The sequence below is a fragment of the Dunckerocampus dactyliophorus genome, chromosome 12, assembly GCF_027744805.1.
Source record: "Dunckerocampus dactyliophorus isolate RoL2022-P2 chromosome 12, RoL_Ddac_1.1, whole genome shotgun sequence".
NCBI lineage: Eukaryota > Metazoa > Chordata > Actinopteri > Syngnathiformes > Syngnathidae > Dunckerocampus > Dunckerocampus dactyliophorus.
The window spans coordinates 8,681,871-8,803,766 of NC_072830.1; the positions used below are offsets into that span (position 1 = coordinate 8,681,871).

At 42.7% G+C, this 121,896-nt stretch overlaps 5 protein-coding genes across 12 annotated transcripts; 2 read left to right on the forward strand and 3 right to left on the reverse strand.

The window, feature by feature from the left end:
* Positions 1-18,183: 18,183 nt before the first annotated feature.
* Positions 18,184-29,525, forward strand: siae (sialic acid acetylesterase). 2 transcript variants are annotated; one of them, XM_054793962.1, is made up of 10 exons: positions 18,184-18,520; positions 19,650-19,808; positions 20,105-20,259; positions 25,145-25,283; positions 25,361-25,529; positions 25,690-25,775; positions 25,850-25,983; positions 28,033-28,187; positions 28,415-28,601; positions 28,688-29,525. In XM_054793962.1, the coding sequence occupies exons 1-10, from the start codon at positions 18,334-18,336 to the stop codon at positions 28,973-28,975; spliced, it is 1,659 nt and encodes a 552-aa protein (XP_054649937.1). In that variant the 5' UTR covers positions 18,184-18,333; the 3' UTR covers positions 28,976-29,525. The 2 variants fall into 2 exon arrangements, with proteins under 2 accessions (XP_054649937.1, XP_054649938.1); XM_054793963.1 differs by lacking the exon at positions 19,650-19,808.
* Positions 29,511-62,531, reverse strand: tbrg1 (transforming growth factor beta regulator 1). Its single transcript, XM_054793969.1, has 24 exons — positions 62,287-62,531; positions 62,096-62,212; positions 61,878-62,005; positions 61,669-61,817; positions 61,475-61,600; positions 55,857-56,018; positions 55,439-55,622; positions 55,241-55,371; positions 48,169-48,334; positions 47,815-47,918; positions 47,062-47,080; positions 45,687-45,824; positions 44,416-44,473; positions 44,259-44,341; positions 44,123-44,159; positions 43,363-43,599; positions 39,347-39,417; positions 38,049-38,281; positions 36,883-37,019; positions 36,114-36,260; positions 31,002-31,099; positions 30,825-30,935; positions 30,613-30,755; positions 29,511-29,693 (listed from the first exon to the last, which is right to left on the reverse strand). Exons 1-24 carry the CDS (start codon positions 62,395-62,397, stop codon positions 29,608-29,610), a joined length of 2,976 nt encoding a protein of 991 aa, XP_054649944.1. The 5' UTR covers positions 62,398-62,531; the 3' UTR covers positions 29,511-29,607.
* Positions 62,532-63,805: 1,274 nt separating this feature from the next.
* LOC129191027 (matrix metalloproteinase-20-like) lies at positions 63,806-76,879 on the reverse strand. 4 transcript variants are annotated; one of them, XM_054793968.1, is made up of 10 exons: positions 76,778-76,879; positions 72,312-72,541; positions 69,914-70,062; positions 68,223-68,351; positions 67,989-68,150; positions 67,777-67,909; positions 67,583-67,716; positions 67,351-67,507; positions 67,177-67,280; positions 63,806-63,964 (listed from the first exon to the last, which is right to left on the reverse strand). In XM_054793968.1, exons 2-10 carry the CDS (start codon positions 72,461-72,463, stop codon positions 63,864-63,866), a joined length of 1,221 nt encoding a protein of 406 aa, XP_054649943.1. In that variant the 5' UTR covers positions 72,464-72,541; positions 76,778-76,879; the 3' UTR covers positions 63,806-63,863. The 4 variants fall into 4 exon arrangements, with proteins under 4 accessions (XP_054649943.1, XP_054649939.1, XP_054649941.1 ...); XM_054793964.1 differs by lacking the exon at positions 76,778-76,879 and adding an exon at positions 72,967-73,086; XM_054793966.1 differs by lacking the exons at positions 63,806-63,964; positions 76,778-76,879 and adding exons at positions 65,881-66,521; positions 72,967-73,086.
* A 3,084-nt stretch (positions 76,880-79,963) lies between these two features.
* Positions 79,964-86,905, forward strand: mmp13b (matrix metallopeptidase 13b). The gene is made up of 10 exons (XM_054794243.1): positions 79,964-80,147; positions 81,436-81,563; positions 81,648-81,796; positions 82,638-82,763; positions 82,850-83,005; positions 83,080-83,200; positions 83,292-83,425; positions 83,509-83,668; positions 85,817-85,920; positions 86,012-86,905. Exons 1-10 carry the CDS (start codon positions 80,124-80,126, stop codon positions 86,110-86,112), a joined length of 1,203 nt encoding a protein of 400 aa, XP_054650218.1. The 5' UTR covers positions 79,964-80,123; the 3' UTR covers positions 86,113-86,905.
* A 15,179-nt stretch (positions 86,906-102,084) lies between these two features.
* On the reverse strand, positions 102,085-117,971 carry tsku (tsukushi small leucine rich proteoglycan homolog (Xenopus laevis)). Of its 4 annotated transcripts, XM_054794841.1 has the most exons (4): positions 111,199-111,874; positions 109,190-109,276; positions 108,218-108,526; positions 102,085-104,832 (listed from the first exon to the last, which is right to left on the reverse strand). In XM_054794841.1, the coding sequence occupies exons 3-4, from the start codon at positions 108,518-108,520 to the stop codon at positions 104,089-104,091; spliced, it is 1,047 nt and encodes a 348-aa protein (XP_054650816.1). In that variant the 5' UTR covers positions 108,521-108,526; positions 109,190-109,276; positions 111,199-111,874; the 3' UTR covers positions 102,085-104,088. The 4 variants fall into 4 exon arrangements, with proteins under 4 accessions (XP_054650816.1, XP_054650815.1, XP_054650817.1 ...); XM_054794840.1 differs by lacking the exons at positions 109,190-109,276; positions 111,199-111,874 and adding an exon at positions 117,742-117,971; XM_054794842.1 differs by lacking the exons at positions 109,190-109,276; positions 111,199-111,874 and adding an exon at positions 117,716-117,971.
* Between the last annotated feature and the right edge of the window lie 3,925 nt (positions 117,972-121,896).

A 121,896-nucleotide genomic window follows, 5' to 3' on the forward strand; every position in this document is an offset into this window, starting at 1 on the left:
TTCTTCCCGTGATTCACCTTATTATGCTTCTTCTACTTCTTCTTATGCTTCTTTGTTTTCTGCTTCTTTTCATGCTTCTTCTTAGCTTCTCCTTCCTATTGTGCTTCTACTACTACTTCTGCTTCTTATATTTCTTCCTATACTCCTTCATCTTATGCTTCTTATGTTTCTTCTTTGTCTTATGCTTCTGCTCCTTCTTATGCTTTTGTTTTCTTCTTCTTTTGATGCTTCTTCTTAGCTTCTCCTTCCTATTGTGCTTCTTCTACTACTACTTCTGCTTCATCTTACTTTGCTTCTTGTGTTTCTTCTTCGTCTTATGCTTCTACTCCTTATGCTTCTTTGTTTTCAGCTTCTTCTTTCTGTTATGCTTCTACTTCTTTTTCTTCTGCTTCATCTTCTTGTGCTTCTTTCTTTTCTCCTTCTTTGTCTTCTATGTATTTTTCTTCTGATGCTTCAACGTCTTATGCCTCTTTTTCATCTTCTGCTTCTTCATCCTTGCCTCTTCTTCTGTTTCAAAGCTTCTTCTTCTTCTTATTATTATTATTATTATTATTGCTGTTCTTATTGTTATTTGTTTACAGCCTTTTCAGGCTCAGTTCGGTCAATGATTGGTCAGTCATCACCAGTTATAGTGGGTGATGTCACTCATTGGTCAGTTTACTTGTCAGTCATTGCACATGACAGCCCCCCTCAGCACTAGTTTCCATGTTTCCATCAAGGCCAGAAAGTTATTGTTTCGTTGTTGAAGACGTTTGAGGCACAATGTCAGCCTCCTCTCCTTCACCTAATAGCTGCTGAGTGTCTTAAAGGGAGCCTCTAATTGGAGAGATTCATCACATGACGGATGGCGGCTGTAGCGTAAAGAGGCCTGTGAGGACACCCGACAGCCCGCCATAAATCTTACTTCACGCATGGCGCCGCAAACATATTTGCATCTCTCATTTCAGCGTGTGGAATTAGCTGCAAAACGTGATGGAACGGCCCAGCGGCCAGCATTCCACTGATCGCTAAAGCTATTTTCCTATCCTGTTTTTTCTCACCCGATCCGAGCGCCGACTCGGGTCTCTGGAGTGAAGCGATATAGTATTGAAGCTATACACATTCTGGGGGAATGTGATAAATGTACCAGTGGTGACACCGGATGATTGCAATGTTTGTTTTATGGAGGCAGAGCTTGGAGGCTGCTCTAATGGCAGCCTCTTTTACGCAGATTGCCAGATCAGCATTTATTCGCCTGTGCCTTTCACACAGAACCCAGCAAAGCAAGACATTGCCCTAACTGTGTGTGCTTTCACACACCGACTGTATTGTCAATAAATATGTCAGGTTATAAGAAGATTCTTTCAGGAAGGTTTTCATGAAGTGTCTTAATAATTTAACAAATGTACTCTAAAAGCAAATAAATCGACAAATCTATAAAAATAATTACAAAATGAGGGGTGGATATTATATTATAGATATGTACAGGTATACCCTTACTCGCACAACACAAGCCAACAGGAGCTAACTCACGGTGCAACTGAAAATAACACACAATATAACTATGACACTACGCTGACACACTAATATTCATGCAAAACAATGCAATCTTATACTAATTTGTAACCAGTATTTTGATTTTTGGTTGCACCGTGAGTGAGGGAGGCGTTTGGCTTGATGACCCCCTGTCATTTGCCCCAACTGTGCTGCCTGTGGTATTTTTAAAACAAACACACCACATGGTAGCGCTGTTATTGAGCCACAACATTGGATTGACTTGGAATTCTCACGTTGCTCAATACAAAACACCCACTGTACCTTTGAGGTGTTCAGCCGAATCACGACAAAATTCGGTGCTCTTTTTTTTGGGGGGGGCGACAAGCATGCGTGTGTAAACTTGCAAGTTTGGTTGCAAAACATGGCCGCCATCAAGCAAAACGTCTTTGCAGGTGCACAGGCGGGACTTGACGATCTGTCTCAGGATTATGAAACTTAAAGACATCTGCATTCCAGTGTCCCCTCGTTTATCGCCAGGGATAGGTTCCCAAAGTAGCCCGTAATAAGAGAAATTCGCAAAGTAGCCAACTTTTTTTACAATGATTATATATGCTTTAAGGCTGCAAAACCCCTCACCACACAGTTTATACACTTTCCTGACACAGGAATTAACATTTTCTCACTTTTTTTCTCTTGTTTAAACACCCTCAAAATGCAAATTTCACTTGAATTTGAATGATCAACCTACTAGGTTGGACACAAGAAATTATAAAGTGACTCAGCGTATTTCACTCCTCTGACCAGTCCTCTTCATCCTGGTGCCGTTCGGCTGGAGCGTTTCTGTATCCTTGTTAAAATGTATTGCTTTTGTCGTCATGTTTTCCTCACATGGTTAGCTTCTTCTGTTTCTTCTATTGTTTACAGCAGTGGTCGCCAACCCGTCGATCGTGAGCTACTAGTCGATCTCTGGCACTTTGCTGGTCGATCGCGAGAACATTTTGAAAAAAAAAGTGCTTTCATATCAGTGCCCTCACCTCCTGGAGAGCGACCAACAGGCACGCATTGTGTCGACTGAACACGCCCGTACGCCTCGCCACTATCCAGGCAGCAACCCGTGAGCCTCAGCAAGGAGGCCAGTCCCCAAAATCCGGCCGGAAGTACACTAATACACCGGCTCGCCTCCCGCACCGAAAGGTGAACAACAATGGAGCGAGGGAATACTGTACATGTATACTAGCATGTCTTCCAAAGCACAACCCATAGGGGGCGCCACACAAAGTCAATGCTAGTTGTAATCTTACACTGTGACACTCTTTAGAAAGGATACAATACGAATAGACATCACAGAACAGGTACTGCATGTATGTGCACCTATGATGTCTAATAATTCCAGCTCTGGGTGCTTTTTCAGAGCCCATGTCCCCCGCAGCATGTGTTCTAGTGGCTGTTTTAGAAGTGTCTCACAGATGCGGTGCAGAATGTAGAAAGGTTTGACTACTCTGTCAATTAGCACACAGAATGATCATAAGGCTGTGGAAGGATCAGAAGAGAAAATGGGATAGAAAATGAAGAAAGCATTCTCCTGTCATGTCTTTGTACAGGAGACGCTAAAGCGGTGCGGAAATTGACATTTTCAAAATGCGTCACGGTAATGTGTGCGCTCATTCCAGGTGTTCATTATCACTTACATTACAAAGACTGTGTGACGCGATACTCTTCATGTATATTGAGATGAAACAATTACTTCTGTGAAGAAACATTTTGGATGGCTTCATGCAAAAACTTCTGACGTGTTCTATACATTAGTACTACAGCATTTGTACACCCTAAAGTACAGTGTGGGGAAAACAACAAAAATATTGGCTCATGACCGGCACAGCTCCGACTGTACCTTTGACGGCCAGTCACCACTTTTGTTGACCATAAGTCACTCACTTTCCCAATGACCAAGACCTCTGAGCCCTGGTCTGGTTGACATCAGCGTCAGCTTTCTGCCATATTGGAATATACTACTGACATGGTTCGATCGCAACTGGAATGTTCAGGTTGTCTTCGGAGACGTTTTGCCTCTCATCTGAGCAAGCTTCATTATTTCATGCTCAAAGACCAGGAGGGACACACACCAGTCTGGCACCAGCCTCGTGCAAGATCCAATCTATTTATCCTCTAAAGGAGGAGGCAGGTCCAAAGGAGGAGGCACGTCCAGGCAGGAATGGTTGGCTCTTTGGTGGTGTCAAATGACGATCACTAGGATACAATGGAGTGGGGCCTCTGCCTGCCAAAGATGGTCGTTTGGATGGTTTCACCTTCATTAGCATCCCATTCAGATGTAATGATGGTCATGGACCCATCTGCAAACAAGTATGCCTCGTTTATTTCTTAGAGGCTAAATGTCCGAGTCTTTTCGGAAGTTTTGGAGGGGAAATTCCCCACAACCTATTCAACCTACTGGTGAAAGGACCACTTTAGAAAATTAATTAAGCCAATTTCGCCTCCCCCTTAGGTGTTCTTAATCGCCAGTTATGAGAAGGAAAGAAGACTCACACACCAAATTAGATTTACAAAAAGTATTGAAAAATAAGTCAGACAGAATATCTTAACAGTTCTACGAAGCCTTGGACCCCGTCTGGTGCACCTGTTCCCTGCACCTCCGGCTGTATGAGAGAGTCTCGATCGATAGTCCCATCTGTCGTTTGATACTTGTTTTGCTCAGACCATTTGAGCCAGTCTCTCCAACGTTAACTTTCTCCTGGATTCCTTGACGAAGTAGGGTGATGTCAACCGGTGATACTGCCGTGTTGTTTTGACTACATTCTGGACCATATCTGGCTGCTGACCCAGGCTGGTGCAAGCTGTTTGTACACTACAGTATGTGTGAGCACCACACTATTTCTGTTTAACCTTTTGTCATTTATACAGCTAGTTATTTAATAAGGCATTATTTCTATACACTTACTTGTCATCACTCACTAAGTTATAGGCTACTCTCATTCATGTTTACATAGCTTCACACTAGGACCAACAAGAGTGAAGGCTACCGGTACGCGCACACAAAAGGACAGGCTTGTTTTGCACTGAACTCACAGATCTAAAGAACGTCAAACACTCTGCATATATAGTTTATTTTCTGCAAAAAAATATGTTTAGGAAACATATTTGTAATCACTCAGCCAAGGTGATGAGATGCAAACAAAAAGACAAAAACGTTTCTATTGTATATATCTATATATTTGCCCTGGTGGGGTCATCAAGGATTATTAAGACCCTTTAAAAACGCACATTTCCCCAAATTTAGAGACATGCTAGAATGCCATACAGTTCTGGTGATAACACAAAGGTCAGTGACCTCCACGAATGCAGGCTGGTGTTTTCTGTGTGTAAGTGAGACATGCACGTGGTTTCACAAAAGAGCCCAACCGTGACATTGTTCACAATTTGGAGTTGCTATGGCAACATGAGATTTAGCAATTTGGAATTTTGTACAGCTCCTCTTTAGTTGAGGACAGATTTACTCAAAACTGCACCAAACTTGACAATTCTAGCATGAAGTCGAACCCATAAAACATCAAACCAAAAAACATAAAAAACGTAAAACATTACTAATTTGCATAAATTTGGTTTTGAACATTTTCGGCACCCTCGACTATTTATTCTCTTTGACACCTTTGTGATATACAATTTTCAATTTTGTATAAAATTCTAAAACCCAATCCAATATGCCAAGAAATTTTGTTAAAGAACCAAAATATGCCAAAAGAACCCAAATATCGCCTTATTGATTTGTAGAGTGCTCTGCGGCCAATAAGAAATCAGCTCCTAACCACACTTTGGACACGACTTTGAATCCTCAATCAGGCCAACTTTTGATTTTTCTTTAATGTGTGCCCAACTTTTAACAGGCGTCATCTTCTTAAAAACGACCGGATCTGCCTCTCACAAGCAAAACAGCATGATTTTGGATGCGAAAGTAACCTGAAGAGGACACACAAACACACACACACCAACAAGGACACGTCTCACACACACACACACACACACACACACACACACACACAAGAGTTCACATTTTGAGCACTAAGCCATATATAATACTGTATATATACAACATATTACACACGTGGACAAAATGGTTGGTACCCTTTGTTCAATGAAGGAAACTCACTCTGGTCACAAAAATAACTTGAATCTGAAAAAAGTAATAATAAATACAAATTCTATGACATGAATGAAACCAATGAATGTCAGATATGGCTTTTCAACCATGCTTCAACAAAATTATTGAAAAAAATAAACTCATGAAACAGGCCTGGACAAAAATGGTGGTACCTAGAAACCCTAGGAAAGACTGAAAATAATGTGACCAAAGGAACATGTTAATTCAAAGTGTGTCCACTAACTAGCATGATAGGTGTCTACAATCTTGTAATCAGTCAGTGGGCCTATAGATAGGACCACAGTCAGTCGCTGTGCTGTTTGGTGACATGGTGTGTACCACACTCAACATGGACCAGAGGAAGCAAAGGAAAGAGATTAGAAAGAAAATTATCGGCAAGCATGTTGAAGGTAAAGGCTATAAGACCATCTCCAAGCAGCTTGATGTTCCTGTGTCAACAGTCGCACATATTATTCAGAAATGTAAGATCCATGGGACTGTAGCCCGCCTCCGTACACGTGGCCGCATGAGGAAAATTGATGACAAATCAAAGAGACGGTTAATACGAATGGTAAGAAAAGAGCCCAGAAAAAATCTAAAGAGATTAAAAGTGAACTTCAAGCTCAAGGAGCATCAGTGTCAGATCGCACCATCCGTCGTTGTTTAAGCCAAAGTGGACTTAATGGGACCAAGGAGGACACCACTGTTGAAAACAAGTCATAAAAAAGCCAGACTGGACTTTGCCAGACTACATGCTGGCAAGCCACACAGCTTCTGGGAGAAGGTCCTATGGACAGATGAGACAAAAATGGAACTTTTTGGTAAGGCACATCAGCTCTATGTTCACAGATGAAAAAGTGAAGCATATCAAGAAAAGAACTATACTATGAGGCTCTGTTATGTTCTGGGGCTGCTTTGCTGCATCTGGCACAGGGTGTCTTGAATCTGTGCAGGGTACAATGAAATCTCAAGACTGTCAAGGGATTCTAGAGAGAAATGTGCTGGCCAGTGTCAGAAAGCTTGGTCTCAGTCGCAGGTCATGGGTCTTGCAACAGGACAATGACCCAAAACACTCAGCTAAAAACACCCAAGAATGGCTCAGAGGACAACACTGGACTTTCCAAAGTGGCCTTCTATGAGCCCTGACCTTAATCCTATTGAGCATCTTTGGAAGGAGCTGAAACATGCCGTCTGGAAAAGGCACCCTTCACACCTGAGACAACTGGAGTAGTTTGCTCATAAGGAGTGGGCCACAATACCTACTGAGAGGTGCAAAAGTCTCATTGACAGTCACAGGAATCGTTTGATTGTAGTGATTGCCTCACAAGGTTGTGCAACAAAATACATTATGGGGTACCATCATTTTTGTCCAGGCCTGTTTCATGAGTTAATTTTTTTTCAATAATTCTTTTTTTTTTTTTTTTTTTTTTTTTTTACCCCTGTCCTGTCCAGCCTTTAAAGCAGATAGAATTGTATACCTAAATGCCGTCAAGTGCTCAACAGATTTACTCTGCCAGAGAGAAGTGTGATATACACTTCCCCTGTCATACAAAATTTATTCGACCTTGATGCTTGTTATAAAGCAAATTTGGAGCGACCGGACCGGAGCAGGAGGGGACAGAGAAGAAGAGAAAAGGAAACGGGGGGGGGACAAAAACAAAAAAAAGAGAGACAAGAGACAAGGACAACAGCAGCAACAACAACAATTGTGACAGAACAACAGAAACATACAGAACAACATCAGCAAATAAATGTCCGTGACAACTATAAAGACGAACAAGGATAAAGGACAAATCAATATCAACAACCACAATGACAAAGCTGTCAATGACAATCAGACATAATAGCAGTCATGAAATGATGAACTATGACAGTGATCACAATGACAATACTGCATTGAAACAGTCGCACACAATAGCAGTCATGAAATGATGAATTATGATAGTGATCACCATGATTATACCGCATTGAAACAGTCACACATAACTGTAGTAATGAAATGATTATCCATGATAGTGAATAGAATCAGTTACTGTAATGCACATCATTGTAAAAAAAAAAATATACATATACACACATACATACATACATACACATACATACATATATACATACACACATATATATATATATATATATATATATATATATATATATATACACATATATACCGCACATACACACATATATATATACTATATAGTCATACTGCTGATATCACCGTCGCTGTAATAAAACCAACAACATAATAACACCCTGGTTAACTCAGTGAGTAATGTGGGGAAGTACGTATGTACTGTGAGTGTGCATATGTACAGGTATCTCTGTATGTAAGGAAGACTTCATATATATATAAAGGTGCAGGAATGTGTGGGCGTGTGATTGTCACTGAGAGTGCATGAAAGGAAAGGGGCCGCCTTCCACCTCCCAGAGAGCCCCGCCCCAAATAGCAAGGCCGGGCCCCGGCCGCCAGAAGGCCACCAGGCCCATAGGGGCAGGCAGCACAAAGATCAGTGCCCCAAGAGCCAGCCCAGAGAGCCCCCCCCCCGGGAAGACCAGTAAGGGGCCGAAGAGAGGTAATCCCAGCCAAGGACAGGGCGCCAGCGGGCCGGAGGACTGCCAACCCCTGAGACCAGCGAGAGATCACACCCCACAAAGGCAGACGGGTACCGGGGGCCACAAACCGGCAGGCCCAGAGACGCCTCCACAGCCGGAAAGAAGCCCGCCCGCGCCGGAAGCGCCAATTCCCGCCCACCGCCACCCCCACCCCCAGGGAGCGGAGCCCGGCCCGCCCCGGGCCAACCCCCGCCCGACCCCCGACACAGGGCCGCCCCGCCAAGGGATGCAGGAGGCACACCCTCCACCCACCCGGCGGAGGCACGGGCGGCAGAGATGTATCGCCCAGCACCTGACCCCACGGAGCAAACCCCTGTATGCCCCCCCCCCCCCCCCCCCCAAAAAAAAATAACTAAAATAAATAAATAAATAAAAATACACACACGCACGCACATACACACTCCTACGCACCCACACACACGCACATAAACACTCCTACGCACAAACACACCCCTATGCGCACGCTCATACACACTCTTACTTACTCAAGCGCGCACACACACACACACACACACACACACACAGTGGTCGACTGCCCGACACCCGGAAGCCCCACCCTATCCCCCATTGGTAACCCAAGGAGCAGCGGAGCCGGGGACCCCGGGGTCCCAGACATACGATTCAGAACCCAGGGGCGGAGAGCGCAGACCGCCGGGGAGCAGGAAGACACCCGGCCACACCCCCCCAGCGGTAGGACGCCGCCAGCGAGGCAGACAGGGGAGTCAGCGAGGAGGAGAGCGGGAAACCGAGCAGGCAGGCGGGAAAACGGGCGAGCAGCCAGGCGAACCACCACACAGCGCCAACCGACACCCGCGGGCCAGCAAACCCCGAAGAGAGAGCGGGAGCACCACACCCCAAGCCGCAGGGAGGCCAAGCACCAGAGCCGAGAAGGCGAGACCAGCAGCCGACCAGCCGACGGCCCCCACAAACCACCAGAAGCCAGACCAGCCACATGCCACCAGAGCCGACAGCGCACCACCCGCGCACCGGAGCCCCACCCCCGACAAGCCCACAGACAGACCGGGGGAGGCGAGGACACAGACAGCGGCCCGGCAGCGCACAAAGCGCAACGGCGACAGACGCCCAAGCGCCCGGCAGAGCACGACCCCCCCCAGCGAGCCCGGCCCCAGGGCACCCGCCCCCCCACCCCCACCCCGCCACCCAGGCCCACAGTACCCGCAAGCATGACCAAGCCCCAACCCACCAGCTGGCCCGGCGCCCCAGCAGCCGCCACAGCGCAGCAACCACCGGCCGCCGCGACAGCACACGGGCCACCCGAAGCACCAGCACCGCCCCCCGGAGACCGCCGAACCCGCCCCAAGAGCGCAGAGGCGCCCGCGGCACGTGTCAGTCCAGGGGGGGCACCGCAAGCCGCCCCCCCCGGCGCAAGCCCCGGCATCAACAGGCCCCAGAGGGCCACCCCAGGGAAGGGCAGGTGAACCAGACAAGGGCACCCCACAGGCCAGGCCGCCCCGGGCGAGCCACCGCGACGGCCAGGCCCCAGGCCACACCGCCGACCCTGGCGGGCAGACGCCGAGGTGCACGAGGCACCCCAATCCAGCCCGCCCCACCCGTGTATGTGATAAGGTGTGATAGTGTCTATGATGCAATTAAAAAAAATAAATAAATAAATAAAATAAAATAAAAGAGGATGGTGTATCTGTGTGCATGTATATGGAGTGTATGTGGATGATAGCTAATGATGCAATTAAAATCGGGGGACAGCTGCCGCTCGGAGGGCCCCTCACCTGGCCAGCCCCCCCAAACCCTAAGTGTCTACTCTGCGATTAAAATTGGGGGGCAACAGGTCAGTGGCACAGCAGGAGCAAAGGAGCCCCGCAAGGCAGCTCCCCTCCCCAATCACGCCCGACCGTAGGCCACCCCCCAATGTCCTATATATATGTGAGGTGGTGCAGTGGCACAGGAAGGACGGGGGCCCCACACCCCAACGCCGCCCAAACCGAGCAGGGGGGGGACCAAGGACACATGACCGACCGGCCGCCCACCACAGCCCAGGCTCGGGCGTGCCGCAGGACACACCACAGGCCCTACCCGGCCCGCCAGGATGCCCAGTCCGGCCCACCCAACCCCCCAGAGGCGATACCCCCAGCGCCCCCCAACACCGGAGCCCCACCGGAGGTAGCGTTCACAGCGCCACCCCCAAACCGCCAAACACCACGGACAAGCCACACGCCCCCAAGGCAGACCCGACCGCCACCAGGACAGCGGGAGCCGCGCCCACGCGCCCCCCGCATACCACCACGGCCGGCAAGGGAGCAACACCACGACGACCACAAGAGCACCGGACCCCACATAGAGCGGAGCACGGCCGCACCCACGAAGCACGCAGGCCAGAGGCGCCAGGGAGGGACAGAGAAGCAAGCACCGCACGACCGGGCCCGCGAGAGGAGCGGCCCCCCGCCCGGCGCCCAAGCAGATGCCCCCGCCCGCCCCGCCCCCCGCCACGCCACAGACCGGCCACCGCCCCACCCCCCGCCCATCCACCAACACGCCAAGGGGGAAACCCTGGAGGGAGGGAGACAACCGCCGGCCCGGAAGCAAGGACCAGCCTGACACCAGCAGGCAGCAGGGACCGCCCGCCAGCCCCCCGCCAGCCCGACCCCCAAGCCCCCGGCCAAAGCCACCCCCCGACCGCCCCACCCCGGAGCAAGCATCCTCCCGCCGATCCCGGGAAGCACCACGCAGATGGACACCACGCCGCCCGCCCCCACGCGCAACCCGCCCACGGCCCCCACACGCCCCACCCACCGAGCCACAGCGGCCCCGTCCCTGAGGGGAGAAAGCAAGGGATCCCCCCCACCCCAGCACCACGCACCCCCCACCCCGAGCCCAAACCGCACATCCGCGACCCCCACCTCCGCGCCCCCCGTCACCCGGGGGACAGCCACAGGCGCCGGAGGATAACAGGCAGCTCCCACCTATCACACATACACCACACACATAAATCAGTGAAATAAAATAAAATAAAATAAAATAATTTAAAAAAAAAATAAAATAAAAATAAATAAATAAAAAGGGGCAACCCAAACCACCCTCCCACCCAGGGGAGATGGCTCCGCGGGGGCAGCTGGGCTCAGGCACCCGCGCCCCCACCAGGGGGAGAGGCCGGCCCCCACACCCCACACCGGACGGCCCCACGCGGCAGCCGAGCAGGAGGGCCCAGGGCAGTCCCCGCCCCACCCCCAGAGGCAAAGGAGGCGAGGGAGAGCCAGCGCCACCAGCCGCACACGGGCCCCCCCAGCAGCAGTAGGCGCCCGGCACCCGCAGGATGCAGCACCCCATCCACCCACCACCCCGGAGGCCAACCAACGCCGCCCCCTGGGCGACCCCCCCGACCCCGCCCCCGCCCCATCACCCGACCCGGACCCCTCCCCACCCCCACCCACCAGCCCCCCCAGGCAGGCAGCCCAGCAAAGAAGACCCGGGACACCAAGCCCGCCACCGCCCGCCCCCAAGGTACCAGGCCCACCCAGCGACCAGGACCACACCCCACGCCAGATGAACGAGACCCCCAGGGGCAGAGACAGATGCCCTCACCCCCCTGAGAGTCAGGTCAGGGAATTAATTATTGGTGCCCATATAGACTGAAATTCTGACATTTGTTCTTTAGATTCAGCAGACATTCTCTCCATAGCTATATGATCTAACAAAAGATTTTTGTAAAGAGCTATGTTCAGTTTCTTCCTTGATTTCCAATTGATGAGAATGGTTTTCTTGGCGATGCTTAATGCAGTGATGAGAAGCTGTGTTTGATTTGTTTCTACATCAATTGTGGAGAGATCGCCCAGCAGGCATAGTAAAGGAGAGGTAGGAATGGAGAACCCAAGTGCCAAAGATAGGTACTCACACACTCCGTGCCAAAAATTTTTAATGGGAGCACAGGTCCACATGGAGTGTAAGTAGTCATCTATTCTATGGTCTGAGCAGTGTGTACAGATGTTAGAGTCAGTTAAGCCCATTCTAAACATTCTATGTCCTGTGTAGTGTACTCTATGAAGGATTTTAAACTGAATCAGCTGTAGGTTGGGATTATTGTAACCGGGAAGCATTGAGACACATTTGCTTCCAGAATTCAGGGTCACAGCTTGTAGATAAATCTGAGCTCCATTTGGAGATTGGTACTCCAATTGTGTTGTCATTTTTTGAAAGTAGAATATATCATTTAGATAATGTTTTAGGGGCAGATATTTTTAAAAATTGGTCAATAGTGGTATTGCTTTCCCATGATATGGTCCTGAAACTTGCTTTAATTATGGATTTAATTTGTATGTATTCAAGAAATTTGTTATGATTTATTCCATACTGTGTAACAAGGTCGTTAAATGAGATAAAGTTGTTTCCTATAATTATATTTTTCATACAATTTATTCCTTTTTCGTGCCATGTTGGGAAATTTAATGGTTTCTTTTTAAGCAAGATGTCAGGATTATTCCAGACGGGAGTGTATTGGCAAGGAGTGAGCGAGAATTTTGTTATTTTTAAAAATTTCCACCAAGCTGTCAGAGTGTTGCTTATATTTATACTTTTAAAACAATTATTTTTTCGGAGGATTTGGCTAATGAAGGGCAGGTTACAAATTGGGATTTCGTGGCTAAGTGATTGTTCTATGTCTAACCATAAATAATCCAATGGGTTAGGGTTGATCCATTTTAAGATATACTGTAACCTGTTTGCAAGGAAGTAGTTGGAGAAGTTTGGGAGTTCTAAGCCCCCATATTCTTTAGATTTTTGTAATGTTTTGAGACTTATTCGTGCTGGCTTATTTTTCCAAAGAAATTTATTTATATATGAGTCTAATGACTTGAACCAAATTATAGATGGTTTAGTGGGGATCATGGAAAATAGATAATTAACCTTTGGTAAAATCATCATTTTCACGGTGGATACTCTGCCTGTAAGTGAGATGGGCAAGGTTCTCCAACGTGCAAGATCATCCTCTATTGACTTCAATAGTGGAGTATAATTCAAGCGGATCAGGTCTGACAGGTTGGAGGAAATGTTAATACCCAAATACTTAATGTTCCCTGAACACAGTGGTATAGAGGGGGTGCTCTGGAAACCAAAGTTAATGGGCAGTACTGTGGATTTAGACCAGTTAATGAAGTAATCTGAGAAGGTGCTATAATTGTTAATGAGTGAGATAGATTCGTGAAGTGAAGAATGTGAATTATCCAGGAAGAGTAATACATCATCAGCATAAAGGCTTATCTTATGATGAACATTTGTTTATTTTATTTTCAATAATTCTGATGAAGCATGGTTAGCAATGTCTGACGTTCATTGCTTAAATTTCATAGAATTTGTATTTATTATTATTACTTTTTTCAGATTCAAGTTATTTCTGTGACCATTGTGAGTTTTTCTTTCATTGAGCGAAGGGTACCAACAATTTTGGCCACATGTGTGTGCACTATTGAGTAATAGCTCACATACCATTTTACTGACAAACATAAACAGAACGGGCCGCACGGTGGTCTAGTGGTTAGCACGTTGGCCAACACAGTAACAGCTTGGAGATCGGGAAGACCTGGGTTCGATTCTCCCCTGTGTGTCTCCCCTGTGTTCTGTGTGTGGAGTTTGCATGTTCTCCCCGTGTGCGTGTGGGTTTTACTCACACGCACGTTTTACTCCGGCTTCCTCCCACATTCCAAAAACATGCAAGTGAGGTTAATTGGAGACTCTAAATTGTCCATAGGTATGAATGTGAGTGTGAATGGTTGTTTGTCTATATGTGCCCTGCGATTGGCTGGCGACCAGTCCGGGGTGTACCCCGCCTGTCGCCCGAAGTCAGCTGGGATAGGCTCCAGCATGCCCCCGCGACCCTAATGAGGAAGAAGCGGTATAGAAAATGGATGGATGGACATAAACAGAACTCACACACAAGGACACATCACACAGCTCTGCACACACACACACACACAGACGCACACACTCCACATTTAAAGCACAAGGCCGTATGTAATTAATATAACATAATATACTGTACACTATTGAGTAATAAGTCACATACAATTTTACTGACAAACATAAACAGAACTCAAACACGGACCCTAAATTGTGATCACTATCGTCCCCAGACAAAACAGACTTAAAGAACTATTCCCGGCACTCCCATTTTCAAACCCCCGCTTACTTATCCCACAATTTCAAATGAATTTACTGAGTGGGTAAATAATTATTAAAATTCAAGTAGATTTTAGAATAGCTGTTTGCATTGATGTCTTCTGATTGAATTATTGTTGAGTGCCTTAAAATAAGTACAGTATGAATATAACTGTGTTAACCAATCAAATAACTTGGTGAGCGATTACAAGTACACTAGGTCCCCAACTGACGAACATCCGACTTGCGAACATTCGGAGATACGAACGCAAGCTGACTGGTCTATATTTTCATGTACAGTATTTTGCCTTGTATCCATATTTATACTGCTACATGCTTGACCTGTAGAGGGCACTGTGACACTGCTAATGGGACCAACAGGTCGAAGACCGGGGGGAGGAGAAGTGAAGAAAAGCTAAGTTGTAGCTGTACAATGCAACCCGGACAGAGCGTGTGATTAAAGTTTATGAAGAGTTAATAGGCCTGCTTAATTCTACACCACCAACAGAACACTACCTCTTTTAGAAGAGTCTACCGACGACGACGATTTGTCCTTTTTTCAATAACTCCTCCTCCTCCACAACTACCACCAACGACGTATGCTCGACCACTCCTCTTCAAAGGTAAATAACATTTATCATTACGTATTATTATATCATTTATTATTTTGGTTTTTTTCATGAATTATCCTTGTTTAATATTACTACTGCATCCAAATTCATATTTACATACATACACATATACTGTATATGTATACACGTACATGTAGTACCTATATAATTGGTAATATTACCTTTTGTTGGACTTACGAACAAATCGACTTACGAACGGTCGTCTGGAACCAATTGTGTTCGTAAGTTGGGGACCTAGTGTAGTGTAAAGAAATAATGCCCAATTAAATAACTAGCTGTATAAATGACAACTGTTTAAAGTGTGTCAAAGGTTAAACAGACATAGGGTGGAGCTCACATTCACCAAAGGTTTGTACCTTGGGGGCTGGGACTTCCGTTTCCGGGTTATGTGTGTGCACGTTGACCGATTGAGCCGTTGCTGATGTTGTCGTTGCCTTGTTAAGTGGAGCATAAACTGTTCTGTTTCAATTCGTCTTTGACTTTCACACAAAACAAGATAAGAAGGGAACTAAACACACATGCAGCCAGCATCCACTCAAAGCTCAAGAATACATTGCTGATGGAGAACTGGTATTTGATGGAAACGTTTACATAAATTGTCATGTAAATATTGTATGTCTCTTTTAATCTCAGTTTTATTAGTAGCATAGTTTACACTAAATGTAAATAGCAATCACTTAGTGATCACTTGGGCATATGAAAGCAAGTGGAAAAGCACTGGATAGCTCTTTATCTGGTTTACTGGAATGTACAACCGAAACTTAGTTGTAACAAAACCTATCTGTGAATAAAAGGCAGAGAGGGAGGGCAGCTCTTTGGAAGACTTTGGTGTCTTTGGAGGGCTTTGGTCTGCTGGAGAGCTGCTGCTTTCGCTTTTGCAAAAGACAATTTTGTGACGTCATGTAAATGAATGTGCAACAAAACTATGGACCGCTTGGCCAAGTTCTTTCGGACTAAAGCCAGCCTGCACTCAAAAAGGCTAAGAAGATCATTGAGGACGCGCTATATTTCACACTTTAACGATTTACAGGAGCTTGTCATGTTAAGTTTGATAACCTTCGAATCAAAGAGGAATCGCATCAAATTACTACTCAGACTAAACACAGTTGTATGTTTTCTTGAAACACTTGTTACATTCCAGTGGTATGCGGAAAGCTTGTTCAAAACGCCTGTGCATTTTGCTTCTGTTGGGCTGTCCACTTATCTAGCTATGCTTGTCTATGTTTATGTCTATGTTTGATAAGCTGTCTCCCAAGTGGTGAGTAGAAACTTTGTCAAACTGTAAGGGCAAATGAATTTTGAATAACTTTTTTTTTTTTTTTTAAAGTGCTCCCATGCAGCGCTGATGTTGACAATGACTATGTGTCCCATTTTAATTCAATTTCACGTTGTTACCTGTGAGATAAAGCCTCCATCACTGTGCTTCAACTGTCACGATACCCATTAGAGGAAGCGCAATCTTACTGACAGTAAGATCGCCATTACGTTTACTGTGGTAGTACTAAAAGTATAAGATCCCCACCAAAAAAAAAAACATGACGAGGAATAAATGGAATAAATAATGCGTCACGTTGAAAATTTACGTCAAAGTTGTCATTTTATGAGGAAAAACAAAGTATCAATTATCACAGTGTGAGTCGTAGTACTACTCCGCCATGGGAGTATTAAGTCCCCAATAAATGAAAAATAATCCTAACTAGAATTACAAGAACAAAGTCGGAATCACTCAATTCTAACGGTTCAAAAGGTGGCAAAGCTTTAGTTTTGTTTTATATTACACGCCTGTTAACTTAATTTTACACTTGTATGACAGTTAATGTTAAAAAAAAAATGCACTCACCTTTAGTTTAGTTCTATGGAATCACAGGAGTGCCAAAATTAAAAGGGAACACGTGTGGAAATACAAAGAGAATCAATAATAAAAAAAAAAATATACAAATGTAGTCATATTCTTTTTCCATTTGGTCATTGTTTTTTCCAATTTGCCGTTGTTTTTCCTGTTTTGTATTCGTCTTTTCCACTTGCCTTTTGTCATTGCATTTAGTCATGACAAAGACAAAAGAAACTTTTCTGTATTGTCTGTGTTTTTTCCACTTTGGCGTCGCTTTTCCTGTTTTGTCTTTTTCTTTCCCATTTGCTTTTTGTCATTTAGTAATGACCGCCTGTGGGCGGGTCATTCTGCCGGGATGATGACTACTCCATACGTGATTACACGATTTCTGCTTGCAGGGGCTATGTAGTTGTCAAAATTCAGACGCCCCGAAAAAAGGTCACGACAGAAAGTAGACGCAAATACATGTTTATCAAAAGTAAACGTGGGAAATTTAAATATGGTGGATGTGGACGAATTGAGAAGAGGTGTTCAACGAGAATTCTGAGCAATTGGTCGGTTGGTGGAAAATGTCATGGAAAGTTTTTATGAAAAAGTCTTTAAAGTCTTAAAAGGCTACATCTGTGTTGATGAATGCAGATATGGATGAAGCTGTGTGGCGCAATCTTGAGGATGTACATGCCTTATCTTATCTTATTTAAATTTCCCCCCGCTTTTGCATTTGTCATGACAAATGCAAATGGAAAAGACTAAGACAAAACAAGAAAAGCGACGCCAACATGGAAAAAAACACAGACAATACAGAAATCATTCTTTTGTCTTTGTCATGACTAAATGCAATGACAAAAGGCAAGTGGAAAAGACGAATAAAAAACAGGAAAAAACAACGGCAAATTGTAAAAAAAAAAACATGGACAATACAGAAAAAAAATGACAAAATGGAAAAAGAATATGACTACATTTGTACGGTTTTTTATTATTCTCTTTGTATTTCCACACGTAGTCCCTTTTAATTTTGGCACTCCTGTGATTCCATATAGTTCTGCTGTATATTTCACAGCTGTTAACTTCTTACTGTGGCGTTACGAGGGTTATATGAGAGATTCAAAATGAGACCGACAACGCCACCTTGGGAATTACACCCAAGGAAATGATTATCCAATATAAAGTACATATAGAGTTATATATAACGCAGCTTTTAACTTCTTTTTACACTGGTATGGCAGTTTAGAATGTTCAAAAATGCACTCTGTTTTAATTTGGTTTCCACGGCTGTTGCTCCAATTTGCGCTTTTATTTTGACGAGTCCCCGGCTGGCCATTAACCACGCCTCCGAATGACGTCAGAGTAGTTACCAAGCCTTGCCGCTCGTAGCGATTAATCGGGTAAACTTCTCCCTCGTGCTCTACCTGGCGCAACATCTGTTGTGGAGAAATTGTAGTTCTAGTTGAACTTATTCAACAATTTTGTTTCAGGGTTCAGTTAATGTTTTTGTTCCTTTTATGCGGTATTGTATTTGGTTTTTGGAGACGATACAATTAAATTTGAGGGTGTTATTGGCTCCGACACACGACCTGTCAATAAAAACGGGGCAAAGGTATCTCCAACTTCTGCACAGGATGTTAGGCTGTCGACTGATGCTGTTGTTCTGTCTACTTTACATCGTTGTGCTTCCTTCCCAACAATGTGGTGAGTATCTTTGACAAACTAAGACATAATGAAGGTTGAATAACTTGTTTAAATAAAACAAACAAACAAGACACCGCCTATGTTATTAAAATAAACAGTCTTGACTCATCGTGCTGGCTTGACAGCTTTGCATTTAAATGTAAGTTAATTTTGTTTGCCAGAGTGGAAAAGCCTCCATCACTGTGGTTCTACTGTACAGTATCAGGATGTATCAGGATGATCATTAGGGGTAGTTATTAGGTTTATTGTGGTAGTGCTAATAGTATTTGGACCCCACTAATAAATAAAAATAATGATGATACAAAGTAATACAATAACAGATTATACCTCAACTATTAAATGTACGTCAATAAAGTTGTCTTTTTACGTAAAAAAAATGTGTAACTATCACACTAGCAGTTGGAGTACTACTAATACTCAATAGTACTATGAGTAAAGTCATTAGCATCAAAATATTACATGAATGAAGCTGTAATTTTACGAGAAAAGGAGTTGTCACTATAACACCAGCGATTAGAGTACTAATGGTACTCTACCAAGGGTGCGTGAGGGCCACAATAAATCAAATAATACTATGAGAAGAAGCCGTTAGCGCTAAAGTCAAACTATTTGGAGAATAAACTTGTAATTTCACGAGAAGGAGTGGTAACTGTCACAGAAGCATTATACTCTACCAAGGGAGTATTAGGGCCACATAAACTAAAATAATTGTAACTAAGGACTACAAGACGAAAGCTACTCGTGTTGGTAGGAACCCAGCAGCAACAGGCCTGTCACGATAATTGATTAAACAATCAAAAAAAAGAAAAAGACGTCGATCATTTTTACCGGCCTCGATAGTGTTTGTATTGTCTCTCTTTCAGGCTGCATTACGGAAGCGTTCACTCTGAAGCTGTCTGTGCGCGCTCGTGCTACTACAGTAGAATGAAGCCAACACTGCCAACGGTCACGAACACATGAACAAGCATATCGAGCCTTTGAAATTTGTACCTTTGTGCAGCTCTAATACTGGTAAAAGCGTTCAACAGTGATGGAGCAATTAGTGATGTCTAAGATGGGATTGTATTGATAGAATATGCAAGGGTTATGCGGTGAAATGAAAAAAAAACACATTTTGTGTGTGTTGAAGGGGAGCTGCGTTTCGCCTTCTACTATGGAGACCACATGGTGCTGCAGAAGTCTCCGGAGAGAGCCGTTCTATGGGGTTATGGCCCCGAGGGCGAGCAGGTCACCATCTATTTGTCAGGGCCGATAAAACACGAGAGCTCACCAGTCACTGTGACCAAAGGTAAAACTAGTTCGCCTGTTGTCGGGTTGGGACGTGTATTGCAGACGTCCGCGGGGCTGTGACGTGGGTGGGGAAGAGAGAAAGAAAAAAAAAATTCAGGTCGAAGTGAGTGATCCTGACAGGGACTTTGTGCAAGTGGCTTGGAAATAATGCACATTCCAACTTTAAGAACAGCAGTGCTGAATGCAGCAGCAATGTTTGCCTTAAGGTGTACTACGGTTTATCCATAATCACATTTCACAATTTTAATTTCAAAGCCCTGGTTTAAAGGAATGTCATCCCCCTGACACACTCAGGCATCTGGCGAGTCACCCTCAACCCAGTGGAGGCTGGCGGTCCCTACAATGTGACCGTGGCCCTTCACAACTGCTCGGCCACGCTGATCGATGTGCTGTTCGGGGATGTTTGGCTTTGCGGCGGGCAGAGCAACATGTACTTCACAACATCAAAGGTCAGTGTGTTGCTGTGCAATACTCTAGTATGAGACCGCTGGCAAAATAAATTGTAGTAGCCAGACCAAAAACGCAGATATCTTATTTTGGTTATTAATTTAGTGGCACCAAAATGAGGTATAGCTGTCACCGAGTCAGCCGCCATGACAGCGTTTTTCACCTGCACAAACGACCAAACGACGGTGAGCATCTTGCTAAAATGCTCTGGCCGAAACGCTCAAAAGTTTGTGGCATTTCACCCCAAACTCAGCCTCCTGCAACAAGTGCTTGAAGGCGATATTGTGCGAATGACATCTTGGAAGTTGCTTCATTTTGGGTACACCCTGGACTGGTCGCCAGCCAATCGCAGGGCACATATCGACAAACAACCATTCACACTCACATCTATGGACAATTTAGAGTCGCCAATTAACCTAACATGCATGTTTTTGGAATGTGGGAGGAAACCAGAGTACCCGGAGAAAACCCACGCACGTACGGGGAGAACATGCAAACTCCACACAGAAATGCCCAACGGAGTTTCAAACCCAGGTCTTCCCGATCTCCTGACTCTGACTGTGTGGCCAACATGCTAACCACTAGACCACAACTCTTACATATGGGATTAACGAGAAAACAAGGGTTGTATAACATCACCACAATTGTGTATCAGCTATCATGTTCAGCTTGAAATGTGCAGAATGCATGCACTTAAGCAGCAAAACTGAAAAATATTTAAATATTTTTGCATATTTTCTGTGTTCTGTTAGTGCTGCTGACAATTTGTTGGGAATATTTCATTATTTCATTTTGGTGAATTTCTTATTAATACTACTTAAGTATTTAAACTATTTTCTTCAACTGTTATTAGAAAAGTCTGTCAATATAGAAATAAGGGGTGCGCCGATCAGTATCGACCGATTTCCGTGAAAAAGTACGGTATCGGCATATGCCGATACTTGCTTTTTAACGCCCATCAGCTCCGCCCCCGTTGCAGCATCCAGCCTATAGCGACGGTCTCCCGCCACTAACCCTTCACAAAACCAAAACAAACATGTCTGCCATGTCGAACTACCTGTCATACTGAGAATGTTACACCTGCAAACGAGAAATATCTTGCTGGGGTGGTGCCCTAAAAAGCTTGAGTTTGGTGCAGCATTTGGGGGACAGGCACTTGGCCAGGGTGTGGTGAGTTTTCACGGCTCGGGATGTGAGCATCGGCCGGGCAGCGGCTAGCCAAAACGCGGGACACACGCCCATGTGCACAGGTAGGTCTAAGCCTAGCCCGAAAAGTGGTTGGATTCGTCGGACTGGATGGTCGGCTGCTGTCGGCGGTGGAGGACTCTGGGTTTGCCGACTGCCTGGGGGTCCTGACTCCTGTTGTAGTGCAACCAAGCTGCTCTCGCATCCAAAGCCTCCTTAAAGAAGGCGCCTGAGCCTCTAAGTTTCACCAGTGATTTGGAAAAAGTAAGTCAAATATGTTTTTGGCTAAATTTTATGGTTTCCCATTTATATTATATAGCGCCAATAGCACATTTAAACATTTACGCTTTATCAATGTGATCGGTATCGGACGATTTCACTCATGGATGATTGGTATCAGCAGAATAAAACCCTGATCGGACCATCCCTAATAAAAATGCATTGTTTTTGGACAAAATTTCCTTTTTTTAAGTACCGATCCGGGCACCGTTTTAAAGGTGACGATATGGCTAGAGCTAGACAATATCTAAAATCAGTGGTCCTCATCTGGCAACACAAATTTCACTGCTTCACCCTGTCACGGTTTTTGAATGAATTATATGAATTAATAAATCATGCTGTTTTGTCGTTGAATATGGCCTCTTATGAGTAAAAAAAAAAAAGATTAAGCAAATGTTACAAATTACGAGCATAAAAATGGCTAAATGAACTCAAATACAAATAAAAGGCATACACAAGACACATTCAGACTTTGTTGTATGTAATATTCTACACTGGCCACTAGGTGTCAGTAATGTTACTGTAATGTTCGGTGAAACACACAAGCACCAGACATCGCCAGAACAACAGGCTTTCTTTGCAGGTTTGAATGATCTCACAACAGGTGCAATAATCCCTAATAAAAACACAAGCTACTGTCACAGCCGTAACCCACGCAAAGCTGAATCCCCGACATCACTTCCTGTCCTACAGCAATACAAACTAGCACATGCATGCATTGTCAATGACTATGCATTCTTTACTTGTGTACATACTTGTCTATCTTGCTTGCTGCTGTAACAGATGAATTTCCCTGCTGTGGGATTAATAAAGTACTACTACTACTACTACTACTACTACTACAAGTCTTATTTATGTGTTAAATGGCTTATTTTCTTTTATCCGGCTTGCCGGTGCCTTGTTTCTGGTTGGGATTGCCTCTCTGTGGCCCCTTGCTGGTCTTCCCGAGGTGGGGAGGGCTCTGTGGGCTGGCTCTTGGTCTGGTCCTGGTGCTGCCCACCCCTGTTGGCCCGGTAACTTTCTGGTGGTGGGGGCTTGGCCTGGCTGTGTGGGGCGGAGCTTGCTGGGTGGTGGGAGGCAGTCCCTCTCCTTTCATTCATCCTCAGTGACAATTACACGCTCACACATTGGCGCACATTTATAAACATGACGACTTGCACACATAGATACACACGTACATATGCACGCTCACAGTACATATGTACTTGGCCACATAACGCACTGAGCTAACTGGGGTGTTATTATGTTGATGGTTTTATTACACTGACGGTCATGTCGGCAATATGATTAGTTTTTACAATGGTGTGCATTACAGTTATTGTCATTCTGTTCACCATCATAGTTAATAATTTCATTACTACTATTAGTACTAATATGTACTGTATGACTGTTTCAATGGAGTATTATCATTGTGGTTGTTATTATTTTGTCCTCTCTGTCATGGTCTTTGTAGCCGTCACAGACATTTGCTGATGTAGTCCTGTTTGTTTCTGTTTTGTTATTGTTGTCGCAATTGTTGTTGCTGTTGTCCTTGTCGCTCTCTTTATTGTCCCCCTCTTGTCCCCGCACTCCCTCCCCGGTCCGGCCGCTTTGCATAACGACAAAACATCAAAGTAAATAAATTCTGTATAACAGGAGAAGTGTATCTCTCACTTTTTCCTGGCAGAGCAAAACTGTTGAGCACGTAAAGGCATTTAGATCAACAATACTATCTGACCTAATGGCTGGACAGGACAAAAAAAAGAAGAAAGTGAGTAGCAGGATTTTAAAGTGTATATGGTATTGGACAGGAAGCCAGTGGAGGTTTTGGAGGACAGAGGTGATGTGGTCACAAGGGCGCGTGTGAGCGAGTAAACAGGCAGCAGAATTCTGAATGGACTGACGATTAAGGATTTTACTTGGATGTCCGTCGAAAATGCAATGAACATTTAAACAATGAGCGCATGAACACCGACCGACCGACACTGACAGTGTTCTCAAGTGGGGGGGAAAAAACTACTGATGGAGATGCTCGGGCAGCGGAGCCTTCGTCCTGACAGTCAACGCTTACTGAGGTGTTTGGTCAGCAATGTAAATATAAACAAAACAGTGAAAAATGGGGCGCAATCACAGACAGTGTCACCGGCTACATTGCAAAAACATACATACAGGCAAATTCTGTGTCAAGCTATTGTCTCACACAGGTACACCCTACACTATACTTGAGTACCACCTAGTGGTTCAAATGTGAATTACACCCCTCATTAAAATAATTAATGAAAAAATGGTCTCAAAAAATGTTGCAGATAATATCAAATATCAACGATAATTTATAGCACAATTATCAACCAGCAACATTTGTTACCATGATATGTCTAGCTGTTTCAGTGCTGTGGTGTGGGCGGAATCCAGATTGAAATGGTTCAAATAGATTATTGGAGTTAAGATGGGTTTATAGCTGGGCAGCGTTGTAAGATTTTGGAGAGAAATGGGAGGTTGGCGATTGGCCAGAAGTTGTTCTTTAAGTCTGAGTTGAGACCGGGGTTTCTTCAGAATGGGGCTGATGGCAGCAAGTTTCAATGAGGGAGGGACGGAACCAGTGGTGAGGGATATGTTTACGATTGATGTGATGAGAGGGGAAATGGTGGGGAGACGGGCTTTGATGAGGCTGGGCGGGATGGGATCGAGTATGCAGGTTGAGTTGTTTGTGCCTTTCAGGATGGATGAGATGTCAGACGGAGTGATCAGGGTGAACTGGGAGAGGGAGAGTGTAGGGAGTGGGGAGGACTGGCCTGAGTGCTATAGATATTTGCAATTTTCGTTTGGAAGAGGTAAAATAACGCTGTGTGCCGGCGCATAAAAAATTTAATGATCATTTCAACACCGATATTTTTTTTTAACCACAAACTCGATTATTTGAACTGTGTCTGTTCAGGTTTTCAGGTGAATGCGAGGTGCATTCATGGACATCGGGTCGTTGATCCACAAGGGAAATAGCTTGGTTACAGTAGCTCAATTGCAGAAGAAAAACACACACTTAAATAAAATGCAATGCAATATGAATTAAATATAATAAAATAAAAACAATGTAAGAAAAAAAACAAGAGTTGCATGTTTAGAAAGTGTGTAAAAATATAGTAAATACAAGTAAATTGATACTTTATACAAGGGAGGACAGACGACAGCGCAATGTTGTGAATTATCTTTTACAGACAGGTGAGGTATTGTAGCGCTAGATGGAATGAATGACATCCTGTCGCTCCGCTGCCCCTCTAGTTACATTATTTTCAAATGATTTTTTTGCCCAGGCCGGCGACCCACCTGTTGCGAATCGCTGATGTAAACAATAGTGATCTAAAGGAATAGTGCATAATGTAGGGTATGATCAACAGCTTGGCAATACACAAGGATGCTTAATGTGCATGATGAATGATCCCCCTGTAGATTTTCAATGCATCAGAGGAACTCGCCCTTGCGGACAAGTACCCTCACGTGAGAACCTTTATGACAGCCTTGAATATGAGTGATACTGAGCTGACTGATCTGACTGGAGTGGCACTTCCATGGTCCGTGCCTGAATCGAGTAAGACCATGCTTGATTTATCCAAATCAGTGTCGACTAAAGTTTCCTTTTCTTTGAGTGGACTGGTGTTCTTCCAGGTGGTCTGGCCGAGTTCTCTGCGGTGTGTTGGCTCTTTGGCCGTTACATGTACGACAACTTAAAGTACCCCATAGGACTGGTAGAGTCTTGCTGGGGGGGCACTCCCATTGAGGCGTGGTCGTCTTCAAGTGCCCTTCAGAAATGTGGACTGGAGAAGAACACCCAAAGGCAAGCATACTAGATAGACATCAGGAGGTTATCTACAGCCAGATGTCGACCCTGTATATAGGAGACTCAGCGGTTAATTGAATATAAGCGTTAATCCGAGCATTTGTGGCGAGTTTCGTTTGGGTTTGTCAAAACTAAACGACTGCTACTTTCCCCTCAGTTCTAAAACTGCAAACTCTGTCCTGTGGAACGCGATGATCCACCCGCTGCTCAACATGACACTGAAAGGGGCCATCTGGTACCAAGGTAACAGCACAGCCGTCAAAGATTCCAACATCAATCCAAATATCCATCGATGAAGATGTTCCTTTTGTTTCCAGGTGAACAAAATTCACACTACCATCAAGACGAGTACATCTGTTCTTTCCCTGCTATGATTGATGACTGGAGGAAAGCCTTTCATCTGGGCTCAGATGGGCAGACACCTCTGGACTTTCCCTTTGGATTTGTCCAGGTATTTTTGTTTGCAATGTAATATTTATTTTTTACTGTAAATGCTCAATGAATCCCTTTATTCAATGAACATTATCGCCAATAGTCATGGGTAGGCCTGTCAACGATAATCGATAAATTAATTAATCTGATAAAAAAAACAACATTTTATTGCCATGTGCATGCATGCGCATTTGTTTTGTTTCTCTTTACCACACAGGCTGGATGACAAGTTCACTCTGCATCTGCCTGTGCGTGTTGGTGCCCCGGTGGAATGAACGGAGAGCGTGAACCCTCCTCTCAGACATTACTTGGTGGCGGGGCTACTAGTGAGCAAGTTGAGCTCGTGAGCCAGCATACGCTAACGTGAATGAAGGCACAGAAGCAATGATTTCTAAGGCGAATGCCACAGCCCCAGTATGGGAATATTTCGGCCAACGCTTGCCAACTGAGGCATTTGGTGGGCAAAGTAAATATAATCAAACGCAAAATGTTGCGTGCTCACAGACGGTGTCACTCGCTACATTGCAAAGGAAATGCAACCTTTCAATACGGTTGAAAAGCATTTCGGGAAATGTTAGAAATGTTTGACAGACAGTGCGAATTGCCTGGGAGAACGTACATACACATGTCACAAACAGCAATTCCTGGACTGTATAACCGAGTGAAAGAAGACGTGTTGAAGGACATCAGCAACATTGCATTTTACTCCGCCACCACAGATATGTGGTCCGGCTCAAACATTAGTTTAACAATAAACTACATACGTAACTGCGTGTGTCTATTTTTTTTTATTATTTTTGGTTATGATTGTGATTTTTTTGGAATGCAATTTTTGCTAAAAGAGTCTTTTTTGTTTATTTAAGAATTTTTTTTTGTATTTTACAATGTTAAATACTTTTGAGAAATTAAAGTTTATTGTTTTTAATACAATGTACTCATTATCATGCCAGAAAATTAATGAAAAAAATTGTCTACAAAAAATGTCAACAATATCGAGTATCGATAATAATTTGTAGGATATCTTGACAGGCCTAGTCATGGGTTGTGTGCTCTTCACAAGCAAAGGTAAAGGTGTCTCAATTGGGGAAAAAAAAAAAACTAACACTGGCATTACCCACTGTGGCTGTAGGCAAACTCCTGACGTAATTTTTTTCATGAACTCCATAAGGTGGCAGTAGCTGCTTTTGAAGTACAGCCAAACCTACTTTTTTTTTTTTTTTACGCCTGTACATTTTTGTATGATTTGGTTTTCAATGAAAATTTTCGACTAAATTTAGCCTGAGTTTTTGTCTAATATTACATGTAACAAATCTGCAAAATCTACGGCCCCAACAAAGCACCCTATGCGTTGCTGACTCACTGTCTTTGCAACACTATTGAATTCCATCTCGTCAGGATGTGCGGTAAGTCTGATGTACGGAAAGTCCGCATCAACAATAAGTTCTATCGATTCATCATTTATCATTATTTTTGCATTGTTTTCCGCAAAACTGTAATTACTCTCGAAAAAAAAAAATCATATTTTTGGGTGTGTGGAACAGATTATTTGGAAAATTTGCTTCATTTTTTTTTGGTGTACATATCAGACCTTCTGGAATGAATTACCAAAAACCGAAATACCACTGTCATCAGGTCAGGATCCAGCAGCTTTGTCTACCTCTGCATGCACTTTAAAATATCAGTTGCGCAACTCAGCTGTTGGTGTGAAAGTCATGCGCGTTTCAGTTGTCATACCGTTGTTTAAAATCAACGCATCAGCGCTAACAATGCTGGCTCGGCATTTACGCTATTGCAACATTGGTTCTGTTGCTTCTGTGTTGCTTACTTGTTCATTAATGAAATGTGGTCAGAGAGAGCTATGCTTTCCGTTGCACTCCACCGTTCTCATGCACTCAGAATCATTATTAGTTTTCAAAAAATATAATTTTTACATGAGTTACTTACAGACTCTTTCCAATAATCATCCATTTCCACTTAACACTACATCCGTCCCCTCAGCACTTCCCGAGGCCTGCTTCTTCTTTGTTGTTATTGTTTCAAGTGTCTTATGTACCTCTCGCTGACGCAGCTGTGCACCAACATAAAAGGCTCCACGGATGACGGCTTCCCAAACATCCGCTGGCACCAGACAGCCGACAGAGGCTCTGTGCCCAACCCTCGTCTGCAGAGGACCTTCATGGCTGTGACTATGGATTTACCTGATGACACTTCACCATACGGCACGTAAGAATACAGCTGATGCGCACTGTACTGTAGGTGCATAAGCAGGGGTGTCCAAAAGTGCGGCACCAGGGGCCGGGGGTTGATGTTTTGCATATACTATGTCCAAGTATGTACAGTATGTACAGTATATCAAAGTACAATATCAATTGGATTATCTTTAACCAACATATGAGATGACATATCATAGACTTTCTGTTCCTTACCCGCCAACCGGCTCCACCATGCAGCATTCACCCTCGTGACAAGCAGGATGTGGCTTACAGACTGACACTGGGGGCGAGGGCGGTGGCCTACAATGACACGGACGTGGCCTTCCTTGGACCTTTCCCCCAAAAAATCTTGTCCACGCCGATGCATGTCAACATCACCTATGACCAAATAGTTTCTGTCACGCTGTCTGAAGACATCTTTGAGGTAATCAGCAGCGACACACATCATGCGAAGACATTAGAAATAATCAAACTGCTGTAGAATTTATCCATGTTATTTTTTTCATCAAGATCTGCTGCTCACAGCCGCAAGCTCAGTGCGGGCCTCAGTCCGTCTGGATTCCAGTTCCCATCACGCATTGGGGTCCGACCACCATCCAGATAGCCGCCAACATCTGCCAACCCTCTACTGTAGTAGCGGCTCTTCGCTATGCATGGAAAGACTGGCCTTGTGAATTTAAAGCATGTCCGGTCTACAGCGCAAACTCTGTATTGCCTGCACCCCCTTTTATTATCAATCGCTATCAAGCTGAAGGAAGCTCCGCAGAAGTAATGTGGCCCACAAAGGGGGACTTGTAGGCGAAAATGTATTTACTGAGTGGGTTAATAATTACAAGTAGCTTTTAGAATAACTGGTTGCGTTGATGTCTATTGATTAAAAGAAGTGCCTTAAAATAAGTACAGTATAGATATAACTGTTTAATCAATCAGTCCGATAACTGAGTGATTATAAGTAGTTTATAGAAATGATGCTTTATTAAACTATCACTTGGACAGTTTGGACACCCCTGCTTTAGGGTGAATCGCCAACTAATTTGGCACACAAGGGCCAAATTTGTGCAAGATTGGTTGAAAAAACATGGCTGCCATCAAACAAAACGTCTCTGCGGGGGGCAGGGGCGGGACTGCCCAGAATTTCTACTATTCAATACTGTATAAAGACATGTCTTTCTTTTTAATTATTTGTAATACACACAATTTCCATACATACTTTTCACCAATAGACCAAAAGAATGTTGGATGTGAGTGTGCTGCATTCAAAGTCAACCTGGAGTACCATAAGTGTAACTGAATTAGAGGCAAATCATGTGAAAATATTTGGTCCCACAAAAAGAAAATTCTAATCGTATTTATTAGTTTGAGCTGTTTTTCTACCACTGTGTCACTTAAAAATGTAATGTGCATTCCAAATGTTGTTGACTGTTAAGACCTTAAGGGGAGCTGAAATAGGAAGACGTCGACAGCTTCATGGAGGCCGAGCTCAGGTGGGAGGAGCTAGAAGACTGCAGTGTCTGCGCTGGAGCAAAGAGACGACAACATGAGCAAATACAAGAAATAGTTTGATTTCACAATCTGGAGGCCAACACTCATTTTGGCCTTGTTATTAACTATTAACCCTGGCTTGGAAGGTAACTGATACTAACAGACTTCCAGTCTGCAGGCCATATATGGTCCTTGAGGCTGCAAAATGCTATTATAATCTATTACTTTGCTATAATGAAATCATTACTTTTTCTAGAATTAAAACCACCAGGTTTGTCCAAGCCAGGGTAAGGGTCAATGAACGCATCACGTGAGGTTGCATCGTGGGATGACTTCATGGCGAGTGCCAAGAGATGGAATGTGGATGTAAATAAAATGCTGTAGAGCTGCAACAATTAATCGATGATTAACCAATTAATCAACAACTCAGATCATTTTGAGTTAAATGTTAATATCAGCTGATTTCAGCCTTTCAAATGTAAATACAGTATATTTTAATTTCCTTAGTCATCCATGAAAGCAGACTTATTATCTTTGTGCTTCAGTCAAAACAAGATAACTTTGGAAAACAGTGATGGGCATTTTTGCCTCTTTTCTGATTTTTTTTTTTTAATCGATAATCTAAAAAAATAATCGACGGATTAAGCGGTTATTAAAATAATGGTTAGTTGCAGCCCTAAAATGCTGCATTTTCAACAGATGTTTGTTGACATAAAAGTAAAATCATCATGCTTAGTTTGTGGCTCTGATGAAAGTGATACATGACTGCCTGTATAATTCAACATCCACAAAACTGAACAAAACAGAATATGCTCGGCGAACCGCAGAGCTACAAAAAATGTTTAGTTTCGCCATTTTTGGATTTCATAAAAGCTTAAATGGCCCCTAATAGACAAAAACCCACCATATACAATCCGTTATGTTGTAAAAGATCAACATTCATGCAGCCAAACCTGTGATTTGCTCCGCCTTCTCAAAACTAAAGCGCTGGTGTCTTTGATAGGCTTCAAAATTGACGGAGGCATCGTCCTCAGACAGGCTGTGAGGAACGTGGCCGTCGCCCGGGCGACACACCTCGAAACGAACCCATCGGTAGCTGAAAAGACATTAAAACCAGATTTTAAGAGTCACGTCGTTACGGTTCAAAGAAGAGAGCGACGCGTACTTGTTGCATTTGCGTGCGCCGGGACAACTCTGGATGAGATTCTGGATGGTGGGATGAGAGAAGCCGAAGAAGTCTGCTCCAGAGGGCACAATTGGAGCAACAGACTTGGGACTGAGGGGTGGTGGGGGGAAACGGTGAGTAAAATAAAGATAAGATGAGCTGATAAGGCAGCAGTACCTGACTGAAGCGATGGCCTTGAGCAGGTTGGAGTGACATGTAAGGGCAGATGAGGCCACAATGGCATTCTGGGGGTCTTCTTCTGGCACGATTTCAAACTAACAGGAAAAGCAACAGTAAAGAGTCACCATTAAAAACCCTACTTCCTGCTCGTGAAAGGCCTTCCATGCAAGATTTGTGACATTTGTGTATTACAGGGAGATTTAAAGCACAATGAATTGCTGTATGTAGTTGGGAAGTTGGTAGGTTCATTTTTATCAACCTTTCAACAAGTGGGTAGTTGAGGAATAGCGAAAACATTTAATGCAGGGGTGTCCAAACGGTTTCCACCGTGGGCCGCATACTGAACGTTTGATATCTTTTACATTTTGTGCACATTTTTGTTGTTGTTAGTAGTAGTACAGTGTTCCCTCGTTTATCACAGGGTATAGGTTCCCAACATAGTCCACCACAAGTGAAATCCGAAAGTAGCCAACTTTTATATATATATATATTTTTTTTACAATGATTATATGTTTAAAAGGTTGTAAAACCCCTCATCATGCACTTTATACACTTTTCTCAGGTAAGCATTAACATTTTCTCACATTTCTCTCTTTTTTAAACACTCTCAAAGTTTACAGTTCTTTAGGATTTGCACCAGCCTGAACTTGGAAGAGGCAGAGAAGATGGCAGAGGACGCTTTATCAACTCAACTTCAGTTGATTTTCTTGACTTTTATTTCACACCTCAACTATTTACACCAGCACAGGTTAAAGCCCCGGTCACACCGTCCGAACTTTGCTGTAGCGTCCCTGGAGCGGTGAAAAAAATCATCACCGCTCGTAACCGCGCACAAAATGGGAAAAAAAATAGAAAACACGGGCGTTGTCCTAGCGGTGCACCGCTGAAGCCGCTGTTGCTTTAGTGTTGGTTTTAGCGGTGACGCGAGCGTTGATAGAGCGGCGTTCTGCGCATGTGGGCTGATGGCAACCTCATTGTTCTGTGGGTTGTGTCGAATAAACAAGCCTACTAGTTATTTATGACTTTAATTGCCAGGTCTGCTCGCATGCATCATACAGTACAGCTCCACACTCACACAACTGTTGTCCCATTCGCAGTCCCACAGTGCCCTCTACTGGTCAACATGTAGCAGTATAAATATAATGTGTCTGCAAACACTACACTCATGAAGTGCTGGAAGGCTCATTCCACAGCTCCACCATCAGCTTGTCATATCCATGGTAGTACAGTTTTACTGTAACTTTGAGCAAATTCGATATAACTGAGGTCTGCACTCAACGGCTATTCCAAATGGGCTCCTGGCCCATTTCTCCCCGTATTAATAGCGAAATTATGCTCCGCCTCCGACACCTCCATACCAACAGCAAACCAAAGTTCATCACCGCAATTGATCGCTGCTTCATCGCTGCTTCAACGCCTGACACCGTTCCAGCAATCCCATGTCCGCCCCGTAAAGCGCTTACAGCCGCTCCAACTAAGTTTTTGCAACGTTTAATCACCGCCCGGGCAAAGCTGGCGAAGCAGCAGTGGTCCAGTGTTCAAAATTTCTGCGTTGGCGTAGCGGACCCAAGCGTCCACGAACTTCCGTCCAGCGGCGCCAAACTTTGACTGGGCGTTGTTGGAGCAGTGATTAACTTTGCCGTAGCGAAAATTGCCCGCTCCTCACCGCTGGCAATATTTTGTGCAGCTCAAAACTTTCGGAGCGGTAGGAGAGACCATCAGCGGTGGCCGAGCGTATACGGCGTTGCCTTAACAAGGGCCTACTTCTGTTAAACGGTGGTGCGCGGTTACGAGCGGTGATGAATTTTTTTCACCGTTCCAGGGACGCTACAGCAAAGTTCGGGCGGTGTGACCGGGTCTTCAGATTGATAACCTTCAGGTCAAAGAGGAATAGCATCAAATTACTACAGCTGTTGTAACTCAGGAACAATAATAGTTGTTACATATCAGTGGTCTCTCAGGTCTTCTCGTTACAATCATCCCAATAGTCGTCATAGTACTTTCTGTCGTCTTCTCGATTTACCAATTATTTACTTTGTGCAGCCACCAAGCACCATATAACGTGTGTCATAGTTATGTCACATGGGTGTTTAAATCATAGTTTGTATCAGGGATTTGAAAGACACACATTTAGCACCATAACTGTCGTAAGAATTGTCATCCTCTTTGATGAATACACATAGAGTTATGTGACGCTTATGTTTACTAAATAAGACAAATTCGACCGAACAATATCGGGCAAATAAGACATTTTGTTTAACTTCCTTATTTCCTCTGAAACAGTTAATATCCTCTTGAGTTGACAGAATTCATCTGCTTTTCAGTGACTCTTAGTTCAAAATATTTGTTTTATTTTCTGTGGGTTGAATGTCGTACTTGATTTGACCGAATTTATTACTCAAATTGAATTTAGAGTACTGATTAGCTTTTACTTGGTTTGAATGCCAAGACACTGAAAAAACTTTTTTTCTTTCATTTATTGACGATATATTTGAAAGATATACCACTACCGGTCAAACGTTTTAGAACACTTCTCTGGAGGAACAAGCTACATTTTCAAGTGTTAAGACGGTCTGTCTCTCTTCCATTGTTTTATTCCCCGCTTTCTTGCCATTTTTGTAGCAACGGATGACTTTCTCCGGCACAATGCTGTTCAACCGTTGCTCACGAGGGTATAGTACCACAGTGTGTTCCGAACACTGTTTTTATGCAGACAGAGGAGGTAGTAAGTACTCCAGAACTTTGAACACCTGTAGGAATGAGTTGCACCAACTGCCAAGGCTTGATGAACCTCCATTCCTGCAGGACAGCTTTAAATTGTTGACCCATTTTGTGCTCCCTGAAACAGCATCATTCTGAAATACACATTGTTTTTCACTTTTGGGTAACCTTACCTTTTTTTTTCTGCCACTTCACCACTTACCATTTCTAGCTATTGACTGGACTTGAATGACTTGAATTTCAATAAAAAACTAGAATAATTGGGATGTTCTAAAACTATTGACCAATAGTGTATAAAATGATACAATCATTTAAATATTATTGTGTGCAGTCATTGAATTTGAGTCTCGACTATATTGTCTACAAAGACGAGTTGACTGGGACAACATTTTGGCTGCAAACTTTATGGTTCAAACTGGGCCCGTCCCATCCTCCTCTTTTTTTTTTTTTGTTCTTTTTTTATAAAGACACTCTCTATGGTTGGGCTCGAGCGTGCGCCCTCTGCCTTGCAAGGAAGCAGCATATACCGCTACACCAGTCGTCACCAAGCCGTCGATCGCAAGCTACTGGTTGATCATTTGGACTTTTGGACAGTTGATCACAAGAACATTAGCATTTTGACCACTGAACACGCCGGTACGCCTTGCCGCTCTTCGGACACGCAACCCGCAAGCACCTGTCAGGAGCCCAGTCGCCAAAACCCGACCGGGAGTACCATGAGCACACACACGTACAGTACACCAGCTCGCCTTGCGCTCACAGGTTGAGTTACAAGGAGAGAGAGACGGTCAGCTCGCAGCAATGTGCTTGCTCACGCAACAGTTTTATTGCAAGTTGTGGCTCAAAATCAGCCTAATGATTGAGGCACAAATATAACTCCTCAGATGTGCGACTCCAAAAACGCTGCTCATTAGGACTGACTGTAGTAACGCAGCCCCTCTTCCCTCAACCACCACCGCTTCGCTCCCCCACAACACTGAGCCAACAAGCCAAATATATTTGTAGTTCAGAGCCCACGTCACAAGCACGACCCCAACCTAGATCCACAGAAGTAAGGATGCCCAAAGTGCGGCCTGTGGGGCCATCTGCGGACTGTGGCTTATTTGTCACTGCAGAAACAAAATAGCATTTCAAAAACAGCAAAAATTGTAAAAATACAACAAAAGGCACAATTAGAAAGAGCTGAAATGTTGACACCAACAACCGATAACACAAAGCTTTGTATTTATGTATATGTATGTGTATATATATATATATATATATATATATATATATACACATACATATACACACACACACAGTGGGCCTACAGTAGGGTTACAGTTAACACCTAGACATTTTATATTTACATACTTGACATGTTACTTTGAATATTTCATCTCTCAAGTGCTCTGTTAGGTGCCGTTTGCGTGCGCCCTGGCCTGTTGTATGCAACCTTTAATTGTTTGCAGGTCCGGATTGGCCAGTCAGTGGCGCAGCCGGAAGATAAGGCAGTGGAGGCTGCCGTCGCACTCGCCCTCACTCCTCCGACGCACGCCAGTGCACCACAGCTGCAACCACTGCGTCCTCGCCACACCGCACCGGCTGAACCATTACAAGTGCCCTTCTTTAATCAGTGGATTCAGGCCAAAAATAAAATCACGCCAAATCATCCATTTTATGTTATGTGTCCCTCTCTCCCTAGACAACTGCCATTGGGGCCGTAACAGCTCAAAATGTCCACCTTCATTCTTGCAACAATCTTCATATCTGTCCAAAACACACAGTACGACACAAATTCCGATCTCCCATCAATTTCAGTGGATGCATCTGAAATGTAATCTTTCAAATTCATTCAGTGTGTGGGGATTTCTATTAATTTCTATAATTTATATCTAAAACGTGATTGTAAAGGTGAAACACAGAAAGGTTGGTGACCACCGCCCAACACCATCAAGAGACTGTCAACGCAATTGATGTGTCTGATGTGTGTCAGCAGTGATGCGCACCCTGTAACATCCAGCAGGTGTCAGTACTGAGCAACATGTATGGATACAGTTTGGATACAGTCATGTGCTGCAACCTTCATGTGGCCCCATCTACCAAATCACTATTAAAAAGCCAGCCGGGGACAGCGTAGGAAGGCGGGACTTGAAAGGAAACCTAAGTCAAGACATCATAACATCACCAAAATGTGATGAGCACTGCTGCGTGACAGGAGAACGTATTTTAATTCAGTTTTACTTTTGATGTTGCTAATTACTCATCCTTTATCTGCACAAGACAATTGGCCGAACTTTCATACAAGTTGAAGAACTGCTGCCCCAGTTTGTCAAATGTTAACAAGTGTAACTCAAACAGAGTGCATCCTCATGGTCAGTGCGACCATCCGTGTGTGTTTTTCATTACCTGCGGTCCACTTCCCCCGTCTTTGATTTGACAGGTGTAGAGGCACTGCTGCTCGGGGTTTTTCATGCTGGCAAAGACTCGCGTGCTGCAGAAGCCCACCGGGTAGATGGCACATTGGTCATGGAACAGCATTCTGTCCGTGATGATCTGGGGGAAGACATGTTTAAACAGCCAGCTTTCAGGTACGGTCGTCTCTCATTTATAGCAATTAACTGGCTCCAGACCTGACCGCGTTAAATTAATTTCAACGATATAGGACTTAATGTCAATAAATTGAATATTTTTGTAGTTAAAGCATAAAAAAACTGTTTATGACTTTCTAAATACAGTTTTTAACATTGTTAGAGCCATGCAGACATGAAATAACACCCCTGTAGTCACCTTTACACTCCTATTATTCATTGTTTACACCACATTGCAACTCCTATGCTGCAGGGACAAGAGACGGCCGCTGGCTAGCTATTTCTTCTAAACTTAAGAAACCAAAAACTTACCACTTCCACACAGGTTCAGAGGAGAACTTTGTTTCACTTTATCATGTCGTACATGCCATGGCTGACTTGTTTTGTGTCATTACTGGCCCTTGGTGACCAGAATACTACACATCACTTGTATTTTAATATGTTTGACTAATAATAAACCATAGTCTACCACGAAACAGCGATAAATTCATTTCTGAAAAAAAGCAATATAGCGAGGGCTCGATAATCGAACCGCGATATTACAAGGGATGACTGTACATGATGTCAAGTGATGAGAGTTCACAGACCTCGCCCAAACTGTAGATCGTCAACCCTCCCAACACGATGGGAAAGACGGGGCGACCGCAGGAGTCCAGCGCGATAGGTTGCACCAGCTTCCGGGAGCCATCCACTAGCTTCCTCTTTTTGGTCATCTTCTTGGGAACTTAGGAAACATGGAAAAAAAAACACTGAAACTAAGGGTGCTCTGATCGATCGCTCACCTATCAGTATTGGCCAATTTCCGTGAAAAAGCAGGTATCGGCATGCTTTTTAATGCCGATCATCTTAGCCAATCAGCTCCTCCCCCATTCCAGCAGCCAACCATCTCAGGCCCACTTTCCCTTCACAAAGCCAAAACAAACATGTCTGCCGTGTGGGACTTCCTGACGTTGTGTGTCATTGGCACCTTTAAAAGCTTTAGTTTGGTGTGGCATTTGGGGGGCGGGCAGGGTGCGGTTCGCAATGTGATCATCAGTCGTACGGCTAATTAGCCAAAACACGGGACATGAGCCCGTGTGTGCGTGGCAGATAGAAGTCTAAAGCGGATAGCCCGAAAAGTGGTTGGATTCGTCGGACTGAATGGCCGGCCGTCGTTGGCGGTGGAGGAAACCTGGTTTGCCGACCGCCTTGGGGTCCTGCTGGAGCATCATCAAGCTGATCTCGCATCCAAAGTCTCCTTAAAGAAGGCGCCTGATCCTCCAAGTTTCACCAGTGATTTGAAAAAGTAAGTCAATTATGTTTTTTTGTAAATTTTCTTTTATACTATATAGCCCAGGAGTCACCAACGTGAGCTCCCCACGACCACATGAGGCGCATGCAAGCCTGCTTTTCATTCAGGTTTTCAGTTAATAATGTGAAAACACCAGGAAGAAATGCATTCTGAAATACAAAATATGGATAACAGCATTTTGTCAATGCTCTGGTAAAACAAGCATATTGGCTTTGTTTGGCTTGGAATAAGCTATGAAAATAAACGTTACAAAAATGAGTAGCTCAAGAAAAAAACGGTGACCCCTGATACAGCCAACAGTACATTTAAACATTTACACTTGATCGATGTGATCGGTATCGGCCGATTTCACTCATGGATGATCGGTATCGGCAGCAGAACAACCTGATCAGAGCATGCCTAATTGAAACACATTACATATACAGTAGTTTTGATATTCATGCTTTTAGCTGTAGCACTCACGCTCCTCTTTTCCATTCTCTCTGACTCGCTCTTTCCGTTCCTTCTTGGGCTTTTTAAGCACTCCTTCGTCGGCCGTTGACACCACTGACGTGAGGTTGTGAGTCCCGCACAGGCCAGGACCCCCTCCGGGACCAGAACTCACGGCGGGAGTGGGCACCGCTGGATGGTTGCTTGAGCTGGGTGTGGGTAAGAAGTCCCCCTCTGACAGAGACTGATAGTGCAACAGCAACAATCTGGACATGGAGAGAAATAGGACTTGAATTTCATGTTGTAAGCTTTATTTACAGGTGAATCTTTGAGAAGTTCATTTAGGCTATGTTCACACTGCATCAATCAATTCTGATTTTTTTTGCTCATAGGTGACCTGTATCAGATTTTTTCATGTCCGTGTGAACAGCACAATTCCCATTTTTTCAAACGCAACTCAGGCCTCATTCGTATGTGGATATAAATTCGATATGTATGCGATGCGACTGCAGGATGAACGGTCAGGTCGCATATATCCGACCTATACGTCATCGAAAGGCGTGTATTGCCGTGCTTACCGAGACTTTAAAAAGGTAAAGGCAGTCATGGAAAGGCATGGTTTATCATGTAAGACTGGGTAAAGGTACTCTGGGTGTAGGTAAAAGTTCTTCTCATCCAAAAATTATTTTTAAAAAGGCGTTAAGTTAGTAAAGCAGCTCTCTGCAAAGTCTCACCACTCCCACCTCAGACATCCACACACATACAGACGTGGCACGAACTTCCACAGGCAAAATTGTTTCCCTCTTGCTTCTTAATCTCCTATACGGAATCATTTGCTTGAGAAAATATTGACTCCCTTTGCACAAAATCCTTGAAATTGCCACAAACGCACTGAGGAGCACGCACGCACGCACGAAATAAAAAACAAAAGTTGAATATTGTAAAACTACTGGTGGGAGCTCTCATCAGCAAATGAACTGCAAAAACAAACTTTCATGGGTCTCTTATTTAAATCAAATAACTTTAGCACGCTATTCTAACTTATTGAGATGCACCTTTATGTATTATATTATACTCACACACACACACAAAACGATGACCTGGAGAGTTGCAGCCGTGAAAAAAGGAAAAGGTGATCAAAAATGCTACTTTTAAGATAATGCTGATCAATGAATCACTGTTGAATCCAGATGTTATTTCACTGATATTGATTTGTCTTTAAATTTTGTCTTCAAGATATCGCTTACAAGATAATCTCGGTAAAGAGCGTTGGGCTTCTATCGGGATCAATACAGTACAGGCTCTATGAAAATGGAAACACATTTACTTACTGGCGCTCTTCTCTCGCTCTTACAAACTTCTCTTCTAGGTGAGCAACTTCATCGTGCAAGGCTGCATTTTCCTGTAAATGATCAAGGTTACGTAAAAAAGAAAAATATTCGTAACAGCAGAACCTCTGCTGCCGACTATTTGTGGAAAACATTCACCGTCAAATCTATATGCCCGCTCAGCGACCAACAAATGATGTACAGTCAAACCTCCATTTCTCAGTTTTCGTACACTATTGCACGCAACAAACAAGTCACTTTGCCCTGTACTGTACCGTTCCGTGAAATTGGGCGCCCAAACGAAAAACCTCACTCACTCACTCAGTGTCTGTGCATTTTTTTATTGAGTTACTGCTAAATACCTCGCCCCGGGGCCAAAGAAAGTTGTGAGTGGCAGCAATTTGATTAAAAAAAGTGAGAAACACTATTGAATTCAAGATAGAACCCATCGCAAAGTATGAACATGGCACCCATGTGGCCGATCTCGCCAGGTTGTACGGGAAGTCCACATCAACGATAAGTTCCATCCTGGCGAAGACAGAAGAAATCTAAGAAGCTAATGTTGTGAAAGAGTTAAAGGGGTTAACAAAACAGAGATCACATTGTTGGTGTGGATCTCATGTCTTTCCGCTCTTGGCCGCCTTCCCAACAAGAGTCTTCCGGAAAAGGTAACAGTGATTTCATGCCTCATTTATAATTATTTCTAGGGATAACCCGCTCCCATCTTCAGGATCGGGATCGGCTGCCAATCTGCTGTATTTCCCGCCACGCGCAAGAAGAATAGGAAAACACAACACCACCCAAATGAAACATTACAGGCTCCGCCACTGCTCGCATGGGAAGTGCTGCTCTAACCGCTGGTTGTTTACACTAGGGACTGTCAATAAATTACTATTGCGCTGAAGAGAGTTTGTTAAAAAAAAAATTGTCATATAGTCTAAATCACACCACAAATTGATCTATAACCATGTCAAATGATTAGTCCTACCTTAAAAGTATTTTGCACTCCCATTTTTTCCAATTTTATCGTTTTTTTATTGGCTATACATTAGGTCCCCAACTTACGAACATCCAACTAGCGAACATTCACGGATACAAACACAAGCCGACTGGGCTATATTTTCATGTATTTTGCCTTATAACTCCATATTTATACTGCTACATGCTTGACCGGTAGAGGGCGCTGTGACACTGCTAATGGGACCAACAGGAGGTTGGTCGAGGATGAGGAAGAGGAGAGAGAAGGGCTAAGAGTTGTATGATACAACCCGGACAGAGCGTGTGATTAAAGTTTATGAAGAGTTAATAGGCCTGCTTAATTCTACACCACCCACAGAACACTACCTCTTTTAGAAGAGTCTACCGACGACGACGATTTGTCCTTTTTTTCCCCAATATCTCCTCCTCCACCACTACCAACGACGTATGCTCGACCACTCCTCTTCAAGGGTAAATAACGTTTATCATTACGTATTATTATATCATTTTTATTATTTTGTTTTTTTCATGAATTATCCTCGTTTAATAATACTAATGCATCCAAACTCATTATTTACATACATACGCATATACTGTATATGTATACACGTACATGTAGTACCTACATCATTGGTAATATTACCTTTTCCCCTGCTTAAGAACAATTGGACCTGCGAACGATCGTCTGTTGTGTTCGCAAATTGGGGACCTAGTGTATCTTTCATTGGATTAGGGCGCTGACTCATAGAGGTTTGTTACAAAAGCCAAATAATATTGTTAGTGACGCTGTGTAATAAAATAGTCGATTCTGCAATATTTTCGTTGCATTATTTTAAATGCTTTGAAGATCTATTTTTATAAGCATATTCAATTCCACAAACCAAATTCATGTTTCTAACAAAAGCTTATTCTTTAAAGAAAATACAAATAAAAATAAATTTGGTTTTTGAATGAAGGATCGGTGACGGATCAGATCGGAACAGCTATAAAAAAAAAAAATCGTCTCCAACCAGAAGCCAAACAATGTGGATTGGGACGTCTCTAATTATTTCATTGTTTTCTGCAAATATAATTCTCTACAAAATGTATTTTTTGGTAATATTTTTGGGTGTGTGGAACGGATTCATTGGATTTCCGTTATTTCCTATGGGAACTGAGGAACCACTGTAACTGCATTTGGTGTTTTTTGTTATTTTGAACAACTTCTAGCATGTTGGCGACACAGTCAGGAGATCGGGAAGACCTGGGTTTGAAACTCCGTTGGGCATCTCTATGTGGAGTTTGCATGTTCTTCTCGTGCGTGCGTGGGTTTTCCCCGGGTACTCTGGTTTCCTCCGACATTCCAAAAACGTGCATGTTAGGTTAATTGGTGACTCTAAATTGTCCATAGGTATGAATGTGAGTGTGAATGGTTGTTTGTTTGTATGTGCCCTGCGATTGGCTGGCGACCGGTCTAGGCTGTACCCCACCTCTCACCCTAAGTCAGCTGGGATAGGCTCCAGCATACCCCCACGACCCTAATGAGGATAAGCTGCATAGGAAATGGATGGATGGATGGATGGATGGATGACTTCTTCCACAAGAAGTAGCAGCCTCAATAAGGGGAGAACAATATGAAAGTAGACTCGCATTCAAGCTAGCAATCCCTTTTACTTTTGTCAAATATGTCCATGCGTGTAGTGTTTTGTCGTCAGTTAATTTTCTTTTTTTAAAAAGTAATTATTGTCAAGACTTGTTTTAGTGATTTACATCTTGATATTGACAGTAGTTGACTTTTTTTAATGTTTTACAGTATGACATTTAATAGTGTCAACAATGCTAATGTAATTTGAAGTACAGTTAATAAAGGATTTATGTTGGTTGGGGTACTATTTGGATTTAGTGAATTCATTTAGTTAGATGCGTATTTGGTTTGTTAATTGGTTCCATACCCGGCTGCGATAAATGAATTCCCGCGATATAGGATTCAATGTTAATAAATGGATTATTTTCGTAGTTAGCGCATAGAAAACCTGTTTAGGATTTTCTAAATACTGTTTTTAACGCTGGAGCTCTGTGGATTTGAAATAACACGCCTATCGGCACCTTTACACTTACGCTATTCAGTGTTTACATCACACTGCGCATCTCTTATGCTGCAGGGACTCGAGAAGGCCACAAACAGTTAGCCTCGGATTTATTTCTTCTAAAATTAAGAAGCAAAAAATGTACCACTTCCACACGGAAAGGAGGATAACTTTTTTCCCCCCACTCTTATGTTGGACATGCCATGGCTGACTTCATGACTTCCTGCAGTGTGAAGGTAATGTAATGTAAGGTAAAGTCTCAATGTTTTGTGTCATTACTGCTGCCTAGTTAACAGAAGACTTCATATCACTTTTAATATTTATTTCAGTATGTTTTGACAAATAATACACCATAGTCTACCACAAAACAGCCATCATTTATCCATCCATCCATCTTCTTCTGCTTATCCAAGGTGGGGTCGCGGGGACAGCAGCATAGCAGGGTAGCCCAGACTTCTCTCTCCCCGACTACTTTGTCCAGCTCCTCCCAGCGAATCCTGAGGCGTTCCCAGGCCAATTGAGAGACATAGTCTCTCCAACTTGTCCTGCCTCATCCCCGAGGCCTACTACCGGTTGGACGTGCCCTGAACACATCCCCAGGGAGCCATCCTTTATTACTTAATTTCTGAAAAAACGCGATATATCGAGGTAGCGTAAATCAAACCGTGATATTGTGAGGGATGACTGTACTTGTCTCGTGTTTTTCACAACTGCCTCGGTGCGCTATGTCTCACAACAGTGATGCGCATCCTTTGCCCATTTGCAGAGAATGCGCTCCCTTGTGCAAAATGAGGCCCCCCATGGATAGTGGGGACAAGTCACATCGCATTGCGTGGAGGGAGGGGCAGTGCTAAAATGGTAACATTATTATATTTTTCTTGGAAAAAAAAGCTTATAAATACGAAGAAATCAAGAGGTCCCACTTTTTGGTTTAAGAAAAAACAATAAAAAATAAGACTGAGTGAGTTTACTTACAAATATCATGGCACACGCTGCTTTGCGCAGTCGAAGGTACTTCAGTCGGTACTTTTCGTTCTGTTTTTTCCGCGCTCCTCGCTTCACCTTGGCCTTGTTCTCAGAGGATGGAAAGGGGGCCACGGTGGTGGTGGAGGTGCTGCCAGGTCCGGAAGCAGGGAGTGCACTCTGCTGCCCGGGCCCAAGGAAGGCCTGAGCGGTGAAGGCCTGGAGCGCCTGCTGACGCTCGTCATTTGTCTGCAAAAAAAAAGAAAGGAGAGCATAAACACCAGAAGAGTCTTTTGCTGGAGGATGGACGACAACACCTACAGTATAATGGGAATGGTTAAATAAAAAGTGATGGTACACACACATGCACACAAAAATGGCATGGCATGAGAGGTCACCCAGTAAGTCCACCCATCACTTACAAACACTGAACTGATCATCTGCATCCAATATTTAAGCTCAGTGTATCACTGTCCTGTTTAACTCACCAGCAATGCAAAGACTCCATTTCTGTTCTCAATCCTCTTGAATCTCCTGCTGCCTTTTTGTGTCTGAAACATAACGGGAGTCTGAGGCCGACACATCAGGGCACAGAGAAGCCGCCATTGGGGCTCAGTTTAGGTCGCACTTGCTTGTTGTGCATCTCAATACAAGGTTGCGCCGCCATAGTCCCTCCCCAGACCAAATGGTAATGATGGAACGATGAAAACATTGTGAATCAACTAAAAATGTGTAGCACGAACCGAGAGGAAGAGGGCGTGCTCGTCCTTACCTCACGATACATGACGGCTTCCAGACTGGACTTTGCACTGGACAGTAGGAAGACAATAACATTGTGAGAATGCACAACAATTCACGATTTACTAAAACATAAGCCCGCAGAAGAAGAATGGAGAAAATCACCATACTTGGACTGAACAAGTCCCCTGTCGATGATCCTTTGCTTGATCTCCTTGATGTGCATGGGGTGTCCTGCTTCCTCCAAAACTATCTACAAGAGAAACAGACAAGTCGGGTTAGGCAAGACAAGACCATCGTTGCAATAAAACCAGGAAAAGCAGATACCTGAGCAGCATCAAGCCAGGTAAGGTTTGGCTTCTCTGCAATTTCGCTGGGAGGTTCGCTGCAAACAAATAGTTATGAGTCATCTACAGAAATATTTCATGCTAATAGCCACTACAAAATGCTTTCCTCGGTATTCTTGCACAATGTAATGAGATTCAATACATGAGCTGTATGTATGATAATGATTTCAAGATATTGTGTATAAAAACATGCCGGGATGTCCCGATCCACATTTTTAGCATTTTTTTTTTAATAATAAGCTTTTGTTACAAACATGAATTTGGGGAATTGAATATAGTTATAAAAATAGTTCTTCAAAGCAATAAAAATAATGCCACCAAAGTATTAATGAATTTACTTTTTTTTATTACACAGCATGACCAACAATATTGTTTGGATTTTCTAACAAACCTCTGAGAGTCAAGTCCCTAATCCAATAAAAGTCCATCCAATAAAAGATACATTTGGAAAAAATGGACATGCAAAATACTACTTTTAGAGTAGGGCTAATCATTTGACATGGATAGATCAATTTGTGCTGTGATTTAGAATATATGTTGTATGTACTTTATTTATTTATCCCACAGCGGGGAAATTTACTAACTTGACTTCTTTTCTCTCTTAAGGACCTATGAAATCTGTTTTATTTTTTCCCAAAATCTGTTTAAATGTTTAAGAATTCAATTTTTTTTTACCTTTTCCACTTATTTTGCCAACGCAGAGTGTGTGTTATTCGGGTTAGTGAATAAAATGTCCATGAATGAAATGCAAAAATCCTTATTTATTGATGCAATACATCATTGGTCCATTTTGTCCAGTAATTGAGAAATGGATGTAGCTTGGCTAACTTTTCTAATGGGATGTCAGCCTCAGCACATTCAGCAACAAAATCTTCAACAAACTGTAATGCCCGTGCTTGTGATTAAGGAAGATTTAGTCACAGATGGAATTCCAATCGCATTAATGTAAGATATTTTCATGACACCTTTATTTTGTTTATACAATTAGACAAATGTGACAACGCACGCTCAAATTTTAAAGGCCGGAAGTGTGTTGTGTGTGTTGAGAAAGGCAACTGACGGTTGATACGAGATGGGTGCAAGAATAAACGTGGGTCCTTTCATTATAAAATGGTCCTTATTTTAAAAAGGGTAAACACAACACGGTAAAAATATACTCATACAACCTGAGTCGCGGGCACACGCACGCACAGTGAGGGGTAACTACTGCTCTAGCTACGAAGCCGAATATCCAATAGCAATGACAACAACCTCTCCAGGTTATCAGCAGTCCCAGACAGACCAGCGATGTCCAGAGCTGGAAACAGAGAATAGTGTCCCTGCCCATCAGCTTCCATCTCAGATTCAAAAGTGTTGAGTGACTCCATTACTGTAGAGAACGGGATGGCCCTGTGTGCAAGAAGGAAGATAAAAGTCTACGCTCTAATCTATAGGTGCAAACAGTCACGCAGGAAACCTCCATTGAGCTACAACTGTCAAGTTCTTTCATGGTTTAGCCTGATGATGCTTTATCAGCGACTTAAATCTAGTAGGTTTTCTCGAGTTTTATTTCACACATCAATTGAGATTTTATGTCTGAGCACTTTTCACAGACATGAGATAAATGCAATCATGTCATCAAATCAAATAGCAACAAATAAAATGCAATGAGAGGACAATAAAAATGTCAACATTAAATGCTACATAATCAGTGAAAAATCAACAGCTGTTTTTTAAAAACTATTGACAGGGCTCTCAGGTTAAGTTAACCTTTATTCCGGCGTGCTCAACCTTTTTCCACCTCGGGCGGCATACTGACAAATCAAAGCCATTTTGATACTTGTCATTTTGCAAACAGGTGAAAAATCTATATAATATGCTAAAAAGTTAAAGCAAAGGCAGCTTTGTGTTATTAGCATCAGCACTTCACTTTGTCTCCTTAGATTAAGTCTTTTTGTCCCGCTAATGACCACCGTGTGGCACTTTGGACACCCCTATGAGAAAAATAGTATCAAATTACCACTAAGTCTGAACATACGTCAGTGCTCAGTAAAAACAAAAACAATTAGCATTCCCATCTCAATACAGTCACTACATACAAGCAGTGTATCCGAATTATCTGTTACGATAGAAACAAAAAGTATACTCACCTCAGCAAAAGCTGACTTTTCACTGCGTTTATGTTACTTATGTGGTTAGCAAATACTCTAGCTAGCATTGCTTACATGCAGAAAAGCTAAAGGCTAACAGTAGCAACCTCCAACGCGAATGCATTTTTGTGTTTCAAATCTGCAAGCGAAGCCGCAATTATATCAATATGTTACAGAATTCCACTACCACGCAGTATATTTTTAAACGTCCACTATCTTAATTCGCTTAAACAATTTGTGAAAGACAAGCCATTCAGCGGAGCTTCCGCGTTCTCTCTTCTTCTACGAGATAGCGAACGCTAACAGAGGTAAGGCGCATTACCGTCATCTATGTGTGGGACCTGGCATTACATTGTTTGTAATTTTGTATTTTTGCGACTACTAATTGGGGGTTCGTAACACATTTTCAAAACAAACCTGCACGGATTTTTTGTGTGTGCAAGTGTTAATGTAACTCAGATTTTCACACAAATTGGAATATGTTTTTTCATTTACACGTGAAACTAATCAGATTTTCTCTTATGAGTATGAGGGAATGATGTCTAGTCTGTTGCCTTCAGGTCCAGTTGGAAATTAGGGACACTGGTTACAAAAACTCACACAGAACTCTAAAAATATTTACGAGTGCTTTTTTTGCACCGTCATTGTTACGCAATATCTTTGTTGTGTGGTCCTTGATGTTGTTTGTGGTTTTCTCTGATGCGCAGTGAAACAATGCAGATTACAGGGATGTGTTGCTTGCAAGAGCATAAATATAACATGTTGATGTCTGTGGTGTGCGAAGAATTGTCAAATTTTCAATCTAGAACGTTGCATTTGGTGACTTTTCAAGTAGGTTAGACACCATTTTTGAAAGAGATGTGTTGGGATGTTGAACACTAGTGAAATAGTGGTGACTAAGCTCCATACTGGCGTGGTTAAAAAACCAAGCAATAATGCAGAACCCTGGCAAAATATGAACACATTCATGGTATAACTTAAGAACATGAACATTTCCTGAGATCACAAGTGATTTTATTGAGCTATTAGTCATCAAACACATCACTTTCTTAAGTGTTCAGTAACAATTGAGCCAGCCATAGTTGAGCAGCACCCGCATCACTCTCTTGTACGGCAGGTAGTATTCCATCTGTCTTGGCCCGGCCGAGAAATAAAGGTACCCTAAAAGATAACATTTTATTTTTATGACAGAAGGGGGCAGCAAAGCAGCTTTGACAGCCGTACTTGAACAAGTTCATATGATTTCTCACCATAATTCTCAAAAACCGCATCCACTTTGGAGCCGATGCCAGGAAAGTCCCGTGCAATGGATCGCGGGTATCCGGGATCCATTTGGTTTCCGGCTTCATCATAGCTTGTGGCAAAGCACGCACAGAGAGGAAGACTATTAGTGATGGCTTTTAAACGTGCCAACATGGTCCCGTCAAAACGGTCATGATGTTGCAACGTAACAACAAAGTAAAAACATGATTTGTATAGTTGTTTACTGTCATTAAGAGTACAGTTAATAAACGAAACATGTTTATGGTCACATGCATTTGAAATCCTGACAAATCAAAGGTGGAATAGCCTGGAGAGGATTGTCTTGGCTGACCAACACTCACCTCCAGTACTGTCTGTTTGCAAAAATCAATGTTTTCCCAGTAGTTGGCACGTAGACTGCTGCGTCCACCTTACTGACAAAGGATGGCAAGCCCAGGCTGGTGAGAGACTTCGGATATCCTGCTATTAAAGTCTTTGCGTAGGCCCTTATGCCCCAGTACTGATTACCTAGAGAGAAAGAGTGGGCACATTTTTTCATGACAATATTATCTTCTCAAGGGACAATAATATAGAAATACAACTTAGATTTAGTTTAGAGTAGTCAGTGTACAGCTTGTGTAGCAGGAAAATATTTACTATCCAATGAAAAAGACTCCACATACAGCCATTATTGTCTGAATAGCTAGTAGCACAAGTGTGTACCAAGCTGACTGTGTCAGGCAAAGTGTCTGGGGATGCATGAGTGCTGACAGCACTTAGGAGCTGCGGTTCATTGAGGAAAATGTCAATTCCAACATGCACTGTGACACTGCGAAGCAGAGTATGATCGCCTCCCTTTGAAAGTGCCGCATGGCAGTTTCCCAACATGATAAGGAGCCCAAACACACCTCAAGTGTTTTGTTGAGGAAGCTAAAGTTCTCTCCTCCTGACCTAAGCCCAGCTGAGCACCTGTGGCCACTACTCTAAAGTATATACAAGTTACTGTCTATAGCAGGGGTGCTCACACTTATTCAGCCTGCGAGCTACTTTTAAAAATGACCAGGTTCCAAAGACTTACCTCCTACTATTTTAATATTTCCTCAATAGTTGTGTCCATAACCTGAGTACTGATAATATGTCTGTCGAAATAGTACGCAACGTTCATTAGGACACACAGTTCATGTATTACATCCAATTAGCATTTGCTATCAAACATTGCAGATACACAAGAATTTAAAATGATTATGCAAAAGACAATGCAGCCGAAGTCAAGGCAACATATTGAAAATGTCAGGATTGTGTGCTGCGGTACTGCCATCTCTCTGTCTTCCCTTGCAGCACATCCCTGACACTCCTGATGACCTGATCATCCTCACCTGTGCCTGATTGGTTGATCTATTTAAGCTGTGTGTTTACTCATGTCCAGTGCCAGATTGTCCCTTTGCTACACTCGGTTTAGCTCCTTCCAGCTTGTTCTCGTGCATTGTGTTTTTGGCTTTCTGACCCACGCTCATCTCACCTGTAAGTACCTAACCACCTGCTTGACGTCCTCAGCAGCAGTTGTATTTTCGGTACTTCTGTTGTTAGCAGCTCTTTTCGTTACGTGTCTGTATTTTTTCCCTGCTCAGCTCTCTGTGCTAGCAGTGTTTTTCGTTACATTTCCCGTGACGAGGTCCGAAGGTATTTTTGTTGTACTTTTTTCCTTGTGTTGTTTTTGTACTTTTTGTTATCCATTTTGTATTAAAGACTTTTTCTGTTACACGTATTTGACTCTGCCTTTTGGGTTCCTGTATCACGGCCTTGGCCGTTCTTAACAGAACAATCTGGCCAACTATGGAATCCACAGAGTTCGCACATATAAAGGCAGCACTATCTCAACAAGGTGTGCTTGTAGGCAGCCATGAATAATCCCTTCGGGGAGTAATGGAGTCCCTGGCCGCCCTCGCCACTAGCGTTAGTGCCATTGAGCAGCATCTGGGACTTGGCGCTCACCCAGGACAGTCAGAGGGTGCCGCTCACTCATCAGAGGTCGTTAGAGTCGCACCTGCAGCCAGTAGCAGTACTAGTCGTGAGCCTAGCCTCCCCCCCCACGCTTTCCGGGGGAATCTATGGATTGCAGACAATTTTTACACCAGTGTACCCTGATTTTTGACCAGCAACCCAGCACTTACTATTCTGACCAGACTAAGATAGCTTTTACAGTATAATGAGCCTATTTACCGATAAAGCAGCGGCGTGGGCTATAGCGGTGAGCAAAGCAAAGCCGGAGTTGCGCACCTCCTACCCTGTTTTTTTTTTTTGGAGGCGCTACGGCAGGTCTTCAATCACCCTATCCGTAGTAGGGAGGCCGGTAACCAATTGTTGGACCTACGACAGGGTAAACGCTTGGTAGCGGCTTTTTCTGTAGACTTTCGGGTGCTGGCGGCAGAAAGCCGATATGATGAGGCGCTCCGCGGAATATTTCGCAAGGCTCTTAACGAGCGGATTAAGGATGAGCTGGCGGTGAGGGAGTTCACCACCACGCTCAACGAGCTTATCGACCTAGCCATACGGCTGGATAATCGCCTCCGGGAACGTGATCGTGAACGCAGTGAGGGACTACCTGCAGGATCAGCCAAGAACCACCGTCAGGAGTTTCGGCTGTTACCACTAACATTTGGAACCAGCGGAACAGAGGGAGTCCCATCAACGGCGGCCACCGAGGATATTGCGGAGCCCATGCAACTCGGGGGAAGACGCCTGTCTGCTGCGGAGAGGTCGCAAAGGCTACGACTCCGCCTTTTGCCTGTACTGCGGCGAGCCCAACCACACCATCAACAGATGCCCAGCGCGCCCGACACGCCACTCCAGATCCGCTCCTGACATCATTAAGGAGACTGGCGCAGGATCGACCTCCGTATCCAAGTCAAGGGCGAATCAGCCTACTCAGGGCCATTGTGAGTATGCTGAGATGCCTCCGACGTCGGCTCTGACTTCAGCAGTCTTTAAGAGACTTCAGGTGACTGGACTCATTATGGGGGGGGGGGCGGCATCAATGTTCAGGTTTCTGCATTAGTCGATTCTGGGGCGGATGATTGCTTTATTGACTCTAATTTTGTTAAGAAACATGGCATTCAGGGGGTTGAGTTGAAGGACCATAAGGAGGTTCACTCACTGGATGGACACCCCTTGGCGGTAGTCACTCATAGAACCGTTCCATTATCTCTTCAATTGTCCGGCAACCACCATGAGTCCATTAGTTTTTTTTTATCGCTCAGTCTCAATCCGCGCCCGTAGTTCTGGGTCTCACTTGGCTGCAAATTCATAACCCGACAGTGGATTGGATGAGGGGACAGAATTAATTGGGGCAGTCACTGTTTTGCTAGTTGCTTACGTTCCGCGGTACCCACAGTTTCAGGTAAACCTAGGAACTCTGAGAATATCTGTTACCGGTGTTCCCGACGTCTATCATGATCTCCGCATGGTATTTAGCAAGGATAGAGCTCAGAGTTTACCCCCCCCCATCGTCCATATGACTGCGCTATCAAACTCCTTCCGGGAGCACTGTTATCCAATGCTAGGCTTTATAGCATCTCTGGACCCGAGCAACTTGCTCTCAAAGATTACATTGCGTCCTCTCTGGCTGCCGGACTTATTCGCCCCTCGTCCTCTCCACTTGGGGCCGTTTTTTTCTTCGTCAAAGAAAGATAAGTCTCTGCGGCCTTGTATCGATTTTCGCGGCCTTAATGACATTACCGTTAAGAACCGTTACCCGCTTCCTCTCATGGACTCCGCCTTTTCGTCTCTTCATTCGGCCAAGATTTTTTCCAAACTCGACCTTAGGAATGCTTACCACTTGGTTCGAATTAAAGAGGGGACGAGTGGAAGACGGCCTTTAATACACCACTCGGTCACTTCGAGTATCTCGTTATGCCCTTCGGCCTTACCAACGCACCCGCCGTATTCCAGTGCTTAATAAATGATATTCTTAGGGATATGATTAACCATTGCTGTTTTGTTTACCTAGACGACTTTCAGATTTTTTTCTAATTCCCTCCAGGAGCATGTCCAGCACGTATGCCGCATCCTTCAGCGGTTGTTGGAGAATCGCCTTTTTGTCAAGGCGGAAAAGTGCGAGTTTCATACCACATCCGTGTCCTTTATAGGGTTCATAGTGGAGAAGGACAAGTTAAGAGCCGATCCCACCAAGATCCAGGCGGTGGTCGATTGGCCTTCTCCCAAATCAAGGAAGCACTTGCAGAGGTTCTTGGGGTTCGAACTTCTACCAAAAGTTCATTCGTAATTTCAGCATAAAGGCAGAACCTCTGACAAGGCTTACATCAGTAAAAGTTCCCTTTTGTATGGTCTCCCGAAGCTGAGGAAGCGTTTACTAAGCTTAAAACACTGTTTACGTCTGCTCCTGTCCTTACTCACCCTGATCCTGCCTTGCAGTTTATCGTTGAGGTTGATGCCTCGGATACGGGAGTGGGGGCGGTCCTATCCCAGCGCTCACCAGTCGACCAGAAGCTGCACCCGTGTGCCTTTTTCTCACGTCGCCTCACCTCGGCAGAGAGAAATTATGTGGGCAATCGGGAACTGCTGGCCATTGTGCTTGCGCTGCGGGAGTGGAGACATTGGCTGGAGGGTGCAGCCCAGCCGTTGGTAGTTATTACGGACCACAAGAACCTGGCATATATACGCTCAGCGCACAGACTCAACTCTCGCCAAGCCAGATGGTCACTGTTCTTAACAAGGTTTAATTTCTCTATCACTTACAGACCTGGATCACGGAATATTAAGCCTGATGCATTATCAAGGATCTTTTCCCCGGTGGAGTCGGACTCACCACCGGAGACCATCGTACCTGTCGCCCGGATACTCGACGCCCTCCAGTGGGAGGTGGAAGAGACGGAACTGCCAGAGTGGTGCCCCGAGGGGAGACTGTTTGTTCCTGAACGACTCAGATCCGAGGTGCTGCTGTCGGGTCACTCGTCTAAGATTGCCTGCCACCCAGGGATTCGACGAACTCTATTCCTGGTCTCCCAAAGGTTCTGGTGGCCTACCATGACAGCCGACGTTAAGAAGTTTGTCGCCGTCTGCGCCAGAGGTAAAGCTTCCCATCGCCCTCCTGCCGGTTTGCTTCAGCCGTTACCTGTTCCTGGTCGGCCATGGTCCCACATCGCAATGGACTTCATCACTGGATTACCCTCGTCATATGGCCGGACCGTCATACTCAATATCGTGGACAGGTTTTCGAAGATGGCACATTTTGTGTCGCTCCCCAAGTTGCCCACGGCCCTAGAGACAGCTAGACTGTTGGTGAGGCACGTCTTCCGCCTACACGGGATACCTACAGACATTGTTTCGGACAGAGGGCCTCAATTCGCTTCAAGAGTGTGACGGGCATTTAATAAGGCATTGGCACCGTTAGTCTTTCTTCTGGATACCACCCACAGTCCAACGGCCAGACGGAGCGGGCCAATCAGGACTTGGAAGCAGCACTTAGGTGCGTTTGTCATCGGCACCCCTCCTCCTGGTCGACCCACCTCCCCTGGATCGAGTATGCCCACAACTCGTGACCCTGCTCGGCGACAGGTATGTCACCCTTCAAGACTGTTTTTGGTTACCAGCCCCCGCTTTTCCCCTCCCAGGAAGCAGAGATTACCGTCCCGGCAGTTCACGTACTCCTACGACGCGCCTGACGCATTTGGCGAGAGACCCAGGCTGCATTAACACGTACAGCAGAACACAACCGTCGGATTGCTGACAGGCACCGTGTCCCCGCACCTGATTACCAGCCTGGGATGGAGGTATGGCTGTCTTCTAAAGACCTTCCGCTTGCAGGGACCTCACCGAAGCTGGCTCCAAGGTTCGACAAGATCAAAGCAATAGTCAACAAGTCAGCTGTCAAGCTGGAGCTCCCACCGGCTCTTAAAGTCCACCCTGTGTTCCACGTCTCCTGCATCAAGCCTGTCGCTACCAGCCCACTGTGCCCTGCGGTCGAGGCTCCGCCCCCGCCCCGCATCATCGATGGCCAGCCCGCGTACACGGTGAGAGCCATAATAGATTCTAGAAAGAGAGGGAGGGGGGTGCAGTATTTGGTTGACTGGGAGGGATATGGATCAGAAGAGCGCTCCTGGGTCGCCGGCTCCTGTATCCTGGATCCCTCTCTCATTTCCGACTTCCACTCCGTCCACCCCAATAAACCAGGTATGCCGCCAGGGGGTGTCTTATAAAAGGGGGGGGAATACTGTCAGGATTGTGTGCTGCGGTACTGCCATCTCTCTGTCTTCCCTTGCAGCACATCCCTGACACTCCTAATGAGCTGATCATCCTCACCTGTGCCTGATTAGTTGATCTATTTAAGCTGTGTGTTTACTCATGTCCAGTGCCAAATTGTCTCTTTGCTACACCCGGTTTAGCTCCTTCCAGCTTGTTCTCGTGCATTGTGTTTTTGGCTTTCTGACCCACGCTCATCTCACCTGTAAGTACCTAACCACCTGCTTGACGTCCTCAGCAGCAGTTGTATTTTCGGTACTTCTGTTGTTAGCAGCTCTTTTCGTTACGTGTCTGTATTTTTTCCCTGCTCAGCTCTCCGTGCTAGCAGTGTTTTTCGTTACATTTCCCGCGACTATGTCCGGAGGTATTTTTGTTGTACTTTTTTCCTTGTGTTGTTTTTGTACTTTTTGTTATCCATTCTGTATTAAAGACTTTTTCTGTTACACGTATTTGACTCTGCATTTTGGGTTCCTGTATCACGGCCTTGGCCGTTCTTAACAGAAAAGGTTTCAGCAACGGGCACATTTTCCATTTCATCATGAAATAATAGTTTAAGAAGCGGACGTGTAGAAAACACTTCTGTAGTGGAGTTCATGACGCCAAGCAAATGCACTTTTTCTACATAACTAGCCGCTACAAGTGAACGGATAACGTTTGTTGTAGACATAAGCACCGCTTAGTTTACCCGTAATCAGAACAATAAAGATGACAGTTGCATCTCCGTGTGTAGCTTGAAACGCAGCGGAGGATCAAGAGCAAATCAGGAGGGGAGCTTCATGCCAGCCGACCGATGTCACATGACATCTACAAAGTGACGTTGGCGAGCTACCAGGAGGTCTGTGGTATCATCCCTTAAGAAGATATACGGTGATCCCTCGCCACATTGCACACAGCTTCACTGTCTCAAGCATAAAAGTTCAAGCATAAAAATGGTTAAATGAACTGAAATACAACTATAAGGCATTCAGAAGACAAATTCAAAGCCTTTGTGATTATATTGGGTAATATGAGTGTAAAGGTGACGATAGAGATGTTACTTCATGTCTAGAGGGCTCTAATCATGTTTTTAAAAAGGTATTTAGAAGGCTCTAACTACGAAAATATTCAATTTATAAATAAGGAATCCTACTTTGTTGGAAATTCACTTATCGCTAAACAAAGCTCCATGACCTTTACCTTCAAAGAGATGAAGCAAATCCTTGTTTGGCACCTCATATGCAGCGTCAACAGTGTCGATCCCCGCCCATCTTGTGCTCACTTTAGTAAAACGTATCTCATTGAACATGGAACTCTTCCTCCAGTAGTATCTGGGGAGACATGGAGCTATAAAAAAAATAATATGACAGGCAAAATGAGCTAAATCTGACCACATACCCGTTTTTGAAGAAGTACAAGTCTCCCCTGATGGACGTGGCGGCATCAAACACCAGATCCCTGCTGCACTGCTCATCGCGAGGGTTTGGAAGAGGGTCTGTTGGGTCTTCTGTTGGTTCCTCTGGCTCGGGTTCGGGTGGCGGGTTTGGTTTTGGAGCTTGTGTTGGCTCTGATGTACGGCTACCTGGGGGACAGAGAGAGCAATACAGGCATCCATCACATAGAAGAAGGATGTTATAAAATGTTATTTGTACACGTTAACTGTTATTTAATCACTACGTTGCATTAAATATACACTTTTAAGCAGAGCCATCTATTGGATGTGGTGGGGCACTGCTCCACTGCTTCAAATGGACTGATGCAAAAAGTAGTTAGCCCAGTCGTTATTCAGCCACATTCAACTGAATTTGAAGCTCACCATAGAGGGCTTGGACCCCCCGCCTGTCATCGTCTGGCAGCCTGTAGCCGTTTGTGTTGACATACTGATAAGTAGGGAACATCAGCGCACGTCTGTCTCTGGAATGGTCCAGACCCAAAGCATGGCCGAACTCGTGCGCCGCCACCAGCAGCAGATTCACACCTGAACCCCACAAGAACCACAGCATAAATCAGTCAAGGTCACTAATGACAAAAATGGCAGCTTTCCTAAAACTGCTGTAAAAAATATATTCTTTTATAGCTATATATTAGTTAAATATATTTTCCCTTTAAACAAGTCACACTTCACCCTCAAATATACTCACTGATTGTATTTTTTTTTTTTTTTTACGCTTTATAGGCCAGTATGCTTATATAGCTCTACTCTCAATGAAAAAAATTAACAAAACGAAAACAACAACAGGAAAGGTGGGACATTTTCCTGTATGCTTTGAATGGGAACATTTTTTTGGTGTCCTCCCTTAGCATTCGCCTATATTGCCTAATGGGCCAGCCGGCTCTGCTTGAAAGAAACAAGTGTGGCATTGTGCTGCATGCTTTGAATGGGACAAAGTAGCACCATCTGGTGGACAAATATAATCATGAAGAATCGACAGCCAGAACAGTAATAGTCCCTCCTTTATCGCGGTTAATTAACTCCAGAACCCACCCTGATAAGTGAATTTCCATAAAGTAGGACTGTTTAATTTATAAATGCAACACTTTCATAGTAAGAGCATATAAAACCTGTTTACGACCTTCTATCAAAGCATGAAATAACACCCCTTTACATTAAAAATACCCAATATAGTAGACATAAGAAGAGAAAATAAGCCATTTCAGGCATTAATGGCATGGCACTGATTGATTGAAGTCACGGAGGAAATTACTAACGCTATAGAGCACAGAAAGTGTGCAGCTGCAGTATTTATGGATCTCACAAAAGCCTTCAATACAATTAATCATGACATTCTAACAACAAAATTAGAAAGGTACAGAATCAGAGGATTAGTTTTGAATTGGGTTAAAAGCTACCTAGCAAACAGGAAACAATTTGTAAAGCTAGGAGAATACACAAGTTTCAATATTACATGTGGAGTACCTCAGGGATCAATATTGGGACCAAAACTGTTCAATTTTTTATGTCAATAACATCTGTAAAGTGTTTAAATCATTTAGTGAATTACTTGATGAATATAATATACCTAGAAGTCAATTTTTAAATTACATTTCACTAAAACATGTAGTTAAAAATGTATATCCCGTGAAAGTATGACTTGTAACAAACGTGAATTAGAGGATATACTTTTTAATCAAGATGTAATTAAGAAAAATATGGTTAAAAGGGGATCTGGAATAATAAATGAACATCAAACTAAGAATGCAAAAATATATGCATTAAGAAACAGATGACTGATTTAGATATTTTAGAAAATAATATATCATGGAATGATATTTGGAAAAATGCCAAGCAGCCTTCTAGATGCGTCAATTTTAAATAGATTGTATTTTATACCTTCTGAATTGTTTAAAATGGGCACAGTAGATGCAAAGTTATGCATAAAGTGCCAGGCAGCCGAGGGAACACTTACAGTATGCATCTATTGTCAGAGAGTAGAAGAATTATGGTCTAAAATAACAAGAGAGGCAATCGCATTCAATATAGACAAACCAATGGCACCACAAACCTGTATTCTTGGAGATCTGCATCAAATTAGTGTATCACCAAAGAATAAGAACACATATTTGTTAATATGTATTATAACAAAAACAATAATATTGAAAAAATGGATAGATGCCGATAGTCCAACTTAATAAATAAATATTTGTAAAAAAATAAATGACATCTGTAAAGTGACAAACAAAGACTTAAAGTTGGTATTATTTGCAGATGATACGGCCTTTTGTTCTGGGGAAAGCACACAAGAGCTAATTAAAAAAAATCACGGATGAAATGGCCATATTAAAAAGATGGTTTGATAAAAACAGATTATCCTTGAACTTAAGTACAATTAAGATAATGCTATTTGGTAATAGCAGAAAGGACACATACGACCAAACACAAATAGATGGAATGGACATTGAAAGGTTGAACAAAAATACATTTCTGGGGATCACAATAGATGAAACAATGAGCCGGAAATCTCACATCAAAATATACAACATAAGGTGGCAAGAAATACTTCAATATTTAATAAAGCAAAACTTGTTGTTGATCAAAAATCACCCCACACTCTTTACTGTTCTCTGGTATTACCATATCTAACTTACTCTGTGGAGATATGAGGTACTATAAACTATAACTATAAAAGCAATCTTCACTCACTACATGTGCTGCAAAAAAGATCAGTGAGTATAATTCATAATGTCTCATATAGAGAACATACAAATCCCTTATTTTTAAAATCACAAATATTAAAATTCCCAGATCTAGTAAATTTTCAAACCGCTAAAATAATGCATAAAGTTAACAATAACCTACTACCCAAAAATGTCATACAATACTTCCCTACAAGAGAGGAGAAATATGATCTTAGGCAAAACTAAACTTGAAACACTTATACGCGAGAACAACGCTAAAAACCCACAGCATTTCAGTATGTGGAATCAAATAATGGAACGGACTGAGCAAGGAACTCAAACAAAGTACCGAGATGAGCGAATTAAAAAACAATACAAGCAGTTGATGTTTGCAAAATACAAGACAGAGGAGACTTGAACTTGTTTTGTTATGCTTGTCTCTATTTATTATTATTTATTTATTATTATACTGATTATTATATTAATCGTGAAAAAACATCTTAATCATTACATCATCATATTGTTACATTACCTTATCATTATTCTATGTATTAAATAATCACATATGGAATACAGGAAGTGAATAAAATGTACTGCACTAGATGTGGAACGGATGGGTGGTAGGATTAAATAAGCTTTGCTTCTTCCTACTCCTTTTGGACATGTGGAACTGTGAAAGGATGATTCATGAGATGGATTCCATTGTAACTTGCATGCATGTTCAAATAAAAATAAACCATAACCATTACCATAGCTATAAATAAGGCTTGTGCTCATTTGTGCTGCTGTAAATGTGTTTCAGTGCTAGGGTAGCTGAGTGGGTGGTGGACAGGAAGTGACGTAAGGGGTTCAGAATTGAGTTTTAGCTTGGCATGGGTTTTGGAATCAACAATAGCCGGTGTTAGGGATATTCTGTAAGTAAAACATGATATATACTCACGTTAGCATTTGGGAGAGTTCTTTGTTGTTCTTTTTTTACTTCCTGCGAATATCGTCTCGTCAATGTAACATTACTGACACCTCGTGACCAGTGTAGAATACGTCTTTGAATGCATCTTCTGAATGCCTTATATACATTCATTAAGCCATTTTTATGCTTGAAAATCCCTAATTTAGGCAAAAAATACATAAAATTTGTTTAAAATTTTATTTTATTTTTTTACTAATAAAAGGCCGCATTCAACCACGGCACAGCCTCGATTTATTAATTAATAACTTTTTGAAAAAATGTGATTGAGTGAAACTGTGAAATTTGAAGTTGCTCGGGATTACAGTATACCAAAGCGATATATATAAAATATCTATAACAACTACATGCAAAACTGTGGACAAAAAAATGATGGACGCCGGGACACTTATTTGTTATAATTTGTAGTCAAATTGCTTTGCTTTACATTTGAATACATGTGAGCTTCCCATGTTAACAACTAGTTTTAATCTAAAGATATTAAAAGTCATTTTTTTCCAAATTTTTTGGTGTCCTCCCTTGGCAGTGTGGCATTTTGCTGCATGCTTTGAATGGGACAAAGTAGCACCATCTGGTGGACAAATCTAGTTATTAACAATTGAAAGCCAGCATTCCAAATTGAAATTGCAACATAAAGGACTGTGTTGATAAATAATAAATAGTGGCATTTTTCAATTGTTTTCAATAGGACATTTTTGGTCTTTTGTAACAAACGTCTCGGTTTTTGTGTGACTTTGCCATTTTAGGCTAATTTAAGGAATTCTAACAATTTGAACATGTTTTAAAAATGAATATTTTCTGCCAAATTACACCCACATTTAGGCCTGTAACAATAATCGATAAATGGATTAATCAAACGATAAAAAAACAGGTAGATAATTATGACGCACTCGATAAATTGACATGTGTACGTACACGTGTATGTTTCATCTGCTCGTCTCTCACTCTGCATCTGTCTGTGCTCATTGGTTCTATAGTGGAATGACCGGCGAGAGTGAATCCTCATGTAGCCTCGTGCGAAAGCACATGCTAACATGAATGAAGGCACAAAAGCGATGGTTTCTAAAGCGAACGCAACAGCTCCAGTGTGGGAATATTTCGTATTTAAACAGAATGAACAAGGTGAGCGCAAGAACACAGACGACCGACATAGACAGTTTTCTCAACTGGGAAAAAAAAACTACTGATGGAGGTGTCTAGGGCAGCGGAGCCTCCGTCCTGACAGACCACGCTTACTGACAAAGTAAATACAGTACAGTAGCACCTCGCATAACATAAACCTCCTTTTACATAAATTCCACTGAACATAAAGAATTTATGTAAAGTTTTTGCTTTGTATTACAGAAGAAATTCCATATAACATAAAGCGTCAAGTCAGTGCAAGTCTTTCTTTTTTTTCAATCAACTTTATTAATGCCTCAAATCGGTGCAAGTTCAGACTAACACTTGGTGACGCCTTCTGACGCATCACGCTCTCATTGGCTGATTTTCGGGGCCCCGCCTCCGCTCTCATCTCATTGGCTGATTATCGGGGCACTGTCTACGCTCTCATCTCATTATCTGAGTTATACAGCACATACGTGAGTTTGTGTGAGAGACAGGCTTCTCCCTTCAAACTCCTTCCTCTTCGTAGTCCCCCTGAAACTAACTTAAACAATTAAGTTAAGTTACAAATTTCAAATTTTGCACACAGCATTATCGTGTAGTGCGTGTGCGTTTAAGACCAGATGACTCTTAGACTCTTTGAGTCGCGTTTCGACTCAGGCTAGTCCTCCTCCTCCTTCCTGTTTCCACTTGCGCTCCTGATCAAGACATCTCGTGAACGGTAGGATTGTTTTTGTTTTTCAGTTTTATTCATTTACTGTAATCTTATTTATTACCTTATTTTATATTGGAATGTTACTCTACTATGTTTATGCTAACGTTTTCTTATATTTTCCCACCATATTTGGTGGACTTTGAATATTTTGAAGTGCCAAAGGGGTGAGTTTGGGAAGATCTTGGAACAGATAAGGCTATTTACATGTATTTTACGCTCCGTATAACATAAAATCCCTATAACATAAAGGTTCTCGGAACAGATTATTTACGTTGTAGGGGCGTCTACTGTATAAGCAAAACCGTGCAAAATGGTGCACGCTCACAGACAGCGTCGCTCGCCACATTGCAAAAGCAATGCAACCATTCAACGGCTACTTCTGTGTCAAGCTAATGTGACTCACAGTACAGAGGTACTTGAGTACCATCTAGTGGTTCAAATGTGAATTACACCTCTCAGGGCTCAAGGCTTGAAAGTAAAGACACAAAATAAACCTTTCGCGGTGACTCAATACTTTCAACTCTGCAGTTACCTCTTTGGGTTAGACTCCACTGTTCATCGTCATCAAAGTGGGTGTCACCTCCCTGCTGCCGTCCTGGAGAGTTGGCGTGAGCCAGGACTCCCCCGGTTCCATCAAAAGGATAAAAGTCCCCGTGATCTGCAGTAGGAAAGATAGGAGTATCACAAGGGTACGTTTGGGAGAGCCTTTACTCCACGTGGACTCACATCCACCCTTGAAGAGAATCATGATGTCTGCAGTGCCGCTGTTGATCTGCTTGAAGTCCAGCGGGATGACGTCGCTGTAGAGCTGGAAGGCTTGTGCGATGATGTCGTCCACTTGTCTCTGGCTTAGATCTTGTGTGTATTGAGTGATCCTGTCAAGCAAATAAAGTTGAAATCATTATTAACACACAGGATCGAAGCAAACAAGTTACCTGTATGTGATGAGCCTCTTGTTCCACTTGGGTTTCCCAGCAAAGTGTCCGTAGCGGCTGATGTCTGACACCCCACATCTCGGCGCCTTCATGACCTCCACGGTTTCTTTATTCAAGACACCTGTCACCTGGTGGTCCATGACAAATTAGGAGCAAGGCTTAAATTTGCTAAAAACACAGAAAACCTATTCCAGTGGGGGCGTATCCACGCCGGTTACCTCCAGGCCAAAGAAAGACTGCATAGATTCAAGATCCTCACTAAAGTTGCTCCTAAGGATTTTTCTCCTTGTAGTGTTCCTTGTCCCCACATCGTCATAAAACTTTGACAGATACCCCTGATGGAAAAATAGATGGAATTACTGAAGCGATGTTTTACCGGTAGCTCCAGCCAGGGTCAAGTCTCTATTACCTCTGCAAGGTCTTGCTCTTCTGGAGAAATGGTCGGGGCGACGGTGGGCGCAGCGAGACTCGTCGCCAAAACAGCAGCGAGCAGCAGCGTCCACAAAGCAGAGAGCTGCATCTTGTTGGGACTGTACTGAACGGCGCTCAACAAGACCCCTAGAGAACACAGTGTGTGCTCTGTCGTGTTGTAGCTATAGTTGGGACACAGTAGGCGGAGTGTCTCTCTGAATGATCAATACAATCATTTAAACATTCACCCCAGAGTAAGACACCTTTGCAGCTTGCTTCTGACGCAACAGAGGAAGTGTCTCCGTATAAGGGTCCTGCCGCAACTGAAGAGATACAAAGGTTCCGCCTCATGGTGTACGATACAAACTGTACCTCCACTTCCGCCAATGTCAACAACACACACAATCATCACAATCATCACATTTCAGATATAGTAATAACTTCGGCACATTTATATAACATATTCAAACCCAACAACCACTAAGTTCAACTCTTGTAGACACAGTATTTTGGGTGTGCCCCAGATGCGTGTGACAGCTGGGAGAGAGTTTAGCATCCTAACATCCTGATGGACGAAGCTGTCCCTCAGTGCGCTGGTCCTCACTCGCAGACTCCTCAGACTCCTACTAGTGTGAGGAATAATAAACAATACATAACTTCAGCAATTTTTTTTTATAAAACAAGTGCCGCAAGACATGCTGGGAAGCCGTAAGCACTCCCAGCAATACAATACATATGCAATATATTTTGATATTTATGTTATACATTTTTGTGGAATACTTGATGCAGCCCAGCTTTGCCCAGACTATACCCCCCAGCGAGCCCCAGTTAAGTTGGGTTTGAGACCCCTGATCAAGGTGATAATCCAGGTATCAACTTGTTTCAGGCTTTTGGCAAATCCAATTTTCATTTTTGCTTATTTTAGACAATTCATGTCAGATTTGTGTGCATTTCAGAACAATTTTAAGATGAGCAAATCCGTCTAACATAGTGAAAAAAAGTATTTTGTTAGTCATAAACCTTGATTACAGCATTGGAGTCCTGACAGTGCTGTTTGCTAAAGTGGAATTCTTCTATTTGTCATAATTTTTCTTGTTGACAGTGTTCTCTTAACGTTTGTTCCAATAACCTTTGATAAAGAAAGGACCATAGTCCAGTGGCTTTGGCAAACACAAATGTAGTCCTGCATCACATGATGCAGTCTAATCAGGAGCAAATGCTGGTTAGAGAGTTTGTGTGGCTGACCTTTCAAAGCTCAACAACCCTGCACTACAAGGCCGCAAAATACCGTGAGACATGCCAAAAAAACCCAGGCAGCACTTTGTGGTCTTGTTCATGTGGTAGTTCTGCCATATCGTGCCGGAAAAGGCACAAAGTGATGTCATTACGCACCAACCAACCACCATGTACCACCATGCCACTCGTAAAAAATGAACCAAAGAGCACGTTTTCCACAATTTTCTCCACAGATGACAGGTTTTTGCCATAAGCAGACGCATTACCAGCTTTTAAATCTCAGTCCTTTTATTGTGGCAAATCATAACTCGCAGGTGAATAAGTATTGGAACCCTAGTTTCAACACCCAAGCCAGGAATTTGCTTTGTCAGCTCCAGCAAAGCGTTTGTGGGTGTAGTCGTACTTGAAGACTTGCGGGCCAACAAAGAAGTAGATGAAACCTAAGAGGGACAAAAAAAATAATTAATTGTCACAATGTTCAGAATGTTTATAAGCCCCGCTAAATCCACCTCCAATTTCTTTCCATTATCCAATCCAATCCACTTTATTGGTATCGCACATTTTAGAAACACTGTTGCCAAAGTGCTGCACAGACTAGTAAAACCACAAATAATAAGTAAAAATGACTATAGTAAAAACTAAAAGATCAAATAAAAACAAAGAAACGAACAACAGTAAAATATTTAAAACAAGAAGTAAAAGCAATAAATCCAAGAAGTAAGTAAAAAATAAATAAATAAATAAGTAAATAAAGTTACATTAAAAATCAAAAATAAATAAAACCATTAAAACAAAAAAAAAAAGAATAAAAGACACGGAGGAGCACACGACTCACGCCGAGTTAAAAGCCAGAGAATAAAAGTGGGTTTTAAGATGAGACTTAAAGCTTTCAATATGCATTTAATATGTAATACAGAACATTCAACTGCAGTGTTCATGTGCGTGAATAAGTCCTCAGTGCTGTTTCGGCATGGATTTCCTTACTGCTTGTCTGTGAGCAGTGGATGTGCAGTGTTAGGCACCAAAAACAATCACAATCACATTGTACAAAAACAAAAACAACCACATTGTTTTTGGTGCCTAACTGTTACCCAAGTATATTAGTGCGTGTTTGAATGTATAGACGAGAGGAATGTAGGCCCCGGGGCATACATTTACTTGTATTCATTTGCAGCGCAGCCTTGACCTATCTAAAATTGTGGCAACGTTGACATACGGCTCGGCGCTCGATGCGGTGTCTCTCTATGTCTATGGTGGCCGAAACGGCCGTGGGAAAACTTTCAGGCGCAATGGTTTTTAAAAGTTTTTTAAAATAGTTTTGTAAATAACTGCATCGAATTTCATGTACATTCATATCAATTTTGGAAATAAAAGCTATTATTTTATTACAAAAATAATATACTGTTAGAAAGCCCATCGTGTTTGTATGTTTATGTCGTTTTGTTTCGTTAGGTTTTAAGGAGCGTTTATTCCCGGTGGTCCTTGAACGCACCCATAGTCTTGTCCACCGTGACAATGTGGAAGCATCTCCGATGCTGCCACAAATAGACTTATATTTTTTCCCGTTCTCCTACTCACTCGTTCCAAAATGCTGGCGCTGGGTGTGAATTCATAAAGGCGAGCTTTGATGACGTTTTTATGTGTGTGTTGACTGCTCCTGTGCGTCATTCAATGTCAAGTTCATTCATATGCTACCCACACGTCAAAAAGCGATGTGACAATCTCCACACTCGTACCAGTGGTGAGACTGTATTCATTTTGTGCGTTGAATTTTATGTTGTTGGAAGCAACTTTTCTGAGACGTTTGTTCAGTGCAGATAGACAAGACGTAATGGGCAGCGCTTTTAATGCGAAGGCCGGAAATGTGTTGTTGGTAGTTGTTCTTACTTCTGTTAAGCGTTCACAGCATCAGTGGTCATCTTAATAAGATCCTCGGTTATACCGTATATTGTGTTTTAATATTGTGTTTTGTATACAACATATAAAGCTACTGTTATAGATATAGGTATGTAGATATAGAGGATCTTTGACCAGTGTTTTGCAGTCAAGACTTAAAAACAGCAGTACGCTGCTGGCATATAAGAGGATCTTTGACGAACATTTTCCATTAGGGGCTTAAAGCCAGCAGAAACGTAGAGCATCACCTGTCATGATAAACACTTTTTAAAATGAATAATGATAAAATAAGTGTAATATTTGTCCATTGAAGTGTATTATAAATCTATTTTCTTTATGATTCAATTTGTTTTAACATTTTCTTAAGTAAAAATCGCTGAATTTGCATATTTTCTCATCAAATACAAGGCAGAAACCTAAGAAGAAACATCTTTTTCCTCGGCAAACCCTGCCCTCCGTCTGAGTGCACTCAGCGAGTACAATGAGTCGGCTCATGGCGCCTGCCAGTTTTTGTTTGTTAGCATGTCCCCAATAATATAATGTTGCAGAAACATTTATTTTACACCATGACTTTCTCCAGCCTGTGTAATGTTTTTAATGTAAGCACGGCATCATTATTCGTGCTAATCGGACAGAGAAATATCATGTGGCAGGCACTGCAGAACTCGCTTCATCCTAAAGGGATGGGAGTGTGTGTGACCTGTAAGGTGCTTGTCACTGCTGTCCTTCCATAGAGAGGAAAAGCCAGCGTTTCTTAACAGCAGCAGCACCAGCTGGAGAGCAGCAAGTAAAATGCATTCATATTTTTATGCTCCACTAAATGAATTAATAAAATGTTGGACACAAGAAATTATTAAGTGACTCACGTGTATTCCACTCCTCTGACCGTGCCTCTTCGTCCTGGCGCAGTTTGGCTGTAGCGTTTTTGTATGCTTGTTAAAACATATTGCTCCTGTCGTCGTATTTTACTCCTTGTCGTCCTCCATGAACCGAAGATTAATTTACAGCATTCCGTAATGGCGCTCTAAAGCCGCGTAACGTCTGCCTTCTTTCAGCATGTCCAGAAGTCCAACTTTTTTTGTGATGGCTGCCTTCCACTGCCTTTTGGGTGCAGAACGTTTTGTTGACATGGTTGGTTTTGTCGGGGAGAAAATTTGCAACCATGCAGCGTTCAGACTTATACGCGGTTAGCTTCTTCTGTCTCTTCTATTGTTTACAGTATTGGCAGTTAGCAAGCAGCTCACACGGTTAGCTAGTTTGCTAGCCATGACCACAACAATAGGTGGTACGAAGGAGATCGATTCACAATGGTCTACAGCCAATCAGGACGCAGAAGACAATGCGCGCTGCAGACAGAGAGACTATACTCCAACACTCAACTTCCCACAGTGCATTTTTTCTTAAAGGGTCAGGCTCGGCCTGTAACAGCGTTCAGTCGCTGTAAAAAAAAAAAAAAAAAAAGCACTAAAATTGCACAAAAAAAATCAGCGAAACAGCTGCAAAAGGTGAACCTCGATGGAGCGAGGGAACACTGTATACTGCATATATAAGAATTTTACAACTAAGTATCAGAGTCTTTCCTGGAGAAATATAGGGTGCATGTACCTCATATACAAAAGGTAAGACTGCAAATGTTTTTCTTTTGATTGATAAAAAAAAAACGGGACTTAGAAGTATTTGTGCTCCACAATTGCAACAAGCAACTGAGACAAGTCCAGACCAACAAATAAAAGTCATGTTATGCTACATTGCTTACCTTCGTGATAAAAGGCTGCATTTATTGTGGTGTTGAGTCCAGGAAAGTCCTCAATGATGTACTTTGGATAACCAAAATCCATCACTTTTCTGTTTTCATTGTAGCTGCAGAAAATCAATTGAGATAGCAAAGTGAAACGGCTCAGTATGAGCAAAATAAGCATGCTACCTTTACCTCCAGTAAATATCATGCATGAAGAAGAGAGTGCGTCCCGTTTTGACAATGTGTACAGCAGCGTCCACATCCTGCACCCAGGCAGGAAAACCAAAGTGGCTGAGAGCTCTGGGCTTTCCCTTCAAGACTGAGCCTTTCACCGTCCAGAACATAGACTCTATCAGGACAAAATCCATATCAGAAATGCAACATGACATCTTGAAATCAGTGCTGGATTGTCAAAGACGGCCACCATGAATGAGGTAAGCAGTGGATCTGCGAGGTACCCAGAAGGCTGCATCAATGCTGCTTTCTATCTTGGGCATGAAGTTGGTGATGGGACCTTCTTTGATGTCAAACGCCTTATTGTGTTTAATCCACAGATACCTTGAAGAGACATACTGGTCAGTTTCCGCCATATCGCATGACAAAATATTATCAGTGCACCTTTCTCTGAAAAAGATGGTGGCATCCCCGAGTGTGCAGACGGCGTCAAAGGTCACATCCGGAGCACATCTGTTTTGTATGAGTCGAGGGAACGGTGGCAAATCTGAGGAGTACCTTGCAAGGTGGTCTGGACCTAACAAATATGACGACATGTTCGCTTTACACCTAGATGATTAGAAGTTTTAAATATAAGTAGACGGGTGAGTTAGTACTGTAAAGTGCATTGATTTGTGTGACATCTTCTTTGGAGAGGAGATTGGCTCCTGCTGGAAAGTGCCTGTAGTTTGGGTGCATGAGTGACGCAGGGCTCCTCGAGTGCTCCAGGCCCAAAGCGTGGCCAAATTCATGTGCAGCCACCACTAAAAGATTCAAACCTGCACAAGGGAGAGAGAGCATCACAAGGTTCAAAATAAGTTACTTTGAGTAAATTAGAAGCTTCTCCTCACTGCCTGTGTCTCCTGCTGTCCAGTGCTCGTCGTCATCAAAGTGCACGTCTCCGCCGACGCCTTGACCTGGACCAAAAGTGTGAGCCAACGCACCACCCACTCCATCGAATGGATAGAGATCACCATGCTCTAGTCAAGAACAAAGAAAGAATAGATAAATTGATGTAGTGGAGTGGAGCCTCCCTCCCTCAGCCACCCTGGGAAAGTCTATTCCAGGGTGCTGGAGAGAAGGGCACGACCATCAGTTGAACTTGGGCTGCAGGAGGTGCAACGTGGCGTTTTTCTGGGTCACGGAATAATTTTCATGGACAGAATTTCTAGACGCAGCCAAGGCGTTGAGGGAGTCCAGTGCGGGGGCCTTACGATCTCGTCTCTGCTATTTGCAGACAATGTGGTCCTGATTGCCTCATCGAGCAGTGACCTTCAGCGTTTACTGGGACGGTTTGCATCTGAGTGTGAAGCTTCTGGGATGAGACTAAGCACCTCCAAATCCGAGGCCATGGTTCTCAGTCAGAAAAGGGTGGCTTGCACACTCTGGGTTGGGAATGAGGTCTTGCCCCAGATGAAGGAGTTCAAGTATCTTGGGGTCTTGTTCACAAGTGAGGGAAGGTTAGAGCGTGAGGTCGACAGGCAGATCGGCGCAATGTCTACAGTAATGCGGTCGCTGTACCGGACCGTCGTGGTGAAGAGAGAGCTGAGCCGGAAGGCAAAGCTCTCAATTTACCGGTCGATCTATGTTCCCACCCTCACCTATGGTCATGAGCTTTGGGTCATGACCAACAGAATGAGTTCGAGGATACAAGCGTCTGAGATGAGTTTCCTCCATAGTGTGGCATGAGTCACCCTAAGTTCAGTCATCCGGGAGGGGCTCACAGTAGAGCCACTGCTCCTTCACATGGAGAGGAGCCAGTTGTGGTCGCTCGGGCCACCTCCCTGGTAAGGTGTTCCGGGAATGCCCAGCCGGGAGAAGGCCCCGGGGCAGACCTAGGACACGCTGGAGGGATTATGTCTCACAGCTGGCCTGGGAAGGCTTTGGTGTCCTCCTGGTGGAACTGGTCTTCCATACTGAGACTGCTGCCTCCACGACCCGGACCTGGATAGGCGGAAGAAAATGGATGGATGGATGGATGAACGGATGGATGGGTGGACGGACCCCACATGTGTTTGCTATGCCTGTTTCTGCAATCAGCAGTATCCGCCCTCACAAGAACGAGGCAGCAGATGAATGGCCTTTATTACACCAAAGATAGAGATGTATTTCCTGCAAACAGCCTGTTTCATCCAGAAGGACAAAACTCTAACACAAATTTATAGAGGATGACCTAAGATGACGGCACTATATTTGATTCTGGGGTAGTGGGATTGCTTTCCTCGCCACTCATATGTCATATTTCATTCACAAAAAAAAATGTCTCAATCGTTTGTCCCTATGTTAGTTAGCATGACATGGAAAATGATATAAGAGGCTTAAAATCAGACAGGCAAGACATTTGCATGTTAGTCAGCAAGCTACTTCCTCCTTCATAGAAAGACAGGACTCAACCATTTGGTTTCTGTGCAGGTGGAATGGTTGCACTGAGATTCAAGATGAGAAAAGCTAAAATGACCTTCTTGACCTGCATTTTTGTCCAGATGTGCACCAAAATTGAATGCACGGACAAGGGCTTTGTAAACTAGAACTGCAAACCCACCATGGCTGACGAACTCCACCATGATGTCAGCGTTGCGGTTGTGCGAGCGGACAAACGTCAGACCACCAGCTCTGGCCCAGATGCTGAAAGCGGACTCGAGCAGGGAGTGAACGGTGCTGCGTGGCATGTCTCGGGTGTACCTGCCAATGCTGGAAGCACACAGCACATTCATAGTGTAGAGCAGAGTCCCCTTTCAAAACATTTTTTGTCTCTAAACAACAAAAAATGAGTAGGGTTCATTGATCAGGTGTAAACAATCCACCAGTCAGGACATTCAGGGAGGAATTAATGATAGTATTTGTGAACCGTAGTGATTTGCATTCCCAGACAACAAAGAGTTCCCAGCTTTGTTGTGGTTGCTTGAGGACAGATTCGCTTGCCACCTTATTACATGCAATTTGGTATAAGCAGTTCAGGCAATGAATCCTCATAACGTTCCATTTGTGGTGCATCTGTTCAAGATGGATGATTTCTATTGTGACGGGTTGATTGCTGCAAAGTGATGATTTATTAAAGGAGTGTTCTATCATTCAGAAGCAGAAAGAGTACTCAAATATTCCACTCAGGTAAAAGTACAATTAGTTTGACTGCATTTAGTAAGTACAAGTATGTGTATCAAATCTTTACTCATTTAAAAAGCAACCAATTTGAAATATACTAAGTTACTTATTCAGCAAAAAGGAAAAGTGGAGTTTACTCATATACACACACAGCCCCACTCTATTTCTTTTTTTTTTTATATGCTAACTAATATTATTAGTAGGGCTGTCAAATGATTCAAGATTTTAATCAGATTAATCACAGTTTTTAAATTAAGAAATCATGATTAATCACCATTAGCAACTGTGATTGAAATATGCCCATTTTTTACTGTATTTAATGAAAGATAAATGACAGGACAGAATGATATATATTTGTATGTATTAACAGCTCCAAATGAACTGAATATGTCAATCAAGCTAAAAGATATGGTCTAAAAATGTATTTGTCTAACACTAGTCTCTTTCATAGTAGCAGAACATCTGAATCATATGTTAAACCGCGATATTATGAACAATGAGGAGTTGCATTCAAATACATCACGTAATTTAAGGTACTCTAAATGTACCTGTTTTCAGTGTATTTTCCAGCATGCTTAAATGTAGCAAATTGTACATCCGAATTAAGACTTACGAAGTGAGTGATAAGAACATCCACTTCATGTTTTTCATGTTAATCTTCCTGTTTATTTACACACACACACACACCCACACACACACACCCACGCATCGTATAGCCGTTTTTTGTGATGTTCGGAGTGTCCGTGAATGCGTCTCGCTTTCTTGTATTGACAATGAGGAAGTGTCGTTCCCAGGATGACCAGATTAGAGACGATTGTGAGCTGGAGATACATACTGTACAGTATCTAGTGTTGGCATTGTTCTGCTGTGGATGTGTTCAGGCCAGAATGAAGCTATCAAAGAGCGTCAGACTCTGTGTGACTGTGTGGGTACGCTACACAGTGCTTCCATCTGCCGTCATGACAGAGAGGCGTGCTTGCTCTGGTGGGTTAATTAAACTAAATGAAATTAGTTACTGTCGTTAATACGTTTAACTAGTTTAACTGTTAACACAGCCCTAATTATTCATAAAAAAATATGTGTATTTAAGCTCATTTTACGTATGTTGTTCCTAAATTAAGCATTTTCAAGCAAAAAAAAAGGCTAAATTAACTAAGATACAAATACAAGGCAATCAGAAGATGCATTCAAAGACGTGATGATATGTAGTGTTCACACTGGTCACTAGATGTCTGTAATGGTACTTTAATGTTCGGTGAGACACACAAGCACCGGACTTGATCGCCAGAACAACAGGCTTTTATTGCAGGTTTGAATTATCTCACAGCAGGCACAATAATCCCTAACATGGCTACAGTTGCGGCCATAACCCACGGCACGCTAAAACTCAATTCTGAACATCTGACATCACTAAATGTCCGCCCCCCGCTCAGATCCCCTAGTACTGGTACATAATACCGCAACACACGAGTATGGATGTTATTTATGTGTTATATGGCTTATTTTTGCTCTTATTATGTCTACCATATTGGGTAATATGAGTGTAAAGGTAACTATAGGGGTGTTATTTCATGTCTGGAGGGCTCTAATAACGTTAAAAAGGTATTTAGAAGGTCATAAAAAGGGTTTCTATGCTCTAACTAAGAAAATATTCCATTTATAAATAAGGTACCCTACTTTGCCGAAATTCACTTATCACGGTCGGGTCTGGAACCAATTACCCACAATAAAATGAGGGATTATTGTACTGTGATAAAAAAAAATGGCAGCCGAAAGGTGAGGGTTGTGCCCACGTTTGTGAAAAACTAAAAGTCTCAGCAACAGGTAACTCGTGTTACCTGTAAGTGATGACCTTCTCGCTCCATCGCGTCGCTCGGCTGTGACTGTTGGACTCTTCCAAATCTGGAACGCCGCAGCGAGGCCTCTTCATCACCTGCAGAGTCTGCCGATCCAGCACACCGGTTACATTGAGGCCAAAGAAGGTCTGCATGTCTTTCAGCTTGGTCGCGAAGGACAGGGATTCCGAAGGCTGTCCAGCTTGCAGCTTGTAGTAGCGCTTCAGGTATTCCTACGTGTGCATCAAAACACATGTCATGTCATATACTGTACACTCACCTCATACTTCATTAGGTACACCTGCACAATCTAGTTGGTGTTGAATGACGCTGAGAGACGTGTTCATTTAACACAATTTTTATATTGCTGTGGTTTTCAAGTGTACGTACTGAGAGGTTTTTCTAGTGTCTCTTTTGCTATATAATGAACCAAAATATTAGCAATGCCACTCCAGATGATGCAATCCATTGGTAAAACCAAAATAATCATGCATTTTCTGTCAGTACAGTACAATAATCCATTAAAAAAAACACCATTGCCATCACTCTCCTAACGCTACGTGTCTTCCAAATGACTAATTAATACGTTGCATTGTAAAAGAGACGCACTTTTCAGGTTCCCATGCATTCCTGTCTCATGCATTTTTACTCCACTTACTGTGGCCAACTTCAAATCAGCGCGTACTGCAGGGGAAGGAGACACCGCTCCGTCCGGCATCGGTGCTGCGAGACCCAGAGCGACCATGAGTGAGACCAAGAGACAGCAGGACAGCATCATGACATGCATTGGAGCACACCCTTGAGGCTTTAATGAGGCTTTTAAATGCTTCTGTGACGCTACTTGCAACAAGGGAGGGATCGGTAAAGGCAAGAAGCCAGGGAGAGGCTGAGGTTTGAACATGTGACAGGTTTGTATATGATGGGGATGCGGTTTTTAGCACACGGATAAAGTGCAAAAATAGGGCGTTTATTGTTGAATATAATGTGATAAACCACCATATGACATTATGTAGGGATACGGTATGCCAGAGCAGTCTGATGCAACATGGTTCTCCCAAAATAACCCCATCCAAGGCCTGGTATGGACCTTATCAACCTTACAAAATGGCATGGTTGGTGCCATCATAACTTTAGTCCACAATTAAGGTTGACGCCTCATTGTGGACCTTTATGATAGACATTCCTCTGGAGGGCAATTTGAGCTATCCCTGCATTCTTTTGGGAGGCATTTCTGTCATTCTGGTTTCATAGTTTGGAGTACAGAAGATGCAATTAAGTTATTTTTAAACATAAAAGTGCATTTTATGTTTACCGGCATGTTAATCCACCAAAAAAAACACAGACACACAGTTCCTAAACTTTAACACAAGTGGCACAGCACTTGTTACAACATTTAGCCACTGTACATCTGCCAATATTTATTTTCTTATTAACTTTAAATCTAACATATTTAACAATATGTTTGTTAATTTCTGGCCAGATTTTTATGGCGATCTTCTTTATATAAAGGCATTGTTTTATACATTACAATACCTAGTTAAGCTTTGCCTCGTTGTGTCAGCAAGCAACGCGATACTCGTTTTCGTCTCTAGATGGCAATGTTGGCGAGAAGACGGCTGTGACGTCGCTTTACCAAATTAGTGTATTCACGTGAATCATTAAGGCATAACTTGTTTGTGTCTTGTTCATTTTATTGCATATTTCTTAATTTGGTGTGTCAATTGAGGTTGTACATGTTCAATGTTTTCTAATACAACAGTTGATTGCCACTAGCTTAAATGCTATTGCTAGCTGCCAACTCGGTGGTATATTAGTAACTTATTTTCTGTATTTGGACCGGTCTGTCGTGCTGCTTGTCTAATTTCAATCAAAGAATGTATGAACTGAAATTTAACATTCTTTCCGTTTTTAGTGGAGTATTGTATATTGCTTTTTCAACAGCCCCTATACATCACTATATCAACTATGCCATATGCCGCTGGCCTTTTACACATGGCAGAGTGGAACCTCTGTTTCCTTTACTAAGCGGGTCCAAAAGGTCCGATGAACACAGCAATTTTTCCCATTAGAAACAATATAAAGCCAATGAATCCCTTCCAGAAACCAAAAATATAAACCAAAAACACATTTTACGGATAATTATAGTTTTACACGCCTACAATAATTATAAATGATGAACATGTAACATCATTTTCGCCTTTAATGGGGACTCTTCTCTCAAAAACTAACGTTGCAGGCACGAGCCACGACTTAAATCAAGAATACAATCGCATGCATTTTCGGCAAATGTCATAAACTCAAACCCCTGTGTTACCATTGCTATTAATACATGTTGTCGGCATGTTTTAATAATATTCTGCACGATGGAGCAGATGTGACCGTATTGTACTTAACAGGAGGATGGAACCGAAAGATTGTTTATTGGGATGCAGTTTTACCCTTGGAGCTCTGCTGCCCTCTTGTGGAGGTAAGTCTATTCGACATTCAACCTCAATGTAAAATTCCATCTGGTTGAGCAACGGTGACTCTCTCACTCAGGACAGGGAGATGGTGTGTCACAAGATGCAGCAGATGTGTATTTTATGTTTAGGTCATTCGACCCCAGTCGTTTTTCAAAATTCAACTCCTTCAGTACCGGCCATTTTAGACGATTTTGACTCATTTTTCAAGGCACACAGAACATTGTGTTCTGTGGCTAAATAAACATGAAAACTACCAAAAGAAACATTAGACTCTCGTCTTTCATCAGAAATGGAAGTTTGTTTCTACATTTTCCCGTTTTTTAGTAATCAGCGGTAGAACGTAGGTAAGTTTCAGGAAAATATCAGTTCCCAACACAAAAAGGGAGAAAAACTTTCACTTTGATGTAAATTTTTGACAGCACAAAAATCGAAACAACTATACCACAACATAGACAATACATCAAAATAACAATTTATTTGCAAATATAACACCATGGACTAGTTAAAATTTTCACATTTGGAAATAAACTGTGTGTGTGTGTGTGCACGCCTTAAAATTTCACGTAACCTGCATGCAACACTCTCGTACATCGAGTGTATCGAGTGTGCTTTTACATGCAAAAGATCCATGCCGAGCTCCTTTCAAATGCACTTCTGCCGTTCGTTTTTATGGCCTACAACTGCTCGAAAAGTGGCTTCTTTTAGCCTGCAGTTGTGCCATCACCTCTTTTTTGCCTCTTGCGTAAAAAATAAAAAAAAAAAGCGTAAAAAACGTATAAATGCATCTAAGGGATCGTGTGTTTCGGCGTACAGAAACTAGGGCTGTCAATCGATTAAAATATTTAATCTCAATTAATCGCATTTTTTATCCATAGTTAAATCATAATTAACCACAGATTAAAACGTTTTTATCTATAACATGTACGGATGTAAATCTTTTCGTGGTGAATAATACGATACGCAACTACAACGATAACTTTTACGAAAATTTTATGTTTTGTTTTTTTCAAAAAAAATATACAATTAGAAATCCTGCGGTTTTTGCATGTTTAATGCGAGCGGTCTTTTGTCCCAATGTGTGGGACAGTCCTTGAACGCGCCTTCTAACTTGTAACTGCCCCACGCTGCACAGTACTACTACAGTACAACTATACTGTATTTTTACTCTTTTTCTTTCACCTCGCATTTGGTTCTGATACTGCAGATACTGTGTGGGAATCCATAAAGGTAAGATCTGATTACCTTACTGAGTGCTAATGTGCATATTTGTTTGGTACACAACCTCTCTGAAAAGCAAAGTCCAGGCTCATACTGGTGGGTGGGGGGTTCAAAAATAATATACAGTTAGAAATCCCCCAGTTTTTGAATGCGAAACGCGAGCGGCGTTTTGTTCCATTTTGTTTGACCGTCCTTGAACCTTCTCCCGTTCTCACATGCAGAACAAATAGATACTTTATTCATCTCCAAGAGAAATTCACACAGATGGACTACTATACTGTATTTTCCCCCTTTTTCTTTCTCTTCATATTTGCTCCCAAATGCTGATACTATGTGGGAATGCATCAAGGTAAGATCTGATGACCTTATTCAGTGCTAATGTGCATATTTGGGGTATACAACAACAACAAAAAAAAAAGTCCAGGTTGTATCTGTATTCATTCCGTGCTTTTAATTTAATGTTATTCCTGTCATAGTTTTACACAAGACACAATAAATATAAATTAGATCGCTATAATGTACGTATGTTTTACTGAAGTGTTGATGACGAGCTAGTGCACTGCTCCAGCTAATGCTAGCACTGAATTGACAGAAGCCCCAGCATAGCTGTCCTCGGCTATGCCTGCCGTTAACTTGTAGCTCGTACCCAAAATTTAGCTCGCAGTACCAAGCAAAAAATCAGCCCAGAGACGGCTCGCTTCTAAAAACAAACACTCGTGAGTTGGGACACTCGTATGTCGTACCACTGCATAAACGTCAACTAAAACAATACCGGCAGTGCTTCATTACCTTCCCGCTTCTCTCTGGCAGCTCCAGTCACAGCGACAGTAGATACAAACAACTTTGGTCTCCATTTCTGCTCAATGTTTCCAGCTTGTAGCTCCTACGGCGTCGGCCGAGGGTCAAACAGGACGTGCGCACGTTAATCGCGAGTCCAAAAAAAGTGCTGTTAAAGGAAACTTCCGTCAACTTTGACAGCTCTAATAAAAACGTATAAACACGTATTTGGTATTGAATGAGTTAAGAGCAGTGAATTCATTGCGAGGGAGACCAGGCAAAATAGTACAACTAGTACGATTTCTATTAGTACGTGTCAACAGTACACTCAAAGACCTTTGTCCAATCTCAAAGAGGACACACTCAATTTAAGAGAGCAGCGGTGGGCAAACTTTTTGACAAATTGTGTTTAGAAAAATGCAGGGGGGCAGTGCTTTGCGTTAATACATAATTTAACCCCAAAAAGTGTAGCAATCCACAAGGAATGATTTGTTTTATTCGAGCAGTGAAAGTGTACAATCTGCTTGGGTCCATTTTTTCATGTGCATTTTAAACATTTGGAGGTTGCTTTGCATGATTGCATGCTAAAAATGTTAGAATGGCAAACCACCTCAAAATCACGGAATTTCATTGTACAGGTTTTTACTGAATAAGACACCTCATAATGTACCTGAAGAAAGGATAATGGATTTACAATATGTACTATGAGCTATACAACATCAAATATCGAGTGTGTCAAGTCCCTCCGCTGGTTACTCCACAGAAGACCGCCTCGACATGTTTTGCAATCAAGCAAAAAAGCGACAAACAACACAGTGAAACACAAAAACACCCATAAACTATCACGTTTCTGCTGAATTTTGTCATAGAAAGCTTGCTTCTCTGTCCCGCTCCGTCACACGGGTTCCAGGCGCTCCCACCCACTCTGCCTTGTGTCAAAGCCTCGTCTTCCTCGACGTGGTCCCTATGATTGCCGTAACGACCCGTATATCACGAGAAAGTGCAAAGTCTCTCGCTTCACGAACCATTGGATTCATTTTGATAGTTCAAGACTTACGGTAAATTTCAAAATAGCTTTGCTGGCTGTAAAAGGTTTAAAAAAAATGATTTGAAAAAACTTTAACAGGCCGTGGATTGCCCGTGTCTGTTCGAGAGGGCCGGATTGAATGTAAAAAATATCATTATATCATGAAAACATTACATTCACGGCAGACGTAGTCACAGTTTTCAACCTCCTGGTCTGCAATCATGCTGTTATTAAATGGGTAAAAAATATAGCTGCCTGCACGGCATGACCTTCCTGTCATGCAAAAAGTGGGTCGTGTATGTGTGTGTGTGTGTGTGTCAGGGACCATTTTAAAATACCATCCAAATTTCCCCCTGACTGCCAACTTCCCCTCAATGAGTCAAGACGCCCTCAGTGTACTGCCAAGTAAGCAACAGTGTTGCTCCAAAACATGCATCCACGTTAGTGTGGTTACAGTATTTAAGTACGAGAGTACCATCAAATGATTGGGATCCACTTCCACGTGCCCATTGGTGCCCAGTTTCCATTTATAGTTGTAGATGCAAGGGAGAGCGCCCTCTAAAGAAGAATCCTTCAATAGTACCCGCATTCATTGTGAGGCAGCCATCTACCTCGACCGATTGTGTTGCGCTAGAGCGGGGGTGTCCAAAGTGCGCCCTCGTGCGGCCTCCTGCGGCACTTGTTTGTTTTTTTGCTAGGTGTTAGCATGTTAGCATTGCTAGCATGCTAACACTTAGCAAAAAAACATGATAGCATGATAGCACAATGTACCGGGAAGGCTAAATGTCCCGAATATGTGCTCTGACCATTTTTTTGTGTGGAGTTATATGCACAAATGCCGAAAATTATCCAATCTCGCAATATTAAAGACTCCGGATCACCACCACAATTTCATCAGTTCTTCCGTATCCCATTTCTGACAATTCTTGAAAATCTCATCCAAACCCATTCAGAAGTTATTTTGAACACAGACAAACAGATAAACGCCGGCAAAAACATAACCTCCGCGCTGCGCTTTGCTCTTTGAGCTGCGCTTGGCGGAGGTAAAAATAGTAGCAGAAGTAATTCAAGATTCAAGATTCAAGAGAGTTTTATTGTCATGTGCATAGTACAACAGCAGTTATACCATGCAATGAAAATCTTATTCTGTTCATTCTCCCAAGAAAAGAAAGAAAACAAATGAAAGAATAAGAACATAAGAAACAAACACATAAACATATATACCAATAAATTAAGCAACAACAACAGAAGAGACATTAATACAAGTAAATAATACAAATAAATAAATAAATAAAGTGCTATGAGTGTGTGCGTGTGTTGCGTGCGGCGTGTGCGAGTGCTTCGTTGAGAAGCCTGATGGCCTGTGGGTAGAAGCTGTTTGCCAGCCTTGTGGTCCTGGACTTCAAACTCCTGTAGCGTCTGCCTGACGGTAGGAGTGTGAATAATGAGTGTTGTGGATGTGTGCTGTCCTTGATGAGGTTGTGTGTTCTTCGTAGGACTCTGTGCTGTCCTTGATGAGGTTGTGTGTTCTTCGTAGGACTCTAGTTTTATAAATGTGGCGTTGTTGTTGGATGCACCACTTTAACAAGAGTGCTGAGTTGAGTTTTTTTACCATACAATATGTGAAAACACCCTTTTGTGTCAGCCCTGGGACTGTTTGATGATGTGTCCAGGGTGTACCCCACATTTTGTCCCAAAATCAGCAAGGATCCAGGCTCCGTAACCCTCCCCCATGAGCCTGAGCAGTACGATGATCAGCATGTGACGACACTTGTGGATAAGCAGCAGCTGTGCGATTGACCAATGCACTCTGTCATGGGGCCAGTCACAAATCATTCCCATCCGTCCACGTTTTTTTTTTTTTTTAGCTGAACGAGACACTTTATTTATGACACTACTACACCAACCCTCACATCCCAACATTAAATGCAACATCAGCATATGTTTGTTTTGGGAAACTGAGGAGGAAGTGGCTAGGTGCTTTTACATGAATCACTTGGATCCTTTAAGGGGGTGGGGGGTGATAAAATAGTATAAATTCCCCTCAGAGCATGACAATCTCAGTGAGTGGAAGATAACAAACATGTTTTTTTGGTTGCTGCTGTTGCCACTGGCTGCTCACTCCTCTCTGGCAGGACCTCTGCTCTCTGAGGAGCAGCTGGTAGCTGAGGTATAACATCTTAACCGGCGTGGACTCCCTGCCGTTCACAAACGCATGACGTCTTTTCGCATCTTTTGTCACAGAAATACCTCCGGCGCTTTTACGGCCTTCCGGTCGGCCTCCAAGGTCATCGGCGGTCATCGGGAGACTTTAAGACCAAGCTTAAGGAAATGCAGAAATTCTTCAACCTTAAGGTGAGACACCGATGAGAGTATAGTATAGCGCCATTATTCCCTGCAGGAACTTTTTAAACAAGCGTAAGCAGAAGTTAGCCAATGTGTAATAACGCCAAAATAAAGTAAAACTACTCTCCGTTTCAAGACAGCACATTTCAGTGCAATGCTGCCACCGAGTGGCGTTTTGAAGGTATTGCTGGAATTATTAGGGGTTGTGTAGTTTATACTGTCATAATTATAGTTACATTCACATCTGCCTGTCAAAATGTATGTGCGTATGATTTATTTGGATCGGAGTCATTGTACCGTAATCCCTCGTCTCCACTTTACGCTTCGAATGTCACCGCTTCACTCTGTTACGGTTTTTCAAAAACAGGAAGAAACCGTGGTGTCGTGTGGTTGAATACGGCCTTTTATTTGTCGAAACATACGCATTTTGAAGCAAACCGTACATGTTTTTGCCTAAATTATGCATTTTCCAGCACAAAAACGGCTAAATGTAAGGCATTCAGAAGACGCATTCAAAAATGCTGGGATTATATGTGGGAGTGTATCACGATATGACGATATAATTAAATACAGTGGAGTGTTGTATAAAAAGCTACAAACCTTAACCCATATAATTAAATACACTTGTCCCAAACTGGAAAGCACATTTATTGGTGTTGGATTTATTATTTATTATTTATTATTAACACAGCAAGTGCATTTAGTGTCTACCAAACTAAGCATTTGTAGTTTTGACGTGCTCGCAAGCTGATTGCCTCACGCTTCATGACACACGCACACAAGCTACCCAGCATGCCTTGCGGTGGGAATATATGGGTGTTTTTTTGGCATGGGTACATTATGCCCACATGGTACAGTAGGTAGGTTACTTTATGCATCGTGTGTGTTGACATGTTGTGTTGTTTGGGTGGCTTTTTTGTACAAGCTACAGATTGCATCTGACTATTTTGGCGACTCAAGCGTGCCGCAAAAGCACTGAGAGTCACATTGCCGGCTACACTTTGCATGTTAAAGGTGTAAAAAAAAAAAAATAATAAAATTGGAAAATAAGATTAAGACGCTTGCCCATTTGTGCTCTATGGTTATCATCACACTTTGTCATCACTTGTGCTTTTCTGTGGTGACATCACAAACAAAACAAACAAACAAAAAGTAAAACACTTTAATTATTCCTTTCGGTGCTCACTCAATTGAAGTCTCATGCGTTTTTCTTTTTTTAAGGTTGCTTTCTGTGTTTTGTTTCCTCAATATTTGTATTGAAGCCATATTTTTTTGATGTTTTTTGCCTCATGTGCAGGTGACAGGCAGTCTGGATGACAACACGTTAGACTTGATGACCCAGGCGAGATGTGGCGTTCCAGACGTTGGCGAATACAACCACTTCCCTCGACACCTCAAATGGAAAAGCAGCAAGGTGACTTTCAGGTACGACGATGTGAAGTATTGTACAATAAGTGGAGGAAAAGTTTACTATAGTAATTATCTGGCATGCATTCGTATTTGTTGCAGGATTACGAATTACACTCCAGATCTGAGGAAGTCCGACGTCGACCGAGCCATCCGCGCAGCGCTCAACGTTTGGTCTGACGTGACCCCGCTGACTTTTCAGAAGCTCTACCGGGGCAACGCCGACATTATGATCAGCTTTGGAAGGAAAGGTGAACAAAAAAAAACCCGATTGCGATCATGTTTTCAACGAGCAGTACTTCCCTGCTAACATGTACTTTACACACCAAAAACAACGAGGGCTGTGAAAAATAGCGCGCTGACGGCGGTAAGTCATTTATTTTTCACAAAAGATTCTGGTTTTCTCCCTTTTTTTTGTTGGCAACTGATATTTTCCTGAAACGTACCAATGTTCTACCGCTGATTAAAAGGTAGAAACAAACTTCTTTTTCTGATGAAAGACGAGAGTTTAATCTTTCTTTTGGAAGGTTCCATGTTTACATTGCGATATTCTCTGTGCCTTGAAAGATTAGTCAAAATCGTCTGAAAATGAAGCCGAAGGGGTTGAATTTAGAAAATCGGCTGGGATTGAATGAGGTAATTTGATTAAAATTTTTAATCATTGGGCAGCCCTAAAAAAAAGACACAGCAGGAAGCAAACATGCAGATGATGGATGTTTCTAAACGTGTTCTGCTGCACACAAGTTAGTTCCACGGCAGTCCTGCAGGTGGTGGTAACACACTGCAAAGTAGTTGACAACTGTGCTAGCATGCGCCTGCTTACGTCACATAGGGTATTCTTCTTCTCTTAACAGTTAATCTGTCTTTTGGGATGATTGTTGCAAGGAAAGCCAAAGAAAAGCGCCGATGTCTTGTGTGAAATGCATAACTGTTGTTGAAACCTGCGCTTTACAGAGCAGTTTTTTGGCCGAAATTTAAGCTGCGGATTATTAGTTTTTTTTTATTGGTCCACGGTGTTTTGTACAAATAAAATATTGCTAATCTTAGTAATGTAATCGTACGTTTGGGCTAAGAAGTTCCTCCCTCATGCAGAACACGGAGACTACAACCCTTTCGACGGGCCGAACGGACTGCTGGCTCACGCCTACCCGCCCGGCGACGGCATCGGAGGGGACACTCACTTTGACGAGGATGAACACTGGACCAAAGACTCATCAGGTCACTGTGCTCAAACTTTATTTAACGTACAATAAGTGATGTTCGGGGAAAAAACAGACCGATAAATGTAGGTTCTCTCCTCGCAGCATACAACCTCTTCATAGTGGCGGCACACGAGTTGGGTCACGCCCTCGGTATGTCCCATTCCACCGACCCGGGCGCCCTCATGTACCCCATCTACGCCTACGCTACAGGGTACCCGCTCGCTGAGGATGACATCGACGGCATCCAGGCCCTCTATGGTGATGACTCAGCATAATCCACCCACGCTTGGTTTTGCTTGTTGTGTTATTAAAACATTTGGTCTAAAACGCAGGCCCCAACCCAAACCACAGGAAAGTGAAGCCGAAGCCGGACGCCCCCAAGAAATGTGACCCCTCGTTGAGTTTTGACGCCGCGACGGAGCTCAGGGGAGAAACCTTCATCTTCAAAGACAAGTGAGTCCACACAGGCGTAACCCACTTCCACACGTGCGTAGATCACGCGCTGACACGTATTCCAAATGTGTGATTATGTTCGATCTCGCAGGTTCTACTGGCGCCTCCACCCCCAGATGCACGAACCCGAGCTGACACTGATCAAATCCACTTGGCCGTCCATCCCCAACAAGGTGGACGCGGCGTACGAGGACCCAGAGAAGGATCGGGTTTTGATTTTTAGCGGTGGGTTAGCATCATCAACACATTACAGCTAAAATGACAAAGCTTACGTAAAAGCCAAACCTGTGCTTTGTTGATTTGGGCAGGTATCCGCATGTGGGCTTTGAATGGATACAACGTGGTGAAGGGTTATCCAAAGTACATCCACACACTGGGACTCCCCAAGAGTGTGAGGAAAGTGGATGCGGCTGTTCACATCCGAGACACGGGGAAGACTCTCCTCTTTCATGATGAAGACTATTGGAGGTATTGTATCTGTACTGTAATCCCTCTTTTATCGCGGTTAATTGGCTCCAGACCCGAGCTCTATAAGCGAAGTAGGATTCAACATAAATAAACTAAATATTTTCCCAGTAAGACCATTTATGACTTTCTAAATATGATGTTTACCATCATTACAGCCCTCTAGACATGAAATAACACCCCTATTGTCACCTTTACACTCTTATTACTCAAAATAGGAGCTATAATCAGTGAAAATAAGCCATTAAACACAAAAATAAGACTCATCCGCGTGTGTGTTTCACTAAATGTCTTATGAAGTGGCGTTGGGGATTCAGAGTTGAGTTTTAGCTGGAGTACGGCCACAACAGCAGCCTGTGATGATGACTTATTATTGTTATGTTATTATTGTGCCTGTTGTGAGATAAATGATTGGGGATGTCCGATAATATCGGCATAAAATGTAATATCAGTCAATATATCAGCTAATTGCTGATGCTGAATCTATTAGCTTCACAACAGATATGTGTTTAGATAGATACTGTAGCTACATAGGTAGACACTTTATTCATCTCCAAGAGAAATTCATGTTTCCAGCAGCTCTGCAAAAACGTCATTATGAGCTTAATCATTTAATCACAAAGTAAAACAACCAAGTCAAGACATGGGAGATAAGAAAATAGAATAAGAATTAATAAATAAATAAATAAATACGGAACAGATCACATCAAATGTGTCGTGCAGCAATACATAATAAATAATAATAACACAGTATAAGGTAATAAGTCCAGTACTTCCACAACAGGAGATGTTACAGGTGATGTTACACATGTCGGTATCTGTTGATAGCGGAAATTGAGAGCTGGACAATATCGGTTATCGGCAAAAAAAAAAGCCAATATCGGACATCCCTAAAAATAATATTAGCCTGTTTGGCGATCAAGTCTTGTGCATGTTAGCATTGTCACCTGTTGGCCAGCGTAGCCTGCAGATCATTAACGTCTTGTATTGCCCTAAACTGTTATTTGTATTTTAGTTCACTTACAGAAAATTCTTAATTTAGGCCAATAATACGTAACATTTGCTTAAATATGCTTTTTTTGGGGAGAATAATAGGCCGTAGTCAACCACAATAAAAAAAAAAACGCCATAGAGAGAGGGAGCGATGTTTGAACCGCGATGGAGCGAGTGATGACTTTATACACGCAAACTGGTAGATTCAGTAGTTTTATTGTTGCGTCACACGGCGCATAAACATTCATTTGTGCCGGTCTGAATTTCTTGCCAATTCGCCTATCCTTTCTCTGCTCCATGTGACAGCGATGCCCTCAGCCCCGTACAATTTGTCAATGAAAAAATCATATTGATTGAATTGCACTGAAGTGTAATAATGACAGTTGGAGTATGGAGGCAGACCCACAGATCAACTGGTTTAAGTGCGTCTGCCTTGCGAAACTACAGTGCCATCTACTGGCTGAGATTGTAACTACAATTCCTTCCATCACTACTATACAATAATCCCTGTAATCACTGTTGATTTGTTCCACAGAAAACCTGTTTTCGACCTTCTAAATACAGCTTTTAACATTATTAGAGCCCTCTCGACATAAAATAACACCCATAGGGTTACCTTTACACTTGTATAGCCCAATATGGTAAACATAATAAGAGAAAATAAGCCATTTAAGACATAAATAAGACTCGTGCTTGTGTGTGTTGCTGGAAATGTATTAGGGGAGCTGAGCTGAGCTGAGCGGGCTGTTTTTTCCAGCAATCAAGCCTGGTGCTTGTGTGTCTCACTGAACACTACAGTAACCTTACTGACACCAGTGTGGAATACTACATACCATCACGTCTTTGGATGCGTCTTTTGAATGACTTATTTTAGTTTATTTACCCATTTTTAAAAAAAAGAGCGAAGCGCAAAGTGTGGAGGAATTATTGTACTGTGTACGTGATCAGATGGCCCCAAATCTATAAAAGAGAGCGCAGAAGCGTTCCTGCGGCCCGCCACGAATAAATGAATGTATGGGAAACACTGAACACCCTACTGAGAAATGCATTTTTCCAAATCATGTGATGATCCCAGGCTGGGTGAGCAATACTTAGATGGGTTAACGTTGAATATATTTCCTTTTGCACTTCTCCTTTTTTTGTTTTCATGACTTCCAGTTATGATGAAGCATCAGGCACCATGGATAGTGGCTACCCACGATCAATAGAGAAAGATTTTCCCGGCATGGACGATGAGGTTGACGCCGCCGTTTATCACTACGGTATTGACTTACACTCAAGCGTGCAAAATTCTAAATGTTCGGCTAAAGTGATCCGTCTAACGATTGTCATTGTTATTATTTGTCTTTTCAGGACACTTGTATTTCTTCCATGAGCATGTGCAGTATGAGTACAGCTACGCAGCGAGGAAGGTCATACGCATCCTCACAACCAATTCCATTCTCGGCTGCTGATGCCGCTTAAAAGCCCCAGTGACCCTTACTTAATTAGGGGGCTGTTCCAACTACTGGTAAAGATACATGCACATTATATTAAAAAAGAGACCTTCAGCTCTACACCCCTATGAACCACATGCACACGGATAAAACAGTGTGCATTGGATCACAGTCGCAGCCTTAAATATTGTTGTCTTTGAAACAAATAATAATCTCTAAAGCCGAATGGTTCAAAAGCGTCCCAGGAAACATCTCAGTGTGTTGTGACCTTGCTATGTCCTGTCGTTTTTCTTTAGCCTGGAAGCCAACATGGATTCTGTAGAAATATAATTGAACAGTTGGCCTTGGATGAGCCCTAGAATGTATTCTAGTGATTATCATTCAATCTGCTGGCCGCTGAAAATGCTTACACTGACTCGGGAGTGATCTCACAAGTGTAACCTTTCAAGTGAAGCCAGGATTATGAAAATATACCTTGTCGTCGTTAAGGTAAACGTAATGATTTGCAGACATGTCATGGTTGCTAAATACAGTATAATGGAAAGCCATAGGAATGTAATCGCAAAATGAACATGCTTATTCACAAAAGTGCTGGACACAACAACATTTCTTCTTTTTATTATTTATTTTGTTTGTTTGAGATGTTTAGTTTAACTGCAAGTTTGTCCGGCTGGCCTGTAAGCTCAGTTTTCAAAGTGTATTAAATGAAGTGTGAACACTTTTTAGTGTGTGTTTCAATTGCCCTGTCATGTGCTTGAACTGCTATTGGTTGTCAGTGTTATTCAATAAAATGGCTTAACATGTGTTACCAGAGCCGCTCCTCCCTACGCGCGCAAAGGATGCGCATCGCTGGCATGAGGCGGGAGAGAGGAGTGATTAAACCACACACCTGTCACTTCCTGGTGGTGTAATGGTACAGCTGCTGCCTTTTAAAACAGAGGGCATGTTTTTTTTTGGTTTTAATTCAGTTCCATTGTTGTTTTGCACTATCAATTGATACTATTATTTTGGTATTACTTCAAAACATGCATCTGAGCCATAATCATATTTAAAAAGCTTTTCATGAGTCAGTCAGACGTGGTGATGACAGCTTCCCAGGTTTTGTAATGGGGAAGGGTTGCTCTCATTTGTCTATTTCAGGGGTGTCCAAAGTGCAGCCCGGGGGCCATTTGTGGCCCTTAGCTGTGATTTTATCAGCCCGCAGCGCAGTCTAAAAATGTAATTTAACAAGGAAACTTAAAAAAAAAAAACAGCAGCAAAAATGGGAAAATCAAAGTCGAAATGTTAAGTAAAGAGTTGGAATCTAGCAAAGATAAAAAAAAAGCCATAATCTCACAAGAATAAAGTCATAGTAGGAGGAAAAATGTCATTTTAGTAGCATGAAGTTGAAATATTAATGAAAAAAGTTTATTTGGTGTTCTTTTTTTCAAAAACAATGAATAAAATTGTACATTTTGGAAACTTTTGTAACATGGGAATAAAGTCAAAATATTAGGAGGAGAAAATATACAAGAAGAAAGTTGAAATATTTGGAAAATTATACAAAAAAATATCAATAGCAGAAAGTCAAGTCAAAATATTAAGAGAAAAAATAGTTTTCTAATGAGAAAAAAGTTGCAATTTTATTAGAATAAACTTGAGGAATGAGGAAAAATACCATTTTAGTAACAATGTTGTAATAATAATAAAAAATACATTATTGTTTTAAAAGATATAACGTTATAATTATGAGGAGAACCTTTACAAGAGGAAAGTTGAAATGAAATAGTTGGAAAATTGAAAAAAAAAACAGCAGAAATGGAAAAAAGTCATAACCGAATGAAGAACAAAAGTCGCAATTTTACAAGAATAAACTCATGTTATGGGAAAAAGTCGTTTTTAGTAGCATTTCACCTCTATTACAAAGCTGAAATGCTGTTTTGTCTCGAGCTACATATAACGTCTTAGCATATCTCTATGTGTTGCTTTACAAAATATCAAAGTGGCCCTTGCATCCTTTCATTTTTCAGTACGTGGCCCTCGCTGGAAAAGGTTTGGACACCCCTGGACTATTTTATACTGCACACACTCTCAAAGACACCGGGAATTCTTATTTGAGTTATTTGTAACACCAAAAGAACGACATGTAAATGTATCTCATAAATTCTTAGACTAAAACTTCTGTAATAAAATTTCTATTTGATATTTTGTGTTAGGCTCCAGCATGCCCCCGCGACCCTAATGAGGACGAAGCGGTATAGAAAATGGATGGATGGATGGATGGATATTTTGTGTACGGGGAGAGAAAACCGATTTGTGTAGCTCCTGATATTTTCCCCTAGGGGGCGGCAGTGGCTCAGGAGGTAGAGCAGGTCGTCCAGAAAGGTCCACACTCCCAGGCACTGGCACCCAGGAACTTTCTTGCCTTCTCGTGGCCCTAACTTGAGACTGTGTTCAGACTGTTGTGTTGTACAACACATGTGGACATGTGGATCAAGCCTAGATGGAGACAACCTTATGAAAGTCAAGGGGAAAAGCTATAAAATGCTCCGCCTCGTGAACACTGATGGAAACCAGATGGAGACGTCGCATGAGTCACGATACCGAATCAATCTTCCTCTTGGAAACTCCCTGCTGAGATCACCACTATGAAAGGTGACGAACATGATGCGAGACTCCCCACACAATCACAATGTATGCGACTTCCTGTCAGTGCCCTTGACTGGATTACGCACGTGGCCTCAATCAACGTGGACATACATCACACAAGGACCATTTTAAGATGGAAACATTTGAAGAAGCCGAATATGACATGTATTAAACAGCAATCTGCATGTATGAGAATACAGTCCAGTGTTTCCTTGTTTATGGCAGGGGATGGGTTCCCAAAATAGCCCACAATAAGTGAAATCCGCGAAGTAGCCGACTTTATTTTTAAAAAAATAATTATTACATATGTTTTAAGGCTGGAAAACCCGTCACACATACACATAATACACAAAGAGACTAGCAATGGACAATGTTATCTCACTGCCGAGCTAAAATGTAAGTGGTATGACATTAATTACAAAAAAAGTCTGAAAAAGCCATCATTACGTTTCTGGTATTTATATTTCCAAATATTTAAATGAGTGTCAAATTAAGAGTGAAGTCGTAGGCTAAACACACTATTTTTAATGTAGTTTTACATCGTGTTCAGAGGCATTACTGTGCGTGTTTGGGAACAACAAGCCAATCTTTGTGCTGTGAAAGATGAGCTCATCTTTTTGTTTGTCTGACAAAACAAAACCTCCGTGCCGAGCTGCAACACGCTGACACATCTCTGTCCTTCATCGCCGCTGCACCGCCGACTCAGAGGACGCTCGGACGGCGGCTGTAGCGTACGTCCGCACCACCAAAGCAGCAACCAATGTCCCTAAAGACTTTCCTTTTGTATTCTTTATTAAGACTTCATTCAAGTAATGTGTAACTACAGATTAGGGCAGGGGTGTCCAAAGTTTTTCCAGCGAGGGCGACATACTGAAAAATGAAAGGATGCAAGGGCCACTTTGATATTACTTAATGCATATGTTAAGAAGGTATATATATTTCAAGAAAAAACTGCATCTCAGCTTTGTGATATACTGTAGGTGAAAAAGTATGAACTTCGGTCTTTGCTCTTTTTTTTTTCAAATATTTCAGCTTTCTTCTTAAATAATCTTTGTAAATTTTCCTCTCGTGATATTAGGACTTTATTCCCATAATATTTTGACTTTATTCCCATAATATTATAACTTTTTCCCCAACCAAATGTCCCAAAAATGACAGCTTTATTTTATTTTGTTTGTTTCTCGTAATATTACAACTTTTAAACAAAAAAGGTTTTCCTTTTTTTCCTCAGATTTCAACTCTTTGCTAATAAAATGACATTATTTTTCCTCATAATAATATGAATACATTCACGTAAAATTGCGACTTTTTTTCTAGTTAGAATACACTTTTTTCCTCTTTCAATTTTTTTGACTTTTAAAATTGTTGCTCCAACGCAAGACAGACGCCACAGGATAGACAAAATAATCAAACACAAAATGAGAAGCAGGGGTGTTGGAACATGAACAGAAAACAGCACAGGCAAAACAGGAAGAACTACAAAATAAGACCATAAAGGCAGAAAAGTGAAACAAAACAAACTGACTCGCAGACTAAAAGACAGAACATGACAGTACCCCCCCTTATGGACGGATTCCAGACGTTCAAAAGTTCAAAGACAAAAGAGGAGTGGGTTGTGGGAGGACAGGTGGTGGGTCACCCCTGGTGGGGTCCTGCTGGCTGTGCTGGGCATGTCAGACATGTCTTCCCGGGAGATGGTCGTGTCATCGAGACACCCCTAGGTGACTGAGCAAGGGGAACTTGAAGTCGGATGGCCACAGGTCATGCGTCATTGCCACAGGAAAACTGGTGAGCATCTTTTTTTTTATGTTATTGTGACGGCCATCTCTACAATGTCATGGTCACATGGTCTACAATGACCAATCTATAATTTTCTGTTGTGAGGCAATTCTTTCTGCATTTTCATGAGCATGTGAAGTTCCAACGATATGTTAACTTTGGTTTTAGTATAAATTTTGTGAGTCTTTGATGTTGGTCGCTACAAAGGCCAGAGTGTTCAAATTCAGCTCGAATCGACGAGAGAGACAGGTTTAGCAGCCATCTTTCTCTGCATTTTTTGGGTTGTTTCTGGAAATATTTTTCCCTTTATGATGGACTATCTTAGTCATAAGGTTTCCCGAAGTTCCTATTTGAATGATCTTCACATGCGACAACAGCGCGTAGATGAGGCATTTTCGCTTTGACTTCACTTGACATCTAGCTACGGATACGCTTGTGTGACCCGCCAGCACTTCGCCCCGTGACAACTGCAATTACATGTGACGTCACATGCAACCCAGAAAAAAGTGTCAATAAAACAAACTGAAAGAAAAAATCTGAAAATTTGCAGGGTCACAATTGCCGAATCATGACTATACCAGGGTAGACTGATATCGCAAGGTGTGTGTCTCATAATATCTAACGTAAAAAAGTAACTCCACATTTCAGAAAAAGAACATCATGCCAACAGTAAAATATGGTGGTGGTAGTGTGATGGTCTGGGGCTGTTTTGCTGCTTCAGGACCCGGAAGACTTGCTGTGATAAATGGAAGCATGAATTCTGCTGAAGGAGAATGTCCGGCCATCTGTTGGTGACCTCAAGCTGAAACCAGCTTGGGTTCTGCAGCAGGACAATGATCCTAAACACACCAGCAAGTCCACCTCTGAATGGCTGAAGACTTTGGAGTGGCCTAGTCCAAGTCTTGACCTGAATCCTATTGAGATGCTGTGGCATGACTTTAAAAAGGCGCTTCATGCTGGAAAACCCTCCAATGTGGCTGAATGACAACAATTCTGCAAAGTTGAGTGGGCCAGAATTCCTCCACAGCGCTGTAAGAGACTCGTTGCAAGTTATCGCAAACACTTGATTGCAGTTGTTGCTGCTAAGGGTGGCCCAACCAGTTATTAGGTTTAGGGGGAAGTCACTTTTTCACACAGGGCCATGCAGCTTTGGATTTTTTTTCTCCCTTAATAATAAAAAGTTTCATTTAAAAACTGCATTTTGTGTTCAGTTGTGTTGTCATTGACTAATATTTAAATTTGTTTGATGATCTGAAACATTTAAGTGTGACAAACATGCAAAAAAATCAGGAAGGGGGCAAACACTTTTTTACACCACTCAGTTGTGAAGTTTTATATTGAAATCAGGTATAATTTAGCTGTCTTTTGTTGATTAAACGAATGGAGGACGCACAAAATATCTGAACGTGCGTTGAATTGCTCTAATTACGTACGTGGGGTGCACGTGTGGCGCACGACACACGTAGGAGTTCCCAAGTGCGACGTAAGACAAAAATTGACATTTTTCCCCAAACCTGACATCAGCAAAACGTACAAAACACACACGATGGCCGTACGGACGACGCATGAAGACGTGCAATGTGTGTACGTTTGTCTTGCAACCTGAAGAAAAACCTAAGCGCCAGTAGATTTTGTTTGACATGACAAAGAACCTCCCCGGCTTGAAAATGCATGTCACACGCGTGACCTCTATGTGTTTCTTGTGGTTTTATTGCATGTAGACCGGCCGTAGGGGCCCGTACGGCTGATTGTGACCTAGGCTTAGCTCAAATGCACTTTCCAAACAAGTGTTCCCTGCAAAGTGAAGCCTGGCATCATCATATTGTTGTTGCAGCTCAGCAAACAGACTGCTCGGACGTGTTGATCTGCTCAAGTCAGCTCAAATTACATTTGTTTTGGAAGCAACAGCACGACAAGTAGCCAAGTAATTACACCTCACGCCCCCGCAAAAGGACCAGGTGATTAGCATTTCAATTCTTCAGCAACGTGACGAAAAACAGCATGTTGCAAAGGAGAGATTTATGATCACAGTGGCGTGAAGAGACTTTTATTAGAAGAAGCTGTGGCGAGAAAAGAAAGTCTTGTCCGATCTTGTTCAGCCAGTTGTTGTTGGCAGTGATTACGCAACAAGCTCATTAACCTAATATCATGTCAAACTAACACGTTTTGTCATGACCCTCTTTCAACTGTGTCTGCTGGGCGTGAGCAAAAAGAACCATAAGTTGCATTGTATTTGCATGCAAAACAAGATAAGTTCTTTGAGAATAATGGGAGGTACAATTTCATACAACTTGCATGTGAGGAGACAAATCAATACAATCTGAACAGACAGCCTCTAGAGAAAACGTCTACAGAGAAAGATGTTGCTCTATGTGCAAATGCAAGGGAGGGGATCATCTAAAATGAGAGGCTAAAACTACCTTTAAACATCCAAGGCTGTTGATTCTGAGCTTGGGAAGGACATGTTCTGGAGACGAGAGGCCTGTAGACTTGACCAGGTCACATAGGTAATATTATCCGGGTCCGGGTCACGGGGCAGCAGTCTAAGGAAGTCCAGACTTCCCGGTCCCCAGCCACCTCTTCCAGTTCCACCAGAAGGGCACCAGGGCGTTCCCAGACCCATGACTGAGCTCCTCACCCTCCCTATCTCTTAGGGTGAGTCCAGCCACCCTACGGAGGAAACAGACGCTTGTATCCGCAATCATCTTCTTTTGGTCACGACCCAAAGCTCATGACCACAGGTGAGGGTGGGAACGTAGATGGGGGGGTAAATTGAGAGCTTTGCCTTCCGGCCCAGCTCTTTCTTCACCACGACGGTCCGGCACAGCGACCGCATTACAGCAGACGCTGCACCGATCCGCCTGTTGACCTCACGCTCCAACCTTCCCTCAATCGTGAACAAGACCCTGAGATACTTGAACTCCTTCACCTGGGGCAGGACCTCATTCCCAAGCCGGAGGGAGCAATCCACCCTTTTCCGACTGAGAACCATGGCCTCGGATTTGGAGGTGCTGAGTCTCATCCCAGAAGCTTCTCACTCAGATGTAAACCGTCCCAATAAACGCTGAAGGTCACAGCCCGATGAAGCCATCAGGACCACATCGTCTTCAAATAGCAGAGACGAGATCTTAAGGCCCCCGAACTGGACCCTCTCGACACCTTGCCTGTGCCTCGAAATTCTGTCCATGAAAATTATGAACAGAATCGGTGACAAAGGGCAGCCTTGGTGGAGGCCAACGTTCACCGGAAACAGGCTGAACTTACTGCTGCCAATGCCAACCAGGCTCCTGCTCCGGTTGTACAAGGACCGAATGGCACGTAGTAGCGTGCCACCAATCCTGTACCCCCGGAGCACCCCACACAGCACAGCACACCGCAAAGGACACGGTCAAATGCCTTTTCCAAGTCTACAAAGCACATGTAGACCGGTTGGGCAAACTCCCATGTACCCTCCAGTACCCTTGCAAGGGTGTAGAGCAGGTCGAAAACCACATTGCACCTCCTGTAGCCGAGGTTGGACGAACGGCCAGACCCTGCTCTCCAGCACCCTGGAATAGACTTTCCCAGGGAGGCTGAGGAGTGTGATCCCCCTATAGTTGGAACACACCCTCCGGCCACCTTTCTTGAATTAATGTGGCTCACGGCAGAAATACATCATTTATGCATGCTAGTGCATAATTATAACTAAAAGTCAAATCTAACGGACACAAAACATTTTATAATTGCAATGACAAACCATATTTTAATAAAATAGGAAACAACTAAGAAAAAAATGTGCAAACCAAAAATTCAGACTAAAGTTGCACTGAAAAAAGATTTCCATTCACGCTTGTGATGCTATCCCAGAGGGTTACTAATAGGGATGTCTGGCTGATGTTGGCTTAAAAACACGATATTTCATCATGTCGATATCGCTTTTTTCTGCCGATATTGAGATCACGCAAAAACTCGTTTTTTCCAGTTTACGATTTCACTTACTGTATTAGTCCAAAGCTTCATACTTTGTTATACTGTATATGGATGCTTGCACCACATACAGTACAAATATGCAGCTTTCCAAATTGTATTGTTGCTGTTGATAGTATTTGTGTTTTTTTGTGAAATGCGTCCAGTGGCGTCACAGTAAAAGAAGTGAAATGTGTTTCGTACACGACATTAGTTTGAGGGAAGAGCTACTGCCAATATTGTATCGGTAATGAAACGCTGGACAGTATCGGTAAGAAAGCCAATATCGAGCATCTGGAGTTACCAGCGACATCCAACAAACTGATATCCTTAGAACCATGAATCTAACTTACCTTATCTAACTGCCATGTGAGCATGAAAGTCTCCCTGCTGGCTGCTCAGTACAATATGGCTAATGGCTTTTTTACACTTGTGTGACAGGTATGAATATCAAAAAAGTGGCACATGAAGTCAACGCCCCCTTCACCTCCCACAAGTCAGCCAGTTAGGGGTAAGTACCCGCCAAGTCACATTTTGCGGCCCACGACTTGACATCAAAGGTTACTGTAAATGCGGCCCCCGAGATCTAAGTTAAAGTCGATGATACTCATGGGGTGCAAAGCATAAGCCTCCACTTAACTCAGAGTGAGGATGTCACGCGGAGAAATGAACAGGGGGGTCACGAGACAGAACGCTACCTGCGGTCACGGTGCTAACACAAAAAAACTAGAAAAGCACTCAGAGATCGCAGACCTCCGCCAAGCGCCATCGTTCCCCCCATATTGTGCTTCAAACCAAAATAATAATCCTACATTTTTTGGATCAGTCTTTGATATTTTGTAGAACCTGTTGGAAACATGTTCTGTATTTTTTTCCAAGTGCTCTGACCATTTTTGTGGAGTTCTACGCACAAATGCCGAAAACGGTTCTATCTCGCAATGTTAAACAGTCCCTTAAAAAATCCCTGGATCCAGACGGTGATCCGGATCACCCCCAAAATGTTAACCACTTCTTCCACATCCCTTTTCCGACAATTCCTGAAAATGTCTTCCAAATCCATTCAGAAATGTTGAAGTTATTTTGAACACAAACTGACAAACAAACGCTCGGCGGAGGCAGTAAGTTGTGATATGACGAGGATAAAGTCAAAATATTATGGGAATAAAGTCACAGTGTAATGACAAAAAAAAAATTACAAGAAGGCAGTAGAAATATTTGTAAAATTGAAAAGAACAAAAAACAACAGCAACTAAGCGTTGACAGCACATGTAACAGGTAAGTAACTACACAAAGGGCAACGACTGCTATGGGGAATAATAAACAACTGTAAACACGCAACTTAAGCAACTTTTTACAAACCAAAAGTGCCACAATGCATGCTGGGAGCCGACATCACTCCCGAATAGGGTTGTGACAAAACACTCCCATGGATTATCCACAGCTTTTGCCTTGTATCATGTTTTTTAAACCTTTACCTTGACAAGGAACATTGATTTACTTCCACTTTAAAGTCTGGATGTTGAAATGTTCTCAAATAAAAGGAAACAAAACCCGATTCGTTTTTGTGACATGTTAAGCTGACTTGTGGTGCTGTTGAATTCCACAAATGGCTTCATGGGGAGTTGTGGGAGTGTGTGTGCGTTGGGGGGGTCCACTTTCTGATGGATGACCTTCAGTCCCAACATGCAAGCGCTTCAGGAAATGAACCAAAAAAAAAAAAAGGTGCACATCTGGAAGTGCTTTCTGCAATGGGGTCATCAGGCAGACCCCCCCCATTGCTGCACAATAGTCACTTTCACAAATAGATACACTCAAATGTGAGATAAGTGTGTGTGCAGGGGGGTGTGTGTGTGTGTGTGTGTGGGTTGATTGTGGAAAGACCAACCGACCAGAGCGCTGAGATGATTTAGGGCGCCACAAGAAGTAGTTGTGAAACGCTCCGAAATGCGGCTGCAACATGTGAAAGCACTTTGCGTATGTCAGTGCTTTTCTTTCGGGGGTGTCGTTGTCATCTGAGAAAAAGAGAGCATCATGTGACTGTTTGCTTTTGTGCGGCAGGACAGCCTCTTTCTCTACTTGTTACCTAGGCAGCCTACACTGGCTGACTGGGTAACCTGCCAAAAACTCCTGAATGACTGCCCACTTGACTGCTTCTAAGAACCACTTGCTGCTTCGGCAAAGGGTGTAATTCCCTGAGAAATTGTGTGTGAGAGCTCTTAAATGCTTCCAAGCCAAAATACCAAAGAAAGGAATGAATTCGGGGCGATAATGCAGGTTGGCACATCAAAGCAATCATAGTGTAGCACAGCAGCTATGAAAAGTTTGAATTTGGTGTTAATTTCTCAATTTCACATGTCATGTCATGTGTGCATGTTAAAAAGCATTTAACATGCAGTGGTGTGAAAAGGGGTTTGCCCCCTTCCTGTTTTCTTGTTTTCTTGCATGTTTGTCATACTTAAATGTTTCAGCTCATCAAACAAGTTTAAATATTAGTCAGTGACGACATGACTGAACACAAAATGCACTTTTTAAATGAAACTTATTAAGGGAGGAAAAAAATCCAACCCCACATGGCCCTGTGTGAAAAAGTGATTGCCCCCCCCTGTTAAACCATAACTTAACTGAGATTAATTGAGATCTATCAGTATGGAAAAGGTTATAAAGCCTTTTCTAAAGCTTTGGGACTCCAGCGAACCACAGTGAGAGCCATTATCCACAAATGGCCAAAACAGGTGAACTTTCTCAGGAGTGTTCGGCCAACCAAAATGACCCCAAGAGCACAGAGAGGTCGCAAAAGACCCAACAACAACATCGAAAGAACTACAGGCCTCACTTGCCTCATTTAAGGTCAGTGTTCATGACTCCACCATAATAAAGACACTGAGCCAAAAAGGGGGGTGCATGGCAGAGTTCCAAGACCAAAACCACTGCTGAACATAAAGAACATTAAGGCTCGTCTCCATTTTTCAAAGATGGCGCCCTCCGTGGCAGACGTCTCTGTGACACTCTCCCGTGTTTTTCTATTTTTTGCTATTTTATTGTTCATTTTGGACATTCAACACACTCGCGCAGTACATTACAACAGAGAGACACTTTTGAACATCGACAGGGTTCACCATGAACTTTCATTTAGCCTCTCAGACTTTGCCTTTCTTCTGCGCCGGGAGAACGCAGCAGCCTGCGGACCTGGTGAGCTGAATACCCGGCGAGCAAGGCATCCGAGGCGTAAACGAGGCAAGCGAGCCGGCCTGCATGCTAGGCTAAAAGCTAGAGCGACGAGGCCACCGCTACCAAGCCTGCTGCTAGCCAACGTCCGCTCTCTTGAAAACAAGATGGACGAACTAAGAGCAAGGATTACAGCTCAACGTGAGATCAGGGAATGCTGTGTGCCCACCTTCACAGAAACCTGGCTGACGGAGGATATACCGGACTCGGCGATCCAGTTGGAATCATTTGCTGCTTACCGGGGAGATCGGACTTTAGCGTCTGGTAAACACAGAGGTGGCGGCGTCTGTGTTTACGTAAACAAACGGTGGTGCACAGACGTACAGACGATGGAAAAGCACTGCTCGCAGGACATTGAGCTTCTGATGGTGAAATGCAGACCTTTTTATTTGCCTCGTGAGTTTAGCGCTGTGTATTTAACTGCTGTCTACATCCCACCACGAGCTAACACTGCTAATGCACTAGGCCTCCTGCATGACATCATTGATAAACACGAGACCAAACACCCAGACGCTGTATTTATTATATCTGGCGATTTCAACCACTGTAACCTCAGGACTGTCCTCCCCAAATATTACCAGCATGTGAGCTTTCCCACAAGGGAAAATAACATCCTGGACCACGTCTACAGCAACATGAAAGGTGCTTTGAAGGCTGTTCCAAGACCCCACTTTGGAAAGGCTGACCACATCTCTATATTCCTTTATCCAACATACAGACAACTTCTTAAAAAAGCTCCCCCTGTACGTACAGCAGTTAAAGTGTGGAATGAAGAAACTGATCAAGTACTTCAGGACTGCTTTGGCTGCACAAACTGGGATGTGTTTAAAACTGCAGCGGGGAGGGAAGATTGTACTGTTGATTTGGATGAATATGCTTCTGCTGTTACTGGCTACATTAGCACATGTATAGAGACTGTTAGCACCACCAAGTATTACAGAAAATACCCTAACCAAAAACAGTGGATGAACTGTGATGTAAGGGCTAAGCTACGTGCTCGTTCGACTGCATTTGTCATGGGCACCGCTGATGACTACAAAAAGGCCAGATATGACCTGAGGAGGTCCATACGGGAGGCCAAAAGACAGTACAGACAGAAGCTGGAGGGCTACTATTCCACCTCAGACCCTCGGCGCATGTGGGCGGGGCTCCAGCACATCACAGACTATCGACAGCAGAGTAGCGTAGCCACATCCAGCCAAACCACACTTCCAGATGAGCTGAACGAGTTCTATGCCCGCTTTGACACCCAAACTCCTGATGAGCAGAGAGGGTGGCTGAACCTGGGGAGCACACAGGACTCACCTCTCATGGTGACATCAGCTGATGTGCGCAGGGTTCTGAACAAAACAAACCCACGAAAAGCAGCAGGGCCAGACAACATCCCAGGACGTGCACTTCGGGTTTGCTCATCAGAGCTAGCTGATGTGCTTGCTGACATATTTAACCTGTCGCTTGCACAAGCATCTGTACCGACCTGCTTTAAGTCCACCACCATAGTGCCCGTACCCAAGAAGAGCAACGTGACCTGCTTGAATGACTATCGCCCTATAGCACTCACTCCTATTGTTATGAAGTGCTTTGAAAGGATAGTCATGACCCACATCAAAAAGAGCATCCCGGCGGCAACTGTGGACCCTCTACAGTTTGCATATCGCCAGAACCGGTCCACGGATGATGCAATCAACACTGCCATCCACACAGCCCTTTCTCACCTACAGGGCCAGGACACATACGTCAGAATGCTATTTATAGACTATAGCTCTGCTTTTAATACAGTCAGCCCCCACAAACTCACAAATAAGCTCCTCACACTTGGCCTGTCACCCTCCCTCTGTAACTGGGTGTTTAACTTTCTAACAGGCAGGCCCCAGTCAGTCAGAGTCCACAATCGCACATCCAGCTCAAGAATTGTGAGCACTGGGACCCCACAGGGGTGTGTGCTGAGTCCGCTCCTCTACACGCTCTTCACCTACGATTGCGTGGCCTCCCAGAACAACACCAGCATCATTAAATTTGCGGATGACACTACAGTCATCGGACTGATCACTGGTGGTGTTGAAACATCATACAGAAGAGAGGTGGCGGACCTCATAGCTTGGTGTCGTGCTAACAATCTCCTTCTCAATACAGATAAGACTAAAGAGATGATCATCGACCCAAGAACAAGGGAAAAGGAGCCGCATAGACCCCTGTTTATTGATGAGACTGAGGTGGAGTGGGTGAAAACCTTCAAGTTCCTTGGCACACACATCAGCGAGGACCTCACCTGGTCTCACAACACCCAACAAATTCTGAAGAAGTCCCAAAGGAGACTGTACTTCCTGAGAAGACTGAGGAAATTTGGTATGCCCACCACAATCCTGAGTTGCTTCTACAGATGCACTATCGAAAGTGTCCTTACCGCCTCCATCACTGTTTGGTACGCTAACTGTACAACACGTGATAGGAAGGCACTCCAGCGGGTGATCAAGACCTCACAGAACATTGTTGGGGCAGCCCTCCCCTCACTGCAAGACATTTATAAATCTAGAGTCCTACGCAGAACACACAACCTCATCAAGGACAGCACACATCCACAACACTCATTATTCACACTCCTACTGTCAGGCAGACGCTACAGGAGTTTGAAGTCCAGGACCACAAGGCTGGCAAACAGCTTTTACCCACAGGCCATCAGGCTCCTCAACGAAGCACTCGCACACGCCGCACGCAACACACACTCATAGCACTTTGTTTATTTATTTATTTATTTGCATTATTTACTTGTATTAATGTCTCTTCTGTTGTTGTTGCTTAATTTATTGGTATATATGTTTATGTGTTTATGTTTATGTTCTTATTCTTTCTTGTGTTTTCTTTCTTTTCTTGGGAGAATGAACAGGATAAGATTTTCATTGCATGGTATAACTGCTGTTTTACCATGCACATGACAATAAAACTCTCTTGAATCTTGAATTTTGCTAGAAAAGATCTTGTTGATCCCCATTACCTTGGGGAAAATACAAAGGTTGAACTTTCTGGAAGGTGTGCGTCCCCCCCATCACATCTGCTGTAAAAGTAACGCCACATTTCAGAAAAAGAACATCATAGCAACAGTAAAATATGGTGGTGGTAGTGTGATGGTCTGGGGCTGCTTTGCTGCTTCAGGACCTGGAAGAACTTGCTGTGATAAATGGAAGCATGAATTCTGCTGAAGGAGAATGTCCGGCCATCTGTTGGTGACCTCAAGCTGAAACCAACTTGGGTTCTGCAGCAGAACAATGATCCTAAACACACCAGCAAGTCCACCTGAAGAAAAACAAATGAAAATTTTGGAGTGTAGTCCAAGTCCTGACCTGAATCCTATTGAGATGCTGTGTCATGACCTTAAAAAGGTGCTTCATGCTGGAAAAACCCTCCATTGTGGCTGAATGACAACAATTCTGCAAAGTTGAGTGGGCCAAAATTCCTCCACAGCGCTGTAAGAGACTCATTGCAAGTTATCGCAAACGCTTGATTGCAGTTGTTGCTGCTAAGGGTGGCCCAACCAGTTATTAGGTTTAGGGGGCAATCACTTTTTCACACAGGGCCATGTAGCTTTGGATTTTTTTTCTCCTTTAATAATAAAAAGTTTAATTTAAAAACTGCATTTTGTGTTCAGTTGTGTTGTCATTGACTAATATTTAAATTAGTTTTATGGTCTGAAACATTTAAGTGTGACAAACATACGAAAAATGACGAAATCAGGAAGGGGGTAAACACTTTTCACACCACTGTAGCTATCCGCATAGATTTCTTGTGCAACATGAGTGTAGTAACCTTTTTTTTTAAAAAAAATGGGTAGCGTGCCCTCCAAGCATAATCTCCTCTCCCTCCATTTTTGCAAAACTAGGTCAAAATGATGTTAAATGTTCAGTTGTCCATTCATTTGCCATTTGTAATTATTGTTGCATCATTTTCAGCATGTAAAACTATAATTATTGTCTATGAAACTGATTCATTGGATTAACATTATTTTCTGCAGGAAAACTTGCTTTGGTTAGAGTCCGTTTTGGTTTGGTACATTGCTTACTACAGTGGGAGTGTATTTTATAAGCCCCTGAAATGAGCAGGAAGGACAGAGAAAATGAGAAGTCATTCATTTGAACTAAAAACACAAAAAAATTGTCTCATGATCTCCAAAATTGAATGAGCTGGCGTCTCAGCGAGTTTAATCCATTGATATTCTTAGATATGTTCCAAATATAATGTGAGCTGGCAGTAAGGAGGAAGAAGCCACTTCATTTCAAACCTGTTTTGGGAAGAGACACGCCCTGTCATCATGCCATTTTCACCAAAATGATACAGTGACACAATCTTTCCTTGTGACTGTTTTTACTAAGTCAACCGACACACCTAGCATCAGTAATGAGACATCAATCAGACAGAACACCAGGAAGTCCTTTTCACATGAGAGCATGTCAGTTTATTACACATGCGGATTTATTTTCAAAAATACATACAGCATAGTTGACATCCATACAAATATATAAATCGTATTACACATTACTACAGACGTGAATGTCTTCAATGCTTTGTAGACATTCAAACATCGCAGTCTTGAGGCTGCAGGTCCACAGGAAAAGGTCGCATGCGTTGTCATACAGTGGATCCCTGCATATTCACCATTCACGCCCCCGCAAATTTGCTAAATTTTGTTAAAAAAAAATTTAAAACACCTTTTAAAAATAGTCTCTTTCCACAGAAAACACATCCCCATAAGATGGTGATAATTTATTAACACGGGTAAAATGTGCAGCATACATGTTCTAGTTTTAGCACATTATTTTGTACGTTTGTTTTTATACTTTTCTTCAAGCGTTGAGATTTCGCATTTTGTTTGGTCCTTGAGCGCACCATAGTTGCTGTGAGACGCAAACGTTTATTTGTCAACGTGAGCACTGGCTTCCACAGTCAATCCGGCCTCAGCGCTTGCAAAAAGGTGAACACAAGTTATTATGATAGTAAGGCAGCAGTGTGGATTATGCCGATGCGGCTTAGGCTATATCTTACTAGCCTCTCGTGCTAGCGTGACTCCCATTCCATCTAATCATGGACCAACTTACATCATCATTCATTAGTGGTGAGTACCTATACGTTTTATATGGGTTAAATGGGTTTAATAAGTGTGTGAGCCAATAAATTAGGGCTTAAACCTGGCAATAAATTAGGGCTTAAACCTGGATTGCGTCGCGAGTGAACAATGGCAATGGAAGAGAGATTTTGGAGCTGAACTTCATCTAATAATTACAAGTCACTTTTTAATTGCAATGATAACAATGATCCAAAATCGGAGAACGTCAAGCTAGCAGGAGGTTGTGTCAAAAATAGACATTTTTATGGGTGTATTAGTTACCGTGTTACTTGTGTTTGTTTGTTTTTTTGCCATTCGCTGGAAGGTAATGGCAAATAGCAATGCTTTACTTTAGATCATTGGCCAAACGTGTTGGGAAAGAGAACTATTGGTCACCATGGTCCCGCCGTTTGTTTCCCTTTCAACGCAACAGAACATTTTCCAAATGAAGTGCACAAAATGGACATGACGTGCTGGCCTTTCGGAAGTAAAGTCAAGTAATCTGAAATGGTTCTTTTGGTGTGTAAAAAGTTCTTCACACTTGAGTTTAAGCCACTTAGGTTAGCTGGTTACAACTAAAAGCAAGGCGTCGCTGTAACCCAACAAGTAAACCAAAGCACTGGAGAAATCAGCCGTTTGGCAGCTTCGTCAGCTTCTGCTGCAGGGCACAAAGATGCTTCAGCTAGCCGGCGAGCTTAGCTAGGTTTACTGAATACTGTAAAGCGTATCAGGAGGGCTCTAACCCGAGTCAAACTAACAGTTAGCCCCTTAGCCTTGATGCTAAGCTAACAGTCACATAGTTCCATCAAAACTATGCCTTGTACAAATTACCATATTGACCACAATATAAGATGCTGCTTCCTACCAAGGGAAAATGTCTGAGAATGTCTTATAATCGAGATCTATAGAGATTTACACATGCAAACCACCAAAAGGTGGCACCAACCGACATTTCCCCAAAGCAGTCAGAGCTTTTCTTCCTGTCACTCACACACTCCAGTGACCTGGAGAGATGCGGCCACTAAACAGAGACTGATGTTGAACATATGATGCAGAACGTCTTGAAAAATAGGGGTCTTCTTATGTTCGGTTCACCATGGTAATAAAGCGTCAGAGAAATGTGGTGATTCGTTGCTATGGATTAAATCTGTGTGCCACTTTAAGCCATTTGCAGATGCCGATAAATAATGATTTCCTTTTAATAAACGTATCTTAAGATGAAGAATGTGAAACTTTACAGTTGTAGTCGTGCTGCCATTAACGCTTACTGTATGTGATTGAAGGCACAAGGCCGGCATTAAGGCTGGTCCGCTTTGGCAGGATCACAACACAAAGCCATCCACATTGCAGTTCAGAACCTCGTTGTGTTTCGCGTGACCCAGCTGCCGGTGAAACTGCCCCTGTTTGTGGGTCCTCCAGCAGCGGATGTTGTGTCCAAGTGTGATACTCTTTATACTCGGGAGCTGGGAGAGCAGGTTATTTGGTAAGGAAGCCACCCCGGAGCCGGATAGCTTCAGCTCTTGCAGCGAATCGAGTCCGCTGAAAATGTCCGGGCTCAGCGTCTTCAGATTGGGATTGCTGGACAGATCCAAGACCTGGAGGCTCTGGAGGCCCTTCAAACCACGTGCTTCAATTTCCTGAAGCTGCGCAAGGCCACTGAGAGATAAGTAAACCAGATCTTTCAGGTGAGCAAAATCCCCCTCCTTGATGACGCTGATAGGGTTGTCATCCAGATTGAGGTACCTCAGTATCTTAAGTCCCGCCAGTCGCGGTACGCTCGAAAGGTGGTTTGCCGTCAGATTCAAGCTTTGAATCTGCACAAATTCCCCGTGCTGCATCGCCAAAATGGATTTGAGCTTGTTATGCGACAGATCCACGCAGACGGGCTTGCCTTTAACTTTGGCAGCAAAGGCGTTCATGTCGAAGCCCTGGAATCTGTTGTAACTGAGATCAACTTCAGCCAGAGGGAGACCAAACAAGCAGCCCGAAGGGAGGCTCTCCAAGTGGTTGTGGCTAAGATCCAGAGTCTCCAGGTAACGCAGCTTGGACAAAGCACCGGGGCTTACCTGTAAAACATCAGCAAGATAACAAATGATATAAAAGATTTCAAATAACAAAAAATGGTCACATCGGAGCCGTAACATTCTGTATTTATTTGCCTGTGCCTTTTTATGGAGAACCCAGCAAATGCAGGATATTGCCAAAACTGTCTGGGCTTCCCACCCTGGTCCTTGCATAGCGAAATCCCAACATCTGATCACCTCTCTAAATCTGGAAAATTTTGCAGGTCAACTTCGACTCCCTAATGCTTTTCACACAGACCATAAACCCAGGGGGAAAAGTGCTGAATAAAAGGCAGTTTGGCTACAGTTATTAGCCTCTTGCATACAGCGTTCCAGCAAAATCGGAGCATGAAAGCCGTAATATTCTGCATTTTTCTTCGTTGGGTTATGAAGAAAAGGCCCAGGCAAGATATTGCCACAACTGTTTGTGACAACTAGGCCTGTCATGATAACAAATTTTTCTGGACGATAATTGTCCAACAAATTATTGTCGATAATCAATATTATTGGCAACATTTTTTTAGACCATTTTTCCATTAATTATCTGGCATAATAATGAGAGTACATCGTATCAAAAGCAATAAACTTTCTCAAGAGTATTTAATATTGCTGCGATTGGCTGGTGACCAGTCCAGGGTGTACCCCACCGCTCGCCCAAAGTCAGCTGGGATAGGCTCCAGCATAACCCGTGTACCCTAATGAGGTTAAGCGGCAGAGAAAATGAATGCATATTTAACATTGTAATTGGAATGTCAAGAGCCTTTATGTAAATTAAACATGATAAATTAAACAGACAAAAAAAAATAAATAAAGTGGGCTTTAGCAAAAATTGCACTTAAATAAAAATCACAATAATAACCCAAAATAGACTGTCTCTGTTAAGGAAAAAAACACTCCAATAAAAAACACACACACACACAGTTACAGTTATGTGGTGTATTGTGAAACTAATGTAGGGGGTCATATTTGAGCTGGACCACATATCTGTGGTGGCGGAGTAAAGTGCAATGTTTCTGATGTCCTTCAACACGTCTCCTTTCACTCGGTGATACAGTTCAGGAATTGCTGTTTGTGACATGTACGTGTACGTTCTCCCAGGCATTTCAAACTGTCTGTCAAACAGTTCCCGAAATGTTGGTTTTTCAACCGTATTGAAAGGTTGCATTTCTTTTGCAATGTAGCGAACGACACGGTCCAAATGTGACCTGTCGGTTCGTCAGCGTTCATGTGTTCACCTTGTTCATTCTGTTTAAAAACAAAATATTCCCACACTGGGGCTGTGGCATTCGTCTTAGAAACCATCACTTCTGTGCCTTCATTCATGTGAGCGTATGCTCGCTCACGAAGCTAACTTGCTGCTAGCACTCTGAGTATCCACTCACTAGTTGAGAGGAGGGTTCACTCTCTCTGTTCATTCCACTGGGCCACCAACGTGCACAGACAGATGCAGAGTGAACCCTCTTGTCATCCAGCCTGTGTGGTAACGAGAGACGAGGAAAACAAACACGCAGGTATGCACATGTCAATTTATCGAGGCCGGCAAAATGATCAATTTCCTTTTTTTAATCATTCCATTAATCGATTTATCAATGATCATGACAGGACTAGTGACAACTTTCATATAGTGACAGATCATTAGCAGAGAGTGTAACACAGCATGTGACAGGTGTGGCCAGACATCTGTAGGGAGTGCATACAGTGGGACAAGGAGACCATACACACTGTTGAGCCATGTTGTGGAGTTTTGCAAGAACTCACGGAGAAAAAAAGTCATCATGTTGAGCAGAATTGCGAGTTCCCAGAGACAAGTAAAACCAGAGTCTGGATTTTTTACATTTTTCCCCTCAGCCTGTGCCAGACACCAGTAGCACAAGCATTGTAAATTGGGAGTCACAGCGTAACAAGCACAGGCAAAAACTCTGAGAAACAGAACGCCATGCATATAATCAGCATAGTTGTCTGAGTGATAAGACCTGTTCTGGATCACAGCAACAGATAATACTTGTTGGTTCACATTCATTCAAGTCGAAAAAAGTTTAGACGAGGTTACTTCTATTTTTACCTTCACATATAAAGCATGTGAATTAAGACACAAAAAAGATTAGGGGTGTCACGATACACTAAGCTCACGAGATGAGACAATACCCGATACGAACCCTAACCCTGGCTTCATGAGATATTTGAACATTACTTTTAAGAAAACTACAATGACAAAATATAGAACTGCACAAACATACTTTTTTTTATTTAGTCACAAAACAATGCAGGTACATTTTCAAATGTTTTATAACTTTTGCATGCATGATCTTGGCATGATGCTTGATGAAGTTCTTTCCACAAGTTGAAACAAAAGCTAAAACTAAACCAACAACATTCTAAAAGTGAAAATAATGACGGCAGTTAGCACGGTCGGTCACAGGAGAAAAATATGCTTGAGTGACTTAATCATTTCTTGTGTCCTACCCGTAGGTTGATCATTAAAATTAAACAATCAATCAATAAAACTTGTTTGAGAGCGTTTAAACAAGAGAAAAATGTGATCAAATGTTAATGCCCATCTGAGAAAAGTGTACGAAGTGTATGGTGAGGGGTTTTGCAGTCTGAAAACATATAATCATTGTAAAAAAAACAAAAAAATTTTTGTGGATTTCACTTATTGCGGGCTATTTTGGGAACCTATCCCCCGCGATTAATGAGGGAACACTATATAAATATCGAACCATTGAACTTGATCATAAATGTTTTGAAGTCTCTTTACATTCGAGTGCACGGTCTATTTTTGAAAATAGTGTCTTATGATGCAGAATAGACAAAGTGTAACTTAACCATGTTACTAAGTTGCTACTAACCAGCGTGCAGAATATCAAACAAGTAGGGTGAATGGAGTAACACTTAACACGGAGCCTGGTCACCTTCCTGGCTTAAGCTAGCGTTAACGTCAGGTAAAGTACAGTGCATTATTTGGGGTCATATTTGAACTGGACCACATACAGTATCTGTGGTGGCGGAGTAAAGTGAAATGTTTCTGACGTCCTTCAACACGTCTTCTTTCACCCGGTTATACAGTTCAAGAATCGCTGTCTGTGACATGTACCTGTACGTTCTCCCAGGCGAACTGTCTGTCAAATATTTCCCGAAATGCTGGCTTTTCAACCGTATTGAAAGGTTGCATTTCTTTTGCAATGTCGCGAACGACACCGTCTGTGAGCGCGCACCATTTTGCACTGTTTTGTTTATATTTACTTTGCCGACCAAACGCCTCGGTAATTGTTGCTCGTATTCCCCGTCTTCCTTGTCAAATGCAAAGGGTCAAGGGTCAAAATGAAGCCACGCACGAAAAATGCATACATGTTGGCAGGTCTGCAAACAACATAGTGGACTTACTCACCATTGTAATGTGGTTGCTACTCAGGTCCAAGCTAACCAGGGTGGTATACCCAGGACCTGCTAGCATGGTGTCACTGAGCGGGCCCATCGCGTTGGAGGACAAGTCTAGATAGGCAGTGTCCAGCGGGATGGGGACCGGCATGGCGACGCTGGGACCCAACCCTCTGCAATCAACTCTTGTCAGGCTGAAGCTGTCGAACAGGCCGAAGTTTTCCACCTCGCAGTGGCAGCCGGGGTGGCAGTTCTTCACCGAGGTAGCGCTTGCTGCCAGCAGCAGCAGACCAAGCCACAGGAAGAGTGTCATTATGGTCTGGAAACAGAGGACATTATTTATAAGCGTGTCCCAAACAGATGAGGTCAGACCGGGCGGGATACAGTGGAACCGTCAGCGAATGAACCACTGCACTGTCATGCATGACGTCACAAAAGACTGAAGCGGTGCAGCTCAGCTAGGACTGAAGAATTACAACAACATGTTTGGATTTTTCTTTGGCTTTTTAAAACGGTACCAGTGATGGCAAAAAAGGAAAAAGTGATGGTGACCATAGAACCGGAAATAGAACCTAATGCTACGTCATGTAGTGACATGAGTTGTACATTGTCCTGGCTGCTCAGTACAATATACAGGAAATAGCGACATAATGCAGGAAGAACGCAAAGCACGCCGATGCGTTTTGTATTACTGTCAAGACCTCTTTGCAAGTTGCAGTGGTGATTACACAAATTATTGTTTTGTAACTTGCATTACATTAATCCCTCATTTATTGCGGTTAATTGGTTCCAGACCTGAACGTCATAAGTGGGATTCCTTATTTGTAAATGGAATATTCTAATAATTACACCGTAGATTTACGACCTTCTAAATGTTTTTGACATTATTTAGAGCCCTCTAGACATGAAGTAATACCCCTATACTAGCCAATACAGTATAGTAAGACATAATAACAGAAAATAAGACATAATATAGACTCACTTGTTAGGATTGGGAGTTCCTTGTTCCGGTTTCCTGGTAGTACTTCCTGAGGTGGCTATTGTCTCATCAATGTAACATTACTGACACCTAGTGACCAGCGTAGAACACTACATATCACAAGGTGTCTTTCAATGCATTTTCTGAATGTGTTATGTTTTCCTGTGCCATATTTTAGTTCATTTAACCATTTTTTTTGCTTGAAAATGCTTAACTTCAGATCAAAAATAAATAAAATGATCTTAAATATGCATATTTTTGACGATTAATAAGCAGTAATTAACCACAAATTTTAATATTTTGAAAAACCGTGATAGATTGAAGTCACGAAATTCAAAGCGCAATGTGCCGAGGAACGCCTGTTTACAGAAGTTGGCTTCTTTTTGCGCTACAATCTAGGGATGCCCCGATCCGATCTTCAGGAACGGGATCGGCTGCCGATCCGCTCTGTTTTGGAGATCGGATAATATCGGCTTCCGCCATGAGATCGGGCCGATCTGGTTGCCATATAACATTCGTAACTCTGGGCCACACTCCAACATGGGAGGTGCGGTAATATGCCTCAAAGCTGGTTGCCAGTCGACTCCCGCCACTCGCAAGAAGAAGAAAACACTCAGTGGGGGCGGAATCTCATCAACACTACTAAACATGTCGGAACAGTGGCAAAAAAACATGAAAAGTCCTCTGTTACGGAGCGTGAATGGAAGCTAGCGGGGTTAGCTTAGTTTAGCAGAGCGTAGTGCAGCTGTGTGTGTGTGTGTGTGTGAACAAACACGGGCATTACGGTTTGTTGAAGATTTTGTAGCAATATGTGCTGAAGCCGACGTCCCATTTCTCAATCACTGGACAAAATGGGCCAATGGTGTATTGCATCAATAAATGTAAGGATTTTTGCATTTTATTCACTAACCCAAATAGCACACACTCTTGCTAGTAAAATAAGTGGAAAAGGTAAAAATTCTAAATTAAAAAAAAAATGAAAATGGAAAAAACGGAATTAGGGAAAAAAGGGATTTCATAGAGCCCTAAGAGAGTTTGTTAAAAAAAAAAAAAAGTCATATATTGTCATTATAATATTGATCTATAACTGTGTCAAATGAATAGTCCTACACTAAAAGTAAGTCAATGTTCTTTTTGGATGGACTTTTATTGGGTCTTTTATTGGATTAGGGACCCGACTCACAGAGGTTTGTACAAAAGCCAAACAATATTGTTGGTCATACTGTGTAATAAAAAAGTACATTCAGCAATACTTTGGTTGAATTATTTCTAATGCTTTGAGAAGCTATTTTCATAACCGTATTCAATTAATTATTATTAATTATTATAAAAAAAAAAGGATAGGATAGGATAGGATAGGATAGGATAGGATAGGATAAGATTGCATTGGCAAGACTTATAAAAAAATAAATCGGATCAGATCATAAGCCAAAAAATGTGGACCGGGACATCCCTACTATAATCATTAATGGTGTCGACTCACCTTCTGCAAGCGGTTTCATGACTGTCACGAGTCCGCAAAGGGTGAAATTTTATTATAGAGCATAGTACACACAATGTTTACACTACACAATAACAAATGTTAAAACGTCCCTTAAACATGGCTGTACAGTTAGGCTTTATGGTGGTGATTGTTTGACCCTGGAACAGATTAAGCAAATTTCCGTTATTGCATATGTGGGCTTAAAAATGTTTTTAAATACAAACTAATCACAGGCTCACCGGCATCCCTGTGATTACAAAATGTCATTCACGCACTTGATGAACTACATCCGATATATTACTGAATCAACAACTTTATTGTATTGGATTGTAAATGCAAGCCATTAAAATGCCGCCCAAATTCCACTTCGCTGCTCATTAAAGCCAAAGGAAGTAATTCGCTGAAAATCATAAAGCGATACAGCAGAAGAAGCTCAAATATTTACAGGAGAACAATATCTGCGGGTCAATTGTCAGGAAAAGCATCACATTCCCTGCCAATAGCCATTAAATATAGCCAACAGCCTTACTTGTCGCGTTTGCTCTCCCTCCCTGTCTTCTGTGCTTGGTTGTGTTCAAGTGAGAGATCCACAGAGCTCAACCCTTCAACTTAAAAAAAAAAAAAAAAAAAAAAATAGCAAGAAGTGCGCTCACTCGGATGAATATGAAAACCAGAGGTTGTGTAACAAAGGGGAAATGAAGTGTCATGCTTAAGTCACCCCACCGTGACACAGCGGGCTAAAGATAAAACCGACACTCTTGTGTGAGGAAAACACAATCATTTAAAGTAATATCATAAATAGCAGCAAAAATATCATATTAGTTAAATGCAAACAACAAGATATGGGAGGGGACTGGGTCAACAAAATCCAACCCTTTAAGGAAACCCATTGGTTAGCTCAGTAGACAATAAAAACTGCACTCGGTGACAGGTTATTAGATGTATAGAAGCGATGTTAAGGTTATTTATCTGGCCTTATGCAACATGCTGAGCACCACTAGTGGGTCAACATTCACTGCAGCTCAAAGTCCGCTTCTACTGCTCCCTGTGCAGTGTTTCTTTTGACCCCTCAAATCCAAACAGCCCACGCACGCAGCAAGCTGGTTCCTGTCATTATTGCAGCCACTCAACTCAATATCAATACCAAAAACAACTGTTGGGCTTTTCTGTTTCAATAGCTTTCTACAATCCCAACACAAATCTTGAATACGGACTAATATTTTCTAGTTGACCACATCAGGAGGCTGCAGGCTGACTTTAAGGGGGGTGACACCAGGGTGAAGGAACAAACTGAGGGCATCTCGGACTGATATCAGCAAAGAAGCACGTATCGGATTATATTGGCCTGCATTTAAAATCGCCGATATTGGCACGCCAATGCAAGCAGTCCAGGGTTTCCGCACCTTAAAAATTATTATTATTTTTTTAACTTGAAAACAATGTTAAGTAATATATTGCATGAATGAATATACCATACATGCTACTGTATACAGATACATACATAGCTTATTATTTACGCACAACAATTAGTTTGAAAACAATTTAAAATATCATAAAACTGTTTCCCTGATAAACATGCACCGGAATCGCCGGTCTGCCATGTCGGCACTTGTTTACTGCGCATGTTTACTGAAGCTATTTGACAAACATTTCGATTTTTTTATTATTTAACATGATTTTAACAGAATATTCAAGCGGCAACCTGGTGTTTGTGCACTTATTTGCTGTGTCAGTTCAAATCTTCTATTTCTGAATAAAAAAATGTGGATTTTTTTTTTTAATCCGACTTAGAGATTAATCAGAAAATGAATCGACCGATTAAGCGGTTATTAAATAATCCTCAGATGCAGCCCTAGCATTTGTGTTGTAATACTTATTTTGACGCTTGTCTTCCAATTACTAATGTTAAAATGTTACATTGTCTGCACAGTTAATAAAGGTTTTATGGTGTTCTATTTCCATGATTTCCTGGGAATCATTGCTTCAAAAGCCGAACAAATCTACTCGAAAACCTTTTTATTGCCACCGGAAGACCGGATAGATGTGCCTCCGTTTAAAAGCGGGGACCACATGCCGACAAAGGCCTTGTCCACACGGAAACGTTCCTGGCAAATTTTTTTGGGCAAGTTGAAAAGAATGCGCATCCACAGTGTTCCCGATTAGTAAATACAGTCGTCCCGCCGTCTTGTTTATCGTGGTTAACTGATTGCCGACTCGACCATGATAAGTGAATTTCCATTAAGTAGGATTCAATATTAATAAACGGAATATTTTCGTAAACCTGCTTAGGACTTTCTAAACACAGGATTTTAACATTATTAGAGACCTGTAGACATGAAATAACACCCCTTTAGTCATCTTTACCCTCCTGTTATTCTTTGTTTCAACACATTGCTCAACTGTAATGTGCAGGCTAAGGGACCACTACCGGGACACAAGAGACATTTAAACATAGCATGCTACCGAGTTAACTAGTTAGCCTCCAATTTCTTGATTCGAAACTTAAGAAAGCGTTTCAAATGGAGTGGGGAAGAAGGACAAAATAAGAAGCCAAAAACCTACCACTTCCACACAGAATGGGAGCACTTTTTATTCACGATGTCATGTCGGACATGCCGTGGCTGAATCCATGCAGTTTGAAGGTAATCTCATGTAATGTAACGTCTCATCAGTGTAACACGACTGACGCCAAGTGACTTGCCTTTCAATATTTTTATTTTTATGAATTCATTTTTAAGTGAGGGAGCAATGTTCAAACCACGATGCAGTGAGGGACGACTGCAGTTGCATCCAGACAGGAACTGGGTGAAAACGATGTAATACATGAGGCACACCTCCATGTGGCGCTGTCAACAGACACACAGGCGGAAGCACGCGACACACCAAACTACAGCGCAGAAAGAACGCATGCACACAAGTCCGTCGTCTTCCGCTTTCTAAGGCGAACTCACGACTTCACTCTTAAAGTCTAAGGTGAACTCACGACGAAGTGGAATTACTTTTTCATAAGATAAAAAATACGCACAGAACGTCGACTGGGGTGAGTCATGCCGGTCGAAGTATTCAGATATTTTGTCAGCGCTATCAGATTTTCCCACTCTGAAAGCCGTTTTCCAAAAATTCCATTTCAGGGTATATCCATTTCCGTGTGGACGAAAGGCAGACACGATAAAATACTTTGCCGTTTTGACCTGAAAACGTTTCCATGTGGACAGTCCCTAAAGATGGGAAACTAGCAGTAAAAGAAAGTGTTGAACACAAGTGAAGAATCTCATGGTTCACCCTTCCTGCAACCCTTTTGCTCCCTCTGCTCCAGCAAGAGGCTGAGCGCTCCCTACCAGGTGTTACTCTTGACCCTTCGCCAATAAATCTCCTTAAGAAACATCAAACAGTCGCTGGTCGCAGGCTTCAAATCACACACACAATTCATCAGGACAACAAAGGAGTGAGAACAGCGACCTGGGAACAATCCGCAAACGACCCCCGTCACCCTCCCACTTACTTTGGTGTTTTGACGCCTTTTTATCCTAGGAAAGTGGAGAGACAACTTTCTCTGATGACCGTCATCGTTTAGCCAATTGTAAACAGCGTCAATCAGCTTTTGTTTTCTCCAAAATAAGACTCACAACCGTGTGCCGACAGTTGTAAAGCTCCATGAACGTAATAATCCACTTTCTGTGGAATTGTTATCAGCGCAGACAAGGTGATTAAATGATAAGTCACCCGATTCCTCCGAAATGTGTGACCAAAGGACAAAGTGTGTTTGCCTCTCACACCAAACTCTTTGAATTCATCTTTATTTGGCTCACATCACATCATTTTCACTGCGACGTCGCTGATCTTTAGGCTGAAAAGGGCGACGCGTCATCCCTTTAAAGCCACATTAAACGCATGACACGCATTCATGCCTGGAGGGCTGAAATTAAACCCATGGCAGTTAGAGTGTTTTTAAAAAAACAATTAGGCAGCAGTGGAGCGCCTGCATTTATCGTGGATGAAAACAAAGGAAAAGGAAAAAATCATAGTAGTCGAAAAGGAAGAATTGATATGGTTATTAGTAGGGGGTGTAACGATTCCTTTTGATAGTGATTCGATCCGAATCACGGTTAAGGGACGATGTTAGTTCATTTAGAACGATATGATCCGAAACGATTCAGTAACTCTTTAGCCAAAAATGCAACCAGTGTGACTGTGAAATAAATACCTGGGCACTGGACAGTGCAGGTGAAGTTTCCTAGATTCCCGTTGTATTTTGTAAGGGAATCAGGTGTAAATTAAATATGCATATAAACAAACAAGTAAACAACAATTAATGGCAAAGGCATTCGCATTTTATTTGAATAAAGTGCAACCAACACTTCAGGTTGAATTAACAATTAATGAACGAACAGGTTGAATTAAAATAAAGTCTGTGATTAATTCTATCTGATAAAACATGACTTGACTTTCATTTGATTCCTCATTCACGTCTCTACCCCAAGTATTAAAGAAGTTAGAGCAAATTTCATAGCCTTTGGTTCCCACTGCTTTAACGTTGAGTCAAGACAAAGGCTGTGATCCACCCACGGACCTTGGCAAGTACAACCGTACTACAAAATATATCATAACTTAGGCTGGGACATTAGTTTTAAAAGTCCCAGCCATTCAAGAGTAGCCATTTACATTTATGTTTGAGAATGAAAAAGTCCGGGTAAGAAACTCAAGTGTAATAATGCAGCAGCAGCACGCTGTATTGGTTTCCACACCACACTACTAATTGCATATACACAGTAATTCCGGGGCAAAATTAACATATTTCACACCGTCAGATTTGAATGAGATTTCATCTGCAGATAGAAATTGAAGTTCATTTATATCCTACATACCTTTTATCTTGTCCTGAAGCTCCGATCCATGAGTTTGAAAGGCTTAAAGTCGGACGTAACTTTTCTGTATGCAAATGAAAATACGCCTAATATCATATGAAAAAATTTCATTTTTAAGGACATCCCCACAGACGCTCCTAATCGAGCACACATGCACAGTGTTAGATTTTTGCATTGCTAAAATACGGAGATTGTATGTAACATTCCCACATATGTGTTTTGACCTGGAGACGCCGCGTTGGAGGATGACGTCACTAAGTGTCAGTGCTACTGGACCGTAAACAACCGTCTGGAGGCGTACAAAACTTCTCATAATATTACAAGTTTATTCTCATAAAATTGTGACGTTTTTTCTTGTTGCAATATCACCTTTTTCCCTTCATATTTTGAATTTATTCTCGTACAAAGACAGCTGTTTTTGTTGTTTTTTTTCCCCCCCAACTATTTCAACTTCCTTCTAGTAAATTTTCTTCTCCCAATTATGACTGCATTCCCACAATATTGACTTTATTCTCGTAACTGGGGCTGCAACTATCGAATATTTTAGTAATCAAGTATTATACTTCCATTAATCGAGTAATCGCAGAAAACATATTTTTGCGGAGGAATGATAAAAAAGAGAAAAATGAGAAAAAAAAACATTTCACTAAATAAAAAAACACATTTTTTAGATAGTTAACCGTTTTATTTCTTAAATTCACATTGTGCACAGGAACAAACTGTTTTCTTGGGTCCGATGGACAACATGATGGTGCTTTTGTGGATGAATTTATCCATTTCATTAACTGGAAAAGGAGAGAAATAACAATGACTTTATTTTAAGACACGACTAAGACTAAATGACATATTACGTTATGTTGATGGCTGTGCATTTATAAACCCTAAACGTAGACTGGCTCACTAGAAATAGGACAAATATTCTCTGTAAGATATTGTATACTATAGTGTAGTATAGAGAGACACGCACTTCCTTGTTCTATGATCCAGTATCGTCTGCTAGAAATGAGCAGCTACTGATTAGTGAGCTAAAATGGATGATCTTCCGCTCCATTCGGTAGGAGATGATGCAACATATAAGATGTGCTGTTGTCGTATGCAAGTGCCGCGTTACAACGTTTACACGTCATGGTGTTCAACTTGCTGTTTAGCCACATTTTCTGTCTGTTTTTTGTATTTTATTTTCCTTCTCTTCTTCGTCCTAGCGTGGGTGACCTAAGCGCGTTGGTGACGTAAGCCATTCTACGAGTCACAAAAAAATCCTCAAATACTTTTTGTAATCGAGGTACTCGAATTATTCGAGGAATCGTTGCACCCCTACTCGTAACATAACTTTTTCCGCAACCTAAAGCAGGCCTTACATCTTAGCGTATGTGCTCCCACGTGCTGGCTACGTGCAAAAATGGGGAAAATCGCAAGAGACACACACATTGCCCGTGCCCTTTTTTCTCTTAATATTTTGACTTTATTCTTGTAAAATTACTGCAGATTTTTCAATTTTTGCTGTAATGTGCCATGGGCCAATTAAAAAGAAAAAAAACGGCCCCCAGGCTGCACGTTGGACACCCCAGGATTAGGATATAATTTTATTTTTTTAGCAGTAACAGTAAATCTCTAAGGCTCAACACAATCTGTCCATATTCTTTCCAGATGCTTCTCTCAAAAGTGGATCTATCAAGTGAGGGAGATGACAGATGTTTCTCACGTTTCGTCCTCAGAGACACATTTTACGGATAGGACGTAATTAAAAAGCCACTTTTGCATAACAGGAGACCACTCTCATACATTGTAGATTAGGCATATCCCAGGGGAAGTGACCCACTGAGTCTGGCACGTCTCCAGATCAGATTTCTTGCAGAAGTACGTGGCAAACCGCACATAAAACATGCAGCTCACCTTCTGATAACTAATATTAAAGTAAGCGTCGACCCCGCCCCTGCAGCTGTCAATCACAGCCCGGCGTGTAGGCATCACGCCTGACGAAATTTGTACTGTTTGCTATCATTTTGTAGTAAAAAGGCCGGTAAGAGAAGTTCAGCATACCCGGGGCGGTTTCTTAAAACACGGAGGAGAATGAAACCTGATCTGACTACTGTGCTCCAGCGCTGGAGAAACTCCCCAACACATCCGCTCAAAGTTTTACCCCTCTTCTAAACAGTCAAAGTTAAGGGAACTTTTAAGCACCTTCGAAGCTACCGTAGTTTACTCGCCTTTCGTCCAGCTGTCCGCGTTTTTTCCTGGCCTTTTTTCCCCCTCTCACTTTACCGCTCCCATTTTCCAGACCCCCCGCTGAGCAGGGCTCCTCTGTGTCCGGGTGAAGTGTGTCTCTGCGCGGCTACATGAGCTCCCTCCGCCAGTCTGCACTGCTTCGTTCAAACTGTCACTATCGTTAACAGTGGGACACTCGCCTGCTCCCATCCCACTTTTTCAGTACGGCCGACCACAGCCAAGGGTTGGAAACATGCGCACTTCCGCTAACATTTCAAAGTAAAATAAAAGGAAACAGATTTCGCACTTTCCAACCTTTGAGGCCGTTTGTAAACAAACCTGTTTACAACTACTGCATAATATTAATGAATTTTCAGTTACTTGAAGCGTAGAATGTGTTTTAGCCCGCCAACGTGTCCCTAAATAAATTGGAATTAGAAAGCAGCTGAAGTGACTAACGCTAGAGGATTTTATTGTGGAAATATTAGACGAGATTTCCGGGGTTGGCCCACTGTCTTGGAGGTTTTCTCAGGCAATTTTCATCTTTGGCCACAAGAGAGCGCCATAAGTTAAATACACAATTCAAAACCTATTACTGGTTGAAATTTCGTCTCTTTTTAGAGAGCCGGCTCTTTTGGCTCGGTTCACTCAAAAGAGCAGGCTCTTTCGGCTCCCAAGTGGCTCCTCAGATTTTTTGGTTGTCTTAAATTAATTTATTACCAAATTATGTGTATTGTGTAAAATTAATTACTAATGTAAAAAAAACATGATATCAAATGTTTATTATTTAAATGGATTTATTTAAACCTCAATGAACAGCTACAAAAATATATTTCAATATAATGTTATAAGACCCATCTCGATAGACAAATTGAGTAAAAATAGGTCAAATCTCTTCATGCAATTTCTTACGAACGAATCGGCTCGATGAGTACCACGGCGTATTTAACCCTGCCCCCCCCCCCCCCCGCTCAGTGTGGACACAGCGACTCCGCCACACATCTTGATCAATGACATTCGCCTTTAACAGAAAAAAAGACAAGAGGAAAAAAAAATCGGCTCCCAATTGGCTCCCAACAACGCGAACCGGCTCTTCGTTCACGACTGACACATCACTACAGGCCAGGGCGTACCCGCCTCTCTGAGAAAGACTCCAGCTCACCAGTGATTCTAGAGTCTGTTGGGGCCCTAGGCAAAAATTCACAAGGGGCCCCTTTGCACAGCGCCACTGATGTAGAAGTTCAAAGTTTGTCAGCCCTTGGGTGGCCCCAAGCAGTTGCCTGCTCCGCCCATACACCTGAAAGAGGACAAGCGGTACAGAAAATGGAGTGATGAATGTTATATTAGCTGCATTGAGCTATTATAAGTTTTTGGTTTTGTTGGTTTATTGCAAGCTGAAAGTTTACCCATCCATACAGTCATCCATGAGCACATTTGGACAATTTAGAGCCTCAAGTTGGCCAGTTTTTGGGATGTGGGAAGTCTCTGTGGAAGACAGAGAAAATCCACACAAGCATGGGGACAGAGATGGTCCAACTGAGATTCAAAACCTCTTTTGAAGACGACTGACCACAAGTTTTCCAAATTATTTACCTCTCATATCGAACGAGGAAAAGGCTTCTTGAGACGTCATCTGTACTTCTGTGTAGAAGGTGTCGGACGTTTCGCTCCTCATCCGAAGAGCTTCGTCAGCAAACTAATAAGTGCTGGTAGCTTAGGCCTTAAATACAGTAAGAGTGGGCGGAATTGGTGTGCCAACACCCTCCTCCTATTGGTTCGTTACACTAAGCCTGGGCGGAGCAGTGGTATAATCCTATCCTGTTATTCACACCTACGATAAAAGGGAAGTGTCGCTCCCTGAATTGGGTATGAACGACTCTGATACTGGCTTGTTAGCATCTATTGTTCTGGCTCGGCCCTGCCTTCACCTCATTTGCAAGACTAAGAGCTGTGGGTTTTGGTCTCAGTAACCTGCTGAACACAGGGTCCAAATTGAACCTCAAACCACCATTCCGATTCAATGATGGGTTCTGTTGTTTGACAAAAATAGCTTCCTTTACTCCTCTTTCAAACCATCTGTTTTCTTTGGCCAAAATCTTTACCTCGCTGTCCTGAAAAGAGTGATTGGTAGCTTTCAGGTGTAGATGTACTGCTGATTGAGGACCACTAGCATTGTCCCTGCGATGTTGATAAAGCCTTTTTTGGAGCATTTGCTTAGTTTCCCCAATGTAGTGCTCTTTGCATTCCTCATCTTTACAGTGGATGGAATAGACCACATTGCTCTGTTTCTGGTTTGGAGCCTTGTCTTTAGGATGCACTAATTTTTGTCTCAGGGTATTTACTGGTTTGAAATAGGTAGGAATTTTGTGTTGCCATAAGATCCTCTGGAGTTTTTCGGAGACCCCCGCTACATAAGGGACTACCACTCCTCTCCTTTTTGCTTCTGTGGGCTTTTGGGTTTCTTTCCCTACTCTCTTCTTTTGACATTTGTTAAAAGCCCACCGTGGGTACCCACAGGTTGAGAGCGCTCTCTGGACATGTTGTGTCTCCTTTTTCTTTCCCTCAGCACTAGTTGGTATTTGTTCCGCTCTATGTTGGAGGGTCCTAATAACCCCTAGTTTATGTTGTAGTGGATGGTTTGATTCAAAAAGCAGGTATTGGTCAGTGTGTGTGGCCTTTCTAAAGACCTCTGTAAGTAGCTGTCTGTCCTTTCCTATAATTACCTTGCAGTCTAAGAAGGCTAGTTGGTTTTCTTTAGTGTCCTCGCGAGTAAATTTGATATTGGTGTCCACCGCATTGATGTGATCTGTGAAAGACTGAATTTCTTGTTTTTTGATTATGACAAAGGTGTCATCCACGTATCTAAACCAGTGCCTTGGTTTTGTCCCTGAGAAGGATGTGAGAGCCTGTTTCTCCATCTCTTCCATGTACAGATTCGCCACTATGGGTGAGACTGGTGAGCCCATAGCACAACCATGAATTTGTCTGTAGAATTTCCCTCTAAACTGAAAATATGTGGTGTTAAGGCAAATTTCCAGTAATTGGCAGATGTGGTCAGCACTAAGTTTTGTTCTCCGATGCAGAGTTGAGTCCTCGAGCAGTCTCTTCCTCACCACCGAGACTGCTGCTGAGGTGGGGACAGATGTGAAAAGTGAAGTCACATCATAAGACACCAAAGTTTCCTCTGGCTCCAATCTGAGGTCTTTGATGCTCGCCACAAACCCTTTTGTGTTCTCTATATGATGATCAGTGTTGCCTACCAATGGGGATAAGACTGTTTTTACATATTTCGCTACATTGTACGTGGTAGAGTCAATGCTACAGACAATGGGTCTGAGGGGAAACCCTTCCTTGTGGATTTTTGGAAGGCCATAGATACATGGTGTAGCCTCCCCAGGGTATAACCTATGATACATCTGTCTGTCAATTAGTTCTTCCTTCTCTAACTTTTGGAGACAGTGTATGATTTCTTTCTTATACCTACTGGATGGGTCCCTTTTAAGTTGCTCATATGTGTTGGCATCACTAATTAGACTTGTTATTTTTTCTTCGTAGTCCAATGTGTTGAGAACCACTGTGCATCTGCCCTTATCAGCTGGTAAGATGGTGATGCTCTCATCTTTCTGCAGAGCCGCTAATGCTTTCCTCTCACCTAACGTGATATTGGACGGTGGTGGTTTGGCACTACTGAGAAGGGCCGATATTCTCAGACGAAGGTCCCCTGCCTCTGTTCTAGAAAGGTTATTGTTCCTGATGGCCGATTCAGCTGCTGTGATATAGTCTACTGTGGGTATCGTTTTAGGAGTCACTGAGAAGTTGAGACCCTTGGTTAATACTGCCTTCTCTGTCTCCGAGAGGCTTCTGTCTGACAGATTTTTGATCCAATTTTCTTTAGTATTGGTCTGATTCCCCCCATCCTTAGTGTTTACGACAAGCTGTGGTCGATTTTCCAATAGAAGTTTCTGGAATTTTCCCTTATGCCTTTCTTTCGCCACATAGCAAAACCAAAGAAAGGCATAAGGGAAAATTCCAGAAACTTCTTTCTTTGGTTTTGCTATGCTCCATAGCAAAACCAAAGAAAGGCATAAGGGAAAATTCCAGAAACTTCTATTGGAAAATCGACCACAGCTTGTCGTAAACACTAAGGATGGGGGGAA

What these genes read in the sequence shown, in the direction of transcription:
- tbrg1 (XM_054793969.1), bottom strand. Translation starts at nt 62,397, where the DNA reads ATGCAGCTCTCTGCTTTGTGGACGCTGCTGCTCGCTGCTGTTTTGGCG. An exon ending in TTTGCTTCATCTCTTTGAAG is followed by an intron (nt 48,335 to 55,240) that starts GTAAAGGTCATG and finishes CTTTCTCTCTAG; the next exon opens with GTAATCAGTACTGGGGCATA. An exon ending in GCAAACAGACAGTACTGGAG is followed by an intron (nt 47,919 to 48,168) that starts GTGAGTGTTGGT and finishes CTTTGCCACAAG; the next exon opens with CTATGATGAAGCCGGAAACC.
- LOC129191027 (XM_054793964.1), bottom strand. Translation starts at nt 73,086, where the DNA reads ATGATGCTGTCCTGCTGTCTCTTGGTCTCACTCATGGTCGCTCTGGGT. An exon ending in ACAAATCAATGCACTTTACA is followed by an intron (nt 67,910 to 67,988) that starts GTACTAACTCAC and finishes CATATTTGTTAG; the next exon opens with GTCCAGACCACCTTGCAAGG. An exon ending in CACTGCTTACCTCATTCATG is followed by an intron (nt 67,508 to 67,582) that starts GTGGCCGTCTTT and finishes TTGTCCTGATAG; the next exon opens with AGTCTATGTTCTGGACGGTG.
- tsku (XM_054794840.1), bottom strand. Translation starts at nt 108,520, where the DNA reads ATGACACTCTTCCTGTGGCTTGGTCTGCTGCTGCTGGCAGCAAGCGCT. An exon ending in GTAGCAACCACATTACAATG is followed by an intron (nt 104,833 to 108,217) that starts GTGAGTAAGTCC and finishes GATGTTTTACAG; the next exon opens with GTAAGCCCCGGTGCTTTGTC.
- siae (XM_054793962.1), top strand. Translation starts at nt 18,334, where the DNA reads ATGCGGTATTGTATTTGGTTTTTGGAGACGATACAATTAAATTTGAGG. An exon ending in ACCAGTCACTGTGACCAAAG is followed by an intron (nt 19,809 to 20,104) that starts GTAAAACTAGTT and finishes TGACACACTCAG; the next exon opens with GCATCTGGCGAGTCACCCTC. An exon ending in GACACTTCACCATACGGCAC is followed by an intron (nt 28,188 to 28,414) that starts GTAAGAATACAG and finishes TCCACCATGCAG; the next exon opens with CATTCACCCTCGTGACAAGC.
- mmp13b (XM_054794243.1), top strand. Translation starts at nt 80,124, where the DNA reads ATGCAGAAATTCTTCAACCTTAAG. An exon ending in AGCAGCAAGGTGACTTTCAG is followed by an intron (nt 81,564 to 81,647) that starts GTACGACGATGT and finishes TATTTGTTGCAG; the next exon opens with GATTACGAATTACACTCCAG. An exon ending in CGGCATCCAGGCCCTCTATG is followed by an intron (nt 83,006 to 83,079) that starts GTGATGACTCAG and finishes TCTAAAACGCAG; the next exon opens with GCCCCAACCCAAACCACAGG.